The 112,737-nt window shown below is 65.7% G+C and overlaps 8 protein-coding genes across 16 annotated transcripts; 5 read left to right on the top strand and 3 right to left on the bottom strand.

Annotated features, from left to right (window-relative positions):
- The first annotated feature begins 6 nt into the window (after positions 1-6).
- On the top strand, positions 7-12,630 carry GALNS (galactosamine (N-acetyl)-6-sulfatase). The gene is made up of 11 exons (XM_037815767.1): positions 7-116; positions 1,392-1,458; positions 1,548-1,675; positions 1,985-2,124; positions 2,503-2,606; positions 4,207-4,343; positions 4,966-5,068; positions 7,548-7,669; positions 9,631-9,748; positions 11,960-12,116; positions 12,398-12,630. Exons 1-10 carry the CDS (start codon positions 106-108, stop codon positions 12,044-12,046), a joined length of 1,017 nt encoding a protein of 338 aa, XP_037671695.1. The 5' UTR covers positions 7-105; the 3' UTR covers positions 12,047-12,116; positions 12,398-12,630.
- A 794-nt stretch (positions 12,631-13,424) lies between these two features.
- Positions 13,425-16,180, top strand: APRT (adenine phosphoribosyltransferase). The gene is made up of 5 exons (XM_037815779.1): positions 13,425-13,555; positions 13,851-13,957; positions 15,240-15,373; positions 15,526-15,604; positions 15,746-16,180. Exons 1-5 carry the CDS (start codon positions 13,476-13,478, stop codon positions 15,886-15,888), a joined length of 543 nt encoding a protein of 180 aa, XP_037671707.1. The 5' UTR covers positions 13,425-13,475; the 3' UTR covers positions 15,889-16,180.
- A 322-nt stretch (positions 16,181-16,502) lies between these two features.
- CDT1 (chromatin licensing and DNA replication factor 1) lies at positions 16,503-21,233 on the bottom strand. Its single transcript, XM_037815766.1, is given in 11 exon segments — positions 16,503-17,296; positions 17,959-18,160; positions 18,266-18,400; positions 18,535-18,723; positions 19,223-19,323; positions 19,535-19,680; positions 19,770-19,967; positions 20,062-20,210; positions 20,285-20,401; positions 20,975-21,103; positions 21,105-21,233. Coding segments are annotated over 11 exon segments (1,659 nt in total). The 3' UTR covers positions 16,503-17,132.
- A 14,028-nt stretch (positions 21,234-35,261) lies between these two features.
- On the top strand, positions 35,262-84,289 carry PIEZO1 (piezo type mechanosensitive ion channel component 1). Of its 2 annotated transcripts, none has more exons than XM_037815763.1 (51): positions 35,262-35,438; positions 55,930-56,025; positions 60,235-60,357; positions 60,884-60,926; positions 61,013-61,142; positions 63,675-63,840; positions 63,927-64,140; positions 64,438-64,609; positions 64,779-64,886; positions 64,971-65,064; positions 65,371-65,471; positions 65,606-65,866; positions 66,309-66,396; positions 66,524-66,714; positions 66,802-66,950; positions 67,022-67,204; positions 67,609-67,736; positions 67,877-68,037; positions 68,141-68,317; positions 68,691-68,816; positions 68,898-69,098; positions 69,618-69,822; positions 74,234-74,338; positions 74,722-74,875; positions 75,010-75,253; positions 75,346-75,442; positions 75,525-75,696; positions 75,943-76,032; positions 76,120-76,214; positions 76,540-76,611; positions 76,913-77,019; positions 77,291-77,390; positions 77,476-77,532; positions 77,616-77,788; positions 77,874-77,974; positions 78,153-78,359; positions 78,490-78,748; positions 78,824-79,012; positions 79,156-79,465; positions 79,771-79,888; positions 79,998-80,145; positions 80,237-80,451; positions 80,534-80,692; positions 80,793-80,940; positions 82,320-82,508; positions 82,588-82,680; positions 82,767-82,939; positions 83,092-83,214; positions 83,293-83,372; positions 83,474-83,625; positions 83,749-84,289. In XM_037815763.1, the coding sequence occupies exons 1-51, from the start codon at positions 35,375-35,377 to the stop codon at positions 84,028-84,030; spliced, it is 7,593 nt and encodes a 2,530-aa protein (XP_037671691.1). In that variant the 5' UTR covers positions 35,262-35,374; the 3' UTR covers positions 84,031-84,289. The 2 variants fall into 2 exon arrangements, with proteins under 2 accessions (XP_037671691.1, XP_037671690.1); XM_037815762.1 differs by having other exon boundaries at positions 35,263-35,438; positions 83,474-83,663.
- On the bottom strand, positions 46,424-51,810 carry LOC119518552 (basic proline-rich protein-like). 3 transcript variants are annotated; one of them, XM_037815770.1, is made up of 3 exons: positions 48,724-51,810; positions 48,256-48,372; positions 46,424-48,088 (listed from the first exon to the last, which is right to left on the bottom strand). In XM_037815770.1, the coding sequence occupies exon 1, from the start codon at positions 51,388-51,390 to the stop codon at positions 50,464-50,466; it is 927 nt and encodes a 308-aa protein (XP_037671698.1). In that variant the 5' UTR covers positions 51,391-51,810; the 3' UTR covers positions 46,424-48,088; positions 48,256-48,372; positions 48,724-50,463. The 3 variants fall into 3 exon arrangements, with proteins under 3 accessions (XP_037671698.1, XP_037671697.1, XP_037671696.1); XM_037815769.1 differs by lacking the exon at positions 46,424-48,088 and having other exon boundaries at positions 48,183-48,579; XM_037815768.1 differs by lacking the exon at positions 46,424-48,088 and having other exon boundaries at positions 48,183-48,372.
- CTU2 (cytosolic thiouridylase subunit 2) lies at positions 84,258-90,669 on the bottom strand. Of its 2 annotated transcripts, XM_037815765.1 has the most exons (15): positions 90,522-90,667; positions 89,870-89,944; positions 89,331-89,409; positions 89,005-89,064; positions 87,689-87,749; positions 86,991-87,100; positions 86,572-86,840; positions 86,318-86,453; positions 86,072-86,203; positions 85,632-85,723; positions 85,432-85,532; positions 85,179-85,308; positions 85,006-85,072; positions 84,690-84,748; positions 84,258-84,563 (listed from the first exon to the last, which is right to left on the bottom strand). In XM_037815765.1, exons 1-15 carry the CDS (start codon positions 90,584-90,586, stop codon positions 84,434-84,436), a joined length of 1,566 nt encoding a protein of 521 aa, XP_037671693.1. In that variant the 5' UTR covers positions 90,587-90,667; the 3' UTR covers positions 84,258-84,433. The 2 variants fall into 2 exon arrangements, with proteins under 2 accessions (XP_037671693.1, XP_037671692.1); XM_037815764.1 differs by having other exon boundaries at positions 86,572-87,100; positions 90,522-90,669.
- A 21-nt stretch (positions 90,670-90,690) lies between these two features.
- On the top strand, positions 90,691-99,013 carry RNF166 (ring finger protein 166). The gene is made up of 6 exons (XM_037815778.1): positions 90,691-90,894; positions 95,853-96,009; positions 97,110-97,222; positions 97,325-97,439; positions 97,681-97,788; positions 98,202-99,013. Exons 1-6 carry the CDS (start codon positions 90,740-90,742, stop codon positions 98,265-98,267), a joined length of 714 nt encoding a protein of 237 aa, XP_037671706.1. The 5' UTR covers positions 90,691-90,739; the 3' UTR covers positions 98,268-99,013.
- Positions 99,014-104,711: 5,698 nt separating this feature from the next.
- Positions 104,712-110,994, top strand: SNAI3 (snail family transcriptional repressor 3). 5 transcript variants are annotated; one of them, XM_037815777.1, is made up of 4 exons: positions 104,712-105,119; positions 107,760-107,873; positions 108,597-109,130; positions 110,300-110,994. In XM_037815777.1, exons 1-4 carry the CDS (start codon positions 105,044-105,046, stop codon positions 110,497-110,499), a joined length of 924 nt encoding a protein of 307 aa, XP_037671705.1. In that variant the 5' UTR covers positions 104,712-105,043; the 3' UTR covers positions 110,500-110,994. The 5 variants fall into 5 exon arrangements, with proteins under 5 accessions (XP_037671705.1, XP_037671701.1, XP_037671703.1 ...); XM_037815775.1 differs by having other exon boundaries at positions 104,990-105,119; positions 107,801-107,873; XM_037815776.1 differs by having other exon boundaries at positions 105,008-105,119; positions 107,804-107,873.
- Positions 110,995-112,737: the final 1,743 nt, after the last annotated feature.

The following is a 112,737-nucleotide window of genomic DNA, read 5'->3' as shown; positions in this document are numbered from 1 at the left end:
CCCCTCAGGCACGGGTTCGACGAGTGGTTTGGATCCCCCAACTGCCACTTCGGGCCTTACGACAACCGGGCCAGGCCCAACATTCCCGTGTACAGGGACTGGGAGATGGTCGGCAGGTAACCCGCGCCCCGCCCCGCCCCAAGCTCCGCCCCGAGCGCCGCCCATGCATTTGCCACGCCCCACCTGAGCTCCGCCCCATGCATTGCCACGCCCTACCTTCACCCCGCCCCATGCATTGCCCCACCCCACTCGAGCTCGCCCCATGCATTGCCATGCCCCACCCGAGCTCCACCCCTCGCCTTCGCCCCGCCCCATGCATTGCCACGCCCCACCCGAGCTCCACCCCTCGCCTTCGCCCCGCCCCATGCATTGCCACGCCCCACCTGAGCTCCACCCCTCGCCTTCACCCCGCCCCATGCATTGCCACGCCCCACCTGAGCTCCACCCCTCGCCTTCACTCCGCCCCGTGCATTGCCACGCCCCACCTTCACCCCGCCCCATGCATTGCCCCACCCCACTCGAGCTCGCCCCATGCATTGCCACGCCCCACCCGAGCTCCACCCCTCACCTTCGCCCCGCCCCATGCATTGCCACGCCCCACCTGAGCTCCACCCCTCGCCTTCGCCCCGCCCCGTGCATTGCCACGCCCCACCCGAGCTCCACCCCTCGCCTTCGCCCCGCCCCGTGCATTGCCACGCCCCACCCGAGCTCCGCCCCTCGCCTTCGCCCTGTCGCGCTGCTGGGCAGGTGGTTCTTCCTGCAGGCGCTGGCCACGTCTGCACCTTTGTAAGGTCGGGGTCTCTCTGGAACTGTGCTGAGAGCCGGGGGCCCCAGGCCGCACCCCCGACTCTAGGCTCCTCCCTGGTTCTCCGCGGGGAGACACACTCCTGTCTCTCTTCCTTGCTCCCTCCTCCTCCCTCCCTCCTTCCCTGGGTTGGCAGAGCCTCTCCTGACACATCGGTGGACACAAGGCCGAGTCCTGGCCTTGCCCTGTTTCCCTTATGGTGGCAGTGCTCTTGAGACGTAACTCACCCGCCATACAACCCCCCTCCCCGCTTAAACCGAGTGCTCTGGTGGTCCTCGGGGCCCTCGGGGCTGTACAGCCCTCCCCACAGTCAGCTCTCAGATGCCGTCACCCCGTAAAGGGGCCCGGTGCCCGTTGGCCGCCCGCCCTGCCTAGCTGCCCCCCAAGGGCCGTAGCGGGGGAACACCTGGTCAGCCCCCCTCACCGAGACAGGACGGGGCCCCCCGGGAGCAGCGCCTCCAGGCCAGGGCGTCCCGGGGATCGGCCCTTCCCGCCTTCTGTGAAGTGAGACCAAGACTGCCGGGAGGTCGGAGACGAGGGGCTTCTGCCCCAGTTCTGGTTTCCATCAACTCTGTGCTGTTTTCAGATATTACGAAGAATTTCCAATTAACCTGAAGACGGGGGAAGCCAACCTCACCCAGATCTACCTAGAGGTGGGCCGTGACGGGGCCGGGCGGCACTGTCCAGGGCGGGGAAGGGCTGTCCCCGGGGCCAGGCCGCGGTGACCTCTGCCCTCTTGCAGGAAGCCCTGGACTTCATCAAGAGGCAGCACTCACGCCAGCGCCCCTTCTTTCTGTACTGGGCCATCGACGCCACGCACGCACCTGTCTACGCCTCCCTACCGTTCCTGGGGAGCAGCCAGCGGGGGCGGTGAGTCCTTCGGCTGCACTTGGCTGCCCTCAGGGACAGGGTCTTGGGGACAGGGTCTCGGGGACTGGGTCTCGGGGACGGGCCTCGGGGATGGGGCTTGGGGACAGGGTCTCGGGGACGGGCCTCGGGGACAGGCCTCAGGGACGGGCCTCGGCACTGTCACCTGCCTCCTCAGCCCGGGGTGTGTGGGGGCGGGGCGGGTCTGCCGGCTCCAGCCTCGTCACCTCCACTGACTGGGACTGGCCTCCCTGCCTTGGTGGCGTGGGCAGCCCCCCTCAGGCTGACACACGAACTCCACGTCTTCTGTAGGTACGGGGATGCCGTCCGGGAGATTGATGACAGCGTTGGGAAAATCCTGATGCTGCTCCAGGACCTGGGCCTTGGAGAGAACACATTTGTTTTTTTCACCTCTGATAACGGGGCTGCCCTCATCTCCGCTCCCAAACAAGGCAGGTGTCCGGTTATTTCCCCCAGTGTCTGCATCAACAAGTAAGGCTGTGTCCGGGACGCTGGAACTGGCTGAGACCCACCGAGACCCGCCGGCCGGCCTGCTCCTCCACAGAGCTCCATCCGGGGGGGAAGGACGACCCTTCCAAGGAGCTCAGAGCACGTCCCCGAGGGCCTGGGCACAGCCCCCAGGAGGTGGTGGAGGGTGGGGATGGGGCAAGGGACAGGCGGGGGGCCGGGCGGCTGTCTGTGCTGAGCCAGCCGGGCCCACTCAGCCCTGACCAGGGGCACCGCCACCCAGGGCCCCCCAGGGTGCTTGCAGTTGGGGGGTGGGGTTCACGCCCAGAGGGGCCAGTGGGTGACGTGCTCCCTCCCTGCAGGCGGCAGCAATGGCCCCTTTCTGTGCGGGAAGGAGACCACGTTTGAAGGCGGGATGCGGGAGCCTGCCATTGCCTGGTGGCCGGGACGTGTCCCCGCAGGCCAGGTACGGCGCTCGTCTGCCCGGCACGGCTGGGGCTGGGCTGTGTTTCCGTTTGCTCAATCTGCCAGAACGCGATATACCAGAAATGGTTTGGCTTTTTCAGTGGGGATTTATTAGGTTACAAATTACAATTCTAGGGCTGTTCTGATTTGCTAGAGCTGCTGTTATGCAAAATACCAGAAACAGATTGGCTTTTTTAAAGGGGATTTATTAGGTTACAAGTTTACAGTTCTGAGGTTATAAAAGCATATATTAAAGGGGATTTATTAGGTTACAAGTTTACAGTTCTGAGGTTATATAAGGCATTGACAAGAGGACACCTTCGCTAAAGAACGGCAGATGGCGTCCGGAACACCTCTGTCAGCCGGGAAGGCACGTGGCTGGCGTCTGCTGGTCCTTTGCTCTCGGGTTGTGTTTCAAAATGGCTTTCTCCAAAAAGTCTCTGGGCTTCTGTCTCTTAGCTTCTCTCAGCTCTCTGCTTGGTTCTCCCAGGGTGTTTCTCTCTAAGCATCTGGGAGTCCTCTGTTAGCTTCTCTGGGTAAACTCGGGGCTTCATCTCTTAGCTTAGATCTCCAAACATCCTCCGTCTGTGTCTCCAAGCATCTCTAAGCCCCTCTGTCGGCTCCTGCTCCTGTCTCTCTTCTCGAGCCTCTTAGAGGACTCCAGCGATCTAATCCAGACCCACCCTGAGTGGGCGAGGCCACACCTCCATGGGAATAACCTAATCAAAGGTTTCGCCCACGGTTGGTTGGATCACATCTCCGTGGAAACACTCAATCAAAAGGTTCCACCCAACAAGATTGGATTAAAAGATCAGGTCTCTTCTGGGGTCCATAACAGTTTCAAACCAGCACAAGGACCATGAAAAAAATGTCCAAATTAAGGCATCAACAAAAAGGTACCTTCTCTGAGGAGAGGCTGCTGGCTTCCGGGGCTCCTCCGTCCCATGGGAAGGGCAGGGAACCGTGTTCAGGCCTCAGCTGCAGGGGGTTGTGGAGCCTGTGGGGTGTGGGGTCCTCTGTCCATCTGCTCCAGTTCACAGCCCACCCGGCGTCCTGCTGCACCACCTCGGGCCGGGAGAGGCACCGGCAGGGGCATGTTCCCCCCGGGCAGAGTGGGGCTGGGGGCTGGCTCCTGACCCCCTGTGCCCCTCCCTGTGGGCGTCAGGGGGCCGGGCCCTCCTCGGCTGGGCTTCTAAGGCGTGTGCAGGTCACACGTGACGGGCACCTGGGTCCACCCAGCACAGAAGTTTCCTGGGATCCAGGGAGGCTGGGGAGGGGCAGAGACTGTGTGGGGGCATGTGCCTGTGTGCACAGTGTGTGTGCCTGTGTGCAGCTTGTGTGCACAGTGTGTTCCCTTGTGCAGCGTGTGCCCACGTACAGTGCGTGTGCACAGTGTGTGTGCCCATGTACAGTGCATATGCCCGTGTGCAGCATGTGTGCCTTTGCAGTACATGTGTCCATGTGCAGTGCTTGTTTGCACAGTATGTGCCCGTGTGCAGCATGTGCCCACGTACAGTGTATGTGTGTGGTGCGTGTGCCTGTGTGCAGCATGTATGCACCCAGCCCCAGGCGCCGAGCGGTGAGCCTCCTGTGCTTTTCAGGTGAGCCGCCAGCTGGGCAGCGTGATGGATCTCTTCACCACCAGCCTGGCCCTCGCAGGCCTGCAGCCGCCCGGTGACAGGGAGATCGATGGCCTGGACCTTCTGCCCGTCCTCCTGCAGGGCCAGCTGATCGACAGGTGGGTGACGGGACGCCTTCCACCCCCCCGCAGGGCGAGGGGGAGGCCGGGGGTGGCGAGGGGCATCTCCAACACGCCCACTGGGACCAGCCCTGGGATGGTGGGCTGGCCGGGGGGGGCCAGGAGGAGGCAGGGCAAGGGGGAGGCCAGGAGGAGGCAGCCCCCCCAGGTGGGGGGTGGCCTCAGGTGGGGCAGGGCTGCTCTCCTGCAGGTGCCCCTGCAGCTGAGGGGGGCAAACTCGCAGGGCACTGGGACCCCTGGCCTGGGCATCAGCCTCCTTGGCGTCTCCAAGTCACGTTTGCATTTTTGATCCACGACGCTCGTGCTTTGGGCTGGGCCGTCCATCCTCTAAGTGACCCTGTACTCGGGCTTAGGAGAAAGCCCCCGGCCCCGGGAGCTGGAGCCCTGCCCCGCCCACCCCGCTTCCCTGTCTGAGTCGTGTCTTTCCTGTGTGACGGCGAGACCACGCTGTCATTTTGCCTGCGTGGAAAATGAGTGTCCTGGGTGCTGGGAGTGGCCGTGAACTCTAAGGACTTTGATAAGAGAGAGGGGAGGAACCTGCTGTCCTTGGTGGGGCAGCCTCGGGGGTCTCGGGACTGACCCTTCCTCCCACCCCCGACAGGCCCATATTCTATTACCGCGGCAACACGCTGATGGCCGTCACTATCGGGCAGTACAAGGCGCACTTCTGGACCTGGACCAACTCCTGGGAGGAGTTCAGACAGGTGACGTCTCTGGGGCCGCCTTACCTGGGAGGAGAGGGACGGGTGATGATGCTCGGGCCGCGGCATGCGGGTGCCCCCTCTGCAGACCCAGGAGGAAGCGGGCTCCTGAGTGGCTGGAGCGGAAGCTGGTGAGGGGCCCCGACAGGCAGGGCGCTCGGCACAGGGCTGTCGTGATGGGCCCCTCCCCTGCTGTCCCCCTCGCTGTGTGACCCCCCCTGTGTCACACCCGCCCTCCTGCCCGGACAGCAGTGGGGTGCAGGGCACAGCGGGCCTGGGACGTGGGGGCCCTGTGGGGCCGCTGAGGGCCGCGGGGTCCTGGTGCCCATCTCTGCCTGGCTGTCACCTGACCCCAGGAGGAGGGGTCAGGACGGCCCCTGGGGGCCCCACTCCCCGAGCTCCCCCTCCTCTCAGCCCCCTGGGAACCTCAGGAGAGTGAGGCCCTCGATGGTGGGCACAGCCGCTGAGCAGGCCAGCCGGCCCCTGCCACCCCAGGCACTGCCCCCAGTCCCGTGTCACCCGCACCAGGCCCACCCCGGCTCCCTTTCTCCCACGAGGTGCTCTGCAGCTTCAGCTCTGTCCTGGGCAAGCCGCCCGGGCCCAGGGGCTCCATGGCGCACCCCTGAGGGGACGAGAGCGTCTGAGTCCCCGAGGCCCCTCTTCCTGGCCACACGGCCTTGGGGGGGCATGTCCCCCACCGTGGGGTGCAGCGCCGCCTGGCAGGACAGCCGTGGGCATCTGTGCCCTGTCACCGCACAGGGGACGGTGATGACGCCGAGGCCTGTGGAGCCCCTGCTGCCCCCTCTCCACATCCCCCAGGCAGCCCCCCGGGCTCCGGCCTTCCCGTGCTGTCTTCAGGCAGCCTCCGGCAGGCCCCCCACCCTCTCCGGGCCCTTGCTGGCGTCTCAGCCGCCCCAGCCACTCCTGGGCACTTCGTGATGAGGGTCGATGCCCGGTGCCCTCTCCTCCCACCACAGCGCAGTCTGCCCTTTCGCCCACTCAGCAAACTGCCGTCGGGTGGAGGAAGGAGGAGCGCGCAGCCCCAGGCCCGGCTGGCGGAGGCAGGGGTGTCACCACGCACCCCCCAGCCGGGCGGACACAGACCCCGCTATGCGCGCGTTCGCCCCACGATGGTGGCTCACACTGGGCCTGGGAGGAGCCCACAGCCGGCACGGGGCGGGTCCCTGGCCACCTGCCTTGCTGACCTCTGTCCTCCCCTCTCCTGGCTTTCCGACCGTGGCCTGGGGGAGGAGGTGCCGGGTAGACGCGACCCCCAGGCACCCGCCGCCCCGGGAGAGACCCTGGACCCGAGCGGGGCTCAGTTAAACGGGGTACTTGGTTCGCATCCAAATCGTGGTTGGGTCTCCTGTCCAGCTGATGCTTCTCCGTTGCCTGCTCAGCATTTTTACGCTAAATGAGGTGTTTCTCCAGCTCTTAAGTCCCTATCTGTTCTCCAGCCTGCTTTCAGAAGGTCAAAAGTTCACCCTCTCTTTTTACCGGGTTTCGTATCAGTCATGGTTAGCCCCAAACAACCTATGTGGCAGCCCCTTATTTTTCCAGCCACTGATTCAGGAATCCACAGCTCAGTGTGGATAAATGGAATTTCCCAGGCTTCTGAGCATCGTGCTTATGGAAAAGCACAGCATTAGCCGCTCTGCTGAGCAGCTGTCCGCTGCGGACACACAGGGTGTTAGAGAACGGTGTGTCCGTCAGATTACACGGGGCCTCTGGCAGGGCTTCAGCACCGACCCGGTCCCGCTGCACACGCCGAGCATCGCTCTTCGTCACAGCCGCATCTCCAGGTGCTTGTAGATCTAGACTGGCCTCGGCAGCCTGGAGCCTCATCTTGTGCAGCTCTCCCTTTGGGGGTACTGTGTTTCCTTGAACATGTTAATCATGATTAATTCACAATTAATTAATTAATTCCTGGGTCATCTGTGGGCCTGTTTGTGTCGTCTGTGTTTTCTCTTGACATTCAGTCCTGCCGTCCTTTTCCCTGATCCAATGATTTTTGAACGGACGCTGGTCACCGTGACCATCGTCTTTTCCAAGCAGCTCTACCTGCTCTCTGCCAGGCAGGTGGGGGCTGGGAGTGAGCTCTCCTGAATGAGATCATGGGAGTCAGATGTGAGATTGGCCAAAATACTTAAAGGTGCCCCCCACCACCAAGAAAAAGGCACCAAAAAAGTGGGCAGGGGGGTTTGCACACGGCAGGGTTCCAGAGCTGCTCCGGGGCCATCATGGTTGGAAGGTCTCTCTCCCTCCCCCAATGGCTGTGGTGTCCCCCGAGCCCCTCCGTGCTCCTTGGTCGTTGAAGATTTATCGAGCATCTCCACACGCACCGAGCGCAGCAGGCGCCGCTGAGGACGAGCTGGGCGAGTGGCGCGTTGGCTCTGCCGCCGGGCGTGGGGGCCCAGGTGGGCACGGGCTGTGCACGGGGAGACACCCGGCCGCCACTCACCCTCCTGCCGCTGCCTTGCAGGGCGTCGACTTCTGCCCCGGGCAGAACGTCTCGGGAGTCACAACGCACACGCAGGAGGAGCACACATTGCTGCCGCTGGTTTTCCACCTGGGACGGGACCCGGGGGAGAGGTTCCCCCTCAGGTGAGCCCCCGCTGGGCCACAGCTCGTCCTAACGGAGCCGGTCCCAGAAGGAACATGCCCCTTGGGGACCGCAGAGTGTGGCTGCACTCCTGTGGGCCTTCAGACCCTCCCTCCACGCTCCTCCCACCGGGCGTCTCAAGGTGCCACCTCCCAGGCCCCCCAATGGGTTTCTTTTCTCATCACACACCCGGCCTGGGCCTGCTGCTCTCTGTGGGCGCCTCTGCACCCTGCCCCTACCCTCGCGGGTCTCTCCGCGTGGCCTGAGCAGCCTTCTGGATGGTGGAAAGGTGCAGGGCAGGGGTCCACGTGCAGGAAGGCTGACCCTGGGGCCCGGCAGGGACGTCGAGGCCAAGAGGGTAAAGAGCCTGGAGGGAGGGCTGGGGTGGAGGGTGGGTCCTGGGGGAGGGAAGGGGTGGGGGGCAGGGCCCCTCATCAGCCCCTCAGCCTCCTCCAGACCCGGTCAGCAGCCCTGGTGGCCGTCCCCTGAGGCACAGGTGCTGGCCGGCGTGAGGGGTGAAGAGAAACGGAGCAAGAGGGAGACACAGATGGGAGCCCCTCGGGGCCTGGCTCAGCTCGAGTCACCTCCGATGGCCGGTGGGGGCTGTGCCGGCCTCTCGGATCCTGGGTGTCTGTAAATGGGGCCACACGTCCTGCCCGTGTCCAGAGCCTCGGGGCCGTGCTGCTATGACCTGCGCTGTTGGCCTGTGACGCATCGCGGTGGCCCCGGGGAGGGTGGGGCGGGGGCAGCAGTGGAGGGTGGTGGGTGTGAAGCTTCATTTGCGAGGAAGGTGCCAATGCTCGGAGCAGACGAGCCAGCAGCCTGGACGGCAAGTCCAGTCTCTGCTGTACCCAGCTTCACTGTCCAGCACGTTCCGTCCCCCGGATAGTCCCCGGCCACCCCATTACGGTCTGCACCGCTGGTGCGGCTCAACCCGGCCGCCAGCTGGCTGTGAGTGCCAAGTCCGTGCCCTCTGGCTGCCCGGGTCCCCAGAGCATCGTCCACTCCCAGGGGGTCGTCTGGGCAGCTCCTGGGTTTGGGTGACGACGGGCAGAGCCGCTATGAGCACGGGCATGCAGGTGTCCCCTTCCCTTAGGAGTGGGCGTCCAGTGCGTCACTTGGCAAGAGGCTGCCCGGCGGCTCCCCAACGCGGCTGTGCCGTTTGGCAGCCCCCCCGTTGGAGGGTCCCCCATGAGGCTCTCTCGCCAGCGCTGGGCATCGCCAGGTTTATTTCAGGCTGACGGGTGTGAGGTGGCCTCTCGTTTGGTTTTTATTTGCATTTCCTTGACATCTTCCCGTGGGCCTGTTTGCTACCCGGGAGATGACCTCTGGCGGTAGCGCCACCCCAGCTTTGTGATGGCGCCGTGTCCACGCTAGCAACTACATGTCAGCTACAGCAGGTGACTTAGAGCCATTTAAATCAAATGTTAAAAGTCCTTTCGTTAGAGGTTTTCCAGTTTCTGCAGAGACAAGTGCCTGTCGGGTTTGAAGTGCTTTCTGCTGCACGGAGAGCTGCAGGGGGCAGGGGGCAGGGGCCCAAACCAGAGCCCTTGCCCCCTCTTTTTTCGCAGACCTGTCACCGCTCGGGCCTTACAGTCACTCAAGTGCCACCCTGGCAGGGACGGAGCAGGAGCCGAGCCGCCCCGACTCCCACTCCCCTGCCCCGCGGCCTGCTGCTGGGCCTCCCCTCAGAGCGCGTGGACGCGGCCCCTCTCTGGCTGCTGGCAGCAGGCACCTGTCTGAGGGAGCCCGGGTCAGCGGGCAGGGGTCTTCTCACGCGTTCACTGCAGCCACTGCCGTCCTCAGCCCCCTCCCCAATAGTGACCCGCATCGCCCCTTTCCCGTCCTAGAAGGCCAAGCCCCCGCGACGCGCCCTCCGGGCTGGAGTCTGAGCGGCTGTGGCCACTCTGTCCCCGGGCGGCAGGGAAGCCACAGCCCCCGACCTGTGTCCCTCTCCTTCCAGCTTTGCCAGCGCCGAGTACCAGGAAGCCCTGCGCAGGCTCAGGCCCACCGTCCAGCAGCATCGGGACACCCTGGTGCCCGGACAGCCCCAGCTCAACGTGTGCAACCCGGCGGCCATGGTGAGCGGCCGGGCGGGGGCCCTGGGACGGGGAGGGGGTGCGGACACCTGTGGGAACTGTCTCCGGGCGCTGGGGCGGGCGCAGGTGGGGGTGTCGTCTGGGGGTGTCGGCTGCAGCAGCGCCTCCGCACCATGTGCTGCGCCCAAGGCGTGCCCGGCCCCCTCAGGAGCTGTTCACGTCAAACTCGGGCTCAGAACAGCCCACAGAAGCCGCTGTCACAATCTGATTGAGAAGCCGTTCCGGGTTCAGTACGAGAAAACCACCTAATTACACCACGATCGGAGGCAGCACCGTTGCGGAGGGGCCCAAGTGTGACCGACGTGCTTGTTCGAGGCACAGAGCCTAGGTCCGCAGGAGGGCTGCACCCCCGCCTCGGACACAGCCCTGTGGAGGGGACGAGCCCTGTGTGGCCATGGCTGTCCTGGGGCCATCAGCAGGGAGCAGGCAGACAGACAGCCCGATGCAGGGACAGGCTTCCAGAACCCCATGGGGGTCCACCCAGCTGCTAGCACCCGTGACATCCACCTTGGCCACCACCCTGTCCTGCCTGACCTGCTCGGTGAAGACAGGGACACCCCGTGTCCTTCCTGTGCCCCCACTTCAGCAGCTCCCCAGGCGCCCGGCCTCCTCTGTCCACACAGCGAGTCCTCCCCTCCCCCTGCCACAGGGTCCCCCAGGGCTGCACCGAGGCAGAGCGCTGGGCAAGGAGGAGCCCCTCCGGCTCGCGGGGGAAAGGGGTCGTCAGGGATTTATGGGTGTCAGACGCTGGTGCTCTGTGTGTAGGAGGAAAAGGCCTGAGCTCAGGGCCACTCCTGGGTCAGACTAAGGGGCCATGGTCCCTGCTCCAGAGGCCGGCTTTGGGGCCCCCGGGGCCGTGGGGGCTGCAGCCCGGGAGAGGTCTGGGGTGTGGTGGGAGGTGGCGTGTGTGAGAAAGCGCAGTGGGTGCTGGGAAAATGCCCCCCAGGCACGGACTGCCGGGGCGGGGCCCAGGGGAGCAGGCATGGGAGCTGCCCGGGGAGGGGCTCTCGGGCTCCCGCTGCTCCGTGGCTGGTGCCTGTGGGGGGGGGGGCACTCTGGGGCCGGCGACCCCGACTGAAAACGGATTTGGAAGAACAGCAGGAAGTGGTCAGTGGCTGCTTGGGGGAGGCAGGGACTTACACATGTGCACGTCTGTGTGTGTGTGTACTGTACACATGTACAGTGTGTGTGTGTGTGTGTGTGTGTGTGTCTGTGCACTGAGGGACTTACACGTGTGCACGTCTGTGTGTGTGTGTACTGTACACATGTAGAGTGTGTGTGTGTGTGTGTGTGTCTGTGTGTCTGTGTGTCTGTGCACTGCATGTGCCCGTGAAGCCTCCGGTGCCCCCCGGCCTCTCTCCACACCCCTCCCCTGCCCTCGCTGATGCTCCCGTGGGGGGAAGTTTTCACCTGCGGGCTCTGCGGCAAGAGGGGAACGTGGCCTGTCCCCGCCCTTAGCCGTGGCCGTCTGTCCCAGCTGCCCATCCGACCCCGGCCCTCCCCAGACCCACCGAATCCCCCATAGGCTCCAGAATCTGCACGAAAGGTCCAAAAGAGCCCCCTTCCCCTGCTCAGCCTCGAGAGCCCCTCTCGGCACAGAGCGAGCCATGCGGACAACTCAGGCCCCTGACATACAGGCTTTGGCTCAGTCCTGTGGGTCGCCGGGAGTTTGTCTGTCTGCTCGGGGTGGGAGTGGGGCAGGTGCAGTTCCAGTGGCTTGACTGGCTGCCTCAGTGGGTAGTTCAGAAGAGGAAACTGAGGAGGGTTCAGAGAGCAAGGAGGGCTCGGGTTTGGGGCTCTGAGGGGTCCCAGGACTTGCTCTCGGTGGCTCTACCAGTGGGGAGCTAATCTGCGCCCACGGAGGAGGATGGCGGGCCTGGGGCCCCGGTCACGTGGGCTGGACAATGGGCCCCCAGTTCTCAGAAGCACGACGGGGACGTGCTGCACTGTTGGGGGGCCCCGCCCCAGTGGACGGAGGGGGGGCAGGGCGGGCAGAGGCCACAGCTGTGGCTTCACCCTGAAGCCCCTGTCTTGTCCTGGGGGTCGTGGCCCCATGGCCCAAATCCCCAGCAGGGGCAAAGCTGCCCTCCTCAGGGCCTGGAGGGAGGTGGGCTCTGACCCCGCGTGGGGCTGGGGGGCTGGAAGCGCCTCTAACGACCCGGTGTTCTCTCTCTCTGAATTCTCGTTTCCCAGAACTGGGCGCCCCCAGGCTGCGAGAAGCTGGGGAAGTGCCTGCTGCCCCCACCCTCTGTCCCCGAGAAGTGCTCCTGGCCCCACTAGCACCTGCAGGGACCTGGCCAGGCCCGGACGAGGCCACCACGGCAGCAGCAGGACCCGCTTGGAACCGGAGGTCACCCCCAGGCCCCCAGCCCCCCTGGCCCCCACTGCCTTAACCTGGGTCCAGCGCTCCTCGAGCCCAGGGCTGGAATTGCCATGGCCAGGGCAGCTCTGCCGCCTGTCCCCCAGCTCCCTGCCCTGTGGGCGGTCCTGCAGGGCCACCCCGTCCTCCCTCCAGCCCCCTCCCCCGGCAGGGTGTGATGGTGTGGGGGAGGCAGCGGGGTCTCTGGGCCCAGGTCCTCCCTGCCCACCACCCAGTGGGGACATGAGGGCGTCCCCCTCCTCCTTCCTCAGGATCCAGGCCCAGCCCTCGGAGCCCGCGCGCCCTCCCTCTCCCCACTCCACCCAGGCTGGCAGGACCCCAAAACCAGCCCAGGAGCCCCAGCGCCACACACGGACACTCCCCACCTGTGGCCGATGGAGAGTTGTCACAGGATGCTGGGATTTTCCGGCCAAAGCTGAATTGTTAGAAAATCAGGAAATTATGAAAAAAACCATTTTAGAATAAAATCACATGAGGCACTTTAGCACTGTGTGTTGGTTTGTTGAAAACTGAGGTTGCACTTCGGGGAACTTGCCCCAGGACCCCTGTGCCTGGTGGGCTGGCTCCCTCCTGCCGGAGCCCTCCCTCACCGCAGCCCCCAAAGGCTCCCTAAGGGACTGGCTGCGGGGTAGAGCCCCCCACCTGCCGCGCCCTCACCTCCCCCCCAACCCCTCGCAGGCCCCTCCTCTGCCTTCTGGGGGAGCCCGGCACCCCTGGCCTGTCCTTGCAGCAGTGGCCCAAGCACCCGGCTCCCCGCTCTCCTAGGACCCCCAGGGGCGGGGCGGCGCGTCGCCCCCGGCTCACAGCCCAGGGCTATGCGCTCAGGTTGGGGGGTGGGGGGCAGCGGCCGGGCCCGGAGGCCGCGCGCGGGGACACGTGGGCCGCTGGAGCCCCCACCCAGAGGGAGCACGGGCAGGACGACCAGGGGCGCACCTCCCGCCGCGCCCGCCCCGAGCCAAGGGCGCGGAAGGATCCGGGCGCAGCGCACGGCCGCGGGGCATCGCCCGGGAAAGCCGGGCCTGGTGCTGCGCGCGGCCGCGTTTCGTCAAGCCTGACCCGCCCGCCCGCCACGCGCGAACGTCCCTGAGGCGGGGATGCGTCTACACTGGCGGCGTGTCCCCGCCTCTTCAGCGGCACAAAAAGTATGGCGCGTCTCAAAACCCGCGGCACCTCACGTCTGCGAACTACGGTACTTCCTGAAGGCGGCGGCGGCCCCGCCCCCGGGAGCCCCCGCCCCCGCCCCCCAGGCTTCCCGCCCTTCCCTCCCGCGCAGGCGCCGAGCTCCGCCGGGGGTTTCCGCAGACGCGGTCCCGGCTCGCCCCCGCGAGGATGGCGGACTCGGAGCTGCAGCTGGTGGCGCGGCGGATCCGCAGCTTCCCCGACTTCCCCATCCCGGGCGTGCTGTTCAGGTGCGGAGGGCGGGCGGGCCACGAGGGGCCACGCGGACGGATGGGGCCAGGGGTGGGGGTCCCCGAGTCCGCGCACAGCGGGTCCCCCCGGGCCGGGAGCCTCAGGCCGCGCGAGCCCTTTGCCCTCTGCGGTGCTGTGCGCCCTTGCGGAACACGCTGCCCCTCTCTGTGCCTGGGTCCCGCGCAGCGCGGTGGGCGAGCTGACAGCAGCCAGCTCACGGCCTTGTCCTGGGCGGGGAACACGGGCAGCTTCTTGCCGCCTCCTGGGGTCACCAGGCCTGCCCTGTGTGCCCAGGGACATCTCGCCCCTCCTGAAGGACCCCGACTCCTTCCGCGCCTCCATCAGCCTCCTGGCGAACCACCTGAAGAAGACCCACGGCGGCAGGATCGACTACATCGCAGGCAAGCGTGCGTCCGTCTGTCCCGGTGGCGGTCAGAGCAGCCTGCCGCCCGCCTTCCGCCCCTCTGGGGCAGCACCTTGGGTCCCGAGGGCCCTGCGTGTCCAGAGGCCCCGGGTCCCTCCACTCAGGCCCCGCCACCCCACCCGCCGTCCCGCCTCCACTTCTGCTCTGTCTGGCGTGGGGCTGACCCACATTTCCCTTCCCTCGGCCAGTGTGGGCGGAAGGGCGGCCCCTCTGCTGGGAGGGGGTGTCCCTTGGGGGAACGGGGAGGCCTGGGCGTCCTCCCTGCTCACTTCTGCGTCCCCTCCAAGTCCCCTTTGTAAGCCCTGAAGCGGGTGGCAGGCCCCTCCGGCCCACCTCGGGGAGCCCTAGTGCTGGGTGGGCCCTGTCCCCCAGGTTCTCGGTCACACTGCCCCAGGGCTGGCGCACTGCCTGGCAAGCTTTGCCAGACTTTTGGCACTGCCAGCCGGGTTGGCGGTTTGTCCCTGGGGCAGGTCTGGCCTGAATCCACTAAGCTAAGCTCGTCTTGGTCCCAGTCTGCGAGCCTCGCGTGCTTGCTGCCTACCGGCCCTTTGCCAGACATGGGGGCCTGGGAGCTGCCCTCAGGTTGCCACTTCTTGGCTGGGAGGCAGCGGGGAGCTGGGAGCTCCAGTAGAGAGTCAAGGGAGGGGGAGGGTTTGCAGGAAGAGACCCAGAGAGGGTGAGGGGGAGAAGAACCAGGGGTCCCGGCTGTTGCCTCTCCAGGGGTGGGCGGGAGCACTATCCCCAGCACAGGCCCTGCCACCCCTGCTGCCCCAGGGGACACCTAGCTGCCAGGCACCAGCCATGGCCCAGACAGCCCCTCCTGCCTCCCTTGGGCTGCCCTGCAGATTCTTCCTGCAGGAAGTCCTCCCTGACTACACCCCCGGTCCTGAGCTTCCCATCACAGACAAACCACTTCGCAAGATGGCTGGTACCCACTGGCCACAGTCCCTTTATGAGAAGCTCCTTTAGAGAGTAACGAGCCACTGGATGTGTCTCCCATGCTCACTTAAGAGGTGGGGAAGCTGAGCTGGCAGGTGGCGTGCCCGAGCCACACAGCAGGCTCCATCTGGGCCCTGCCCTGGGCCGCTTGCTCCTGGCTCCCAGCAGTCCCTGCAGGACTCACCTTTTTAGAAGCCAACAAGGCCAGGGGCCCCTTGGAATCAGGGCACCCAGCTGTCATGGTCTAGCCATGGCTACGGGAGAGCCCCTTTTGTCGGGCTGTACAGCTGCTGCCTGACATCCCAGCTTCCACCCAACAGGCCTGGACTCCCGCGGCTTCCTCTTCGGCCCCTCCCTGGCCCAGGAGCTCGGCCTGGGCTGCGTGCTCATCCGGAAGCGGGGGAAGCTGCCGGGCCCCACGCTGTCCGCCTCCTATGCCCTGGAGTACGGAAAGGTGAGGGGCAGGCAGGGCAGGGCCTGTGACCAGCAGCTGGTGGGGAGCGGACCCTCCCTCACAAGGAAGGTCTGGGGGCTGAGTGGAGTTGGCGTGGCCAGGCTGGCCCAGTGAGCAGCAAGAGGAACCTGATGTCCACTTTCCACCCACAGGCTGAGCTGGAAATCCAGAGCGATGCCCTGGAGCCGGGGCAGAAGGTGGTGGTCGTGGACGACCTGCTCGCCACAGGCGGTGAGGGGCGCTTGCTGGGGCAGGAGGCGGCACCTTGCTGGGCACGGGGTGGGCAGAGCCCCAGCACTCAAGTTTGCCAGTGCCTGGCCAGGTGGGAGCCTCGGTCACCATGACAACAGCCCCCCACCCCCACCCCCCCAGGAACCATGTGTGCCGCCTGTGAGCTGCTGGGCCAGCTGCAGGCCGAGGTGCTGGAGTGCGTGACCCTGGTGGAGCTGACCTTGCTAAAGGGGCGCGAGAAGCTGGCGCCCGTGCCCTTCTTCTCCCTCCTGCAGTATGAGTGACCACCACCTGCTGCAGCCCCCAGCCCCCGCCTGGAGGGGAAGCGGAGTCCCTGCCTCGGGCGGCTGCAGTGACCCACTTCCTGACCACCAGGGGACCTGGTTGCCCACCTGGGACTTTTTTAACCACTTGCACAAATTTCCAGTGACCACCTGGTCACCCAGGCTGGCGCTTCCTGAAAGTTCTAGAAGTGCCAAGGCCTGGAAGTGGTGACTCGGGGCTGGGCCAGGCCCAGACCACTGTAGATGCACTACACACTCAGAAACAGAACACAAATAAACAACTTTGCTATAAGTGCAGCCTCCTGTCATGTCTGGGTTGCCAACTGGACCTCCAGGCAGCGGGCACAGGGGATAGGTGTGGCCCCTCCAGGCAGGGAAGCTTGCCCCAAACCCCCCAGGCCACCACCTCACATGTGCTTCAAGCCGCCACCTCTGGCCCGGGGAAGGGATGCCAGGACCACACTGGGGCACACCTGCCCTCACCTGCAGCTCCTCCCTGGGCACTGACAGGGCAGGCAACCAGCTGTGGGAAGCAAACACAGCCAGGAAGAAGGCCCCTCTCCTGGCACATGGGGTGTCCTAGCAAACTACCACAAACACAGCAGCTTGGGAAGATTGATTTATTCTGTGACAGTCCTAAAACAAAGGTGTCGGCAGGACTGGTGCCTTCTTGAGGCTCTGGGAGGAAATCCCTTTTTCCCAAGGCCCACCTGCACCCCTCAGTTTGTCGCTCCTTCCTCCACCTTCCAGGCCAGGAGCAGTAACGGCTCTGACCTGCTTCTGTCATATCTCAGGGGACAACCCAGGCAACCCAGGGCACCCCCCACCAGGTCCTACCACCCCACTTGCAAGTCCCTTGTGCCAGGCAGAGCAGCCCAGGCTCCAGGGTTTAGCACATGCTGCCTCAGGGGGTCCATGTTTCTGCCGATTGCTCCCCCAGCCCGTTCTCTCCAAGCCCCCAGTGGGAGCTGGGACCCAGTCCCATCAAGCAGCAGTGGAGACCACAGCCACCCACAGGACCCAGTTTAATGTCAACTTGCTGATGAGAGCCCTGGGAGGCAGCCCCAATACCCACTCTGGCAGAGAGAGCCTCGGGCTGTGTGGTCTGGGCCCCGCGTCCTGCCTCCAACCCCCATGGGGCCCCGAAAAGGGAGAGCCAGGTGCGCCGCTTTCGAAAACAGGGAAGTCTGTGCCCAGGCCAGCAAGCCTCCTTCCCGGATGTGTCTGTGCAGCGGCAGCCATGCTCACAGCCCCTCCTCGGCACGGGCAAGCTGGGCCAGCCGGGTGTTGACAACCGCGAGGTCAGCAGCTTTGTCCAGCTTCACGTAGGTGTCGGTGCGGATGCGGTGGAGGCTAAGCCAGTCGGGGAGCAGCTCGGAGAGGAGGCGCAGATGCTTCTCCATCTCACCTGCAGAGAGAAGAGTGAGGGCCGGGGCTGACTCCCCAATACCCTGACGTGGCAGCACAGGTGGAGCCCAACACCCCAACAACACAGGCCGAGAAGGACAGGGGCACAGACTCAGAGGTCAAGGGGAGTTGTGAGCTCGGCCAGGGGACCCGCATCCCCAGTCCCGCCTGCAGGGTGGGCAGGATGACCCTGCCAGCTTCCTCGGGTCCAGGGCCTGCTGGGCAGCCCTGGCTCTCCCAACCCCTCATGCGTGGGCCCTGGGGCCAGCCCCCACCCCAGCCCTTGCCCTGAGCCAGGCTGAGAGCCAACAAGGTACAGTGTCAGCGCTGGCCTTGCCAAGGAGATGGCATTTCAGGGAGTCCTGGAAGGGCAGGGGCATCCCTGGCCTCGGACAGCCAGCGGTGGGAGATGCCCCACAGCCTGGTGGCCAGGGAATCAGACGGTGTCGGGCTGCAGAGCCGCTTGGCCCTGGGGAACTGGTTCTGTGACCACTGGGGAACTAGACCTGGCCAGTGTTTGAAAAGCCCCCAGGGGAAGCAGTATGGCCCAGGCTGTACCCGCAGCCCAGTGCATGCAGCAGGCGCTCAATGCATGCCCCCTCCCGGAACTACCAGATGCAGTCACCCTCAGCAGGAGCCCAGGGGTCAGCCCAGGGTGCGTACTGGTGCTCATGGAGGCGCGGCAGCTGCCCACCATCCGGGCACAGGCCACCTCCAGGGGCAGTGCCGGCTTCCGCTCAGACACGAAGACACTGCGCAGCACGCGGGCCAGCTCGGGAAGTTGCTCCAGCTGCTGCAGCCGCTGCTCCTGCTCTGGACGCCGCGTCATCTGCGCCAGCTGCTTCTGTGCTTCCTTGGCCCGGACCTGGGGGTAACGGGACGGCTCAGAGGGCAGGCTGGGCCCCCCGGTCCTGGCACATTGCCCCAGGACCCCTGCACACACTCTCCCACTGGGGTCATGCAGACTCACCCGCTCCAGCAGGGCCTGGGACACCCCCTTCAGGGCGCCAGGCAGGGGGGCTGGTGGAGTGGGGCTGGGCGTGGGGGGCCCGGGGCTGCTGGGCTCAGCTGTGCGCAGGGCCAGATCACTCAGGGCCTTCTCCATCTGCGGGACGGGTGGAGGCAGGTCACATGGCAGCGGGTGGACCACCCGGGGCCCTGCCTGTGTCGTGAGGAGGCGGGCCGCGTCAGGGTCCACTGGGAGGTGCCCCCAGAGCTCCCACCGTACCCCGGCCTCACCTTGGGAGACATCAGGCCGCGGGCTCGTGCCAACACCTCCTGGGCTGTGGTCAGCTTCTCGGTGCTGGGCGGCTGGGGCAGCTCGGCCGGCTCAATATCTGGCACCTCGTCCACGTTGAAACATGGGTGCCAGCGGGTCAGTTGGTCCTCAGGCACCACCATGGGGGGCGTCAGGGCAGCTAGGAAAGCCTGCAGGAGCAGGGGAGAGAGAAGGGGCCCCATCGGTGACCCTGGGCACGGTTCTCAGCCTCCCCTGCTGTGTGGCCTCAGGCAAGGCACTGAACCCGTTCCCCAGGTGCTCAGCCACCCCGAGTCCACGCATCACCTGGCACGGTCACCAGGGCCTGAGTGCCACAGCTCAGCTCAGGAAGGGCAGAGGTCAAGGATCAGGGGGCAGGCAGACCCGCCATCAGCTGGGAACTGGGAGCCAGGGCTCCCCACCAGCTCAGGCTCCCCACCAGCGTGCCCAAGGAGCCCTGCTGCTCAGGGGCACGGACAGCTCGCTCGGCCTCTCTGGGCCTGTGTCCTGCTCAGGAAGACGATCCCCTTGTAGGGTCACTGTGCAGCCTGCTGCAGACGACAACGCAAGAGCTCCAAGCGCAACCTGGCTACAGACACTGCAGCAGCTGCCCTGCGGGGACATGGCCCTGCTGAGCTCAGGCCCCCGCAGCCCCTGCAGCCTGCTCACCCTGTGATGCTCCCTGACCCGCTCCACCAGGTTCTGGCTGAAGACATGCCGCCGCTGCAGCAGACGCGACGCTGTGAGCTGGGGGCCCGCACCACCTGCCTCTGCGGGGAGAGTCCAGGCCTGAGCCCCAGGGCTGCCCAGTCCCGGCACCCCACGCCCAGCGAGCTCAGACCAGGCCCCAGCAGCAGAGCGGCCTGGGTGGCTGAGGGCTGGTGGTTGAAGCCTGCTGTGGCCCAGCCTCGTGTCCACCCCCAGGGCTGTGCCGTGGGTGCAGGAGAGGACACCGAGGCCCGGCCAGGCCATCCCGCTCACCCTGCTCCAGCAGTGGCTCGATGGTGAGCTGGTAATCGGTCCTCTTGATGTCATCCTTGAAGGTGGGGACATTACGCTCCTGGCGGAAGCGGTAAGACGCAGGGTACACAGCTTTGATCTGGCCCACGTTGCGCTCCTCAAAGCGCCTGGGGATGAGGGTGCATGGGTCAGAAAGAGCTGGGCAGGGTGCCCAGCAGACCCCCAGGACAGGCTGCCCACCCATGCCCCCACTCACTTGCGCATCATGTCCTGGACGCCCCGCTTGACCTTGGCGAAGGTGGCAGTCTCGGCACGGTTGTAGAGCAAGCCCACGATGGTGTCCATGCTCCGGAACATCTCAGCCAACACCTGGTACTTGTAGGGCAGGATGAGGCCCGGGGGCCCGGGCTGGGCCAGGGCATGGAAGCGCTGGTAGGCAGGTGCCTTCTCGCCACTGCAAGACAGGGGGCCAGGCTTCGTAAGAAACCCTCTCCTGGGGTGCCCGAGTGCCCAGCCACCCCCCCTCTGCCAGCCCCTCCCCAACTCACCATGGCTCTGCCGGGTGCCCCTCGGCCACGCTCGACTCCCCAGCATCCTTCTTCTGAGCACTTGCCCTCAGCTCCTGGACCCGTACCCCCAGCTCCCGGGCCCGCTGGAGGCACGACTCGAGCTCAGAGACAGTGTCCTTTGAGGGGACCTGGGGCAGAGAGGGCTGTCAGCCAGCATGTTACCCCTCGTCACCCCCACTCGGCCCTCGGCTCACCCTCCCACCTGGTCCTCCTGGGCCGCCAGCCGGGGCTGTGGACTTGCAGACAGGGGAGCCTTCTTTCTCTTCTCTGGAAAGCTTGCTGGAGAGCCAGGGGCAGCCAGGCAGCTGGGGCTGGGGACCTGGGGGGGAAGGACCGAAAGGTGAGCTCTGCAGAACCTGGAGATCCTGCTTCCCGCGGTAACTGGAGTGCAGCCACCCAGGGCAAGGCCTTGAGGCATTTCTGTGGATGCGGGTCTGCCGGCCCCAGGGCCAATCGGAGGGCAGCTACGGAGCCGATGGCTCACCCAGCCCGCTCAGCTCTGCCTGTCCCTGGGATCGGGGAGGCAGACCTCGTCCCTCCCCTGCTCAAAACTGTCCAGTGGCTTCTCCCCATCTCACTGGGATCAGAGCCTGCAACACTGACATGACGACTGCGGGGCCTTCTCTGACTTCTGTGCGATGGTCCCCTGCTTTGTTCTCTCCCTGCTCCAGCCACACCGGCCTCCTCGCCGTTCCTTCAATTTGGGGCCAGTCCTGCCTGGGGCTTAGTTTCCTTTCCGTGCATCATCAGGTCAGTCTCCTCCCTCCCCTCCTGTTTCCCCGCGCTACCCTCCCTTCCACCGCCCCTCGCCCGGCCTCAGTTTCCCCAGCGCTCCTCCTCCATCTCCAACCCCCCCACCCCGTCCCCGTCCCCATTCCCCCGCGCCCCTCACCGCGTCGGCCGGCTCCGGGGCCCCGCGCTCGGGCGGCAGCCGCAGTCTCCTGCGGGCGGGAGGCGCGGGCCCGTCGCGCGCGGGGTCGGGGGCCGGGCGGGCGCGCTTGCGGCTGCCGCTCGGGGCAGGGGGCCGGGGCGCCGGGGGCCGGCTTGGCGGGGCTCGGGGTGCGCCAGGCCGGCTTGGCCCTTAGGAGCCCGGCTCGGGGGCCGCGAGGGCGGCGGCGCGCGAAGAAGTCTGTGACGCGGCGCTGCGCCATGGCGGGCCGAGGCGGCGGCGGCGCGGGCGGCGGACGGAAGTGCCTCCTGCGCGCCCCGCGCTTCCCGCCGCTTTTCGCGCCAGGCCAGGCCCCGCCCCCGGCCCCGCCCCCGCCGGGCCGAACCATCAGGCCGGAGGCGTGGGGGGGGGAGCCTTGGACGCGCCAGGGCGCATGCGTGCTGGGGCGGGCCGAACCATCAGGACGGAGACTACGGCGCGTCCGGGCGCATGCGCGCTGGGGTCGCGGTCTCGGGCCTCCTCGGCGCCTTGTCCGAGCACCCCGGGCCGCGGGCGTCCCCGTTTCGGAGAAGAGAGGCCCTAGGCCCGGGGTGGGGCGCGGGGTCCACAGGGTCGCCATAGGGAGTGGGGCAGGGGTCAGAGCTGGGCCAGGAACGCGCCTGGGGGAGCGCTGCCCCTGGGGGGAAGGAAGAGCGCGGGACTCGGGGCGGGTCGGGGCCCCACCTGGGGGACGCGCACCTAGAGGGGGAGCTGCGTGGGCGCCGCGCTCCAGCCCCGGAAGGCTGCCGCGAGGAGGAAGGGGCGCGTTCTCGGCGCAGCCTCCGCGGGGAACACGGGCTCCAAGCTCGTGTGGGTCGTGTGGAGGTGGGAGAACCCGGGAACGGGCCCGGCCCGGGGCGCCCTCCGGCCTGGGCGGCAGCGGTGCCCCGGGAGGAGGGAGCCGGGACCGCGCGCACCGGGGAAGGACGGCGTCAGGCGGGGCCCTTCCCTCGGCCGCGGGGTGGGCGCCTGCACGGCCGCCGGGCACACAGCTGGGGCATCCCCGGGGGCCGCGAGCCCGCGGAGACGGCCCGAAGGTTTGTCCTGGCCTGTGTGGCTCGCCGCCAGGTAAAAGGTGTTTCTTCCCCAGAACAGTGGTTGCGTTTGGGGCTTGGGACGGGAATTGACGGGGGAGAGGCAGGAGGGAACTTTCTGGGCTGGTGGAAATGGCATTAGGGTCACACAGGTGTCTGTATTTATTAAAACCTACTGCAGGGTACACTGAATATTTGGGCATTTCACTGCATGTCAATTTATCTAAAAAAAAACAATTATAAACAAATATTGAGTTCTACTCAGTGATGAACACACAGGAGTGTCGAGGGTGAGGTGTGCTGATGTCTGGCACTTTGAAATGGATCCAAAACGAAGACAGACGGAGGGACTGACATACAGACAGCTAAGCAACAAAGCCAGCATGGGAACACATGTTATACAGTCTGGGAAGTCAGTCCAGGCATGTTCACTGTAAAATTCTTTCAAGTTTTCTGTATGTTTGAATTTTTTCCAAAATAAAATATTGGAAAATGTATTTCTCACTGTACCTTGTAGACAAGAAAGTTTGAAAGCCCCCAGACCAGATGGCGCCTGCCAGGGCCACGTTAGCCCATAAAGCACCTTTGTGCAAATTGGAAAGAGGACCCAGCCCCGCTCAGCAGGCGTGGCGCACAGGCAGAGCAGGTGGGCTTCCATTGTATTTCTATTCTAATTAAGATGGGACAACCTGGTTTTCACAAAGGTAACAGAAAGTGACCTGGGTGTCAGAGTGGAACACACTCCGAATTTCAGCCTGCAATACCTCACAGAGGGAAAGCTTGTAGAATGCTAGGGTTCCAGGGCTGCCTTGGGAGCCTAAATCAGAAGCCACCAGCCCCTTCTCAAGACCAAGTGCTACAAACGGACCTTCAGCCCAGGGGTGAGCACATGGGGAGGGAGCTGGCTCCACCCCCAGAGACGGGGTGCTTCCCACTCCGTGTTCCACATTCACAAAGATACCCACGGCCTCCTCCGACAGGAACAGGCAGGGGATGGCACCACAGGGGCTGCTTACTCCCTGGCCCCGGGCGTGGCCCTCAGCAGAGAAGCTGACAGTGGGATGGAGCCGGGAGGCCTGCCAGGGCCACCAGGCCACCTGCCCACCCGCCAGTCTGAACCACAGGCCCCTGGGGCATGAGAAAGCCAGAGAGGCCACCAGTGGCTAAATGTCACCCTTTTGGGGTGACTTCAGTCTTGGAGGCCTCTTCTGAGGAAGCTGCTTGCTCACCCCAAGTGATGGGGCTCAGCAGCCACCCGGAAGGCCAGAGGGGGACAGCCAAGCCGGTCAGATCCTCTCCTGGGACTTTAGGCTCTGGAGTGGGGCAGGATGGAGGCCGTCCACTACACGTGTGGGTACTGGTGAGCCTGGGGCCCCAGGGACAAATCCTCAGACCCAGCAGCAAAATCATGGATTTTACCAGCTCCTGATTCTAGTCCACTGTGAGGCCCAGTGCGTTTCATAGTTTCCTTGTTTTTTTATGAAGTCACCCTAATTGCTTCCCCTAAACTTGCCTCTTTCTCTGAGTGGGTTCTTGTCACCTCCAGCCCCAGGGACCTTGATTAAAGCCTGCTCCCAAAAGTTGATCCAACTGGGGCCTCATTAATAGAAGCATAGAGTCTAGAAGGAGGGAGGTGAAAGTCCTCTGCTCTGCTCTGTTCTGCCAGTTCTCGCCTGGAATGTCAGGTTTGCTGATCAGTAGGGAATGCTAAGAGGTCACAGTCCAGCTGGAATGTCTTCAGGGAAAAGAGATCAGGCTGCAAAGACATCGGAGTTTGGAGACTTGGGATGCGGTTGACCATCTTCCTTCCTCGTGACCAGCAAGTGGGAAGATGGAGCTCAGTGCTCTGAGTCGGCGCCATTGGCATGCAGCAGAGATATAACAGCTTTTATCTGTTGTGGTGCTTCGCAGCTTTTGCTCTGTTTTGTTTTTTTACTGTATATACCTCATTTATTTTTTTTATTCCAAATTGTTTTTATACAAGTGGTCAAGTGTTTATGTTTTCAAATGAAACTCCTTTAAAGACTAGGAGAGGCAGTGTGGTATGACCCCATTAGAAATCAACAGTCATTTGGTGGACGCACATCCCCTCTTTCTAATGTGTCATCTTTCTTCCGCTGGAGGTGGACAGACTCCTCTGCTTTCCAAGCTGCTGATCTTGTCTTCTGTATCACTGCTGCACAGCCTTGAGTTTCTTTCTGAGTTTTTCAACCGCTTTTCCCGGCTGGTGAATCCTTTTCCCTGGGTGCCTGTATAGCTGTGGCCCCAGAAGACGGACAGAGGCTCAGGGTCCTGAAAAGGAGGCACCGGTCATCCGAAAGCAGCCCCAGCCTGGGAACGGGAGGCGTCGGAGGGGCTTGTCCTGGGGCTCCAGTCCTCCCTCTCGTCCAGAGGATCGGTACAAAGTCTTCCGGCGACAGCGTTCTCTTTCAGACACTGGCTGCACCTCCTCTGAAAGCAGGTGGGGTACTGTGAACTGAGCCAAAGCAGCCCACTCGGTGGACTTAACGTCTTCCCTTCTCACAGCCCTCCTCAGGCCCAGGGACCCCACCCCAGTCCCAACCACCCCTGCCCAGGCCCAGTGACCCTGCCCCAGGCCACGGGTCCCTCACCTGGAAGCCACTGGGAGCTGGGGAGCGGGAGGGAGAGGGGAGGGACGGGCGTCTGCCCACCTGGCTCAGAGTCCGGGCAGGTGTGGGTGTCCCTCGCAGGGCCCCCTTCTAGGGCTGGCCGGCAGGGAGGAGGCCTAAATTGCCTAATGGCCACATTGAAATGGTAAAAAGAAACAGATGAGGTTCATTTTAATTATATACTTTACCTTACATAATATATCCAAAATGTGAGCATTTCCATATCTCAACATACCGCTATTGGATGTTTTCCTTCTTTCCCTCATGCCAAGTCTCCTGAATCCTGCATGTAGTTTACAGTTACAGCACATCTCAATTTGGACACTAAATTTTTAGAGAAAGATTTGATGTTTATTTAAGTTTCATAAAATTTACAGTTGGAAGAGGAGAGTCACATACCCAAGCTGTTTCCAAGATACTTAAAGGTTTCTCCATAATTGAATTGTGTGGGTTTTCAATTAAAATTAATTAAAAGTAAATAAAATTTAACATCCGGGTTCCTGGTGCCCTGGAAGAGGAGAGTCACATACCCATCTCAATAGCGATATGTTGAGATATGGAAATGCTCACATTTTGGATATATTATGACCTGGTGCCCTGGTCACACGTGCAGCGGCTGCAGCAGGACCTGGAGGAGGCAGTGCCATGGCTCCCAAGAGAGGTGGCCCGGAGCGTGTGAGGAGCGTGTGGTGCCATGTGGTGGGGCGGGGCTTAGAGCCAGTGGGTGGGGCTTGGGGCCAGCAGGGCCCGGGGACTCCTGGAGCCGTCCCTGTCCCACGCCTGATCACCCCCTGCGGAACTCTGGAGGCTGAGACATGGACATTGGCAGGTGCAAGAGGCGAGAGGGGCTGGGGTCACCCAGGGCACGGCCAGTCACCCCAGGCGAGGTAGGAGCCACTGTCGGCCGTGCCATGGTCCCAGTGAGCCTGGGGTCGCCTGTGGTGTCCACCTGTGGGGTCTGAGGAGGGGTCTGCATGGGGTAGGGCATCCCCATGTGGGGCCTGTGTGTGGGGCCCAAGCGTCCACCTTGGTGTCTGGTCTGCATGTGGGGCCTGTCCCGGGGTCCCCCCCCACCTTTGACAGGGATCTGGGATGTTTCCAGGACTCTCGAGTCCAGGCCCCCCAAACAGGCAAATAGAGCTCTGGGGAGGGAGCAGTTCCTGGGGCACGGGGACCCAGTCCCAGGGGTCCCCAGCCCTTCCCTCTGGCCGGGGGGGCAGGTCCCAGCCCAGCACAGGCTGCAGGGATGCAGGAGGACCCACAGGACCAGCCCACCTCCCAATCCCAGGCCAAACCTCCATACCTGGGACCCCCCCAGGGCCTTCAGGGACTCACCTTTGGGCACCAGGCCTGGCCTTGCATCCCTGCAGGGTCTCAGCACGGGTGTCCCCGGGCCCACCTTCGAGGACACCTGTCTCGAGGACAGCGGCCCACCAAGGAAGGAGGCTGGTCCAGGGCCCAAAGCAGACCCTTGCATCTCCTGTGTGGCCCATGAGGACCGTTTGCCCGGAGGCGTCACCCCCCATCCTTCTCGAGGAGGCCTCCTTGAATTATTTATGAGAACACGAAGGAGAACGCCTGGAAGTGAATGAATAACTTGAGAAAGAATGCTTGGCAGCGCCCTCGGATTCCTCCCGAAAACGGCGGTGCTTGTTCCGGGAGGAAGGCCTGGGCTGCCCCGGGGCTTTTCCGAAGCCAGCCAGCCATGCTGGTGCCCCCACCCCACAGCCAGCATGGGCCTCGGCCCCATTAGTGGGCACTGCTGGTGGCCCTGCCAACATGCCTTCATTTAACAGCTTATGAAGGCCAGGAGCCAGGGGCAGCTGCTCCTCTGGATACTCGGGGTGGATCACGTGCTCCCGCCTTCGAGGAGGCCACCCCGTGGAGACGAAGCTCGGCTGGTGCTCACGAGCTGGGGCTCCGGGGCCAGAAGGTGCTGACTCGCAGAACCGACTGAGCACCTGCTGTGTGCGGCTGCTCAGGCTGCAGGTGGCACATCCATCACCTGACCCATGAGGAAGGCGGGGGACCGGGCGGAAGGGGGTGCAGAGGCCGTCAGGTCCTGGGGAAGAGCCTTCTGGGCAGAGGGCAGTGTGTGGGGAGGCCGGAGGCCGGGGTGCCCTGAGCAGGCCCCGAGGCTGGGTGGTGGACGGAGCGGCTGGACCTGCTGTCTCGGCCGCGGGGAGGACGTGGGTCTCCCAAGGGCCATGGGAGCCTTCACCTCGGGGGAGGCAAAACCAGGCTTCTCACGCGAAGAGCGTCCTGGCTGGGAAGGAAGCCCGGGCTGGACGAGGCGGCCACGGGGCATGGAGGCAGTCATGGTCCTGGACCCTAGGGAGCTCAGAGGACAGGCGGATTCAGGGTGGGGGCAGCCAGATACCGGGCCCCACAGTCAGTCAGCTTCCACCCGGAGGCCACAAGGGCCAGTGAGGACGCTGCGGGCAGCAGCCGAGGAGGCGTGGGCCGGGGACTGGTGACGGGGCAGAGGTATGCGGGGAGGAAGGCGAGACCCAGGGCTTTGGGAGAGAAGTGAGCGGGAGCCGACTTCCAGAAGGGAAGCAGATGAGGAAGTGAAGAAGTGATTGTGCTCTGCAGCCCCCGTCAGACCCGTGTCTTTGGAGGGGGAGGTAGAGGAGAGCATTTGTGGTGACCCCCAAATTCCCATCCCCTGGAGTATCTGCCCTGCACAATCGCCTGTGACCGGGACAGGCTGTCACCCCATGATTCGGTTGCGGAAGTGGCCCAGGTGAAGGGCGTTTGCAGACACAGTTCACATCCGTCAGTTGATCTGGGCTAAGCAGAAGGCCGATTTTCCCGGGTGGTGACGTAGGCATAACACACCATCTCCCATTGTAACCATTTTTCAGTGTTCAATTCAACGATATGAATTACCAAAACTTTTTCAGGACCCCAAAGGAAACTCCACTCCCATTAAGGAGTAGCTCCCCACTGCCCCTTCCCCAGCCCCTGGGAAGCTGGGCCTCGCTTTCTGTCCTGATGGGTGTGCCTGGGCCGGAGATTCTGTCTAACTGGGGTCATAGGATAGAGTCCTTTCGTGTCCTGCTTCCTCCACTCGGCGTGATGTCTTCAGGGCCGATGTTGCAGCTGTGTGGGACGTCAACCCTTTTTATGGCTAGGAGCCTGTGGTACGGAAACGCCACTTTTCACTTCTCCACGTGTCTGTCGAAAGGCACTACCTTCCACCCTTGGGCTATTCTGAATAACGCTACCAGGGACCTCAGCGGACAAGTATCTGTTTGAGTTCCTGCTTTCATTTATTTTTTTCCAATTTAACTTCCTAACCGTCCTCCTCGAGCTGAAGTATTTAATTACAAAGGAGTGATCAGGGGTGTGATGGTTGGTTCAAGTGTCACCTTGGCCAGGTGATGGTGCCCAGATCAAGCAAGCACAGGCCTAACTGCTACTGCAACAACATTTGTGGCTGCTTAATAAACCAGAAGGCTGGTTTATTAAATCATCAGTCAATTGATTGCATCTGTGGCTGATTATATCAACAAAGGGTGTATCTTCCACAATGAGAGAATTCAATCAGCGGGATTTAATCCAATCAGTTGAAGACTTTTAAGGGAGAAGAGAGAGCATTTTCACTTCGGCTAGGCAGCCTCTCCTGGGGAGAGCATCGGGGTTGCCAACTTGCTGCCTGCCCTATGGAATTTGGACTCGTGCCTCCCCACAGTTGCTTGAGATAATTTTACAAAATTTCATATTTGCAGACATCTGTGGATTCTGCTTCCCTAGAGAACCCTGACTGATACAGGGGAAAAACACCCAGCAGTGGAATAACCACTGTCTGTAAGCAGAACGTCTTCCCACCAACAAACCTGAGCATCGTGGCTCTGCCAAGGCCACGGTTTTCTAGAAGCCTTTACTCAGGAAGCTTTCTGGTTCTGTTAAAGAAAGCACGGCAACCCCGGCTCCCCAGTATATGGCGAGCTGATGCTCAAATGTATTGCCATTTGAATTGACCTTTACAGTGAGACGTCTCCAAGGGGCTCAGCCAAAGTGGTTGTCTCGGAGAGGCCACCGACAGGGCACCGCCACCTTCCTTCCCCCTGGATGCGCCTGGGTCATCGATGGTGCCTCCCACTCCAGAGCCCCCAGGAAGGCGACGCGAGTCCTTTCACGAATCGTTTCAGGAGCAGGGAGGGCTGCCCCCCTCAGGGTGGGAGGGCGGGTGGCCCGGGAACAGCTGGGGTCCCCCAGCCTCCCGGGCAGACCAGCTGCCATCGGGAAATAGGCCCCGACTCTCCTCACCTGGAACCCACCAGAGGCAGAGCCTGAGGTGGGAGCCCTGGGCTGCCCTTCAGGGGGCTGTGCGTCCAGAGGAGGCGTGAGGGACGGGGGGAGCGTGGGAGGGCAGAGGGGGCTGGTGGGAAGCTGTCCCGAGCTGGGCTGGCTCCCTGCGTGCTACTGACCACCCAATCACACACGACTGGCCCCCAGGGGCCGCGTGGTGGCCTCTCTGGACGGCCAGTCCGGGGACGAGAGAAGAGGAATTTGTCTCAGCGGCCACATGTCAGCTGCTGCCCCTTCTGCTTTGTACACACACAGGCTGGGGAGGGGCCCTGCAGCACCCCCACCTCCCCGTCCACACAGAAGCTCTGGACAGAAGGTTGGAGGCAGGAGAAGGGGCCAGGCCCGAGAGGAGGTGGCCCTGGTTGGGGTGCCTGGTGGGATCAATGCCCATCACCTGCCCCGAGAGGCCGCTTTGGGGGGAGCGGTCAGCAGATAGCGGCACTGGCCACGCACCCACCCCGGAGATGCTGGGCCCTGCCCTGTGCCGGGTGCTGCACTGGCCCTGGGGTGCAGATCCTCTGAGAGTGAGCCCCAACAAGCCCCTGGCAGGTGACGGCGGGCAACTCCACTGGGGCAGTCAGGGCTGGGAGGGAGGGGCGCGGCCCTGTGGAAGCCAGGGCAGGACGTGGTCGTTCCAGCCGGGTGGTAGGACGGGTTCACTGAGGAGTGGGTGAGGAGTGTGCCTCTGGGGAGCAGCATTCCAGCATGGGTGCGCCAGGACGGGGTTTGGGAATCTCAGGAATCCCACATGCTGGCGCCTGGATGCCTGGCGGGGGGGCAGCCGGCCTGCAGGGTGGGGGACTTCGTCTCGGGGCGCTGGGGAGCCGTTGAAGGGCTTGAGGAGAGGAGTGAGGGGCTCCTGTTTCCCCCTCTGGGCCTGGATGGCTCGGGAGCCCACCAGCCCCGTCTCCCACCTCCCCTCCCAGGCCGCAGTCCCTGGGCCCACGGGACACCGTGCCCCTTAGCATGTTCTGCCCGGCACTGATGCAGTCTTCAAGCCGGCACCCTGCGGAGAGCCCGGGGACCCTGCTCGCTGCCCCCTTCCCCCAGAGGCCAGGTGGCCCCCTCAGCAGGCCTGCCCTTTGGAGGGCAGGAGCACTCGGGCCAGCATGTGTGACGAGTGGGAATCTGAAAGGGCCCCAGGTAGAGACTGCAGTCAGCACAGGGGCTCCCTGCCGGGTGAACAGTTAGAGTCCCCTCCAGGGGGGAGCTCGGAGGCCCGGCCCCTGCTCCCCCCTGGAGCTGACTCGGCCAGTCCGGACTGGAGGTGTGGGAGGGAGAGGGTGGGCCCCGAGAGCAGGCCGGGCAGCCCAGCTGGCACAGCCAGGCCGTTCCCCTCTCCAGCCCTGACCAGGCCCCAGCCGCGCCCCCACCCCTCGCTGTGGCGCACTGAGCTGCCCGGGCATCTCAGCTGGGGGTGGCCCCCAGGCTGGGATGGGTCACCAAGGCTGGAAGCAGCCCCCAGCAGCTCCTGCTCGGGGGGAGAGTAAGCCGGGAGCTTGGCTCCTTCCACTGCTTCCTCCTGAACCCCGGGGATGGTCCCGCCTCGTCATCACGGCCACCAGAAACCCCGGTGTGGGAGGCTGTGCCACCTATGCCAGCCCGGCCCTGCTCTGGTGCCTGCCCGGGGGGAGGAGGAGCTGCCCAGGGTGCACGTGCGCTTTGCTCTCGGTGCGGGCTCCTTCCGAGGCATTGCTGGGGGTGGGGCGTCCCAGAGTCTCCCACGATGCCCGGCGTGAAGGACGAGCATTTAGGCCTCTCGGCTGCCCAGGGAGCACCAAGCGCTCGTCTCCTCCCCCGAGAGCCGGGCACAAGCGTGGTGGTCAGCGCCGCTGAGCATATGAAGGGTCTCTGCCCAGGGCATTCCTGGGAGTCCTGGCCCAGCCTGGCCCCTGCCGCAGGCCCCGAGGATGGTGGTCTGCAGACTGCCCTTGGCCCGGCCCTTCCCTTCCCCAGGCCGGACTGGTGGGTCGGCCGCCGGCTGAAGACCCCTCCTCGTCCCTCGGGTCCTTCCACACGGGCAGGGCCCCTCCTGGGGCTGCGGAGATGACGGGGACCCAGCCCTGCCCTGAGGCGGCTGCGGGAGGGTGTGCTCCCCACTTTCCCGAGACGAGGGGTCCCCATGTCCCCACTCCAACCTGACCTGCCTCCTCTTTCCTTTCATTCACCTTCTTTGCACACATTTTGATGCTGGATGTTTGCCAGTTTTTCACCGATAATTGTGAAAACTGCCTGAACGACAGAAACGGTGGCGTTTCACAGGAGACGAGCTGCAGCGCCGAGGTGGTCACCGCCGGGACCCGCTTCAGATCAGCCCTTGACCGAAAGCCCAGCTGCTCCCCCCGGCAGGGGCCTCTGGAGAGGCTGCTGTGGCCAGTCGGGGCCCCGCGTGTTTGCGTCCACGTGCTGCTCTGCTGGGTGCTGGCGCTACACAGGACGGGCTGCCTGTCGTGGCCATCATGCGGCGCTGGCTCTGGGCCTCCTTCCGACCCTCCTAGCCAGGCAGTGTGGCCAGCGAGGGGCTTCTAAGGCTTGGTTTGTTTGGAAAATGCCAGGTTGGTCATCAAACCACGGGCCTGGCGGTCAGTGCCCGCTGTCTCCTGGGAGCGGTTTGAGTGGGGCCCGGGCCTGCTGACCGGCTCACCCCCAGTTAGCCAGTGAAGCCGCAGGTGCTTCCAGGCCGCCTTCGGGCTGCGGGTGCTGAGCCGGGAGCCACCTCTGACTCGGCCAGTGCCGTCCTGAGTATGGACATGCCCAGTGTCACATGACAGCCTCTTTGGACAGCAGAGGAGCAGGGGCCACTGGGCTGATGGCAGGTGGGCAGCGGGATGGCAGAGGACAGATGTCCCAGGCCCATGTGGGCCAGCGGATGAGGAGAGGATGTTCGCTGGCTTGTTGGGTGTCTGTTGGGTGCCTTATATGTGTAACCCCTGAAGTCGGGTAGCGCTTCGTCAGATGTGCTCCAGAACATGAAGATGCATCACGTCCCCCTAGGACGTCTCTTGCGGGGTCCCTGTTTTACCAATAAGGGCCATGATGTCTGTCCAAGATCTGTGGAAGAGGGTGTGTGTGGAAAGGAGCAGGCCCAGGGCTTTGGGGGGCACCACAGGCACCCCTTCCACTGAGAGAGGCCCTGCTGGGGCGGCCTGCGTCCAGAGGGGCAGCTGGGGGGGGGTGGCCGCGCTGCCAGCATCCTCGTCTCCTGGCTGCGGAGAGAAGGGGGTGGGGAGGGAGCCATGAGAGGTTGGGGCAGGTGGCCTGTCCACTGCTGAGAGGAGAGGGGCTTTGGCTTGAAGGTGTCTGGGGGAGCGGCCTACACCCCATTCCCCAGGGACCTGCCCCTGGAAGGATCCGGAACCTGCTGATGGCAGCAGAGGACACGCCTGCTCACTGATCGATTCCTGTTCATTGTTTCCAGGAAAGGAGCCTGGGAACCTCAAAAGGAATGTACTCAGTGAATAAAACAATCGCTCCCCCAAATCTCATAAAGGCTCTGGCCAGGAGTCAGGAAAACAATATCCTGAAGAGACTGATAACCGTGGGTGCCTCTGGGGGCTCCCGGGTGGGTGGGGAGGGGGGAGATTTACAACAAACTGCCTGAATTTTTTTTAACCATGTGCATATTTCTTAAAATTAATTTTTAAATACCTACACATAAGGGTGACTGCGTTATCCTTGGGAAAACGGTTGGCAGCCGACAGACTGAGCTGGAGTCCGTGGGGCCCCCACTCTGAACCGGCCCCGCCCTCTCCTCCAGACCCGGCCCCCATGTCTCGCACAGCGGGTTTGGAGGAGGCGACTGCGGGGCGCTGGGCAGACGTGGCCCTGCCTGGGGGCCGGGGGCGCTGGCCACGCTGGCCTGACCTCTGCACAGCTCCCCGGCTCTGGCTGTCGGCATCCTCACCGGGGACCGCAGGGCTGGACAGGCCCGGGCCGCCCGGCCCACACCCCATCCCTTTCTCCTGCCTGGCACATGGGCGCACAAGTTCTTTTTCTGAGGGTCTGTCCCCATGTTGCTAATTTTTCATTTATGAGTAAAGGATACATGTTAGAGCAAAAACCTCACATGGTACAAAATGGCAGTTCAGTGACAGTGTCTGCTGCCCTGATGGCCAAGCCCGGCCCAGGCCCCCTCGGGCAGGCCCTGTCCCCGGGTCCTTTTGTCCTCCCGGGGCCTGTCTGAGCCCCTAAGCAGGGCCAAGCCCTGTCGTGGGCGCTGCTGTGTCCACTGTGGCCTGCGTGGGCCCCGCTGGGTTGTCCCCAGTTGGGACAATGTATCTTGAAGAGTGCTCCGTGTGGATACAGAGTGGCCTTGCTCTCCTTACCTGATACATGATATTGTAACTTATTTAACCGACTCCTGCAGGTGGACAAGAAGTTTTTTTCCTCCAGTCTTTTGCTACTCTAACAATTCTTGGACGCCTACATTCTGCCCCTTTGCAGGTTCCGAGAAGACTTCTCCAGCTCGGCGGTGACTTTACTTTGGAGCTAGACCAGAGGGTGGCCCGGCCAAGCAAGTTCCCAAATGCTGCTCGGGAGCCCGGGGGCTTGGGGCTGCCCAGCCTGGGGCCCTCCGGCCGACCGCCGTCCCCTGGCTCGTCTGGCTTGTCCACTCTCATACTTTGCTCTTAGGAAAGGGTCTGAGAACCTGGGAGCTCTCACCTCCTCCACCCTGGAAGGACTTACCTGCAAGGAGGTGTGTGTGGGCTTCGCAGGCTACCATGACAGATGACACTGCAAACTACAGAAACGGATCCTCTCAGGGTTCTGGAAGCCGGAAGTCCTCACTCAAGGTGGGGGCAGGGCCGGCTCCATCTGCAGGACCTGAGGGAGACCCTCCCTGGCTATGTCCAGCTCCCGGTGGCCCCTGCCATCCACGGTGCCCCTTGGCTCAAGGCTGCATCACCCCCAGTCTTGGCACATGACCTCCTCACGGTGAGCCCCAGTGTCCTAGATCTCTCTTCTCCTGCACCTTGGGGACCTTCACTGACCCCAGCAAAGACCCCTTTTCCAAACAAATTCTTAGGCCCAGCCTTGGGGTCAGGGCAGGGACCTGCCTTTGGGACCACTCTTCACCCCTCTGCACAGAGACTGGAAGCAGCAGAGATTGATGGGGGGGTCCCAGTACCCCAAGTCAGTGGACCCCGGGTCCTGGCCTCCTAACGTGGCTCTGACTTTGGGGAGGAGCCATGGGGTTACACATACTGTAGGGTCTAAATATCCAGGGATGGACAGTCCCCCGCCTGGGAGTTAACCCAAGGACTTGGTGGCCGCGGGGGAGGCTGGGCCTGGAGGAGCCGCACTTGGAAACCGGCCTTCCTGGTCCGCTTGGCGCCGGCGCTGAGAGGCTGGGAGGCCTGGCCTGTGTCCTGCTCCTGGTTGGCGGTGCCTGGCCCCGGGCCCCACGGTGTCCCTCCCCCTCCCCAGGCTCCCTCCTCCCCGCCTGCCCGGATGGGGGCCCTGCACTCTGCCTTGGGGTGCCCTCCCCCTCTCAGAGCCCACTTGGAGGGTGGTAAAATGCCCAAATGACCCAGCCTTGGGGGGTGGCGCCCAGCTTGCACTGGGCTCAGCCCTCAGACCCTGCACAGGGACAAGGGGCTGCAGCCGGGATGCTGGCCGCCCTGACCGCCCTGTGGCCGCGAGCAAGGCAAGGCTGCCAGTGGGAGCGGCCCGGGCGGGCTCAGCGGGCCGTGCTGCGGGCGGGGGCTGGCGGTCAGCGCTGGGTCTCCTGCCCCGTGGTCCCCAGAGGGCGCTGCGTCCTCGCGCTCCTGCAGCCCGGCCCAAGTTGCTGCCACCACTGCGGGGCGCGGCGGTGGTGGGGTGCGGCCCGGACAGGCCGCGGGAGAGGCCGCGGGGGGCCTTAATTTCCGGCCGCGGGGGAGCGCCCCCTCCCCGCCTCGCGCGCTGGCGGGGTGACGGCGACCGGCTGGGGGCAGGGGCGCCCCGGGGCGCGGGCGGAGGCGGCCGGGAGGGCGGGGGCGGGCCGTCGGGGCGGCGCGGGTGGCGGGCGCCGGGCGGGGCGCGGGGCGGGCGTATAAAGGGCCGCGGCAGGCGGGCGCGGGAGGGAGGCGCCGTCCCTGTCCCCGTCCCGGCCTCGCTCGGCCTCTGCTCTCCCAGAGCCGCGCGCTGCGCCCCGTGTCCCAGCGGCAACGGCCGTCCCCAGCCAGCTGCGCCCCGGCCCCGGCCCCGGCCCCGCGCGGGAGGAAGAGGAGGCGGCGGCGGCTGCCGCGGGGGCCCCGGGTCGCCGAGGGTCGGGCCGCCGCGCCCCGCACGTGCCCGAGCCGCCCCCGCGCCATGGCCGGCAGGGCCCCGGGGTCTCCCGCCGCCCCTTAGCGCCCCGCGCCGGCCGCCGCGCCCGACCCCGACCCGGACCCCGGCCCGGCATGGAGCCGCACGTGCTCGGCGCCGGCCTCTACTGGCTGCTGCTGCCCCTCGCGCTGCTGGCGGGTGAGTGAGGGGCCCCCGCATTCCAGGCGCCTGGACGGGGCGGCCGCGGGGTGGGGGGCCCCTCCACGCGGGAGCGGAGCCCTTTTCCTGCTTCTCTTTGGGAAAAAAAGGGCCCCCCCCCCCGACTTCCTGGGCAGCCGGGCAGCGGCCTTCCTGCCCGGGCGGTTTAGCCCGGCCCGCCCAGCTGCCCTGACATCCGGCCTGGGGCTCGGCCACCGCACGCCCTCGGCACCCCGGTCCGATCCTTGGGAAAAGTAGTTGGGGTTCCTGTCTGCCCTTCCTGTGCCTGGGCGCACTGTCCGGGTCTGCCCAGCTCTGGGGAGCGGCCGGGCGCCCCTGCCCGGGAAGGGAGCCTCGTGCCACGCGGCCGCAGGCCTGGCCCCCACCCCGCCCGGGAGCAGAGCGCCTGGCGGAGTCGAGGCCCGGGCAGCCGCGTCGCCTGTGGGGCACCCGTCGGCCCCGGGCGGCGGCGCCTTTGTTCCGAGGGCCCGTCGGGGCCCTGCCAGCGCCTCGTGTGGGTGGGGGCCGGCTCCCAGCGGGCGGGGGTCTGTCCTTCGGCTCAGGCAGGCTCCGTTTTCATCTGTAGTGGAGAAAGTTGGTGACACTTGGGGAAATTTTCAGGGCGGGAATCAATGAAAACCATCGAGCTGGAAGAGGTTTCTACGGAACTTTCCTCAGTGCAGTCAGCCCTTCCACGGCAGGGCAGCCCCGGGTCCGCTGGGGAGCCGGCCTGTTTTCCTCCCTGTTCCCTTAAGGAGGCCGCGGGGAGTGCAGGCGGGATGCACCCTGCACAGAAGTGGGGTTTGGAAGTGGCGTGGGGGGGGATACGGGAGCTGCTCAGGGGTGCCGTTTTCCTTCTGGGCTCCCCTCGGGACACCAGCCGCACCTTGCGGTGGGGAGCGGCTCGGAGGGGCTGGCCTCTCTCCTTGCCCCTGAGCAGGAGGCCCACAACAGTCTCCGGCCCCTGGAAGAGCTGGGGAAAGGGGGGGCTCCTTCCCGAAGGGGCAGGCCTCCCTCAGAAGGTGGGGCCTCCTCGGCCAGGGTGGCAGCTTCTCCTGTAAAGGCCACCCAGCAAGTATTTTCACATCACGGAATATTCTTCTGAGAATTCTCCTGACCATTTAAAAACATATGAAACCATTCTTCTCTGGTGGGCTGTACTGAAACAGGCCAGGTGGGAGGGGCTTCCGCCCCGGCCTGGGGTTTGCCGACCCCTGAGAATGAGTCTGAGGGCTGGGCCTGGCTCCTGGGCAGCCCGTGGCACTCCCTGGGCTTCCGTCTCCTCAGGTGGGACAAGGCCATTGCCCTGGCTCAGGTTCAGCCTTTGGGGCACACACCCCACCGTAACTCTGCCCCTGCTTGGGGCTCCGGCTTCAGAATTTTTAACTCCACTTCCAGGGAAGGGTAACATGGAGCCACATCGAGGGCACTCTTCTGGGCGATGCCAGACCTCTCGGGGTGCAGGGAGCCCCAGGCACCTGCTGTCCCTCTGCAGTGTCCAGGGCCAGCCTGGCCTGCCTGACACGGGCGTGGCCCTGCAGGTCTTCGGGGCACCCCCTCACTCTCCGAGGGGCTTTGCCTGGACTCTGTCAGGATCTGGTGTTTTGGACACGGTCAGTGAGTGCTGACTGGGGCCTCGGGCATGCCATGAGGCTGCTGCCCAAGTGGCCGGTCACCAGCCACCCTTGTGGTGTGTGACACTGCCTGCCTTCTGAGACACTTGCCCAGGGACTCCCTGCTCTTGTCCCTGGATCCTGGGAACCAGGCTCCAGTGGTGGAAGGTTCTAGAGTGATGTGATTTGATGAGACAGGACTGCACTTCTGACTGGGCCCGAGGGCGGAAATGTCTGCCGTGTAGCAGAATGGCAGGTGGGTAGGAAGTGGTATCGGGTGCCGGAACTGGTGACTGTAGAAGCTCCGTGGCTTCTGCTTTTCAGGACAGGGTGGCACAGGCCCTGCAACCGCCCACCGGCACACCGGGGAGTCCCCCGAGCCGTCTGTATGTCACCGAGAGGCGTGACCATTTAGGACCCTGTCTTGAGCTCAGGGGACGTGTCCTCCTTTTCAGAGCGTTTTCATGGTCACTACCTCAACACCCTGTGAGAGGGGCGGGTGGGGAGCTCATTCACTCTCAGCCAGGGAGGAAGCCGAGCGGCAGCCTGCAGGGAACACAAGTGATTTGGATGCAGTGGCTGCTCCAGGTGACACAAGAGGCCGGGCAGGCACACGGAGTTGTGGTGATTGTCACGGGCTCCAGCGTTTGCTGACGACCCCTCAGGGAGGTGACCTCTGGGTCCGTCCCCTGCAGAGGCCACCCCCTGCCTGTCCTGTGGGGAACTTGGAAGCCACTTTGCAAGCATCGGCCTCCTTGTGTGCAGGGAGAGAGGGTCCCTGCCTCCGTGCCGTCCTCCCGGGAGAGCTGGGGCAGGCAGCCCAGTGACTGGGCTGCGTTCTTGGAAACCGAGGAGGGGTCCCTGGGCAGGTGGCCTGGCCCGCTAGTGCCTGGAGAGCTGGGTGCACGTCCCGCACCCACAGAGCTCCCAGGCAGCCCCTCTGGAGCCGGGCCAGTGGGAAGGGTCCTGCAGAGGAAGCCCTGGCCCTGGGGGGGCAGCTGGCTCCCTGGGCACTCTCCCACCCTGAGAGGTGCTGAGCTTTGCGGGGGCCTGGGTGGAGGGGCCGGGGGAGGTCTTCTTGACTCGGCGCTGCTGGGCCTCCGCTGCCCCGCGGCTGGCAGCCCCTCCTGCCGGGCCACCCTGAGGTGCCATGCGCACCCACCCTTCCTTAGAGTTCAACAAAGACATTGGTCTCCTCTTCATCTATTTTGGAAATACAGAAGTAGGCACTTCCTTCTTACGTGGCTCTTTTCTTCGCTTCTGAAGCTTGCAACTGGTGAGGCCTTTGGACGTCAGAGACCGTCCACAGTGCAGCACCTCCCACACGTCCGCCGGCCGCGTGCGGACACTAGCGCATTTTCCCCAGTCCTTCGGGAGTGGGAGCCACTGGTGGCCACCGTCCCCGGTGTGGGCTGATGGCTCCCTGTCCGCCTGGCCTGGCTGGGCAGGACCCCCTCGGCTGCCCACCCCCCTCGGCCCACCCGCTTGCGAACGCTGCAGCCTCTGAGGCAGGTGCTCGGCCCGTGTGACAGCTCAGAAACAGGGAACTAAGTCCGCTCAGATGACACAGGACGAGGGGACAAAGCAGGGAAGTCCCACACCCGTGGTGGCCTGAGGGGGCTCCCGGGGAGGACAGAGGGAGGACACCCCCCCCCCCCACCGCGCTCGTGGCCGGCGGAGGGACGTGGGGACAGCAGTGGCCTCTGTTGTGCTGTGAACTTGCTGGGCCACCTCCCCCTTTCCGGGCCTCAGTTTCCTCATCTGTAACAGATAGACAGTGTCTGTGGCCGCTCCCAGTGCCACGTGGGGCGGGAGCCAAGGCAGAGGCCCGGTGGGAAAAGAGTCCGAGAGCAGCTTTCCAGATGTGCTGCCTGCTTGCAGCGGCCACACGGCCAAGGCCCGGGGGGACAGCCGGGCCGAGCCCCCTGGGAAGCCGAGTGGAGGGAGGGTCGGCCAGGCACAGCCGGGGTCCCTCGTGGCCCAGCAGCCATGGCAGGTCCCAGAAAGGGGGCGGCTCAGTGCCTGGGGCGGGGCCCTGCTGGGTGGCTGTGGGCGCGTCTACCTCCCTCACTCTCTGTGTGTTCATTTGGCCTGTCCCCAAGGGGAGTGGCCCGGCCACCGAGCGCCGGCAGGCTAGCCCCGTGCGGATCCCTGTGTGCGCGTGCAGGACCTTCTGCATCTTGGAATTCGTTCATGGCACAGCCTGGCAGGAGCCAGGAGCCCTGGTTCTGGGTCATCCCGGGTGCAGGGGGGCTGCCCGAGCTCGAATTTCTCCCTCTCTGGGGGGCCCAGAGGGTCCTTGGCCATCGGGGAGGGTCTGGGGGTGCCCAGCTCCGTGGGGCGTGGATTCCAGAAGCCCCTGCTGTGTCGACCACAGCCCTGGGCTGAGCGCAGGTGGGAGGAGAGACCGAGTGCTGCCAACGATGACATGAAACAGGGGCGGCCCCACCCAGGTAGTGGGGAGGGGGCTGGTGGGTCCTGACGGGCAGAGGGGCCAGGCCAAGCACAGGTGTGGGAGCCACGGGCACCGGGGGAGAGCGGTGGGCAGCCGGGCTGGGCTGGCAGGGGGGGTCAGAGCCTCTGCCCCCGGAAGGAGCCCGTCCAAGCGGGAAGGGCCTAGCAAGTGGCCTGGAGGACATGGGTGCTGCGGGGGTGTCCATTTCTGGGGTGACTTTCTTGAGTCCAGTCCCATGGTGGTGGCTGGAAGGAAACGGGGAGGTGGGTGAGGGGCTGGGGGCTCGGCCCCTCCAGAGCAGCCATTCCCTGCAAGGGGGTGATGGGGCTCCCGAGGCCTGAGCTGCCCCCTCCATTCACTTTGTAATTTGGTTTTAATTACGCAAGTAACACATGAGCGTATGTTGGGAAAGTGAGATATTAAATCGCACGTGACTGAAGCCCCTTTTGCCCTTTAACCCTGTTCCCCCTGCCCTGTCCCTCCAGGTCTGGTCTCTTTCCATGTAAACTTGTGTGTCGCATGTGAGCCCGGCTGCCCCTCCATGGCCGGCCGCTGGGCTGTGCCTGGTTTGGGAATCACCGTCCCCTCGGCTCCTGCGAGCGTCTCCGGTTGGGGGCTGGGCCCCCCATGCTGTCCCACATTGTACAGGGGGAAACTGAGGCTGGGCCCAGGCAGCTTCTTATGATTGGCCTCTGGGAGACTGCCCGTCCGGGCGTGAACCCACTTCGGGGCCAAGGGGTGCTGCCAAGCCGTGCGGCCTGGGCCGGCCTCCCCTGGGGTGACTGACGCCAGGGCACCCACAGGCCGACACGCTGGCCCCCGCTTCCCACAGCGCCTCAGGGCCCCTTGCTGAGCGGGGTGGGCCCGTTTTTCTGGTGTGTGTTAATAACATAATCACACGGGATATTTTTAGGTTCCCTCTAAGGGACGGCAGGGGCTCGGCTGCCGGCTGTTTACCAGGCCCCGTCCGCACGCTATTTTTCTCCAGAGTATATATAGCCGGGGCCGCTTCTCCGTCCTCGGGTTCGGGCTAAAGAGGGACAGCGGCCGCCTCACCACCACCTGTGGTTTCCTCTGCCAGCGAACGGGCAGCTATAATGGGCCCCGGAAGAGCCAGCTGGCTCGGCCGTGAGCACGCAGGGGCTGGGGCCGCCCCCCGCAGGGGCGCTGAGGAGTGGGGGGCGGGCACCCGGGGGCCCTGGTCCAGCCGCCCGGCCCCTCTGCTGGCCACGGGACGGCAATACAATTGCCGCAGAAACCAATTCCTCAGGCTTGCGAGACGCCCTGAAGGAACAGGACGGTGGCCCAGGCCCCTGTCTCGGGACCAGGTGGGAGTGGACGGTGGGCAGAGGGGCCGGCGGGTACAAGGCCAGGGCACGAGCAGCAGGGACCGGGTCGGGGGTCCCTGGGCAGGCGGCCTGCTGAGGAGGAGCCTCGCACCCCTCCTGGGACCCTCATCGCATCCCGGGGACCCCAGGGCCCTCAGGGCCGGCACTTCCGCCCCCGTGTGTGGGTGCTGCCACCCCCAGCCTCCCACCCTCTCTCTGCTGTTAGCAGTCCCCCTGCCCTCCTGCGTCTGGGGTCATGGGATGCCTCCCTGGGTGCCCGCTGTCTGGCTCAGCCCTGGCCCCCCTTGCGGCCGTCACGCCCCGTCCCTGTCGTCCCACCCCTTGTCCCCAGCCTGCACCTGTCCTCGCTCGGAGCCCTCCCCGGGCGGGAGGCGTCTGTCTCCTCCAGGGTGCCCGCCCCAGTCGGCATCTGCTGGGTGATGTCCCATCACAGCCTGTGCACAGAGGGTCCCGCCGGCTCAGCCCCCAGGTTCCTGGAGATGGTGGAGAGACCACCGGGCACTGCCCCTTTATTCCTTCGTTTGATTGTTTTTCCTTGGGGTGAAGTCCCAGGAGTCAGGTCCCTGAGTTCAAGGACAGAGTGATTTTCAGACTCTGCAGGTGTCCTGTCAAGTTTCTCCCACAGTGCTGGCCCCCCAACCCCCAGCCCCCCAACACGACAGCACCCCAGCCCTGGTGTGAGCTTTGCTCTCCCATCGCCTCCTCTCGGAGCCCATGAGCCGAGCGCTCTCCCTGCCCACGTCAGCCCCGCTTGGGACAGGGGCTGCTCCTCCCACTGGCCTGTCTGCCCCCCAGCACCGGCAGGTATGGTCACCACTGTCCCCGCCGTCCCCAGTGCATGCGAAGGGCACTGAGCCAGCTGGGAGCCTGCCCCCTTTGGCACACGTGTTTCTCTCCAGCTTGTGTTACTGGGGTACAGCCAGGGCCTGTCCTTTGGGAGTAGCTGCCTCACGGCTGGGGGTGCCATAGGCTGAGGCTAGGCAGGGGTGTGGGGGCAGGCACCGCCCGAGGCTGTGCTCCCAGAAGTGGCCCCGGCCCGGCCCCCGAGTCCTGCCGGGTGACGTGCTTTTGTCCCTTATCGGCGGCGCAGGCTCCCCAGCCAGGGCAGGGCGGCCGAGGTGAGCTAATCTCCCGGGGTCAGGACCTGCCGTGGTGGGGAGGAGGGGTCCGCGGCTGGGCCACGGGGCGTGGTGGGCTGCAGGGAGGCGGCAGCAGTCCCCTGGGGGCGCTGAGGGGTCGCAGCGGACGGGGACAGCTCAGGGCAGGGCGGCCCGCTGGAGAGCAGGTGTGGCGGGCATGGCCGTTGGCGCTGGGCGCTGTGTGGCTTGGCAAGTTCCTGCTCCCGCCTCCGTGTCCTCCCCGTGGCGAGTGGGCAGACAGTGGGACTTGCTCGTGGCCTCCCAGTTAACACGTCAGCGAAGTGCCGGGAGGTCGCCCGGCCCCGACGGCCCTCCCTGGGGTCAGACAGGCGGCTGACCCGTGGGTCTTCCTGCACAGCCGGAGGGTGGGTGGGGAGCTGGGGTCCCGTCCATCCTGTTCCTCTGTCCTTCTGAAAGCCCAGGGCGTGAGGACAGGCCTTGCCTCCCTATGGGGTGGCCACTCACCCAGCACCCGCCACTTGCTCCCATCTTCCTTGGGGCCTCAGACCCTCCTGCTCCCTTAGGAGGGAGACCCTTGGCCCCTGGGTCACAGGGGGGCTGGGCCACGTGGGCCCCAGTGTCTTGGTGGCTGTGACCCCTGTGTCCACTGCCCACTGCTCTTCTTTGGATGAGGCCTCCCCACCCCCTTCCTTGCCCCCAACTCAGGAGACTTCTCGGGGATGACGTAAAAACCGTTCCCCTGCACGCCGCTCAGGGCCCCCCGCTTCGGCTGTCCCCTCGGCCCGGGGGTGCGGAGCCAGGAGCTGCAGGGCCCGGGGGGCTGGGTCTGTTGCAACGTGGTCCAGGTGCAGGAGACGCTGCATTTCTGCGGGTCGGGGGCACGTGGCGGTGGGGGAGTAATTGCTACCTCTGAGGCCAGAGCATTTTCGGGGTGCTCCAGAGCGCGGCCTGACAGGTTCCGCTGCATTCTGATGCCAAGAGGGCCAGGGAGCTCACCTGGGCGCCTCTGTGGGCCCGGCAGGTATTCAGGGCACACCTGCCGCGGGCTGGGCTCTGGTCACTCCCTGGAGGGGCCCGTCCCACTGCTGTGGGCAGCAGGATTGCCCTGGATGGGGGCGGCCAGGGCAGGCCCTCCTGGGCACGGGCGAGGCACGAACGCTGGGGCGTCGGGTCCCAAAGTCCACCCATTGGTTCTTCGTAACCCGAGACCCATTTTCAGTTCTGAGTGGCAGTTCTGCCAGCAGCTGCCCACGGAAGCCCCCGGAATGTCCCAGAAACCGGTGCCACCTCTCACCCCATGGTCTCACTGCTCCGTGTGGGTCTGATGTCCTTGCCCGCCACCCACGGAGAGGATCCGGGATTCCCAGTCCCCTCCCCAACTCTGTAGACTTGGGGCCATGGGGACGCAAAGGGGCCCGACTCTGGGACGATGACTGGATCATTCCAGCTGCCGTGCCAGAGAGCCGCATCGCTCCTTCGGGGTGGCCTGTGCATCGGAGTGGGGGGCTGCTGCTCTCCCCTGCTGGCGCTGCCCCCTCAGACTGCGCTGCTCCCGCAGGGAGGGTGGGTGGCTCAGCAGCCGGCTGGGACCCTGGACGGTCCAGAGTCTGGAACATTCCAGAACATGGTGGTGCTGAGAGCCAGGCCTCTGCTCTGGACAGCAGGTCCTCAGAACCCACAGGGGCCTTCCCTGGCTCGGCGGGCTCGGGATGGGCACCCTGGGGTGTTGTCTGCCCATGCTGAGCCCTGAAGTCCGCATCAGCAGCAGGGGGCCGACCGCCACTGGAAGGGAGCCTGTGGCGTGCAGGGCTCGGCACAGCCACGCTTCTTGTCTTTGGGCCACCCCACGGGGCCCAGACCTTCTGCTAAGTGTAAGGTCAGCTCCTGTCCGGCTCCCCTGTGGCCTTGGGGACAGCCGGCCATGGTGAGGTGGGTGGAAGGGCCCGGCAAGTCCTCCCTGTGGGCACGGGAAGGTGCTGCTCCTCGCCCCGGCCTCACCCCTCTTGGTTCCCCAGGTCTCCTGGTGGGTCAGGGGGCAGCATCGCTCGGCTTCGTGAAACTCGTCGCAGGTGCAATGCTCAGGTGCCACAGGGCTTCAATTCAGGAGCTCTGCCCTGCCTGCCACGGTGAGTGCAGGACAGCGAGCTGCCCGGCCGCTTGGTGATCCCCCTACAGCCGCAGCAGGCACAGGAGGAAAGATGGCACTGGGTCGGGGGGAGCCTGGGGGCCTGCCTGGGCGGGTGCCGGCCGCTCCCACAGCAAGAGGAGAAGGCCCCGGAGGCCCAGGCCCGCATCGGGCTCCCGCTCACGCCGCCAGCCTGTCTCCTGGCTTTGGGATGTGGGGAGCTCGGGGTGCTGGGAGGAACAGCACCCCTGGTGGATGGCACCAGCCTCCAGGCAGACACTTCTAGAAGGTGTGAGAAGTTCGGAGTCCATAGGCAGCCCACCGCTGCCTGGGCCTTGGGAGTTGGGAGCCAAGAGGAAGCCGGGACATGGTCCCCCGTCCTCTCCCTGCCTGAATCGGTTCTGTGGTGCCTGCCCCCAGCCCCCTGCCCCACTAGCGTTCCCCCCACACAGATGGAGGCAGCCCCCATGAGCACCCCGTCTTCTGCATGCAGAACGGAAGCCAAGGGCGGCCCAGCTGGGGCCAGGGGCCTGGCCCCGGTGCCGCCCCAGCCTGTCCCTCCCAGTGGCCAGGGCCCCGGGGTGAAGCCGTCGGACGGGGGGACTGGACAGTGACTCCGGTCAGGGAAGTGGGCTGAGGCCAGGCCTGGCTCGCGGTCCCAGGGCACTGTGGCCTCAGATAGAGGCCCGTCTCTGAGGACAGCGTTGCTGACGCTGACCCAGTTGAGTACCCAGTAAGCGTCGCTTCCAGGTGAATAAACAGAGTAAATAGGTGAGGCAGCTGCGGCTCCGAGCGGACGGGCCTCCCGCCTGAGGTCACACGGCCCAGCGCCTGCGGGTGAGCCAGGCCCCCAGCCGAGGCCCCTCGATGCCAAAGCCGTGTCCTGTCAGCCACTTTGCCACATCACCCAGGGCTTGGCCCTGGTAGCCAGGGCCACTTCCAGCACTTTCTGTCCTACTGGCCTGGCCAGACAACCCTTGGGCGGTGGCTTCTGAGGGGACAGCTGCCCCCTGCACAGGCCAGACGAGCTGGCTGGGTCCGGCTGGGCATGGGGGGCAGTGAGTGAGAGCTGGCTCCTGGCAGCCAGGAGGGGCTCAGGCGGTCCCCAGCCTGTCCCGGAGCGCAGGGATGAAGGCCTCGAGGGGGCCGGGGTGGGTGAGTGGCCCCTGCCACACCCTCAGGGGGTCCTGCCTGGGGGGCCCCTGGGACCTCAGCGGATGTCTGTTGCTCTCTTTGCTGGCAGGAATTAGATTAGTTTTCCATAAAAACAGGATGCAGTGGGGGAGATGGCAGCCCCGTGTGCTTTCTCGCTCCTCTTTTTCCAGGAACTGGACATACGGGCCCTTTAGCGAGGACCAGCGCTGTCCCCCACCCGCCTCCGCCCCTGGGGTGCCGCGAGCCCTCTGCTCTTAAGTGGCTGCTTAGCTGGCTTCTCCTCTTGGCTGGGAGCTCGTTGCATCACCAGGAGACGGCTGCAGGCGCGGGGCAGGCCTGGCCGTGGGGCCGAGGCCTGGGGACAGCCTGGGCAGCCAGCCAGGCAGCACGACGCCCGCTGGGCCAGGCCGGGGAGCGGGCGGGTGGCATGGAGGCGCCATGGCCCGGGGTCTGCGGGGGCGAGAGGGGCCGTGGTGGCGTCTCTTGGCTGACTTCAGGGAAGGAGGTGAGGGGGGTCAGAAGACGTGTCTGTGGACAGGTCCCCAAAAGCATTGGGAGTGGATTGTCCAGTGGGGGATAGGATAGGAGGACACAGGAGGTCCCAGGCCGCAGCACGTGCCCCTCGCGAGCTCGGCACTCAGAGCCCCGCAGTCGGGGGGCGGCCGTTTCTGCCGGTGGCTGAAGGTCCCGGGGTGTGGGACCCCGGCGGGCCCTGTCCTCCCCAGGCCACAGCCCCTCCTCTGGGAAATCGGCAGCAGCGTGTCCTCAGAGGCCGTCGCCAGGGCTCGGCCAGGTGGCCCGGAGCTGCCGGCTCTGCCCTGGCCGGAAGTTGGGGCGAGACTGGGGGAGGTGAGGGGGCTCGGCCCGGGCCGTGGGCCTCGGGGAAGCTCCGGAAGCCGAGCTGGGGCGGGAGAAAGCCAGCAGCCCCCTCAGGCCGGCCTGGGGCTGCCCCTGCCCACTCCAGCGCCCAGTGGGCCCGGCCGCCGCGGCCTTGACCTCTGTGCCCCTGGAGGGTGGCTGAGCCGGGGCTGCTCCCTCGTGCGCCTGGAATGCCCCTCAGAAGGGCCGGGAGGGGCCGGAGCGGGAAGGGGCCTTTCCGGAAGGAAGCGCCGATGTCCGTGGTCCCTGCACTGGGGAAAGACGAGGAAGCGTGGGGAGAGGACGGAGCATGTCCACGTAATTGATGGAGTTTCATTTATTTGGTAAAAGACACGAGCGGAAAAACACCAAAGGTTAGAGGTGCTGGGGGGAGGTGGCTTGTTGCGGCCATCTCTGCAGCTTTGACTTCTGAAAGCGAAGAAGGGGCGAGGGAACGTTCTACGAGCTGCCAGCAGGGCCGGCTGCCTCTCCCGGGAGGGAGACCGAGGCGCGGGCCTGGCCCTTTTGTTGAAGGGCTCCGGGCGCTGGGGGGCAGGCTTTCCTGGGGGCGGCGGGTGGAGGCCCCGTCCGGTGTTTGTGTGTGGACGGTGTTGATTTTTCCCTGGTCACGTTCGTGGGCTGGTTGTGTTTCCAGAGGGCGGGTGGAGTGTCCTGTGGTGCCCCAGGCCTGTGGCTGCAGCCAGTGGAGCTCCCGGCGTCGGGTTGGGGAGGACCACAGGGGCCTGGGGGCCACCATGCTCCCCAGCTCCTGGCGGCGCAGAACCTCAAAGCCGGCCCCAGGCCTGCTGCCCAGCACCCCTAACCTCAGCACCTCCGTGACCGCATCTCCTCTCCCAGGAGGCCCCGGGCCCCTCATGGGCAGGTGCCAGGCTTGGGGTGGGCGTCAGGGGGAGCCAGCGGTCAGGGCAAGGCCCCCATCATGATTCCCGTCTCACTGAAAGGGAAACTGAGTCACAGAGGGGGCGGGCTGAGCGAGGACAGGTCCATAGAGCTGAGTGTCCGGCAGAGGCGGCCCTGGTCCCTGCACACAGCCATCCCCATCCCTCTAGAGTGACCACCAAGGCCCGAGGCTAGAGGACTGCCCACCCAGCTCCTCCTCACTTGCCTGGCCACTGGGTGGCTGCGGGGATCCAGCCTGCACCCCAACAAGCCCCAACCCCCTGGCCCGTCCACCTGTGCCAGGAGGTGGCCCAATAGCAGTCCTCCAAGACCCTAGCCCTCCACCACTGGGGGTGTCAGGGAAGGCCCCGGAGAGCAGGGCCGGCCAGTGACCAGGTCCTGGGGCAGTTTGCGAAAGCCAGACCGGACCGGCCGGGGAGCTGTCGGGGTGCTGGGGCCGGTGAGTCAGAGGGTGAGGGCCTGAGTCACGGCCCCAGCCTGCTGTCCCTGGGCCCGAGCTGGGGGGGAGGTGGGGTGGCCGGTTCTACCCGGGGCCAGACGCATTTGGGAAGGCAGCCTGGCCCGGAAGGGGCTGCGGGGGGCCCTGGAGCAGGCTGTGTCCTCAGTGTCCTCCCTGCACCGGCTGCTCGGCTGCCCTCCCCGGTGGGCACTGGCCCCCGCCCTCGTGGGCACAGTCACCGGTTTAGTAGAGCGGAGCTGGCGGGTGAGCTGGCGCAGGGTTTAAGTCACACACCCACAGGCCGGGTGCGGCAAGCAGCTGCTGATGAGCGCTTGCGTCGTCTGCGCCTTCTGAGTGACGGAGTACACACCTGTTCCTTCCGGTCTGAAGCTGATCTTCCGTCGTTCTGGGGGCTCAGCCTCGAGGGCTCATCGGAAGCCCCCCGAGGCCCCTGCTTTAGAGACCTGCATTCCTAGCACGTTCCCAGGGGGGTGACGATGCCCTCTGGGGGCCGCACTTCGAGAACCCCGGCTCTGCAGATTGTGGACCAGTGAAGAACTTGGTGGGAAGACAGGGCAGTGCGCCAGCTGCAAGGGGCTCTGGAGGAAGCAGCTCCCTTTGACCTGTCCCGGAGGCTGCACGGGGACTCACGGGAAGTCCTGCTCGGCACCGGCCCCTGTCCCCCGCCCCAACCCCCTTCCAGGAGGAGCCTTCCCCGAGGACCCCCAAGCCGCGCCCCACCCTGCCTGCTCCCCTCGCGCCCTGCCCCGGCGCGTGTCTGCTCCAGTGCCCGGGGCTTTACCTGCCTCCCCGGCCGCGGGCTGCCCTCGCTGCTGGGCTGGGGAGCGCTGGGGACTGGGGGCCTGGCTCGGCTCGTCTGTCCCCCGGGCTTCCAGCCATGCCCGGCCCCGGGGAGGTGCTGTGTGCACGGTGGTCATTAGGTCGCTCACAGTGGGTCCGGAACTGCGACCCGCCTCCCAGTGCGGACCCTCTGCCGGGTGGAGCCGCTCCTGCCCCGGGGCCCTGAGTGTGCTCCTGTGTCCCCAGCGGGACGGCAGACGTGTCCATCCTGGCCCCCGGGGTGGGGTGTGTCTCCTGGCACAGACCGGCTCTGCCCTCACCCCGCCTGCTGGGTGGAGTGTGGGCAGGCCCGTGTCCCGGTTCAGGAGCGTCCTCGGCCCGCCCACCGCTGCCGCCCCACTCGCAGGAGCCCACCCCCTGCGCTCCCACAGCCCCTTCCCACCCACGGCCTTGCGAGCTGCACACCTACCCGGTGGCTGACAGCCGAAATCCCATCCGCTCAGTCGGCCCGCGGTGCCGGGCGGGCATGCCTGTGGTTTCTGGATGTGGCTGTTTACCCAGAGCTCGAGGCCAAGCCTTCCGGAGTTAACCAGTGTGGTCACGGAGCCCTTCTGGAATGTCCCGTCCACTCCCCGGGTCAGCCAGGAGACGTCTGCCCGTCTGTGCCTGGCCGCCTGCCCCCATCCAGCGTGGCTGGGAACGGCGTGCTAGCCGGGCAGCCCAGCGGACCTGGGGCCCCAGAGGTGCCCCCACTGAACCACTGGGAGCCAGCCCTGCCCACGGGGGCCCACGGCCCAGAGAACACGTCAGCCACCAGCTCATCCCCCGGGCTCAGGCAGGTCTCAATCGCCACCTGGAAGCTCGGACGCCATGTGGTACAGCCCCGGCAGGCGGCCCCGCAGGGAGGCTGCTCCTGGCTGCAGTCTGGCCTCCGAGAGCTTGGCAGCGCCTGGCAGGGTCTGCTCCCTGGGTGGGGTGTGCATGCTGGGGCAGGGGCCCGTGCTCCCCATGTCCGGGGCTGCAGAGCAACCAGCCGGAGCAGCACCTCTTTTCTCACCAAGGCCTGGGTCGGGGCTCAATCTCCAGGAAGGCAGCCACGGTGGTGGGAGGCAGGCATGCGGGTCCCAGCCTGCGCCTCGGTGTCCCTCTTTGGCCAGGGGTGCAGAGGAGCCCCCTCCTGGCACAGCCCATTGAGCCTGGTGCCAGCGCCTGCAGGAGCACATAAAGGCTTCATAGCGCCGGCCCAGAAAGGTCTTCTGGGGGCTCTGCTCTGCCACCCTGTGGAACTTGGCACGAGTCCCCTGTCCCCTGCCGCCACCCCACCAGGTCTGCCCCACTCCTCTGCACAGACGGGGGTCTTGGCTTAGCAGGGAGCCCCGTGCCTCCCTCCAGCTCTCCTTCCTTCAGAGGCTGGGGCTTCTGCGAGGTGGGGGACCCCTGCCTCTCCTGGAGAGAGTGGCCTGACCCCTTGGGGATACTGAGTGCCAGCCCCCCACACCCCACATGGCTGGAGGACTCCCCAGGCCTGCAGCGCCCCTGGCCTGGGGGGACTGTGACGAGGTGCTGGGAGGAGGCTGTGGGTGGCGAGACCCGGGTCTGAGTCCTGCTGTGTCACCAGCTCACGATGGGGCCAGGCCGGGCCCCGTCTGCCCGTCGTCTCCCTGGGACGAGCTCCTGCCCCTTGGGAGCTGGTGGCGCTGCTGGGAGAGCTGGCCGTGGTGACGACACTCGCCAGCAGGGACTGCGACAGGCAATCCCAGTTTCGAAGCCTGTGGAGGGCCGGCCTGGCACGGCCCAGTCCCCGAGTTCCGGCCGGGCTGTGTTCCCGAGAGGCAGCCAGCTCCGGAGTGTGGTGCCTGGGCCCGAGTCAGAGTCGAGAAGAGGCCATGGGCGGTCACTGTGGTGACGGTCTCCGGCAGCAGCCCCCACTGCCCTCAGTGGCCCCCTCCTCGGCCGAGGCCGCCAAGCTCCAGGCGGGACCCGGCAAAGCCACAGCCCAAGCTGCCCGGTTCCCCTTCCAGATCGCAGGCTCGGCCTGTGTCACCCGGCAGGGAGGGCTGCCCGGCCAGGACCCGAGGAGGCCGGGGGCGAGCTGCAGGGAGGCCAGTGGGTGGGGGCCCCGTGCTTGGCTCCGAAGGTGCTTTCCCATCTCCAGGCCCTGGAATCTGCACATTTCCGCCCCAGCCCCCCATCCAGGCCAGGGGTCATCCTAACAGGGAACAAAGAGCGGAGTAAATCCCTGGATCCCCAGATGGGGGGGTGGGGTGCCCTTGTTAACTCCTTGCAAGCCCCGGGCTCTGGGCCAGGCTCCAAGTGGGTGACGAAGTGACCCCGTGTCTCCCCCGCTTGCCGCTGCCTGCCAGGGGCTGGGCCGGAGCGCCATGGGCGGCGGGGAAAGCAGGGGGTGGGGTGCCCAGCCGCCCCCCCAGGCCCACTCAGTTCCTCCGACCACTGTCTGTCCGTCACCTCCGTCACACCCGGTGTCGCTGCTCCGGGTTCTCACCTGGGAGGGGAGGTGTGGAGCCGCGGAGGGTTTAGAGCATCGTAAACTGTGAAGAGCTGCGGACACCTCTCGGCGCCTGCAGGAGGGACGTGGGTCGGGCTCTCTCCCCGTTTCTCTCCCTCCCGTTGTGCCCGGGCCGTTCTCGTTCTCGCAGCTGAGTAGGGGGGTGGGGGCCGGGCAGGGTCCCCCCCAGGGTCCCCCAGTGGCCGTCCAGCCCCACCGTGAAGGGAAAACGTGCAGCAGCTGGAGGCAGTGGGGGGACAGGAAGGCCCCCAAGCCTGGGTCAGGCAGGCTCCCAGGGGGGTGGGTGCTGAAGGGGGACCCGGGGTCTCGGGTGGGCTTGCACCTGAAAGTGCTCTTGTGGACAGTCCCCAGCGCTGGCAGAGCTGGCCTTGGACCCCTGCGGTGCCAGCACCTGGGCCTGGTTCCGGCTCCAGGTAGTTGACATTTTGGGGGCGACTCCAGGCCAGGGCGGGGCCTCCTCCTGGGGGTGGGGCCCTGGGGCGGGAGCCCCCCCCTGAGAGCACCCGTGCTGGCTGCCCTCCCCCACGGGCCAGCTGCTGGTGTCCCCGGAGGGTCCCCTGCCCAGGGACGTGGAGGCCCTGGTGCTGCCCGCCCTGTAGCCGAGGGCATCCCTGTCCCCAAGGCCGCGTGGGGGACCCGGGTGGGCTGGCTTCCCCTCGCTGGCCTCCGACAGGGTCCCCGTTAGAAAGCCCCACTTCAGCCCTTCGGATTCCGACTCTCAGGCTTCGGGGTCTGTTGGTGCCTGCCCCTCGGATGGCCCCGAGTCTTTGGGGTCCTCGGCCGAGTCTGCCCCGGTGGTGGCTCCGGCCAGGGAGGGAGGGGAGAGCCGCCGCTGCCAGGTCCCCCCAGCCGCCCCCGCAGACGCTCCAGAAGGGAAGTGTTTACGGGATTCACGTCCAAGCCAAATAAGGCCGAGTGTGTGCTGTGCTGGGGCGGGTTCCAGCCTGCTGCCCGGGCTGCAGGGGGCAGGGGCGGCCCCACCCAGCAGGCCCCGGCCTCCGCCTTCCGCCTCGGCCCCCCGGCTGGGCCGCGCGGCCCCCCGCTCTGGCGCACTTCTCGGGCTTCTCTCCTCGGTCGGGTCACCTCACGGCGACCCAGGAAGGCACGAGAACATGCACCTGGGTGAGAGGGAGACGGCCCGGCACAGACACCGGGGGGCACTGACGGTGCAGTGTGGCCCTACCGGCCCTTTCCGTGCGCCCCAGCCACGGCCTTGGCTTTGCTTTCGTCTCAGTCCTGACACCAAGGCCTCCGGCCCAGTGACCGCCTGGGTCAGCCCTTACGCCATATGCCGGGCGCCGAGGCCGCAGGGACCTGGGAGGTGGAGCCGCCACGGTCGCCACGGAACACACAGTGCCCCCGAGGCCAGAGGATAGCAGGGCTTGCCGGGGCACACAGCTCTGCACGAGAGGTCAGGGCTGGGGCCGGGCGTCCTCATGCTGGGTGCTCTGCTGCCGGCTCGGACGGTCCCGGGGTACCTGGGGGACAGCGGCCCTGGCCGTGGAGCTGGACGGGCTGTGGAGAGGGCGAGTCGGTGCAAGATGCCCATGGGGCTGCGTGAGGTGCTCAGAGGCGAGGAGAGCCCTGGGGTGGCAGGGAGAGCCTGGGGGCTCCTCCTCTCTGAACCTGTCTCCTCTTCTGGACACAGGCACATGGTGGGTGTTGGCCTGGGCTGCGATACCCAGAATGGCCCCAGGTCATGCTGGGTCAGCTGGCGGCTGCTCCCTGCTGTCCCCGATCCGAGGCCAGTTAATGGGGGCGGGGAAGGGTCCCAGCCTCCAACCCCTTCCCCGTCCGGTTGCAGGAGCCCACTGACCTGACTTTCCCACTCAGGACCCCCAGGACCCCCTTGCCTGCCTGGGTCCAGCCTCCCCGCAGGGCTGAGGGCCCCGGGCTCTTCCTCTGTCTCTGGGTGGGGTGGGGTCCCTTGCCCCCTGGACCTTGGCCTCCCCATCTGCCGAGGGGGTGACGAAACACGCAGTGCTGATACACCGTTGTCCCTGGGAGCGTGGCGGAGATGTGTCCCCTGTGCTGGGGCCTGGGGGTCCAGGGCCGGTGTCCCCGCACCCACGTGCTCTGGGACGGGCTGACCTCACCCACACTGGCCATCACGCCTCCTCCAGGTCCCCGCCCCGCCCCGGCCCGTGTCTCCCCCTGCGGCTGGTCGTGGCAGCTCCCCCAGCCCTCGTCTATGGCGGCTGTCTGCCGGCTCCAAGGCCCTCGCTCCGGGCTCTCCTGCCCCCCTCTTTCCCTCCCAGCTCCCCAGGAGGCCAAGGCCCACGGTGCTGTGGGAGGCGGAGGCTGTGCAGCCCGGTCCGAGGTGGACGAGGGGAGCAGCGGGGTGCCGGGCTGTACTGGGAGCTGGCAGCACCCAGACTCTGTTTGTCTTCTGGGCCCAGAGCCCGGGGCCCCCTCGGCCCCAAAGTGACCAAGCCCTGCCCCCCATCACGAGGAGCAGCTGGGGTTTGTCTCCTGACCCAGGCTGGCAGGATGCCCTGCCCCTCCGGGTGACTGGCTGCGTGTGCCTTTGTTTGCCCAGGATGCGGCCCCAGGCGTGTGGTGGGGCCTTGGGAGAGCACCCGGCCTTGCCCGGGGATGGGGGCACCTGCTGCAGGAGCTCCACAGCCCCCTGGGGACGCCAGGGGGAGAACAGGGATCTCCTTAGACACCCCCACGCCTGTGGGTCAGAACCGGGGAGGTGGGCAGGCCCCAGCACTCTATGCCTGGGGGCCCCTGTGGTGCATCTTCTCAGCTGGGAGGGGCTTTTGCTGCGTCCGGAGCCCCCGCCCCGGTCGGCTGGAGCCCATGTGAAAACCACGTCCCCATCACCGCTCCCTGCCCAGCACCAGGCCCGGGCTGCGCCTCTAAAGCGGGGATGGGGGCTCTCGCGAGGGTGAGTGGGCAGCGCGGGCTGTGATGGTGCGGGGGGGTGGGGACGCCAGTGCCCGGGCCCGGCCTCTGCTTCCTGGTCGGATTCCACAAGACGCCCTGCATCCCGCCCGGCCGGTCCTTTGTGGGACTTGCTGGGGCCTCCTGCTCGGGCCTCGGGGTGCCCCCCGGCCCATGATGCCCACTCAGTGTCCGGCATCCCTGGCACATCAGACCGTGGGCTCCTGGGTGGCAGAGACCGGCGGCAGCGGCAGCCTCAGCAGACGACTGGATGGGTGCCCGGCTGCCCCGGGCTGGTGCCAGCGGCGAGGAGAAGAGGCCGCCCTCCCTGAGGACAGCGCTGGGCTGGGCGGGAGAGGCAGGCACAGTAGGCTGGAAAACAAAAAGGCACTTTAGAAGCTTTTGCCGTAAATGCATTTCCCTTCTTCCTCTTGGGCCAGATTAGATTGATTCTTTTTAAGGAATGTGTAATTGTTGAAAAACTTCAGATTTAAAAGCGCTGACCTGTCGCTGTCGCCCCAGGGTGTGACAGGAGGGGAGGATCTGAACCCGGGTGGCTCCCTGGAGGGGCAGACCGGGCGGCCCAGGCCGAGCGGAGCCACCAGCCGGGGCCTCCAGCGTCCCTTCGGGGTCACAGAAGGGCTCTGGCCCCAGTTGGCAGAGGGAACGGGCTCCGCTTCCTGTGTTTGTCCTGCTCCAGGCCCCGTGCGGCAGTTTCCGTCCGTGTTTCCGGCTCACCCTCCTGACTCTGGGCGGCTACTGGTCACACCTGGGGCCACCAGCTGCCCCGGCTGCGAGGGACGAGCCAGAGGCCGGCCTGGGTTGCGCAGGTTCTTAGGCCCACGGCCCCGTCTGTCCCCTCCGCCTCTCGCTGTTTTCTGGCCTCCCAGGGACCGGGGTGAAGGGTGGACACTGAGATACAAGAGCTGTGGACGCCTTCCCTGGGAGGGCAGTGTGGGGAGCACATGGCCAGGCCCGGCCTGGGCCTTGGGGTTGGAGTGTGGGGCGGGGGCTCCCTGCAGTTGCGGTCACGGCTCTGCAGCACCTCAGGTTCCTCTCTGGTCCCCAGCGGCTGGTGGTGGCGTCGCGTCTCCTTAAGGCCAGCGCTGAGGGGGCCTTGAGGCCAAGCCCCTCCAGCTCCACCGGGCACGGGGAGGGCTTTGCCATTGGCACCCAGCGGTGCTCATGGTGGACAGACAGACAGCTCCTCTGAGGCAGCGGTTGTGGTGGACAGACAGACTGAGCTGGCAGTCATGACAGACAACCCCTCTGAGACAGGCGACCCCCTGAGCAGTGGTGCCCTTGGTGTGGCTGACACAGGTGCTGCCCCGGGCGCCTGGAAACCATCCTGTCCTTGGCAGAGCCCTGGGAAAGGCGCCTCCTGACAGTCCGCCCGCCCGGGTGGGCCTGTGGGGGCGAGTGAGGCCTGGGGACCTGGGCTCGGGGGCTCCGTCACCAGCCGGCTCTCCCCCGGCCCTCAGTGCCCCACCAGGCCCCGTCCGTCCCCTTCCAGGACGCCGTGTCCTGAGGGCAGGTCACTGGCTTTGTCCCCAGGTCCGTGCAGGTTGAGGTCATTTCTGGCTGGCAGGGCCCCTGCCCGGGTGTGAGGGGCAGATGACGGCAGTGGGAAAACAGACCCCCTCGGAGCCCCTGCTTCCAGGCTCAGGCTTCCCCAGGTCCCCTCGCTGGGCCAGCGAGGAGTGGGGCGGCCGGGAAGTGTGGGAGCACCTGCGAGCCTGCTGCCCATCGCCCCGGTTCCGGAGGGGCAAGGCTGGGTCGGTGCGGGGCGGCCTGCTAGAGGCAGTGGTGGTTCGGGGGGCAAGGGGGGCAGCAGGCCCCAGACCCACAGGCTGCCTTGGGGCTGTGGGCCACACCTCCCCTGGGCCAGCCCTGCTCAGGCACCCAGAGAAAGAGCAGGGACCCGGCATCCCGACGGCGAGGGCAGAGTGGGGCTGGGGGTGCCCCGGCTGGGGGGCGGCTCCCTGACTCGGTCCCCGTGTCAAGCGCACAGGACTGTGCGCCAGAGAAAGGCCAACGTCACCGCAGGCTCAAAAATAAGGTTTAACCAACAAGCAAAACCAAGAGACGGGAATCGGTCAGGCCTCGGCCTCTACCCCCAGGTGCCCGGTGCTGCACGCGTCCCCGTGGGGAGACGGGGCCGGGGGCAGCCGCCTGCCTCTGGGGGTGCACCTGGCAGTGAGGGCGGGCGCTGGCAACCCCAGCCCTGCTGCGTGTGCTGACCGCCCGGTCTCTCCGCAGCCTGCCTGTCACGTGCCAACCTCCTGTCACTCGTCTACCTGCTGTTCCTGCTGCTGCTCCCCTGGCTTCCGGGCCCCACGCGGCACAGCCTTCCAGGTGAGCCGGGCAGGCGGGGGGCACGGCCCCGGGGCAGAGAGGGTGTGGGCCGCAGGCTCGGGGCAGGGACCCCGTGGGGGTGAGCTCCCGCCCCAGTTTTCACAGCCTCAGCTAAGAGGAGGGGTCCCCAAAGGTCACGGGGACGGGCAGGTCCCTGTGGAGGGCTCAGCGCCACGGGCGGCCCCTCTCCAGCACGGGGCCAGGCCGCTCTCCTCCCCCATCCATCCCGGCCGGCCCTGGCTCCCTCGCCTTGGGGAGGCCGCTGGCACCTCTGACCTGTGGATGATTGTGGTGCTCGGGTGGGTGTAGCCTGCTTGGTGCTACAGGATTTTGAGGTCTCAGAGGGCAGGGGTGCCTCGTTCCTGTACCCGCCAAACAAATAGAAGGGTTGGGGGATGGTCCCGGGCCGCTGTGTCCACGGGAGGGTCTGGGCAGGGAGGGGCACAGTCCCCAAGGCCCCTGGCACGGAACAGAGGTCAGAGGCCAGAGGCCGACAGGGTCACCTGGGGACTGCAAGGAGACCCTGTTGCTTGGCACGTGGTCCTCTCTGTCTTCAAGGCCAGTGGCGGCGGCTCGAGTCCTTCTCATGTCCCCTTACTCTGCACTGACCCTCCCTCGTCCCTCGTCCGCCCGAGGCCCTGGTGGACGCAGCCCCTGGGTAACCGAGTCCTCTCCTGGTCCTAAGAGCAGCAGCCGTGACCCCTGCTCCCTCAGACCTCCCGCCTGGGAGGCCCCTGCCCGGGCTATTGGCGGTTCTGCCCCCTGAGGGGCCACCCCTGGTCCGGGCGGGACTGAGGTGAGCAGGGAGGGGTCGAGGAGCACTCGGCAGGGGACACAGGCGGAGCTGTGGAGGCCGGAGCTGCTGGGGACGGCGGCCACACACTGACCCGGGCCGGCCCTGTGCCGTGGACTCACCTGGGCGTCCCCCCATCTCCTGGCTGGAGGGCCAGCCGGTCTGTCCCCCGGCCCTCAGCAAGCACGGCCCATTCCCTCCATTCTCGCCTTGTGTGCAGGGTCGAGAGCCGGGGGGTGGGAGGAGGCCGGAGAGGAGGGTCACCCAGGGAGGATTAGCGTTAGGGGCAGGGGCTGCTCGGGGGCCCCTCCGTCTTTCTGTCCGTCCAGCCCCAGAGGTCCTTCAGGGCCACTGCCTGGGCTTTCTGGGTGGGCGCGGGAAGTGGGAGCCCCGGCCGCGGGCTGTGCAGCCGCAGCCTCTCGCTGGCGTCTGGAGGAAGCACTGACACTGCCTGGAGGGTCCCCACAAGCCCTGAGCCCCCCACGGGGGCTCTGCAGGAAAGTCTCCACCTCGGGCCGGGCTGGCAGCCAAGTGCCGAGGCCGTGTGGATGGAGGAGGTGCAGCGCCGAGGACCCACCGGGCCCACCAGGGAGGGGAGGGGGTGCCAGGGCTGCCCGGTCAGTCCTCGAGGGACAGGAGGTCACCCGTGTGCACCCTGCAGCTGTGGGTCCCACAGATGCTCTTCACCCTGCAGGGCAGCGGGCGCCCCGGGGTGGGTGCAGCAGATGGGGAAGGCCTGGGGGAGAGAGGATGGCAGGCGACCCCGGGGGGTGGGACCACACGCTCGCTTGCTCCAGAGCCACGGGGGATGGACAACCCTGGGCGGGAAGGCCCCTAGCGGGGCGTGGGGGACCCACCACCCGGCTCCAAGGCGGGACGACCCTCTTGCCTCCTCATCGCTCCTGCCGAGAGCCCCCGACCCCCAGCCCCACTTCCTGTGGGGTCCCTGATCCTGCTCTGGGTGGGAGCTGAAGCCCCTCTGCCCGCACCCAGAGGTGGGGTCAACTGCCTTGGGGGGCCGAGCGGCGGGGAGGGGACTGGACAGCCCCTCACGCTCCCTCTACCCTGAGCAGAAGTTTCTGAGCAGCACCCGGTCAGGGTGCACGTTCCCGTGGCTCCAGGACACCCAGCTCCCTGCCCCCACCAGCCTCCGCTCGGCACCTGGCAGAGGCGTGGGGTCCACCCCAGGGAAGCACTTGCTCTCGGTTCAGGGTCAAGTCCCCTTGGGGTCACACAACTTGGCCCCGTGGCCCCCAGGCCGGAGAGTCCAGGGCGTTGGGAGCCAGGGGTCTCAGTGAATAGAACGGGGGACCCCTGCCCCGTGGAGCCTGGAGGGAAGCTGGGGATGGGGGGCGTCCCAGGACCTTCAGGGTCAGGGAGCGTCCCTGGGGGTGAGGCTGGAGGAGGAAGGCTGTGCAGGGGTCCGGGGACTTGAGACACCCCAGGCCACTGACCCCTGCTGACCCCTGCTGACCCCTGCTGACCCTCTGCCTCTCTGGCTCACCCCAGCCTGGCCTGGGCAGGAGACAGACACCCCCACCCACAGCTGGCTCTGGAGCCTGGGGTGGTGTCGCCAGGACCCCAGCCAGGGATCTGGTGGCCCAAGAGGTGAACTGGGAAGATAGCAGGGAAAGAGGAAAAAAAATGGGGAAATGGTGACGCCCGAGATGGCTATCAGGGGTGGCTGTTGGGAGTGGGGCCATCCGTCAGGCTCAGAACCGGGGGGCCCCACACCCCTGCTGGCTGGGGCCTGGGGCCAGGTGCTCCCCGTCTCTGACCCTCCCACCTGGTCCCGTGGGGGCCCCTGTGCTGCCAGGGCTGGACGGGGCCACTGTCCCCAAAGAGCGGGGGGAGCTCGTCCCCACCCTGCAGGGGCCTCCAGGCAGCCCCGGGCGGAGCTCCCGCCGTGCTCCAGCCTGGGGTCGGGGCCCGCGGGACCACCCTGCAGGAATGTGCTGCCTGGTGGATGAGCGGCTCCCAGGAGGGCCCAGGGCCGCAGGGGGCAGTCCGGCAGAGGGAACCCCCAGCAGAGCCGCCCTCCCTGTCTGCTGGCTCCAGGGGTCCCAGCAGGGAGGCGGAGCCGGCTGAGCCCTGACGGCTCTGTCTCCCCTTCGGGAGGCCCCAGCACCCCGTCCCCTGCTCTTGGCCAGGACCCCGAGCAGCGTGGCCCAGCCGCCCTGGCTCGCTCTTCACGGCTCCCCCCACTCTCCCCCCTTGCTCACCCGCCTTGCAGGGCAGGGGTCTGTCTGTCGGAGGCCGGGAGGGACCACAGGAACCAGCACACTGGAGGAACGGGCCTCTGGGTCCCCCTGAGCACACAGCCTCGTCTGTAAAGTGGGGTGCACTGTGGCGATGCCCCCAGGCTGCCCTGAGTTCAGTTAGGTGGCCCGTGTGTGTGAAGGGGCAGGGGGTGTCTCCGCCTTGCCGGGACTCTGGATGGGCCAGAGGTGGCTGCTGTGTGTCGTCCACCAGCCACACAGCTCCTGCCAGCCTGGCCTCTGCTCCGCGGACCCTGGCTGCGCCAGAAGGAGTGGCGAGCACATCTGTGGAGCCAGGCCCCGGGGAGTGGAGAGGGCCCAGCCGCACCCCGTATTCTCGGGGTCCAGCCTTGGCCCTCAGGCTGCAGGGGGTCACTGCCCACGGCCCCCCTCTGCGGACTGAGGAGCCTGGGCGGGGCCTCCTGTCGCCTCCCTGAGCAGCAGCCGCAGGGTCACAGGCGGTGACTGCCCACTCTGCCTGCCAGCCGGGGCCTCCCCACAGCGTCCACAGGGGCCGGAGGGACAGGAGGGCGCCCGCACTTGCCCGCACACCCGCAGGCGCTCCTTGGCCCACCCAGACACAGGCCGCTCTCCCCACGAGGCTGAGTCCGTCCGTGGGCTTGGTGGCCCCTGGTGGTGCCCTCTGGGCTCGAGAGTGTCCCTTGTCTCCCCGACAGATGCCCTGTCTGGGAGGGTCAGTGTGGGCACCATGCACTGGCCGCGTCCTCTTGGTGGCCGTCCCCCTGGTGCCGAGGGCAGCAGGACCGCCCTGTGAGGTCGCGGTGCTGCTTCTCTGTTCTTTTCCTGCGTTTCGCTCACCACTATGTCCCCAGGGCCGAGTGGAGGAGCCCCCGATACTTGCTGTGTGAATGAGTGACCCCGCAGGGGAGGGGCAGGGTGGGCAGCGGGTGTGGCTGGCGCCGTCCCTGCTGGTTCTTTGGCCCTGTGGCCCCGGGCCTGTGTCCTTGTCTGGACAGGGGTCAGCGTAGTGCCCACCCCCACGCTGCTGGGAGCTCGGGGAGGGCTGGAGCGGCAGGTGATGGGGGTGGCCCCTGTCCCGGGGGCACTGCTGGGGCATGGCGCCCGCGAGGGGTCAGGGCCGCTGCCCTCCGCTCCCAGCCCGCGGTCCCCGGCCTCAGCCCTGCTCCTCCCCTGCAGGTCCCACTGGCCGCCTGCTCCGGGCCCTGCTGGGCCTCAGCCTCATCTTCCTGCTGGCCCACCTGGCCTTCCAGATCTGCCTGCACACTGTGCCTGGCCTGGACCAGCGCCTGGGGCCTGGCTGTGAGTTGCTGGGGACGGGGGGTGGGGTGCAGCCCCCTCAAGTCTTCTTGGGGCGGGCGGCTCCCTGCAGCTGGCCCCGTCCAGGTCCACTCCGCATGGCCAGGCCTGGGGCAGGGGTAGTCCTGGAGCCCTGGCCCGGTCTCCTTGGTGCCCCTCACCTGGCAGCATCTTCCTGGGGCTCCCCAGCTCTGAGCTGGGGCTCATGGCCAGTGCTGTGTGGCCTCGTTGGGGTCTCGTTGGGGTCTCAGGGAAAAGTTGCCTGCTCGCTGGCCTGAGGCCAGGCCCCTGACTCAGCGGGCCCCCCAGGCTTCACCCCCTCTGGGAGCAGGGCCCTGGCCTCCCTGCCACTCCCCGCTGGCCTCTGGGATGGGTGGGGCCCCCGCTGGCCCCGAGGGTAAAGGTGGCAGGGACTTGAGCTCGTGCACCCCTGGGAACTGTCTGGGGGCCCTGGAGGTGGACGCTTCTGTGCGCGCCCCCCAGGCTGCATGGCTCCCCTGACGTGGGCTCCTCTGTCCTTTCCCGGCAGGCAGCCGCTGGGAGACCCTCTCCCGACACATAGGGGTCACCAGGTAAGAGCCCCCCTGGGACCCCCCACTGGGTAGGGCGTGGGTGGGCCTGGCTGGTCTCGGACGCGGCCTCCCGCGGCTCTCTGCAGGCTGGACCTGGAGGACATCCCCAGCACCACCCGGCTCGTGGCCCCGGACCTGGGTGTCCTGCTGGTCGCGTCCGTCTGCCTCGGCCTCTGCAGCCGCCTTCCCCGGCGGGCCCGGCGCCCCCAGGAGCCGGTAAGGGGTGCGGGTGGGGTCCAGCCAGTGGGGGCTGTGGAGATCATGCCGTGGGGGGTTCCCCCACCTGATTCTACTATACGCATCTTCCCCTCTAGTCGTCAGGCTCAGCCCACGCCTGTCGTGGGGAACACGGTGGCAGGGAGGCAGGGAGCCCCCACCCTGGGGTCCCTGCTGTTCAGCCTGGTGTCTGTCCCCCTGAGGCCTGTTTTTAGGGGCTCCATCTCGGGGTGGGATGTATGTGGCACTTAGAGTCCGTCTGTCAGGGGTGTCCCTAATGACCATCCAGCCTGGGAATCGGCCATCTGGGCAGATGGCTGCCAGCAGCCTTTGGAGCAGCCTCTGCTGTCCGTGCAGCGCCAGGGACACCGGCCAGGGGGCGGGGCCAGGTCAAGCTCAGCGGCTCACAAGGCGCAGGGGGTCCGGCCCTGGGAGTGCAGGGGTCCCCACGGTGGCAGGGGGTGGCTTCAGGCCATGGTGGCCATGCTAAGCCACTTGGCGCCCCGCCCCCAGCCCCAGGGAGCCCCCCTGCCCCCCAGTCTTGGTCTCAGCCCAATAAGGCCTGGTCCGCGAGACGATTTGTGAGCCTCCAGGTGTCCCGGCTCAGAGCTCCCGCCCCGGAGGCCCCAGGGACGCGGGCCCCTCCCGGCCCAGCCCTCGCTCCCATTTGTGGGCGGCTGGTGCTGGTCGGGCTTGGGGCCTCTGACTGCAGAGAAGCCGCAGGTCCGGGATGGGGGCTTCCCATGGCCACACAGCGGGCAGGGTGGGTGGTCTCAGCCCCCGACTGACCGCAGGCCAGCGGCCTGCTGGCCCCACCTCATGCCACCCCCACCTCCGAGGCCAACACAAGGGGCTCTTCCGGCACTGGTGGGTCGAGCCAGGGCTGGGTGAGTGCCCACCTGCCCTCGGGGCTCTGGCCGGGGCGCAGGGCCAGCCCCCTGCCCCGCTGCCCCCGGCGCGCCCCGCTGCCCCCGCCAGCCCACGGGGTAGGGCCTCTGTGTTCCTCATTAGCTGAGCCAGGGATTCCGGGAACAGCTCCACCGGGGCGGGCGGCAGGTGGGCCGGGCCAGCTGCCCTGGCTGGGACTGGGGACTGGACCCTGGAGCACCGTGTATCTGGGGACTGGTCACCGGCCTCTCCAGGCCTTGGTGTCCTCCATGACAACCTGACCCCGGGCGCAGCCGGTGTAGACGGAGTTCTCCTCGTTACGATCCTGGAGTGGTGGGGAGAGGGTGCTGCCGCCACACGGCCCCTGCCTGGCACACGCACACACCCCGGCACCTGCTGTCCCGTGCAGGTCCCGTCTGCAGCATTGGGGTGCTGGCCTGGCCAGGGGCAGCTGGAGGCCTCCCGGCACCTGTCGCTCCCACGCTGCAGCTGCCTCTGTCCTATCCACCCCCGGGATGTCCATTCTTCACAGCCCTTCTAGAAGATTTCCCAGGCCGGGGCGAGGCTGTGGGAAACCAGCTGCTTCCCCGCCTTCAGCACCCCCACCCAGCTGGTGTCCAAACCTCCTCCGAGGGGCTTCCCTCCCCGTGGCCGGCAAGGTGGGGCTGGGGGTGTGAGGCCCCTTGGGTGATGATCCAGTGTCATCCCCTCCACCCCCGCCATGTGGCCTCAGAGAAGGGGTCTCAGGCCCCGCTCGCCCTGATGGCCTGTGTCCCCCATCCCGGCCAGCAGCTGGGGCGACCCTCCCTGCCGGCCTGTGGCCCCACCCTCCCGGCCCGCCAGCCCCATCTCTGGCCAGTTCCCACCGGGCCCAGCTCAGGCTGCGTGGGGGCCGGGCCCGTGCGCTCGATGCGGTGGGCCTCTTGCAGCCGGGCACGCTGGCGCAGCAAGGCAGCTGAGCTGGGCCGGAGCCCAGGGCCGTCTGACGCCACAGCCCGTGTTCTTTCCACCACACCCTGATTTTCCCCGGTGTCTGGGAAACAGCTCCAGTTTGGAAAAGTTCTAGGTGGCCAGGGAAAGCGGGGCCCGCTGGGTGCTTCCCCTCCCGCTGACAAGGCCGGGCGTGGGCAGGGTCATTCCAGCCTGGCAGCAGAGCTGCCCTCCCTCCAGAGATGGGCGAGGGCAGGAGCGGCCCCTCGGCCCCCAGGCAGGGCTGCGTCCCAGGGCCCGTCCCCTGCCCCCAGGGGCCTGTGGTCTGTGGGGGAGGGTGGGCTCTGCCCTGCCCCATGCGGGACCGGGGACAAGTCGTGCACCCTCTTGAACCCCAGCTTCTTCCCTCACAAAGAAACTCTTTGTTCCCACCGTGGGGTCTGCAGACAGCAAGTACGGGGCGCTCCCCAAGCTGTGCCACGCTGGGCAGGCCGTGGGGGCTGGCGGGTGTCCTCTCCTTCCTGCTTTCTTCTCTGAAGAGCCCCCTGCCCCGTGGCAGGTGCTCTGGGGACAGATGTGGAAATCCCGGGGCTGCCCCACCCCCAGAGGCCTCAGGGTCCAGATGGGGAGATAAGATTGGGGTGCTCAGGGTGTTCCGGAAGAGCCTGCGGTCAGTCCTCGTGGGCCTGACCTCTGCCCCTGTGGCCTTGGCAGGATGACGAGAGGGGCACAGACGCCGACCGCCAAGCAGGGCTGCAGGGTATCTCTGAGCCGGCCCCCACGCGGAGGTCACAGCTGGCTGCCCGGTTCCGGGTCAAAGCCCACTGGCTGCTGGTGGCCGCTGGCCGCACGCTGGCCGTGGTGCTGCTTGCGCTGGCAGGTATGCACGGGCCGGGCAGGGAACCCTCGGGCCCACCGTGGCAGGCAGCTGCGGCCCCGGCCGTGACCCATGCCTGCCACCCACAGGCATCGCGCACCCGTCCGCCGTCTCCGGCGTCTACCTGCTGGGCTTCCTGGGTGTCTGCACCTGGTGGGCCTGCCACCTCCCCGGCGGCCCCGTGGGCTTCGGCGCGCTCTGCGTCGCGGTGGGCTGCTTTGGCGCCGGGCACCTCGTCTGCCTCTACTGCTACCAGGCACCCTTCGTGCAGGACTTGTTCCCGCCCTCCAGCATCTGGGCCCGGTGAGGCCTGGGCGGGCGCCCGTGCTCCCCCCACTGCACCCTGCGCCTCCCGTGCTCCCCACCACACCCCTTGCTCCCCCACCGTGCTCCACCTCATGCCCTGTGTTGCCCCCCTATGCGCTGCATTCCCCCCACTGTGCTCCCCCCACTGCACCCCATGCCCCCCAGCACCCATGCTCCCCCACCACACCCCGCACCCCGCACTGCACCCCCTGCACCCTGTACTCCCCCCACTGTGCTCCCCCCACGCCTGCCTCGGTCTGGGTGCTGGTTGGTGACGTCCAGCTCCGTCGTCAGGGTCTTTGGCCTCAAGGACTTTGTGGGCCCCACCAACTGCTCCCGCCCCCACGCACTGGCCCTCAACGCTGGGCACGACTGGCCGGTCTACGTGAGTCCTGGCGTCATCCTGCTCCTGTACTACACGGTCACCTCCCTGCTCAAGGTGCACAGGCACTGCCTCCCGGGCCAGGTGAGCTCCGCGGGGTCCTGAGGGACAGCTCTGCCCGCAGGGGCTGCCCCAGGCCTCAGAGAGCTGGCGACCCCCACTTCCACCACCCAGCTCTCGGGGGCCTGTGCAGGCAGCTGGCAGCTGGTGGCAGGTCTCCTGGGGGCTGAACTCACAGCCTGGGTCTCCCCAGGGGAAGGGGCCGGCCGGTGAGGACGAGGAGCAGGCCGTGGAGCTGACCGAGCTGGACCAGCAGCCCCAGAGCTGGGCCAGAGTTGCCGTGAACGGGGAGGAGGCCCAGGTGAGGAGCCAGGCTGAGCAGGTGGGTGGGTGGGCCAGAGCCCACTGGCCCCTGGCTCAGCTCCCCGTCACGGGTCTTCTCCAGCACAGGGTGTCCGTGCCCACGGGGCCCGGAACAGAGGCAGAAAACTGCATCGTGCACGACCTGACCAGCCAAAGCCCCAACCAGCAGCGCCCCCGTGAGTGGGGGTGGGCCCTGTGCGCCGTCCCTCCCAGGCCCCCTCCGTCCCAGCACTCCGTGGACGCGCGGCCAGCTCCCCACCTCCCACGGGGCCTGAGCTGGGGCCTCAGGGAGCCACGCCCTGGGACGGACCACATGCACAAAGCCAAGGGTGACACGGCCTACTGTGTCCATTCAGTCCTTCTGGAGGCCCAGAGAAGGCCAGGGGTGTGCCTGGGGCCACACAGCAAGTTGGGCACCCACGTTGCAGGCCCCTGCTGGGCCTGGTGCTCAGCCCCCGCGTGATCCCCGGCCTCCCCTGCAGGGCAGCACCGGCCGGCTGAGCCTAGGGCAGCGTCTCCCCTGCACGGCCTTGGCCGCTACGTCATGGACCAGAGCTACGTGTGCGCCCTCACCGCCATGATGGTGAGCCGCTGCCGCCCACAGCCCCTCCGGGTGGGATCCAGCCATGGGCAAGAGCGTCCCCGGGGTGGGGGTGAGGAGCAGAGCCGGCCGGGCCCTCCCTGCGCCCCGGCCGCACTGACCCGCCCGCCGGCCAGGTCTGGAGCATCACCTACCACAGCTGGCTGACGTTCGTGCTGCTGCTCTGGGCCTGCGTCATCTGGGCCGCGCGCAGCCGCCGCCAGCTCGCCATGCTCTGCTCGCCCTTCATCCTGCTCTACGGGCTGGTGCTGTGCATCCTGCGCTACGTCTGGGCCATGGAGCTGAGTCCCGAGCTGCCTGCCTCCCTGGGCCCCGTCAGCCTGCGCCAGCTGGGGCTGGAGCACACCCACTACCCCTGCCTGGACCTGGGTGCCATGGTGAGCAGGCTCGAGCCATCAGCCTTTGACCTGTGTTTGTTGAGTGAATGACTGGGCGATTGCATGCTGCTGTGCATGGTGGGCGAGACACGTGTGGGCCGGGGGGCCGTGCTGGGCTACCGTGTCTGGTCTGTGGGCATCTGCATGACCTTGCACACGTGACAAGGGTAACCTAGGAGGCTGCATGGTGGGTGGGCACATGCAGACCTATGTCCGTGATCCATGTGTGCAAACGTGACGCAGCTGTGTATGTGTGTGTGGACTTGCGTGAGCGAACGTGTAAACCTGTCGGGGGCCTGTGTGTGAGAAAGCACAGGTGTGTTTGTGCCCGTAGACGGGCCTGGGGCAGGGGGGCTGGCACCTGCAGGGATGGGGGCGCCTGTGGGGGTTACCCCAGCCTTGGCTGTCCCCCGGGGCCGCCCTCAGTGACCGCCCGTTCCAGCTGCTGTACACCCTGACCTTCTGGCTCCTGCTGCGCCAGTTCGTGAAGGAGAAGCTGCTGAGGCGGGCGAGGCCCCCGGCTGCGCTGGGTGAGGTCGCCCGGGCGGGTGATGGGGCGGATGGGGGCGGGGTGCGCAGAGTGGGCGTGGCGGGGGCGTGGCGCGCGGAGTGGGCGTGGCGGGCCCGGAATCCACGCCCCTTCTCCCGCCGCCGCAGAGCCCGCGCAGGCGCAGACGCAGGCGCAGGCCCTGTTCCGGAGCCTGGGGCAGCTGGTCACCGGCGTATACCCCAAGTACTGGATCTACGTGTGCGCCGGCATGTTCATCGTGGTCAGCTTTGCTGGCCGCCTCGTCGTCTACAAGATCGTCTACATGTTCCTCTTCCTGCTGTGCCTGACCCTCTTCCAGGTGCCGGGGGCCCCGAGGAGGGCGGGCTGGGTGGGGGTCCCACGGGTGGGCGGCGGTCCGGGTGCTGGAGCTGCGTCCCTGCCGCAGGTCTACTACAGCCTGTGGCGGAAGCTGCTCAAGGCCTTCTGGTGGCTGGTGGTGGGCTACACCATGCTGGTGCTCGTGGCCGTCTACACCTTCCAGTTCCAGGACTTTCCCGCCTACTGGCGCAACCTGACAGGCCTCACCGACGAGCAGTGAGTGGCTGCCGTGGGTGGGTGAGTGGGCGGCCGTGTCCCCGCGAGGCCCTGACCCCCGTGTCCGGCAGGCTGGGCGACCTGGGCCTGGAGCAGTTCAGCGTGTCCGAGCTCTTCTCCAGCATCCTGGTGCCCGGCTTCTTCCTGCTCGCCTGCATCCTGCAGCTGCACTACTTCCACCGGCCCTTCATGCGGCTCACCAACCCCGAGCTCACGCCCATGCCCCGTGCCCGCCCCCCGGGCTGTGCCCACCGGTGCGCCCCTCACCCCCTTCTCCGTCTCCGGGGGAGTGCGGCTGCCTTGGGTCTCCCCTCATGGGGGTGCCTGGAGTCTTGACCTCTGTGTCCTGGCCCCCAAAATGGGCCCCAGAAGGCAGGGCAGGCGGCAGTGGGGTTGGGGTACGGTCCTGCAGCAACAAGGCCGTGGTCCCTGCCCGGCGGTACCCAGGAGCCTGAGGTGTTGGCTGTTTTGGGGGCTCCACAGGATGGGAGGCACACGGGGGTCAGGGGCAGGAGGTTGGCCAGCTGCCCAGTGCCAGAGCCGGGCGGGGTCTCCGATGCTGCCGACGGTTACATCGCCATAGGGCGTCCAGGGCCCTCCCAGGGGACACGGTGGGGGCAGGTGTGGGGCGGGGGCGACAGGTGTGGCCCTGTCCCAGGCAGGACGCGGCGAGCGAGGCCTCCCTGCTGCTACAGCAGGAGCCGGAGCTGGAGCCAGAGGACGCCCCCGGGCCCTCGCAGCTGAGCGCCACAGCGGGCCCCCACCAGGCCGAGCAGGGCCCCGAAGGTGAGTGGGCCAGGCCCACCGGGCCCGCGTCCCCCAGCCCTTCCTGGCCCAGGGCCCCCTCCCCAGAAGCTGGAGCTCGGCAGTGGACGGGAGGTTGGAGGGTGGCCCCGGGTCCCCTCACTCCCACTCGCTCCCCACAGCCTCGGCCAGCAAGTGGGGCCTGGTGGCCGAGCGGCTGCTGGACCTGGCGGCCAGCTTCTCGGACGTCCTCACGCGCGTGCAGGTCTTCGTGCGGCGCCTGCTGGAGCTGCACGTCCTCAAGCTGGTGGCTCTCTACACCGTCTGGGTGGCCCTGGAGGAGGTGAGGCGGCACAGCTCGTCGGGAACGGGGTCGCTGCGGGGCCCCAGAGGCGGCTGGGTGGCCTCCTCGCCTGCCCCCGGCCAGCACTGCGCTTCCTCTCCAGGTGTCGGCCATGAACTTCCTGCTGGTGGCGCTGTGGGCCTTCGCGCTGCCCTACCCCCGCTTCCGGCCCATGGCCTCGAGCCTCTGCACCGTCTGGACCTGTGTCATCATCGTGTGCAAGATGCTGTACCAGCTCAAAGTCGTCAACCCCCAGGAGTACTCCAGCAACTGCACCAAGGTACCGGGCCGGGCGCCCCGAGCTCCTGCACCCCGCGGCCTTCTGCTGCTTGGATTGGCCGGGAGGTGGGGGCTCCCTGGAGGAGGTATCTCTGACACGGCCTGTGAAGGACAAGAGGCACCCCCACCCCCACGAGGGCATCCCTGGGACCACCCGGGTTGGCGGCGTCCGGCTGCTCTGACCTCTGACACACATGGCCCCTGCCTGTGGCCTCCCCCTTCCCCGAGTGCCCTGCCTCCTTTAGGGAGGGTCACATGCCAGCCCCCCCATGTCCCTGGCTGGTGGCCGCTGAGCCTGGCCCGGAGCTGTGGCCCTGGGATAGGGGCAGGCCTGGGTCCCAGGCCGGGGGCTGATGTGTCCTCCTGTCTGTCAGCCCTTCCCCAACAGCACCAACCTGCAGGGGACAGAGATCAGCCAGTCCCTGCTCTACCAGGGGCCCGTGGACCCCGCCAACTGGTTTGGGGTGCGGAAGGGCTTCCCGAACCTGGGCTACATCCGGGTGAGTGAGGGGCCGTGGCAGCAGGTGGGGGGTGGGCAGGGCGGGGTGGTCACCCTCTGACAGCCCCGGCTCGCGCCCCAGAACCACCTGCAGGTCCTGCTGCTGCTGGTGTTCGAGGCCATCGTGTACCGGCGCCAAGAGCACTACCGCCGCTGGAGCCAGCTGGCCCCACTGCCCGCCCAGGCCGTCTGCGCCACCGGCACCCGCCAGCTCCTTGACCGCAACCTGTTGAGCTGCCTCAAGTACTTCGTCAACTTCTTCTTCTACAAGTTTGGGCTGGAGGTGAGGTTAGAGGTCAAGCCCCTCCCTGCGGCAGGCTCAGCCCCTGGGGGCTGCGCTGGCCCCTGTCAAGTGTCCCCTGTGCATTCTCTGCCTCCAGTGCGAGCCAGAGGCCCTGCCTCTGGTGTGGAGGGGCAGGCCCAGTGAAGGGCCTTGAAGGGCACCCCTAGAAGGACTGTGGGACCCCCGCTGGCCCTGTCCTGACAGTCTGCTGGCCCACACCCTGGTGCACTGCCACCAGGAGGCGGCAGGCGGGGCCTGGGGCTGAGCCCCTGGGCTGGGTCAGCTCTGAGCTTGCACAGGGGCCTCCACCGCGAGGTAGGGACAGCCAGGCGGCCACGGCGGGTGCGTGTGACACAAGCGGGACCGAGGCTGCGGCTGGGGCTTGGGGCCCAAGACCCGGCATCCCCTCTGCCGTGACAGGGGTCGTCTAGCTGCTCCCTCACTGCTCCCCTGGCGCTACTGCATCTTGGGGACCCCTGAGCTGAAGACTCACCTCGCCCGCGCCCCTCCCACCCCCAGGTCTGCTTCCTGCTGGCGGTGAACGTGATCGGGCAGCGCATGAACTTCATGGTCATCCTGCACGGCTGCTGGCTCGTGGCCATCCTCACCCGGCGGCGCCGCACGGCCATCGCCCGCCTCTGGCCCAACTACTGCCTCTTCCTGGTCCTCTTCCTGCTCTACCAGTACCTGCTGTGCCTGGGCATCCCCCCTGCCCTGTGCATCGGTGAGCCTGGCGGGACTCCCACCCACCCTGCACCCAGCAGCACCTCCTGGGAGGGCCTCCCGGCTGCTCGCCCACCACCTTGCACCACTGCTTTTTTCCTTTTGTGCCCAACTCCCTATTTTGAAGAACTTGAAACCATCAGAAAAGGAGTGGTGAGAACAGCCCAGAGCACCCATCGCCCCGGCTGGCGTGTGAGGGGAGCAGGCCTCTCCCGGCCACAGCCCACAGCCACTCCGCGGGCCCACGTGCTGGCCGTGGGATGAGCCCCTTCCTGGAGCTCGACGTCTGTCGCTGCAGGACCCAGTGGCCGTGTGCCGCCAGCCTCTTTCATGTCCACAGTGCCATGGAGAGCCCCGGCCGGCGGTTCTGCAGGACTTTGGGTCTGGGTGTTGCCGGGGGCGTTTCGGGGCTCGTCCCGTGGCTGGGGAGGCGTGACCCGGCCGCTCCCGCGCTCAGGCGTCCACAGGCTGCGCCGGCCTCGCCGTGGGCTGTGAACGGGAGGTTCCCGAGCTCGCTGGTCCTGTTACTTTTATGAGCGGGTACGCGTCTAAAGCAGAGCTCCCCTTTCTTGTTTCTCACCTCCCCCCTTTCAGACTTTTTTAGCGTCCTTGTGGATTTGTGGACTTTTTCTTTTCTAAATGGCTCATTCCGTCGTTCACTTTCACTTTGAAATTGTTCTGGTTGGTCCATGGGAGCCCTGCGAGCTGGTACTTTTGGAATGTCCCCGTCGGCTGGTGATCAGCCAGGCTTGTTGGGGCGTGACGTACCGAGGAAAACACAGCCTTCCTGGTGCAGTGCTCCGTGAGCTCTGACTCACACGGAGTCACGTGCCCGCCACGGCCACGGGGGGCTGGAGAACCATCCCGGCCCCTGGCCTCCCTCCTGCCCCAACTGTGGCCACTGGAGCACCCATCTGCCCCTGTCCAGTGTCGCCTGCCCCCGGACGTCATGTAAATGGACTCCTGGGGATGCTGCCCTGGGTCCGTGTCTGTCACACAGCACAGTGCTCTCGAGATCCACCCATGTTGCTGGCCGGGTCTGTGGTTTGTTTCCTCCTCGTTTTGCTTTTTAACTTTTTATGTAGACTTCAGACGAGTTGCAAAAATAGCCGTTTCCAAATAAACACCCTTGCCCAGTTCCCCCTAATGTTGGCATCTTCCAGAACCCTGGTGCAATGAGAGCTAGGGCGTGACTGTTAGTGCATCCTGTTACTTTTAGCTGAGTTACGGGCTTCGCTGGAATTTCCCCGGATTCCTGCCACCCCCCTTTTCCCACCCCAGGATCCCGTCCGGGGCCTGCAGTGCCCTGAGCCTTGCTTCCCTCCGCCTCCTCCGGCCCGGGACGGCCTGTCAGCCCTTCCTCACCTCTTGTGTCCCTGATGCTCTGGAGGAGCTCCAGTCCGTCACTTCGAGGACCGTCCCCCATCCGGGATTGTCTGCTGTGTTTCTCTCACTGAGGTTGTGGGTTTTGGGTGAGAACAGGATGTGGCTCCTTTGCCGGTGCCTTGTTCCTGGTGCCGTCACCGCTTGGTTAAAGGGGCGTCTGCTGAGGTTTCTTCTGTGTGAGTAATAAGTATCAGTGTTGGAGGAGATACTTTTACACTGCAAGTAAACTTTCTCTTCAGACTGTGACCCACTAATTTTAGCATCCATCAGTGGATCTCACTTGCAGCCATTATTAATTTGATTTTTTATTTCCCTTATTTCTCTTCTATTTATGACTTGGAGTTCTCCTATAAGGAATAATTTTACACACACACACACACACCCATTTATTTGTTCAGTTGTTTGTTTATATTAGAGTGGGCCCAGAGGTGTTTATTTTTCTTTGGGGTTGGACTCCAGTTACTTTGTGGCCCAAATAGTTCCTGCTTCGGCCACTGGGAGTTGGTTGGAGGTGGCGGCTGTGCCCTTTCGACATTCCCTGTCTTTTTCCACGTACCCCTTTACTTTCTGATCCCAGGAGATGCTTGCCCTGGCCTGGCCCTGGCGTCAGCCACTGCTCCAGGAGCTCCAGCTCCTTTTGTCGGAGGAGGGTGATGGCTACCACTGCTGGGGCGGGCTCGGTGCCCCGGTGTCACCGCTCCGAGGCCCTCTCAGGCCCTGGCGTCAGCCACTGCTCCAGGAGCTCCAGCTCCTTTTGTCGGAGGAGGGTGATGGCTACCACTGCTGGGGCGGGCTCGGTGCCCCGGTGTCACCGCTCCGAGGCCCTCTCAGCTGACGGTGCCCGGAAACACGAGTAGACGGGCTCCGTTCCTGCCATCTCCAGGCAAAGCACCACCCTCCAAAGGTCCTTCGTCCGTGCCTTTCTTCCTCCTCACCCCATCCGGGAGGCTGGGCCCTACATTTGTGTCCTGTTAGGGTGTCTGGCACGCTCTGCCTTTCTCCCAGCTGTTTGTTTTGTTTTCTACACGGTGAAACCCACTCCCTGTGGTGTCGAGTTGTGTGGGTTTTGACAGACGCAGGGTCCATAGTAACTCCACCGTGGCATTCCTCACACAAGCCTCCCCTCGCCCCCAAACTTCCCGTATGCTGCCCCACCCCTGGCATCCTCTGTCCTCATGGTTCTGCCTTTTCCAGAATGTCATGGAAGAGCAATCGTGAGAAATGTCGCCTTGGGTCTGGCTTCTTTCACTTGGCAAAGTGCACCCAAGAGTCGTGCCTTTTGTCACGGACATCAGCAGTTGGGGTCCTTTTCCTTGCGAGTGGGACTCCCTGCCTCGGATGCGGCCCTCTGACCCTGCTCCGGTTGAAGGGCGTCTGGTTTGTCTCTGGTTTGGAGCTGCTCTAGATGAAGCTGCCCTGAACACTGCTGTGCAGGTTTCTGCGTGACCCTAAGTCCTTGTTTCTCCGGGTTAAACGCCCGGCAGTGCCACTGCGGGGTCACGTGGAGGTGGAGGCCTTGTTTTTAAGAAAAGGCCAAACTATTTTCCACAGTGGCTGAAGACATTTCTGTCCCCACCAGCAGTCTTCAGGGTCCTTTACGTCTTCTGAATTCAGGTCCTTTATCGGATACGTGTTTTGCAGATATTTCCTCCTAGTTTGTAGCTTGTTTTTTCATTGTCTTAACAGTCTCTTTTGCAGAGCAGAAGTTTATAATTCCTACGTAGTCTACTCTATCAACTTTTTCTTTTATAGATTGTGCTTTTGGTATTGTATCTCGGAAAACTTTGCCTAAATTACAGATTTTCTTCTGTGTGTTCTTCTAGAAGTTTTATAGGTTTATGTATAAGTTTATGATCATTTTGAGTTAATTTCTGTGTTTTGTGGGAGGTATAGGCTGAAGTTCTTTTTTTATTTTTATTTTTTTTGCCTACAGATGTTCAGCTATCCGCACTGAAGAGTCTCCTTTCTCTTTGGATTCCCTCTGTACCTCGTTTGGGATACACGTGGCCATGCGTGGCTCTCCTTCTGTCCCACTAATCCACTGTGCCTCCTTTCTGTGACACTGTCTTGATTCGGTGACTTTATGCTTGGTCTAGACACAGGCAGTGCGAGTTCTCCCACTTCGTTCTTTTTCAAAATGGTCTTGGCTCTTCTAGCTCCTTCCCTCACCTTCCTGTGCCGGCTGGGCCTCCGCTCTGCTGAAGGAGACCGATGGGCACGGGCAGCCTTGCCTGGTCTGCGGTCTCGGGAGTAAAGTGTCGAGTCTTGCCACTGGGCACGGAGGCTCATGGAGCGGCCCTTTCATCAGGCTGAGGAGTTCCCTTCCAGGGCTCAACTGCCGAGAGCATTTGGGAACAGGGGCTGGACTTGTGGGCTGCCTCCTGCGTCCACACGAGGGTCACCTGATGTTTCCTCTTTGCTCTGCTGATGTGAACCACACAGACTGACTTTCAAATGCTGGGCCGTGATGTCTGGTGGTTTTATGTATTAGCTCCTTCCATTGCTCCCGTTTTGCTCCGTGGCCTGTCCTTCCTGTGCTCTGCCACGTGGGGCCTGGCTTGTGGCCTGTCTGTCCTTAGAAGTGTCCGTCTTCCATTAGATTTCAGGCTGGTGGGTTGTCCTGTCAGGCTGATGGGTTCAACTCAAGTTAGGATTTTATAGATTCCAGAGCTTTTTCTTGTTGCGAGGGAGTGAGTGGTGTCCTTCCTACTCTTGTGCCCCCTGGGTGGAAGCGAAAGGCCCCCGTGACTTTTGGGCCTCCCAGACCACTGTCCACCCAGCAGCCCAGGGAATCATGGTAAAACTGCAGCTGATGCCCTGGCTTCCTCTGAGGCGTGCCGGTGGCTTCCCAGCCCTGGCCCACGGGTCCCTGCAGCGGTGGGCCCCCAAGCGTTCAAGCCCCTCGCCAGGTGGGGTTGTCGGTGAAGGACTGCAGCCCCCCGAGGCCACTGCTCACTCTGCGGATGGGACGGAGTCTGGGCCCCGCATGGCCTGGCCCTTCTCCGATGCGCCCCCTCTGCCCACAGACTACCCTTGGCGCTGGAGCCAGGCCGTCCCCATGAACTCTGCGCTCATCAAGTGGCTGTACCTGCCTGACTTCTTCAGGGCCCCCAACTCCACCAACCTCATCAGTGAGTGCCCCCGCCCACCCCACGGCCAGGCCACGAAGCCCCGGACGCAGCGGCCAGCAGGGGGCCCGGGGAGGGCTCAGGGCGCCTGCAGACCTGCGCTTGCCAAGCTGGGTGGGGTCCCCGTCTTGGGCAGGCCCCCCCTTCGTGTAGGCATGTCCAGGGGCAGATTCACTGCGTGCATGGTCCACACGACCAGGACGTGCACACGCACACAGACACATGGGTGTGGGCACTGACACGCACAGCCCCGTGCACAGACGAGGCCAGCCCTGGCCTGGGCCGATGCACTTGTGTTGCTTCTGCAGCAGCGTGTGCCCCCCCACCCCCTCCCACGGCACGGCCGGGCGTCTCTTCACTGGCCCCTGACCCCTGCGTCCCCGCAGGTGACTTCCTTCTGCTGCTTGGAGCCTCCCAGCAGTGGCAGGTGTTCTCGGCCGAGCGCACCGAGGAGTGGCAGCGCGCAGCCGGCGCCAACACTGACCACCTGGAGCCGCTGCGCGGGGAGCCCAACCCCGTGCCCAACTTCATCCACTGCAGGTGGGCCGGGCGCGTGGGGGTCCGGGCAGCCGCGGCCCCTGAGGCAGAGCCCCGTGCGGCGTGCCCCTCCCTGCCCTCGGACGCAGCGGGCACCAGGGGCCTTCCGGACATGGCTCACCCGGCCCCCACGGCAGGTCCTACCTCGACATGCTCAAGGTGGCCGTCTTCCGCTACCTCTTCTGGCTGGTGCTGGTCGTGGTGTTCATCACGGGCGCCACGCGCATCAGCGTCTTCGGCCTGGGCTACCTGCTGGCCTGCTTCTACCTGCTGCTCTTCGGCACCAGCCTCCTGCGGAAGGACACGCACGCCCGCCTCCTGCTGTGGGACTGCCTCATCCTCTACAATGTCACCGTCATCATCTCCAAGAACATGCTCTCGGTGGGCCGCTGCCCCCCGCCCCCACCTGCCCCCCACCCCGCCCCCCACCTGCCCCCGCGCTGACCCTCCCCACGCCCTCCCCCTGCCCCCAGCTCCTGTCCTGCGTCTTCGTGGAGCAAATGCAGAGCAGCTTCTGCTGGGTCATCCAGCTCTTCAGCCTCGTGTGCACCGTCAAGGGCTACTACAACCGTGAGCGCGGGCCGGGGCGGGCGGGCGGGCGCGGTGTGGGGGGTGCGGCCACGGGCGTTGACCACGCCGGCGTCACGCGCAGCCCAGGAGATGAGGACGAGGGACCAGGACTGCCTGCTGCCCGTGGAGGAGGCCGGCATCATCTGGGACAGCGTCTGCTTCTTCTTCCTGCTGCTGCAGCGCCGCGTCTTCCTCAGCTACTACTTCCTGCACGTCAGGGCTGACCTCCGGGCCACAGCCCTACAGGCCTCCAGGTGCGGCCCTGCCCGGTCCCACCCCCAGGGACCCTCCTGCCACGACGCCTTGGGAAGCAGCAGCCCGGGGAACAGTGGGAGCTTCCTGTGGGGGCTCGGGAAAGGGGCAGCTGGGCCCACGGTGGGACGGGCCTCCCCGCAGGGAGAGGCGGGCAGGCCTTCTCTGCAGGCACCAGGCTGCACCCAGGCCAGGGGGCTGGGCAGCCAGTGTGAAGCCCCCGGCTCTCACCCGCCTGCCCTCCGCAGGGGCTTTGCCCTCCACAACGCGGCCATCCTCAAGAGCATTGACTCCCACCGCCAGGCAGAGGAGAAGTCCCTGGCCCAGCTCAAGAGACAGTAGGTGCTCCTGGGCCCTCGGACCTGGGGCGGCCGGTGGGAGCGCCCGGCCCAGCTCAGAGGTCCCCCTGCCGCCTCTGCCCCCAGGATGGAGCGCATCCGAGCCAAGCAGGAGAAGCACCGGCAGGGCCGGGCAGGCCACAGCTGCCTGGATGACCCCGGGAGCCCTGGCCAGGAGCCAGGTGAGGGCTGTGGAGCCCACACTGGACAAGCCCCAAGCCCGGGGCCTGGGAGGGCTCCTCGTGCCCGGTCACGTCCATGCCTGCACATGGGACACCCACCGGGCTCCAGCCTGCCCACCTCTGCCATGCAGCCACCCTGACCACTCCTGCTCATGGGCACTGTCCCCCACCCCGCCAGGGCCCCTCCATCGCCACAGGGCCTGTGTGTTTGTCTGTCTTGGCACGCAGCCGCCCCGATTCCCCAAGCCTGGGTCACCTGGTCTCCTGGGCCCCACCCTGCCCCCGCCTCACTGCGGCCTCAGGCCTGCCTGCCCTGCCCCCACAGGACCCGGCAGCCCAGGGGACACCTCCCCGCCACGGAGGCAGTGGTGGCGGCCCTGGCTGGACCATGCCACAGGTACTGCCCACAGCCCGCCTTGTCCTCACCTGCCCATCCCTGTACCACAGGCGGCAGCTGTGGGCCCTTCCACACTGGCCAGTCCCTTGCCTCCATCTCATCTGGCCTCCCGCCCCCTCTGCCGACCCCCGGCTCTCGCTCACGTGGTGTTCTCAGCTGGCATGTGCTACCCCCCACTGCCCGCCCAGAACCTTGCATGTGACCGCCCCAGCCACCGCTTGGCCCTCGGGGGAGAGGAGGACGCCCAAGCCGGGCAGGTGCTCGGGTCAGGGCCTGTCCTCAGCGCGGCCCCCTCCCGCAGTGATCCACTCAGGGGACTACTTCCTGTTCGACTCGGACAGCGAGGAGGAGGAGGAGGAGGAGGCACAGCCGGAGGACACCGAGGCTGCGGCACAGAGCGCTTTCCAGGTGAGCTGGCAGCAGCCCGTCCGTCGGTGTCCTGGGCTGGGCAGCCGGGGTGGAGGGACGCCCACAGGCTGAGTGGGCACGCGCAGCCCAGCTGCCACCTGTCCAGGAAGCCACCCGAGCCCACTGGGATGTCCAGCCGGGCATCCGTGAGGCAAGGGGCAGGGGACGGGTCCTCCTGGGGGCGGGGTCTGCTTGCTCCAGCTGTCCCTTTAGAGCCGCCGGTCCTGGGGGGAGCGTGGGGGCCCAGGCCTGACGTGGAGACCCCACCCAGATGGCGTACCAGGCGTGGGTCACCAACGCCCAGACTGTGCTGAGGCAGCGGCAGCGTGAACAGGTGCAGAGCCAGGAGCAGGCCGGGCTGCCGCCCGCAGGTGAGTCAGGCCTCCTGCCACCCCAGGGTAGCTGCAGGGGCAGCGGAGCCCTGACCAGCCTGCTCATGTCGTGTCCCACATCCAGGAGGTGGCCCAGGTCAGGAGGCGGAGCCAGAGGAGGACCCAGAGCACGAGGTGGCAGGTGGGTGGACCTGGGAGCCGAGGGGCTGGAGGTGGGCCCTTCTGCCTGCACCCCCTCAGGCAGCACCCCTTCCCGCCCCGCAGGCCGTGGCCACGTGATGCAGCGGGTGCTGAGCTCACTGCGGTTCCTGGGGGTGCTGGGCCAGGCGCTGGTGGACGGACTGACGCGCTGGTTGTGCGCCTTCACGCGGCACCACAGAACCCTGAGCGACGTGCTGCGCGCCGAGCGCTACCTGCTCACCCAGGAGCTCCTCAGGGTGACCACAGGGTGGACCCTGCGGGGTGCTGTGGGCCCCGGCCCCAGGCTCCAGTGGTGCAGTGACCTGGTCTCTGTGCCCGCAGTGTGGAGAGGTGAGCCGGGATGTACTGGACCAGCTGTATGTGGGTGACACAGAGGCCACCCTGCTGCCCGAGGGCCAGGACGTGCCGAGCACTGCGTCAAGGCAGGTGGGGGCAAGGGGCCCGCCTCCCACCCCACCCACCCTGGGCCCAGGGAAGGGGCTGGCCCCGGAGGCCCTGGGCCATCTAGCCTCATGTGCCAGCTGCCTTCCCGGCCAGCACTGTCCCCTCCCTCCGCCGTCCCTGCCCCCGAGCCCGCTCTGACGGGACCCTCCCCTCCAGTGGGCTCGGGGCTGAGGAGCCACCAAGCAGCACCACCAACGGCCCTGGTAGCCCCCTGACCACGGGCTACAGCACCCACAGCCACAGCACAGAGGCCCTCACCAAGACCAGCAGCCCCGAGGCAGGGGCCTCCCTGCACGGCTCCCAGGAGCTCCCGGCCAGCGCACGCACCCGGACGCGCACAGCCAGCGAGCTGCTGCTGGACAGGTGCGGGGCGGGCCCCGGGCGGGCCCCGGCGGAACCCAGCCCAGGCATGTGTGGGCCGGGCTGTCACCCCGGGTGGGGGGCCCACGCTGGCTGCCGGCACCCGCACCCCAGCCCGGCCCGGTCCCCACAGGCGCCTGCGCATCCCCGAGCTGGAGGAGGCCGAGCAGTTTGCGGCGGGGCAGGGCCGGGCCCTGCGGCTGCTGCGGGCCGTGTACCAGTGCGTGGCCGTGCACTCGGAGCTGCTCTGCTACTTCGTCATCATCCTCAACCACATGGTGACTGCCTCGGCCGCCTCCCTCGTGCTGCCCGTGCTCGTCTTCCTGTGGGCCATGCTGTCGACCCCACGGCCCAGCAAGCGCTTCTGGATGACGGCCATCGTCTTCACCGAGGTGGGCGCGGCCGGCGGGCCGGGGTGGGCGGGCGCCTGGTCTGGCCGTGCTGAGGCTCCCCTCCGCCGCCCACAGGTCATGGTGGTCACCAAGTACCTCTTCCAGTTTGGCTTCTTCCCCTGGAACAGCTACACAGTGCTGCGGCGCTACGAGAACAAGCCCTACTTCCCGCCGCGCATCCTGGGCCTGGAGAAGACTGACGGCTACGTCAAGTACGACCTGCTGCAGCTCATGACCCTCTTCTTCCACCGCTCCCAGCTGCTGGTGAGCGCCTCGCGCTGGGAGGCGAGGCCTCATGCTGGGGTGCTGCCCTCAGGGTCCCTCACTGGGACCCGAGGCAGGGCAGGTGGCCCTGGGTGGCCGCAGCCGGCCACCCTCACGGCTCCCTGCCCGTCTCCTCCCGGCAGTGCTACGGCCTCTGGGACCACGACGAGGACCCACTCGACCCGGAGCTCGAGCGAGGCCAGGAGAAGGGGGCTGAGGACGCTGCGGAGGCCCTGCTGGGACCCCAGCCCGAGGCAGGCCAGGGCCCCCAGGAGGACCCAGGGCTGTTCGAGGCCCCCACTGAGGACATCCAGGTCGAAGCTAGCGACGGGCCCAGGGACGAGCCCCCAGAGCCCCATGTGGAGCGCGAGGCCCATGGCATAAGACGCCTCAGTCTCCACCTCAGGAGGAGGAGGAGAGCGAGCCCAGGGCCCAAAGGGCCAGCAGCCATCGGTACGGGAGCCCTGGCTGCAGAGCCGTCTGCTTCCTAGCCACATTCCCGTGGGGAAGGGCGAGCAGGATGGCCCGTTTCACAACGGGGGCCGTCGGGAAGTGTGGCACTGGCTGCTGGCCTCTGGGGCTGCTGAGCAGAGAACAGCCCCGCTGTGGAGGCCACGTGCCTGGCCCTCTCGAGGGCACCGGAGAGCTCCCCCATGCAGTCTCCTCGCCTGTAGAATGGGGTGCCTGCCCCTCTCAGGGTGGTTGGGAGTGAGCCCAGGCAGCCCCAGGGCCTTTGTCAGCTGCAGCTTCTCTCGCAGAAGCCGAGGATGGGGAGGAGGAGACGGCAGCGGCTGCAGGGGTGGAGAAGAGGCCGAGCCGCTCCTGGGAAAGAGTGAGGGCAGCTGGACTCTGGCTCCAGAGCTTCTGCTTGTCCCTGTGAGTGACCTGTGCCTGGGATCACCCTGGGGCGGTAGGGGTGGCGTGGCGAGGCGGGAGGCTCCGGGGCTGGCCACGGGCTCAGTCTACCTGTGCCATCTGCCCACAGGGCCCAGGGCATATCCCGCCCCGTGCAGCGTTTCTTCTACAACATCCTGCACACCAAATACCGTGCGGCCACTGACGTCTACGCCCTCATGTTCCTGGCCGACGTGGTCGACTTCATCATCATCATCTTTGGCTTCTGGGCCTTTGGGGTGGGTGAGCCAGGGACCCCCACCCAGTCCCACCCCATCCTATGGGGCACCAGGGCTGGCCCCGCGAGTGACCCGGCTCTCCCGCCCACAGAAGCACTCAGCGGCCACAGACATCACGTCCTCGCTGTCGGACGACCAGGTGCCCGAGGCCTTCCTGGTGATGCTGCTCGTGCAGTTCGGCACCATGGTGGTGGACCGGGCCCTCTACCTGCGCAAGACGGTGCTGGGCAAGCTGGCCTTCCAGGTGGTCCTGGTGCTCGCCATCCACTTCTGGATGTTCTTCATCCTGCCCGCCGTCACCGAGAGGTGGGCCCGGGGGCAGCCGGGGGTCCCCGCCCCGCTTCGAGGGCGCCCAGGCCCTAATCCCGGCCTGGCCATCCTGCCCCAGAATGTTCAGCCAGAACGCGGTGGCCCAGCTGTGGTACTTCGTCAAGTGCATCTACTTCGCGCTGTCCGCCTACCAGATCCGCTGTGGCTACCCCACCCGCATCCTGGGCAACTTCCTCACCAAGAAGTACAACCACCTCAACCTCTTCCTCTTTCAGGGGTGAGTGGCCCAGCCACCTTTTCAGGGGCACCCCCAGGGCCCCCGACCCTCCCCCAACCCTCCCCCTGGGGCCTGACGAGGGCCCCCTGGCCTTGGGCAGGTTCCGGCTGGTTCCGTTCCTGGTTGAGCTGCGAGCCGTGATGGACTGGGTGTGGACGGACACCACGCTGTCCCTGTCCAACTGGATGTGTGTGGAGGACATCTACGCCAACATCTTCATCATCAAGTGCAGCCGGGAGACAGAGAAGGTGCCTGGGCCCAGGGGGCGGCTGTGGGGGAGCCCTGGCCCTCCCTGCCAGCCCTTCCCCTGTCAGCCCCCGGCGGCAGCTTGAGGGAAGATCCTTCCACACACCCTGCTGGCAGCTGGAAGGGCTTCTCGGAGGAGGCGTCTCAGCCAGGCTCTGAGGCGGGGGCTGCAGGCAGCTCTGACGGGCTCCCAGGGTACGGCAGCCTGAGGCAGCCCCAGGGGGATGTAACGGATACAGTGCAGAGGCTGGCAGTGTACTCAGAGTCACACAACCTTTACCACAATCTCAGTATATATCGTCACCCTAAAAAGAAACCTTGTGCCCCTTAGCCAGCACCAACCCCCTGCCCAAGCCTCTCAGCCCCAGAAAACCACAAATCTACTGTCTCTGTGGATCTGTCTTCTCGGGGCGTTTGACATAACTGGGGGCACCCAACATATGACTTCTGTGGCCGGCCGCGCTCACTCGGCATGACGTTCTCAAGACCCACCTGCCGCAGTGGGGCCCGAATCCCACGCCTTTGTACGGCCAGGCGGCATTCCAGGGTGCGGACAGGCTGTGTTTTGTTCGTCCCTTCATCAGTTGAGGGGCCCTTGGTCATCTCCTTGTTTTGGTTTTCATGAATAACGCCGCCATGAACTGGTGGACAGCGGTTTGTGTGCGGACGTGTTTTCGTCTCTCAGGGATGTGCCCAGGAGGGGAGATGCTGAGTCACGTGGTGACTCCGTGTCTAGCTTTTTGAGGAGCTGCCAAACTGTTCTCTAAAGCAAGCGGCCACTCCTTCTCACCAGCAAATGAGGGTTCCTCTGGCAACTGCGCTGGTGCTTGTCTTTTTGATTCTGGCTGCCCTGGTGTGTGTGAAGTGGCATCTTGGGTGGTTTTCATCTGCATGTCCCTGGTGACTAATGAAGTTGAGCATCTCTTCATGTGCTTATTGGGTGCTTGTTTCTCTTCTTTGGAGAAATGTCTGTTCAAGTCTTTGGTCCACCTGTCAGTTGTGTCGTTCATCTTTCTGTTGTTTTAAGACTTTTGTGATTTTGGCTTTTTTAGGTTTTTGATCCATTTTGGCGTAAAGGTCTCCAACTTCCTTCTCCTGCACGTGGCTGTCCAGCTGCCCCAGCACCACGTGTCACAGACTGTTCTTTCCCCCCTAGAGCTGTCCTCGCCCCTGTGGAGATAACTGGTCGTAAACCCAAGGGTGGTCTCTGGCCACCAGCGGCTCTTTGTCCTGACCCCAGCCCTGCTGTGGTCGCCGTGGTCACCGTGGCTTTGCAGGAGTGTTGACATTAGGCCAAGCTGTGACTCGGGAGCCACGTGGGGGTGGATGGGGAGGTGCAGGGGGCCGGGCAGCTGCTGACCCCTGTGCCCCACCGCTCCAGAAATACCCCCAGCCCAAGGGGCAGAAGAAGAAGAAGATCGTCAAGTACGGGATGGGCGGGCTCATCCTGCTGCTGCTTGTGGCCGTCATCTGGTTCCCGCTGCTCTTCATGTCGCTGGTGCGCTCTGTGGTGGGCGTGGTCAACCAGCCCATCGACGTCACCGTCACCCTCAAGCTGGGCGGCTACGAGGTGGGTGCGGGGGCTCCTGGGGGGCTCTGTGCGGGAGGGGCCCTTGCTGGCACCGTGTCACCCTCCGCCTGCTCGCCAGCCCCTGTTCACCATGAGCGCCCAGCAGCCGTCCATCGTGCCCTTCACGGCCCAGGCCTACGAGGAGCTGGCCAAGGAGTTCGACCCCCACCCGGTGTGTGCCCAGACGGGGTCTGCCAGGGCAGGGGTGGGAGCAGGGTCCGGGCAGGCCCACTGAGGGCCACCTCTGCCCTGTGCCAGCTGGCCATGCAGTTCATCAGCCAGTACAGCCCTGAGGACATCGTCACGGCCCAGATCGAGGGCAGCTCCGGGGTGCTATGGCGCATCAGCCCGCCGAGCCGTGCGCAGATGAAGCGGGAGCTGGCCAACGGCACGGCCGACATCACGCTGCGCTTCACCTGGAACTTTCAGAGGTGGGGGCCCTGCGGGTCGGCGGGGCGGGGAGCCCTATAGGCCGGGGCAGGGCCTGCAGGTTGAGGGCCTTGCAGACTGCAGGGAGCCCCTATAGGCCAGGGGTGGACCTGTGGGCTGGTCGCTCGTGGGTCACCCGCACCCCTGCCTGTAGGGACCTGGCCAAGGGCGGCACCATGGAGTACACCAACGAGAAGCACACCCTGGGCCTGGCCCCTGGCAGCACCACGCGGCGGCAACTGGCCAACCTGCTTGAGGGCACCTCGAACCAGTCGGTGTGAGTGGGAGCTGCGGGAGGGCCGGGGAGGGGGCGGCATGCTGGGGCCAGGCCTGAGCTGCTGGTTTCCCCCCACAGGGTCATCCCCAACCTGTTCCCCAAGTACATCCGGGCCCCCAACGGGCCGGAAGCCAATCCCGTGAAGCAGCTGCAGCCCAGTGAGTGCCGGCTGGGGGCTGAGGCTGGGTGGGGGGCGCTGGGGCTGGCTGTGGCCTGTGGGTGGGGCCCGCGGCCTGCCCATCACCTGGCTCTGCCCCAGATGAGGAGAACGACTACCTGGGCGTGCGCATCCAGCTGCGGAGGGAGCGCGTGGGCACGGGGGCCGGTGGCTTCCTCGAGTGGTGGGCCATTGAGCTGGAGAACTGCCAGGCCGACTGCCACCTGCTGCCCATGGTCGTCTTCAGCGACAAGGTCAGCCCGCCCAGCCTCGGCTTCCTGGCCGGCTACGGGTGAGTGCCCCTCGGGGCTGCAGGTAGGGGCGGGTGGGGGCAGGCGGCGGCCCCAGCACTCGCCCCACCCTGCCCTGCCCCGCAGGATCATGGGCCTCTACGTGTCCATTGTGCTGGTCATTGGCAAGTTCGTGCGTGGCTTCTTCAGCGAGATCTCGCACTCCATCATGTTCGAGGAGCTGCCGTGCGTGGACCGCATCCTCAAGCTCTGTCAGGACATCTTCCTGGTGCGCGAGACGCGGGAGCTGGAGCTCGAGGAGGAGCTGTACGCCAAGCTCATCTTCCTCTACCGCTCGCCCGAGACCATGATCAAGTGGACACGCGAGAAGGAGTAGGAGCGCGCCACGGCACAGTACACGGCGAATGAAGGGGCGGCCACGCGGGGCAGGCCGTGGGACAGGACACCAGAGTCCAGGGCGCCAGCCGTGACCCCCGTGCCTGGCCCACCCAAGCCCTGATGCTGCTGCTGTTGGAGGAGGAAGCGCCCGACGCCCGGGGCCCGCTGGCAGCCCCTCCCACCGTCCTCATGGGGCTCGGAGCCAGGGCCTCTGGCCAAAGGGGCTGGCCTTCCCCTCCCCACACGTACTGTCGAGGTTTCTAAGTAAAGTCATTTTTATTTATACAAATGGAACAGCGATGCTAGGGGACAGCCTCAGTGGAGCCGGCCTCACCCCTGCCCTACTGCTCGGCGTGGCCCACTCTTCCCCATGCGGTGGTGCCCCCACGGGGCCACTGTGTCTGGGGCTCGGGGAGGGCAGCAGGCAGGACACTCAGCCGGGGCTGCTCTGCTCTGTCCTGCTGGGTCCAGGGGGCTGCGTCCTGGGCTCAGCTCTGCCTGTCTCCACTTCGTCCTCACTGTCCTCGATCAGACACTCCTGGATCTCCTGCTGCACCCAAGCCCTGAGGAGGAGAAGCCACAGTGGGCTCCCTGTCCCCACGCTCATGCCCTTCCCCATATGTCCAAGGCCTGGGGACAGCAGACTCATGCCCAGAAGGGCTCCCCTCCAGCCGAGGGGTGCTGGGTACCTCTGGCTGCGGAGCTGGGCCTCGGCCAGGATGTAGGGTGGGAGGGGGTCCACGGAGGGCTGCAACGTTGAGCCAGGATGAGGTGGGGTGCCCGGCCGGCAGGCCCAGCCCCCACCAGCTGGGGCCCCTCAGAGGAGGGGCGGGGATGGACCTCAGGCTCCACAGCCAGTGCCCGACCCGGCCCCACCACCACCCGGGGTGGAGACTGGGCCCCCAGCACGGCGTCCTTGCCTTCCTCGCCCCTAGACTTGGGGGGCAGGGTGCAGACGCCATGAGGCAGGGCTGCCGGCCCAGCACCCAGCCATCCTTCACTCACCAGGTCCTTCAGGTTCACGCGGCAGCCATAGCACAGCTGCTCGGCCACGTGGGCTCGGAGGCTCCCCCTGAGGGTGACAACATGGGGCCTGCACACCTGGGTTCCTGAACCCCTGGTGTGTGGCTTGAGGACGCAGGGGAGGGGCCCGGGGACGAGGGGAGGCAGCAGCTCACCTCCCGCAGGGCCTGGCATCCCCACAGCAGCTCTGGGCCCCGCCGGCCCCTGGGAAGCAGCAGGATGCCGCGGGAGCCTCGGCCTGAGCCAGCGAGATGGAGGTCTGGGCCCCGAAGGCTGTGGCACTGTCTGTGAGCAGAGACAGGGCACAGCTGGAAGAGGACTGCTGGACCCCAACACCCCTCTCTGGCTCCCAGAATTCAGTGTCAAACTCTCCCCTGCCTCCCCCCGTGGGGGCCCGAGGGCACCGACCCGCGTGGTCAATGTCCAAGGTGCACATGCAGAGGAGGCAGCGGCTGGCAGAGTCTGTGGCTTGCTTGTCTCTGGGCGCCTTGGCCAGCTTCTCGCTCGTCCTGCAGCCGGGCAGGGGCGGGCATGAAGGCACCGTCAGCCAGGGAACCTGCCCTGGCCGGTGGGCTTGGCCTCCCCCCCCCCCGCCACCAGCCCCGCACCTGTACACAGTGCTGACTGTGGAAGGGAACTGGGCCTGCAGCCGGAGCACGAAGGCCTCCATCAGCCGGTGGATGCTGGCTCTGTCGGGGGCCTGGGCCGCAGGACAGGGGTGCTCAGGAGCCACCCGGGGGGCCTAGGCTCTGCCCTTGCTGGGGCTGGAGGGAATGGCCAGGAGGCCCCGACGAAGGGTCACCCCCCAACTGGGAGCCTGGCCAGATCTGCCCGGGGACACGGACACCCAGGTGGCCAGCACCTTCCTGATCACGGGCCCCAGCCCGTCCCTCCAACGCCCAGAGTGGCCCAGAGGCAGTGGCAGCCCAGGGGCAGGGGCACTGCGGGTAGAGCCGCAGGCACTCGCGGTGGGGGGTTTCTCTGACCCCATGTGCCCACACAACAGCGAGGGGCTGGCGTGCTGCCCCCTCCCCATGCCCACATCCACCTGGGTGTCGATGGCTGGCGTGAAGACGGACGGGACGGCAAACAGGTGGTTGTAGAAGGCGACCTCCTTCAGGGTGTGGTCCCGCATGGGCCTTGCGACCACCACGTCCCCGTGCCGGTCATCCGAGAAGCCCTGGGGGGCACGGGAGGGGGTGTGAGGGGAGCTGGGGCCTCTTTCCCACGTGCTCAGCGGCTTCTGGCAGCCAGCTCCTGGGCTCAGAGCCCCCCGCCAGGCTTCCCCACACACCGTATCCCAGGCGAGGAAGGCCCCTCTCCCCAGGGCCAGGCTGATCATGAGCTTGATGGCCAGGCGCGTGCAGCTCTCCCCCGTCAGCACCTTGGAGTAGTGGTGGGCTCGGGCCACATGCAGGATCAGGTGGGTCCTGCAGGGAGAGTGTCCCAGGGGCCTGCATGGGGGCAGAGCCAGGGACCCCAGGGCACAGGGAGTCAGGGTGGGGGTCGGCGAGGGGCCGGGGACCCTGGGTGGAGAGGCATGCCCACCGGAGGGCCTGCAGGAGCTCCTCCTTGGCCGTCAGCGTCTTCACTGAGTCAAAAAGTCTGGTCAGGGCCTCAGTCTGGGCGGCCGGGGGTGGCCTGGGCGGGCTCTGCTGCTCCTCCACCAGCGCTGGGCAGGGGCTGTGCCCGGCGCCCTCAGCCCCCAGCCCGTGCTGCTGCTGGATGAACGTGTCCACGGCTGCCTTGTAGGCTTCCTCACCCCCAGCCAGTTCCTGGGCGAAGCAGCGCAGCGCCGATGGGGGCAGGCCAAACACCTTCCGGGCACGGGGAGAGCCAGCGGGATGCAGCATCAGAGGCCACAGGGCCCCCCGGCCCCCAGCCTGCCCTGCACCCTCAGGCCACCAGAGGGACTCCCTGCTGGGCGGGGAGTGGGCAGGGTCCTCATACCCAGACAAGCCGCCCACCTCTTCCAAGGCGACGGTGTGCCATGGAAAGCCCACAGCCTGCAGGATTGAGGTCATCTCGGCCAGGGTCTTTGCTCTGTCCTCTGGGCTCTGGCCGCAGGCGGCCCCCTCTGAAAAGCCCAGGCAGGAAGAAGAGTCAGTTCCACAGCTTTTCCCCAGGAGCAGGCACAAAGCAGGCCCGTGGGGCCCAGCTCCACGCGGAGCAGTGACTCTGAAGCCGTGGGGCATGAATCCACTTTCCCTTGGGCGATGTCTTCAGAGATGGCAGTGGTTTCCTTAGCGTGGCTGAGGGAGACGCCCATCAAGGCAAGAACCAGGGGTGGAGGGAGGATAAAGTCCTGCTTGCAGCAGCAAATGGCAGCTGTGAGTGCAGGATGGGCCATTTTGAATGCTGGCTCCTCCTCGGTCTGGCTCTGCTATCACCCAGCCTGTCACCCAGGGTCTCTGGGGATGTCCCAGTGTCCCGGAAGCAGAAAGACTGACCCCCAGACCCTGCCAGGCCCTCTCCATGGTCAGTGCTGAACTCAGTCCTGCTCGTGGCCGCCAGCACTCCTGCCCCTGCTCTGTGGGACCCACTGAGGCCTGGGGAACGGCTGGACACACCCACTCTGTCACCTTCTGAGAAATGCCCCCCCAGGAGGGTCTGCCCAAGCCCACCCCCAGCAGGCAGACCAGGACGGATTAACAGCCTCACATACCGTCAACATAGACGACCCCAGGCACAAAGCGTAGCCTTTTGGCGGACTCTCGACTCAGACCCTGCAGGGAGACGTGACGAGGGACTTGAACTCCAGGCCCAACAGCCGGCATCCGAAACCTCACGTCCAGGAGCCACCAGAGAACACTCTCCACCAGACCTCATGCTTCCCCGAAAGGAGCGGTTTAATGACGTGACGTGACCTTCGGTGACTGTCCCAAGGCTGCTGGGGCAGGACACACCCGTGGGGCCACCAGCTGCACCTTGCTCTAGGCTGGCCTGCTCCCAGGGAGCCCCCGAGGCCTCGGTGCACGCCCACCCCAACCATCCCAGAGATGCACCTGTCACCTGCCTCTGGAAGGCACCATCTGCATAAGAACCCAGCGTCACCTGCTGGCAGCAGTAAAGACATGGCCCGGCAGCTGGGCAAGCCGCCTGGGGGAATGGGGGCCTCTAGCTCCCGCCCCTCCCACCAGGTCTAAGGGAGCTGTGAGGTAAAAACAAAAGCAAACCACACAGGGACCCACAGAAGGCCCTCATCACCATGACCAACATCCCTCACCTGGCCACCTGCTCTACCACCACCACCCAGAACTCCCTGGCATGGAACCCCTTCATGGCCACAGCTTCCTCAGCTGGCACCCCACACCACAACCCGCTGTGCATGCCACACCCTGCATCAAAGCCTCCAGGGGAATTCCCAGTTGCCTCCAGGACATCCCGAGCTGGCACATCACACTCCAGTCTGGTGAATGCCAATTGGCCCCCCAGACTTGCTCCTCTCCTCACTGCCTCCCAGCCTTTTCTCATGCCACTCCCCCCACCTATACCCCTGCCTCCTTTGCTCCTCTGGGAAAACCCAGGAAACACTCGTGGGTCTCCCCAAATACAGCTCCTCCAGGCCTTCCCTGACCCCAGCCAGGGCTGAAGCACCTGCACTTATCTAGCCGCCACACCCCAGGCACACTCCCAGGACTCGGGAGACCTGCAGGGGCTCAAGGGCACTAAGAAGCCTGTGGCCTCAGGGACAACACAAGCTGCCGTCCTGTAGAACCAAGTGACTGTGTTTCTATACGGTAGAGCAAACACGCAGAGGGCTGAACTGGGACACAGCAGAATACTCTGGAACAGCTGCTGGGTTTGCCCCTCCAGTATACACATCCAAAAGGTCCTCCAGGCCAGTTGGGGCGTGGGCTGCTCTCCAGCCCTGACAGAACACCTCAACATCAGCCAAAAAAGGAGAGGCCCCTTCCATCCCGCTGGAGCTCAGCCCTGCCCACAGGCCTGGCTCGGAAAAGAAGGCTGTGGGAGATGCACCTCCAGGACCTGCCAGACCATGGAACTGGACGAAGGGCCCCCAGACCAAGCCAGAAGAACCTGGGGGAGAAAAAAACATCATCAGAGAGCACCCACATTTCCAGCATGAACCTGTCCACCCCCCACCTCTTGGACAATGACACCCTCAGAGCCACAGGTGCATGGCAGCAGCTTGGAGTTGGCGAGAGGCACCTGGGATAGGCTGGCCCCCTGCAGGAGGGGCAGCAGAGACTGTGAGCCAGGGCCCTGGGGGCTGGACTGCCCAGCCTGGCACTTGGACCCTCACCCAAGGCAGAGGAATCAGAGCCCCGGAACCCATGCTCTACCTTCTCGCCTGGAAAGATGAGCCGGTTCTTCCCCAGCACGGCTCTGAACTTGTGAACGTAATACGCCTTAAAACAGTCCCTGCAACACAACCCCAAAGGCTCAGGCAGGTTGCAGCCCCTGCCCCGTTGCCACATTCACACCAAGCAACGGGAAAGCCTGCCCAGCACCTGCTGGGGTTCTCCTCCCTTCTCTTAACAACCTCCATTGGAAAGCAAGACGAGGGTGTTTGCTGAAGACTAGAAGCTGGGCTCTGCCCATCCCCCCTGCACCTCACTCCAGTCTAGACACTGGCTCCCCCATAAGCACCATCTGGCACTCTCCTAGTCCCTGACCCACGGTTAGATTGTGAGAGACGGTTACCCGAGCAGGAAAGCAATCCTTCCCCCCTCTGTTAAGACACCAGAGTCACCAGGGTAACAGTAAACACCGAAGTCAAGAAACCAAATGCGTTTTAAGAAGACCACACCTCAGAAGCAGGGACAGTCCTGAAGGCCAAGCAGGGCTGTTTGCCGGGGTGTCCCCCACACCAGGTGCTCACCTGCAGAAGGCATCTCCTGCCCGGATCACCAGGACCGGCAAGCCTTCCTTGCATTTCACACACTTCTGCTCACGGCTTTGAATACCAAACGGGAGGAGAAGGAACAAGAACACAGAGTACAATGGGCTTGGCGGGGACAGGGTCCTGTTTCTAAGCCCAGGTGGGTCAGTCTCACCCGTGTGTGAGAGAGGTCACGGGGAGCTATAAATGGCATTTAAGGAATGACCAAGTGCTGGGAAGATTAGTCTCAAACAGTTGGCACATAAAGGCCACCTCTCAATCTCCCCAAGACTGACAGGGAGAGGAGACACAGAACTTGTTCTCTGTGGCCCTGGAGGAGAGAAACGGGTGGAAGCGACAGGGACAGCGACTTCCTCTCTGAGTAAGGACACCTTTGTGTCCAGCAGAGGTGCCCCATGGCTGCAAGAGACGGGTGGGAGCGAGAGTGTTCTCCGAGCGGCTGGCAGCCACTGCCCGGTGCTGCGGGGCGCGTTCCAGCCTCCACCGGGGCCTGGGCCGGAGGGCTCAGACTGGGCCCCAGGCATCCCAGGACCTCCCAGAACACGGCGCCCCGAAGCGACGGCAAACCCTGGAGCCGACCGGGCCCCCTCCGGGCCGGGCTCGCGGGCGTCCGGGGGCGCCCGGCTCTTACCCAGGCCGCGGTGGCGGCGGCTCCTCGGCCGGGGGCTCCCGGTAGTCCTCGCCCACCTGGCACATGGCTGTGCCGGCTCTCGCAGCTGGCGGCGGCGGGCGCGTGCGGATGGCGTCACCGCGGCGCCGTCCCGGGCCGGGCGAGGGGCGCGCCTGTGACGTCACCGCGGCGCCGTCGCGGCCGTGACGCGGGCGGCGGCGGCGCAGGGCCGGCCCGGGATGGCGATGTTCCGCAGCCTGGTGGCCTCGGCTCAGCAGCGGCAGCCGGCGGCCGGGCCCGCGAGCGGCGACAGCGGCCTGGAGGCGCAGTACAGCTGCCCCATCTGCCTGGAGGTCTACCACCGGCCCGTGGCCATCGGCAGCTGCGGCCACACGTGAGTGCGCCCGGCCTCTGGGGCTGCGGGCCCAGCGCCGCGGCGGGGAGATGGGGTCCGCGCCCGGGCCGGAGGAGGGGCCGAAGCCCGGGCCGCCCTGGCGCGCGGGGAGCTCGCGGGGCGCGGGGCTCCCCTGCGCGGCGCCGGCCCTACTCCCAGGGCGCGCTCTCCCGCAGCCCACCCTGAGGCCCGCCGGCCCCTGGTGCGCGACACCACCGCAGCTCTGCCCGGGCTCGGGCGTCCCCCGGGTCCTCAGAGGGCCGCAGACGCCACCGCTGTGCCTGTCGCCGACTGGGACGGGCAGTTGCAAATAAATGGCTTGTGGTTTGTGCCGTCAGCTCTTTTTCAGCCCACTGCCTGCTTGTCTTGACTTCCGAGGACAGCAGTTCCCTAAAGTTAGCGGAGGGGGTTGTTTGGAGTCTGGTGCTGTTTGTTTTGTTCAGTTTTGAAGGAGAACCGAGTCACACCAATCACTGCACGGCCAGGCAGGGGACCAGAAGCCGGAAGCACTTTGCTGTGGTGTTTCAGACACAGGGCTCCCCTCTCAGCCTCTTCTCAGAACTACCAGCCTGGTCAGGAGGAAGCTGAGATGAGTGCTAGCTTCCTGGCCTCCCAAATGGCTGAATAACACCCCTTTTTGGTGAAATGAGCAAGGTGGGGAGGGCTTCGGTTATAGGCAGTGCCGCTGAGGAGCTGGGGTTGGCAAGGAGCACGGGGGCTAGTAGGAGGCCCTAGAAGGTAATGCAAACAAAGGCAGCTGACTTCTAAGGCTTCTTGTACAAAAAAGGAACTGGCACTGCTGCTCTCTCGTGGGCGTGTGCCTGCTAGTCACCCAGGGGGGTGGCAGGGACAGTTTCAGGACCCGAGGCTCCCTTCACCTTCCTTCTCTCAGGAAAAGCAGCACACACCCGCCCACGCCACCATATGCTGCTGGCATGTCTCGTAAGGGCGCTTGCTGCTCCTCGGGTTTCCAGGCTGCTGGTGACATATGCCAGGGCAGCCCCGGAGCGGGCTTGTTCCTCATAAGCGCAGACAGGTAGGCATTTCAAGGTGTGTCCTCCGTCCTCCAGCCCGTCGCGGAGAGAACTGTCAGGCTTGCTCTGGTCCTCACGTCACACCTTTCCCAGGCACCAGCACCTGTACCCAACCTTGGCCATTGAGTCTCCTGTGCCCTGGTTTGCTCAAATCAGTATCTTCTCTTTTTTTTCTAGATGAGCTTTTTGTTAAAAAGTGCATTTGGTAACACAAAATACAGAACTCACAGCAATTGTGACAACATCTTTTTCCATAGCCTCTCCTCTGAATGCTTTTCTTGGCAGGATTGTAGTCTCATTACCGGTCTGGCAAAAGCCTTTCCTGCCTCTTTTTCCTTAAAGCGAATGGCTCCCTGGCTGTCCTGCTGGCTTTGTTCTCCTAGCCGTTCACTCTGCCTTCTTCTCTAGGCTTCTTGCCCTTTATGGCTAAGGCTTGCATGCAAATGAGCACAGAAAGTTTTCTTTAAAATCTTTTTTGATGACCTGGTCGTCCCCTCCTGGAGCTACCTGACTGTAAGCCAACTTCATTCCACAGAGTAGGTTTTATGGTGGTGAATGCTGCTCCGTCTGGAGGCAGGAACCCCTGGCTCTGGCACCAGGACAGAAGAGGACCTGAGAGGGAGGGTGGCTCACACGGTTGTGCTCTGTGGAAGAGTTCCAGGGGATTCCAGGGGTGCCCCAGAGGGAGAGGGGCGCCATCCCGGGCAGCCTGTTCCTGAGCCCTGAGGGCGTGCATTTGGGGCAGACCGAGGGTGGCCAGCGGGGCCCCAGCCCTTATGCCTCGTCTTCCTTCCTGGTTGCGCTGCTTCATCTGCCCCATCCAAGTGTCCCCACACACAGCTTGTTAACAAAAACAGAGGCCATAGGGGAATTGCAATACTTACACCTAAAGGCAGTAGTAGGAAGTGATAATAATAAATATTTTCTCATCATTCTGTACACACCAGAACCACGTGAGGTAGGCGCTATTGTTATTCTTTCATATGAGGAAAGGGAGGTGCAAAGAGGTTCAGCAGATTGCACCAAGTGTCACGGCAGTGCCAGGATTTGGCCTTGGGCGCCAGGCATGGCCATCCTCTCAGCCGCTGTCCACCTCCTGACCCTAGGGACAGGGAGCAGATTCGGAGAACTGTGTGCTCAGAGCTCCACTTTGTCACTTGGCTGCCTGTAGCCAAAGCCTCGGCCAGGCCTCAGTGCTCCTGGCCCTGCCCCAGGGTGGGGGAGCAGAGCAGAATGTGTGTGCCACTGAGGGGGTGCCGGGGAGGCTTGGGGCACTGCCTCTGCCCCGGCTGCATTGAGCCCTTCCTGACTCCCCTGCACCTGAGGGCAGAGTGGGCGTGGACACACCAGTGTGCAGTGGTCCCCAGGAGTCCAAGCAAAGGGGGTCTCCCTGGGCGCTCCCCCCTCGCCCCTTCCGTGAGCACCCACTGGCGCTCCTGGGGTTTGAGGTGCCTGCGCTGCACATCTGCCGAACCTCAGCTGCTTCGCTCCGCAGAGAAGCTCTGAGTGCCAGCCTGCTCGGGCAGAGAAGCAGCACTGCCTTGGCCACCAGCACAGCAGGCAACAATTACTGGAAAGCAGACCGCAAGCAGCCCGCGGCCTGGATACGTCACCTGCCTCCTTAGGGAACGTGACACGGTGACGTCATCAGGGCTGCTCATGGATGCCACAGCTCACAGGTTGGGACGGGCAGGGTGCAGCTATGCCAGCTTTGACATGCAAGCCCCCTTGCCCCCTCCTGGAAGAAGACACCCCTGCCTTTTGTGCGTGTTTCCCCAAGACCAGCTCCCTGAGCCTGTGCTGCGCCCCGCCTCTGCTTCTGGAGCCGACCTCCCTTCTGCTGTACTTGATGCCCACTCCCTGGGCATTTTCTTTTGTTAACAGCTTCATGGAGAAGTCACTCAGGTGCTGTACAGACTTCCTCATTGGCCGTGTGCAATTCAGTGGTGTTTAGTAGATTCACAGAGTTGCACAGGCATCACCACAACCAGTTATAGAACATTTTCATCACCCCAAAGAGAGACCCCGGACCCACCAGCAGTCACGCCTCAGTCTCCCTCCTCAGCTCCTTGCTGCCACGAATCTCCTCTCTGTCTCCGTGGATTTGTCACATGGATGGGGTCAGACAGTATGGGTCCTTTGAATTCTGGCTTTGTGCGCTCGGCCAAACACACTTAAGGGCCATCCATGTTGTGGCGAGTATCAGAATCAGAACTCAGTTCCTTTCATGGCTGAGCAACTCTCTGCCACACGGTTGGCCCACACTGTGTCTGCCCCCCGGCCCCGGTCCTCCCCCCGCCCTCTGACGGACGTGGGTGCGCCTGCCTTCTGCCATCAGGAGCCACCGGGACGCCCCGCCCAGCCTTCTGTGGGCCACCAGCCAGCCCTTCCCTCAAGTGCTTTGGCCACGTAAGGGCCTTCCTCAGCTTTTACACTCTTCAGATTGGGGTACCGCGCGGAGGGACGGCCTGGGACCGCAAAGGGGGGCCAGGGGTGTCTCCTCCACGAGCCTGCGAGGGAGCCGGGTAAGGCGAGTGCCCACCGAAACTGCCTTGAGCTCAGCAGGAGAGGGTGCTGGAGTCACGCAGGCTCCGGTGGATCAGTCACTCGGTGAGCTGGGCCCGGCCCCACCAGGAGAGGAGGAGCCGGGGCACCCCTGCCCCGACGCAGCCCAGGCTGGGGGCTCTTGCCTTCTCCGTAGGAACTGGGTTGAGCATAGGGTCCTCCCCGAGACAGAGAGCAAAGTTTCCTGACAGTGAAGAGAACTCTCACCTCCTCACCTGGCCAAGTCCTTCAGAGATTCAGGAACCTTCTCACAGCCCCCTCTGGAACAGCTGCTGCCCCCCAGGCTCAGCTGCCGAGGCACCCAGGCGGGAGCAGAGTTGGGCCCGGCCTGATTTCTCCCGGCAGAATCGGCCGTCTTCAGGTGGTGCCTGGCCCAGCTCCCTGCCGGTGCCGCGCACTTCCTCGTTGCCATGGGTGCTCTGTATCCCATCCTGGTGTCACAGCCAAGCAGGCCCTGCAGCACCTCTTACCTAGCTGGACCGAGGGGGGCCTGAGATTCAGCTCCTTCTCCCTCTTTTTGCTCCCCGTGGAGTTTCATGGCAAAGAATCCTCCAGAGTTTCTGCTGCCTGCTCTCCCTGCCCAAGCATTGCGTTTACAGCTGTGGTGGGCAGTGGCTGTAGATCCAGCTAGTGGGGTGTGGGAGCCAGCGCAGGAGGGTCCCCCGCTGGGAGCCCAGAGCACACGCGAGGGCCCAGTGGAGGTCGTCTCTGGCCGGTCCTGTGACGTGGGCACCTCCAGGTGCAGCACCAAGTGCTCCAGGCCAGCGGGGGGCCCCCAGCACCCAGGAGCGCGCCCGTCAAGGAGGGGGACGGGCATGGACTGGCCACAGACGAGCTGGAGGCCTCAGCAGCCCACAAGCACACACTGGCCTTTGCCAGCTGGGGGTCTGTCTTGGACAGGCTATGGGTCTCTGGGTACATCCTTCCAGGTGAGGATGGGGGCGACTTGTCCTGGCCCCTCACAGGCAGCAAAACGGCCACACCCCTCTTCCCCAGTGCTGATTTCTCGGCTGCCCCTGGCATGTGGCAAGCGTGGGGGCACGTCCATGGGACGTGACAGGAAGGGGGTCACCGCTCTGTCCCCCCGAGACACCCAGAGAACCGTGCTCCTTACGTGGCCCCAGGTGGTCCCACCCTGGGCAGCCTCAGCCCTGCCCTGTGAGCAGCCTGGTCCTTTCCCACGAATGCAAGGACCTTCACCACCCGGAGCTCAGCACCCGGAGGGTTCCGGGCTCCCCCGTGCCGTCCCTGGGCCCCTGAGCCCTGAGGTCTCGCCCTCGCTGCCTGGCGGGTGTGGCTGCCGGGGCGCAGTCGTCGGCCCTGCCTGCGGAGGCCCGTGTCAGCCCGCGTGTCCTGCAGGTTCTGCGGGGAGTGCCTGCAGCCCTGCCTCCATGTGCCATCCCCGCTCTGCCCGCTCTGCCGCCTGCCCTTCGACCCCAAGAAGGTGGACAAGGCCTCCCACGTGGAGAAGCAGCTCTCGTCCTACAAGGCACCCTGCCGGGGCTGCAACAAGAAGGTAGCGCCCCTCAGCGGGCCTGGGGGGAGCTGGGGTGGGGTCCGCAGCCGCAGGCCTAGCTTCTGCTCCCGGAAGGGGAATGGTGCCCCTTGCCTGGAATGCTGGGGAGGAGGGGCGCCCGCCAGCTGGGGCCTGAGCCCGCTGTCCCCCTGTCCCTCGCTGTGTTCTCCTGCCATGTCACCCCACCAGGGCCCCACGTCTTGTGCCATGGCCACCTGCCCCCTGGCAGACCCCCTCTCAGCTGCAGGCTCTGGGCTCTGGTTGGAAGTGAGCGTGTGGCCATGCGAGAATACAGTCACTGAGCAGGGACCCCCAGGGCAGCCTTGACCCCCCTGTGGTTGGCCCCAGCCCCCAGCCAGCTCCCCAGAGGCTGGAGAGGAACCACTCAGGAAGAAGTGCCGAGGGGCCCCAGGGGCAACATGGCACCACTCCTGTCGGGGGCACTGCCGTAGCCCCCAGCTCCCGACCCCCAACCCCAAGGCTGCACGGTCCCGGTTGGGGAAGCCCCCAAGCAGCTCCCGGTGGGCTCCCAGCCAAGCGTTTCTCCTGATTTTCCGCATTTGGAGTCTCCCTCTCCTGAGTTAACGGCACCCACCGCTCAGTCTCCACAGAAAGCAGCCCTCAGTGCTCTGTCCAGAAAGGAGCCCCTTGGTGTCCTGGGCTGCCCCTGCCCAGCCGCTGTGGCCTCCCTTGGGCTCGCACACAGGCCCTCCCCAGGGCCGACCCCCCCATACCCTCTCCCTCCATGGCCAGGTTGGCCATGCTGGGCTGGTGGGGGGCACCCCAGGCCCCCGGCAGGGCAACGCTGAGTGGCGTCCCCTGCCCTGGGAGGCGAGACAGGCCCCTCCGAGGTCTTGCTCAGGGCCCCCTGGCTCTCGAGCCCCCGCCTCTGAGCTTCTACCCTCACCCATCGCCTCGCACAGACCCGGCTTTGGCGGCAGTGGGGGTTGGGTTGGGTTTCCATTTGGTTTTTCCCACTTTCGGACAAGGAATTTTGCGGAGAGATGTTTGTCTGTCGGCTCAGGGGCCTGAGGCCCCTGCCCCCCTGGGGCTGGTCTTCAGGCCTCAGGCCCCTCACGGCGCCCCTCTGCCGCGCACAGGTGTCCTTGGCAAAGATGAGGGTGCACGTCTCCTCCTGCGGGAAGGTCCAGGAGCAGATGGCCAACTGCCCCAAGTTTGTCCCAGTGGTGCCCACTTCCCAGCCCATGCCCAGGTAGGCCCTGCCCTTGAGCCTCCTGAGGCACTGTTGCCCGGGGCCACAGAGGGCAGGATGGGCGCCGGGGGCCGCCTCTCACCCTCCCTTTCCCCGGCCCAGCAACACCCCCAACAGGTCCACCTTCGCCTGCCCCTACTGCGGCGCCCGCAACCTGGGCCAGCAGGAGCTGGTGAAGCACTGTGTGGGCAGCCACCGCAGCGACCCCAGCCGCGTGGTGAGCCCCTCCTGCCTGCCGCGCGGGTGGCCCTCCCAGCCCCAGGTCACGCAGGCCCATGCCCCAGGGAGGGAGCTGGGAGCCGGCCCCACACGGTGCCCCGGGGGGATGGGGGCCCCCTTGGCCTGTCTCCACGGCCCCTCCTGGGCTGGGTCTGCGCGTGTGAGCTTTTGCCGCGAGGGGCCCATCCTGGCTGTACCCCGGTCATGCGCCCGGCCTCACCCCTACACCCCTGGCCCAGGTCTGCCCCGTCTGCTCGGCGATGCCCTGGGGCGACCCCAGCTACAAGAGTGCCAACTTCCTGCAGCACCTCCTCCACCGGCACAAGTTCTCCTACGACACCTTCGTGGTGCGTGCGCTGCCCCCTCGTCCGCCCCGGCCCTCCCAGTGGCCACCAGGGGGTGCCAGCGACCGCAGCTCCCCCACCCCTGGACAGAGCACACGGGCCCTTGGGGGGTGCGGCCACACGGGCGCCACAGGGGCACCCCTTGCGGACAGCACCTGGGGGCCACGGGGCCCTTTGAGGACAGCAGGGCTCCTCTCTCAGGTGTTTGGAGAACTAGGGGGGCTGTCCCCTTGGAACCCTCTGGCCTCTCCCTGTCCTTTCTGCCCAGCCCCCTGGGGAAATAGGCTTGCCCTTGGCCACACGCAGGGCTCCTGGGGGCTCGGGGGTCTGGGGGAGGCAGGCAACCCATGAGGGCCGGGCTCGCTGCCCCTCCCTTGCCTTCACACAGCCCTCCCGCCCGACCTCCCGCCTTTCAGGACTACAGCATCGACGAGGAAGCCGCCTTCCAGGCAGCCCTGGCCCTGTCTCTCTCTGAGAACTGAAGGTGGCAGCTGGCCGCGCCCCGGAGGGCATTCGAGCCGCCAGCCGAGGAGAGCCAGGGGGGCCGCTGGACTGCACTGCGAGCAGGGCCCTCCGCTCCCTGGGCCTCGTGGGGCTGCCGTCCACCCTGGGCGAGCAGTGGCCTGTCCACAGCCTCGGTGTCCTCGGCACTGAGGGGGAGGCCGGGCCCCGGGCAGCCCCAGGCCCCACTGCTGAGCCGGGCGCTGGGAGGAGGGGCCCTGAGACCCTGGCCGGCCCGCCTGGTGTCCGGCCCACCCACCTCGTCCGTTTGGTACTGGCTTTTGTGATACTTAGCAATTCCGGCATCTTTTCTAATATCCAGTGCGATAACCTTTTCACATTTTATAGAACAAAAGAAAAGCAGTTACTCTTCATATTGCAGTACCTGTGTTTGACTAGGAATAATAGTATTTTTCTGGAACAATTACGAAGTTATATTTTTTAAAAAAACAATCAAAAATAGACATTGTGTGGGATCGGTGTTGGGGAGGGAAGAGAGACTTGGGGGAGCCAGGAGCACCCCGGGAGTGGAGGGGGCTCGCATGCACACTGCCTGGGTGGCAGCTCGGCCTTTGGCCATGAGCTGTGGTCTCCAGGAAGCCCAGGAAGCCCGGCCTCGGTCACCTTCCCACCAGAGCAGCCTCCAGAAACACCCGAGGGCTCTCCTTTGTTCCGTGGTATAAATTATTGCCCTTTAAAAAAAGTTCAAGTAAAGTATTTCAGAGCATCTAGAGCTCATCCAGTGGCTTTTTTCTGCAACTACAAAAAGCGAAGGACTGGTTTGGGGTCAGAAAAAGTCTGGGGACCCTTCCTCTGCGGCAGAGGTTTGTTCTCACTCGCCGCTCGAGATTCGAGTTCAGCGTGCTCCGGTGGCAACTCTTTAGAGGACCAGGGTGCCGGGAGGGCCTGGGGGAGCTGTGCGTGCCACCTGTGCCTGCATCTTCTGAGGGCCCGAGGGCAGGCCAGCCGTCCCAGGTGACCGTCCCCCACACTCGGCGTCTCCCGGGGCCACAGTCCCACCTGCAGGGCCACCCGCCTTTCCTTGGCCGGGAGCCCCTCCCACCCTCCCCGCAGCCACCTGGGACTGTGCAGAGGGTGGGCTGGGCCAGGCGGGGACTGTCCTGTTGTGGTCGCACACACGGCACTGTCTGCAGTGGGGCCGCCTCGAGGGGGCAGCGACTGCCGGGGGTCACCCCGCTCGGCCCCGCAGCTGCCCCACCTCCCCTTCCCGACAGTCCCCAGAGTGAGGCCAGCTCCTGCCCCCACCCACCTCGGTGACTCTGAAGACGCACCCAAGACCGCCCTCCCTCCCACCCGAGGTATCCGCGGTGCCTCCCCTGTGGCCCCCTGAGCCTCTGCCTGTTTTCGGTGCGTTGGGCCCCTTGCCCCACTCCAGGGCCCGTGGAGAGCATCACATCCCCCTCTCCCCACCGGCCAGCCAGTCCCGCAAGGCCACACTCCTCAGACAGGACAGTGGGGCCAGCAGGGTCTCAGTCAGCTCCGTGACATCAGGAAGGTGCCGAGGCCCCATGACCCCATGTGTGCAGCCAGTCTCAGGCAGCCGAGTGCAAAGCCCACCCCAGGCTGCTGCCCCACCCATTGGCACCTCTCCCCCTTGGGGGCCGCTCATCGCAGGGAAACCCAAGCTCAGCCGACCCTCTTCCAGGGAAGGACGGGCTGGCCCTGTGGCAAGGGGACACAGCAGCCAGAACGCCCATCTGGTGACTCGAGCCCTGTCCTGGCACGTCCCGCTGCAGGGCTGTGCTGAGCGGCTGCTGACACCTGTGTTTAGGGTGGGGGTCCCTGGGACTGGGCTCTCGCCCCTGCACGCTGCATCATCCCTGATGGAGCAGTCCCCGGGCAGGTTTCCTGGTGCAGATGGTCCTGCCCCTGGGGGCCCGGGCTGCCTGCAAGGGGTCCCCAGAGCCCCAGGTGGCCTCCTGGTGTCACCGCCGTGGGGGGCAGCTCCACCTGCTTCTGGGCAGATGCTGCGGGTCAGCGAGGACAGGGGCAGGGGGCCACCTGTGGAAGGGCTGACTCTGGGCCTGGGGACACCAGACACCCACCGGCAGCAGCAAGGAGGACACGTGAGGACTGTGGGGCCACCACGCCAGCTCCAAGCCTGCCTTCTGACTGCGGGCGCCATCCCACCTTCTGGAAAAAGCATGCACCGTGGACCTGCCTCTGACAAAAGACCGAAAAGAAAGCCGGTCCCCAGCGTCATCTCACCGACCAGCTTGTACCTGCCTGGGTGGGGGCTGCTCCTTCCAGGACCCTTGTGTGCCTGTGGGTGGGGCCTCGAAGGCCACAAAGGCTCAGCCTCTGCGTTGAGCCCAAAGGCACGGGAGATGGCCGAACCCTGCCCACTTCCTAGATGAAGACACCAACTCGGGGACCTGCCCCAAGCCCCCGCTGCTGAGAAGCTGCGCCAGCCGGGCCCTCACTGTCCCACACCCCTCCATAGCACCTCCTCGGCTGCACACCTGGAACGCCTGGGGCGGCTGACCCAAGAGCACAGATGCCCCCTGAGGAGGGACAAAGCTGGCCTCCAGCCCAGGGCCCCTCATGGCCACTTTCCTGACTTCGGGGGGACAGTCGGCGCAGTCACAATGAGGCTGAAAGGTGACATGTGCCCATGGCCTCCCCGTGGCCGGAGCTGCCCATGCCTGGGCTCCGGTGGCTGCTGTGAGGTGCCAGGGCAGCCCCAGCAGACAGCCCCAGGAGCCCAAGTGAGGCCACTGCCCACAAGGTACAAAGCATCAAACAGGAAGCTCGGATGGTGGCCGTGGGTGACGAGGAGGAGGGTGAGGCAGAGGCTTTGAGTCCACCTCACCCTGGGCCCAGGCCAAGGCCGGGTGATGGAGGGAGAGAGCTCAGGGCTCACCTCCCGGCCCCTGCCCTCCCTGGTGCAGGTGCGGCCCACGCAGTCTCCTCTCGGCCTGGGCCTCGGCCGGCCTCTCCCAGTGAGAGTCCCCAGGTGGAAGAGGAGGCCGCACGGTGTACTGGGGCCATTAAAACAGAGCACTACCCACCAGGCTTTGAGGATAGTGGGCGAGCGTCTTGCAGTCGGGGGCCAGAGCCCAGAATCCAGGGCCGCAGGGCTGTACCCCCCCCCACCCCCCCTGTCCACCCCCCACCACAGGCTCTGGGGGGCTCCTTCCCACCTCTTCCAGTGTCAGGGCCCCGGCTCCTGGGCCTGTGGCTGCATCCTCAGCCTCTGTCCCCAAGGCCATGCGGCCTCCCCTAGGGTCCCTGTGCACCTCAGCAGGTCCCCGGCTGGGTCGGGTCAGGGCCTCCGCTAGAACACCCACAGCTTCATTTGGTGACATCTGCAAAGACCCCGTCTCCAAACGGGGCCATGTTCACAGGGGCCAGGGGCTCGGGCTCGGATGTACCTTTCTTGGGGGTACAGTTGGCCCCACCACAGAGGCCATCAGGAAATGTGAATGTTCGAGGGGACTTTGCCACAGGACGCTGTCCGTGAGCGCAGCCCCTGCGCCGTGGTGCCCGCCCGGAGACAGGGAGGGGAGCCGGGGGAGTCGCCTCTCTTTCCGGCAAGTTTGGTGAGAGGCTGGAGATGCTGCCAGGAAGGCACCTTCTCAGAGGCAAGGGCTGTGCAGCTCTGGTGGTTTCATCGCTGCTGCCTCTTAGGGTTTCTGGGGGGGCACAGGAGCCCCTGCCTGCCCCAGAAGTTCACCTTGAGGGGACCCACTGCCCTGACCCGGGCGGCCCAGGGACGGTCCTGCTGACAGGCCCCCAGCAAGCCAGGAGGGCGGGAAGACATTTTTAGCCATAAGACCCCCTGCTGGCCACTGTGCGCTGGGCCCTGAAGGGATCCCACCTCCTCCTGAGTCAGCCTTCGGAAAGCCTGCCCAGGCCTGGCCACACGTTACGGGCAGCGCGGGGACCCGCAGGCTCAGCCTGGGTGCTGTGTGTTCAGGCCGCGGCTTTCAGGCTCCTCGGACCGAAGTTGTGGCGGGGCGAGCCTGGCCAATGCCTTCTCCCTCCTGCAGGTGCTTCTCGAACTGTCAGCCCAGGGAGCGGCCACTGGCCAGCCTCCAGGACAGGGCCGCGCCTCTTCATCCTTGTGTCCCTCGTGCTGGCACGAGACAAGCACAGTACACAGAGCGAATGTGGGATGAACCAGGGGACACGGTTCTCAAGATGGCGAGGGCAGGACCGTAAGACGGGAAGTTCCCTCCCCACAACAGACAGCTTCACCCATGGCCCTCTGTGCTCACCACAGCCTTGCCGGGCAAGGTCAGCTCCACTGTACGAAGGCCAGATGCTCCACGAAGGAGCATGGCAGAGGGTGTGGGCACCGAGCTGGGGACAGACTCACTCCCAGCTCCCCGTCCACCATGCTGCTGCAGGCCCCACAAACCCTGCTCCCCCAGCAGCCCCAAGCTGCCCACACTGGTTGGACCTCTGGGTTATAGTTAGCAGCCCCTGCGGCTTCATCTGCACACAGCACGCGCACCACACGCCCAGAAGCAAAGCAGCAGTAGCGAGGATGGAAGGACACGGAGCAGAGGAGTGGGGACGGTCCTTGCCTGGGCCATGCGTGTCTGAACAGGGCAAATGCTAAGGCTCTCCTTGGGACCACCCTGAACACAGCCCCATGAGTCACAGCAGAAATGCTTCTGTGCAGCCCCCCAGGGACAACTCTGAGAAGCGGGGGCCAGCAGCCCCCCTGGGCCGCCCGAGGGTGCAGGAGGCGGGTGGGTTTGCACTTAGCCACTTGGTGCCGGCGTTCCTTTTTGTTCTCTTGTTGGAAATACACACATTCATATTTACACACACACACACAAAGTCTACACATTTAACACCAGTCTCTTGCACCCTCTGTGATCCGGCTTTGTCTTCCTGATAGTTCTTTCATTAATTAGGTAAAATAAAACTTTGATGAGTTGTTACTCTAAAAAGAAATTCAGGAGGTTGAAAACCATATTCTTTCATACAGCCTTTCTCTAACTTCCCAGGATAAAAGAAGAGAAGCTTTTTGACATCGGCTGGGATGAGAGTCTGGTCGCTCGAGGTGAGACCACCGAGCCAACCCAGCGTCCCCACAGGCTCCCAGCTCCAGACGAAGTCAGGGAATGTTCTAGAAGACACAGAGCCATCGTGATGGGGTTGGAATAACCAGGCCAGTGTCTGAGCCCTTGCCCAGGCCTCGTGCCTTCCAGCAGGGGTGAGGCCGTGGCTCTCTCCGACCAGCCCAGCTCCCAGGCCACCTGGACCCAGAAGGGAGTGGGAGACCTGCACCGAAGCCCCCCGGGGCTGTGGGAAAGCCTCTCCCCAGTCGCGCTTCAGCAAGCCATGCTGCTCCCTGCGCCCCACCGTCCCTGCCCCAGAGATGCTGGGATCTAAGGCCATGTTGCTGGGAGACCCACAGATTCTTGTAGGTGTGGCAGAGCACCCCTAAATAAAGGGGGCATCTGGCTGGGACTAAGGAGATAATCAGGCAGGGGCTTGGCTCATGGCCTCCCAGTGGGTAGGTGGGGGGAGGGCCGGCGTGGGTGGAGGGTGGCCCAGGTATTTGCAGGTGTTACCTGGGTCTTGTGAGGGGAGGAGAAGAGAGTCAACAGAAAGCTCTTGGGCCGGGACAGGTGGACAAGGTGGAGAGAAAGAGCGTGTACTCTGAAGCCCGCACGCATGGCTGCGGGCAGAAAAGATACCCTCTCCCCTGCGTGCATCTGCCCGCCCTGCCATCCCCCATCGGGCAGCAGGTGGCCCAGGCCCAAGCCTTAGTCTTCCCACCTGCAAAATGGGGTGGTGACCCAGCCGCTCCCTCCCCGCTGTCTCTCCAGCCGCCTCGACAGACTCCCCAGCATCTCCCCCCAGCCCCCAGCTGGCTCAGAGCGCCCAGGCTGTCATGTGGCCTGCGGAGCCTTGGCGGCTCCACCAACTGTGGACACACCCGGTGGCTCTCAGGGTCCTGCCCACCCTCTGCCCGCCCCCGAGGGTTTGAGACCTCAGCTGAGAAAGGACCAGACACCTGGCTACCCTCCTCCCAGAAGAGAGGGCGGGGATGGCTTCTGGGGCTGCAGAGGTCTGCTGCAGAGTTGCAAATGCTTCCATCTTTCCTTAAACTTCCCTTAATCCCATCCGACCGCCCTGGAATTCCAGAACTCCCGCTGTGCGCCCTTTGGACCAATTGAAGGTGCTTTCTGGAGGCCTCCGCGGCAAACTCCTAAAGCATTGTCCGCAGGGATAAGAGCCCCCTGGGGTCCTCAACCCCACCCCCGCCCCCCAGGAAAGGGCCCTCTCCCAGACGCCGGTGTGTGGCCTGTCCCAGGCGCTGACGCGGGGTCACCACTGAGGCAGCCCATCAGTCCCACCGACCTGGGTCGCAGAAGGCTGTAACTGGCGGGAGCAGGGCTAGTCGGGCGCAGAGTCAGGGGCCCGGGGCTCCGCGGTGGCTCCCGTCGCTGTGTGGGCGGACACGGCTCGGGCCCCTCGACGGAAAAAGGGCCGCCCTCTGGACGCCGGCGAGCCGGGCCGGGGCCCGGGGCCAGCGGGGGGGGCCTGGGGGGCACCGGCGGCCACGCGGTCCCCGCGCACCTGGCCTGGGCGTGGCTCAAAGGGCCCCGCCCCCCCCGAGCGCGCCGGGCCCTGGTTGGCGGAGGTGGTGCGCTATGCTAATGAGCCTGACCCCCCCGCACCTGACCCCGGCCGGGCTCGGGCCAGCCGGCGCCGGACAGACAGACTGACGGACGGACAGCGGGGACCCACGGCCTCGCTGAGGGAGGGGAGGATGCCACGCTCCTTCCTGGTGAAAACGCACTCCAGCCACAGGGTCCCCAACTACGGGCAGCTGGAGACGCAGAGAGGTAGGGCCCCGGGCCCCACAGCCCCCCAGACCCCTCCCCCCAGCCCCCGCCAAGCCCTCCCCGGACTCGGAGCCCTGCGGGGGGAGTGGGAGACCCGGAGAGACGGGGAACGCCTGTGTCCGGTCCCGGGTGGGAGGGAAAGGAATTGCTTTGCCTGTGCAGCAGGTGCCGGGGTGTCCTTCCTGGGAGACCCCAGAGCTGGGGGCAGCTTCCCCACTTCGGTGGTCTCAGCCACATGGGCAGAGCCATGGGGGGTTCCCTCCCCACTCAGAGAAGCTTGGGAAAGGACCCAAACCTGGGCTATGGACATCCCCCTGTGAACTGGGTGCCCCCACTACTACATTCCCAGCTGGGGGGATCCCAGGGTCATCCTCCTGCTGCACCAGGCTTGGAGGGGTCCTGGGAGTGGTGGGAGCGGGGCCGGGCGATCTGCGCTCTGCTGCTGGGGGGCTCCCCAGAGCACCCTGGTTTGGTGTGGTGAGCATGGGAGATGGGCAGACTCCATGGGCTCCCTCGTGGGAAGGGCCTGTCCTCATGCGGCTGGGCCCCCTCTCCAGGGGCTCTCCCCTCCGAGCCCCTCACGTGGGGAGGCCTGGCCCCGCCAGGCTGGGCAGAGGGGCTGGCAGCAGCCGACTTCATCTCCCCGGCATTGGAGAGGGGGAGGCAGGCCCTCTGTGACGTGCCTGTCCGTGCCGTTCCTGCTCCCTGCTGGGCACGGGGACACACGGTGGCCTGTGGCAGTCAGGCAATGCTCTCTCGTGCCTCCCTGCAGGGCACGGAGGGTTCAGGGCCAGCTTGCTGGGACGAGGACGTGCCCGGTGGCTCAAGGAAGGGGAGGGAGGAAGATACTGGAAGGCAGTGGTCACCCCCCTCCCCAGGCTCCGTGGAAACCCCTGGGCCCCTCTTTGGGCCCCCCACTATTGAAGCCACTGGGGACACCGCCCAGGCCCTGCAGGTTTGGAAATCAACCTAAGGGGCCATGAGCAGCAGTTCTGCTGTGTGAACTGGAGAACAGAAACCGGGCCAGCGCCTCGCGCCCAGTAAAGGAAACTGGCTTCCGTCGTTTGCAGATGGGAGGGAAGTTGAATTCTCAGGGGTCAGGGTTTGGAAGCTTAAAAGCCGTTGTTTAGGGTGCAGCCGTCCCAGGCACCATCTGGGTGGGGGGCTGTGCCAGGACAGTGCTGGCCAGCGGTGGGGGCCCTCCCAGCGCTCTGCTCTCCCCCCACCGCCTGCAGCCCCAGCCACCACTTCCCCAGGCCCAGTGTCCGAGGTGACCATCTCTCAAGCCAGACGGCACTTGAAAATCTCTTCCGCGGGAGCCGCAGGATGAATTTAAAAAGTGACGAGAAGCTAGAGGTGCCTGCAGGCACGGCTGCGTCCCCGCTGGGGAAGCTCGGGGCTGGGGTAGCTCGGGGCTGGGGTAGCTCAGGGCTGGGGTGCCGGCAGCGAGCGTCTGAGGCCGGAAGGACTTGCTTCCAGACAATGCGATGATGTCTGTCATCTGGAAAGGCCTGGAAGGTTCTGTGCTGGGGATTCCTGGGCCTCAGCACCCTTGGGCTTTGTCTCTCAGCCCATCACTGCCCGCCCTTCTGGGGGATGGAAAGCTAAGTTGCAGGTTTTAAATTGGGAGAATTGGGGTGGCAAGAGGTCAGGTCAGAAGGTAGTGGGGGGCGTGGGGGGACTATCCCGGGCGGCTTGGCCTCAGGCCCGCCTGGGCGTCCAGCTCCCATGCCCTTCCCCTCTGTCCCTCTGCCGAGGTCTGAATGTTGGTTGGGTGACACACCCTGCCTGGGCTGGGGGGGCTTTGGGGGCGCCCCACCTCAGAAGAAGCTTGAGGAAAAGGCTTCTTTGCACTGGTGGATCCCAGGTGAAATTTCCCAGGCCCTGACGAGGCGGGTGGTGAGTCAGCAAAACGCTGGGTCAGAGGGAGCGGGGGACTGAGGGAAGACACGTCACAAAAGCACCAGGGAGGTCGGCCCAGGGATGCAAACCCAGGGAGAAGGGAAACACGGGAGGTGAGGTGAGCAGAGGAAGGCCGGCTGGGTCCGTAAACGGTTTGGATCTGACCGCTTGGGCCGGTGCCCAGCAGGTGGGGCCGGGCCTCCTGGACAGAGGAGGGACATGAGGTCCGTCCGGCCACACTCTTGTTCTGGCTGGTTGGTGGCCCTGCACTGGCTTCCTCTACCCAGCCCTCCCTGGGGCGTGCAGGACAGCTGGACAAGGCACTTTGCGAGCTGGGCCTCCAGGGTCAGCTTTCCAAGGCCACTTTTACCCTTTGTAGCATAATGCGCCTCTGCTTCCCGTGTGTGGCAGGGCTCCATGGCAGGTTCCAGAGCCCGCAGAGGCCCATGGCCTGTCACTCACAAGGTGCTGCCTGCGGGGCTGGCTTCGTTCACCCAGTGCCGTAGCAGGGATCAGTGCTTTGTTCTTTTTCATGGCTGAGTAATATTCCACACCACAGACAGAACCTATTGTCCTTATCCGTTTGTCCATCAGTGACCAGCCTTTGCCTGCCATGAATAACACCATGAAGAACATCTCTGTGGGGATGTATGTTTTCGTGTCTCTTTGGTAGATGCACAGGCGTGGATTGCTGACTCCTACCGTAATTCTATCTATAACATTTTGAGGGATTTCCAGCCTGTTTCCCTGAGAGCTGCACCGTTTTATGTTGCCTCCAGCAGTGTATGAGGTTCCAAGTTCTCTGCCCCCCAACACTCATCACCGTCTGTCTTTTGGGCGACAGCTATCATGGTGAGTGGGAGGCAGTATCTTGTGGTTTTAATTTGCATTTCCCTGACGGCCAACAAGGTTGAGCATCTTTTCACCTGCCTTTTGGCCATTTGTGTATCTCTTTGGGAGAAATGTTCAAATCTTTTGCCTGTTTTAAAATCGCATTATTGGTTTGTTGTTGATTTGCAGGGACTCTTTATATATTCTGGACACTGGTCTTTTATCAGATGTTTGATTTGCAAATATCTTCCCCCGTTCTTGGTGGCTTTTCTTTCCCCACAGACGTGTTCTGATCTGAAAGCCTTGGCACAGGGGTAGAAACAGGGCTGGAGATTTATGTCAACACACAAGGATAAGAGGGTTGGGGACCGTTTGGAGACTTGGGCTTTGGGGAAATCCAGAATCTAACTCTTCCCCTCAAGACATTGTGTTCACTTTGGGGCTGCCCGTGCCCTGATGTGGACGAGCTCCCCAGCAACATGGAGGGAGCCCTGGGTGGAGAGACCCCGGGAGGCAGGCAGAACCCCGAGCCCCGGACCACCGAACTGGATGCCAAGGCTCACGGGAGGGAACTTCGTGTTCTGGGGCCCCAGGGAGCCGGCGAGGGGCCTGCCCTGCTCTTATGGAGGGGCTGGGATTCGACCCCCGACACAGCAGTCACCTCGATCCCTAGGCTCTGTGGGGCTGCAGCCCCCGGGCCCACTTGCAGCCTTACCCGGCGCCCTCTCCCCTCCGTCCTTCCAGGAGGCAGTGGCTCCTGCGCTGCGTGTGACCGGCTGCTGCTGCCCTTCCAGCGCCCCGACACGGCAGCCCCTGCTGCGCCCCAGGACGGCGACCCAATCGTCCCCTGCCTCCCCCTGCCCTGCAACGATGAAGGCTGGGGGGTGCCTGGCCCGGCCCCCCTAGAGCCCAACCCGGTGCCGCACAGCAGCCAGGTCCCAGGGGCGCCTCCCGGAGGCAGCGTGCGCCCCCTCCAGCGGCCCCCACGGTGGCTGCTGCCTCCGACCCGGGCCCCAGGGGCAGACGAGGCTCCAGGCCAGCAGCTCGGGGGCGAGGACGGGGGACAGGCCCCAGGGGGCTTCCACAGCCTCGACGGCCCCGGGGCCTCCCCCGCGGCCCCCCGCGCCTTCCCCTGCAGGCTCTGCGAGAAGGCGCCCACCAGCCTGGGTGCCCTCAAGCTGCACGTCCGCACCCACACGCTGCCCTGTGTCTGTGCCGTGTGTGGCAAGGCCTTCTCCAGGCCCTGGCTGCTGCAGGGCCACGTCCGCACCCACACAGGTGAGCACGGGGCCGCGGGCAGGGCGGAGGGCCTCGGGGAAGAGCGAGGGGTGCTGAGGGCTGTGGACATCTGCTTCCTCACCCCACCCCACCCCACGGCCAGCTTCTGGGACAGCCAAGGTGGGAGGGAGTGAGAAGGGGCTGGGGGGGTCTACACTGGCCGGGCTGAGGGGCTGGGGCAGCACGGGCCTTGGAAAGTGGGTGAGAGGGTGGCTAACTGCCCAAGGAGGAGAGGGGGCTGGAGAGGTGGGAGACAGAGGAAAGAGCACGTATCTGAGCTGGAAGGGGCTGAGGGCTCAGCCTGCTCCCTCAGGACTGGGGAGGTTTTGCCCACGGAGCAGGGAATGGCCACCCCACACACGGCAGCTGCGGCTGCTCAGTCCCCACAGCTGGCGCCCGGGGCCAGGACACACTCCTGGTCGCAGACCAAGCAGTTGTCCAAAGTGGGGCCCCCGGCCCCGCATCCTGGCCCTGCAACCGGCGTCTTCCGAGTCCCACCTGGGCGGACACCATTTTCCAGTATCTCGTCTGCAAGGGGTGTCCCCCGTGTCCAATTTCCTTTCCCAGAGAACCCCAAAGTCCCCAGCCCAGCTCTAGCATGCCGGGGGCGAAGGGCTCTCGGGCTGGGGGCTGTGCAGCGTGGGGGTCTCTTGGAGGTGCCCGGGCAGCAGCGAGCCCTGGCGTCCACCAGTGGGAACGCGGGCGATCTGTGTCCCCTCGGGGTCTGCCGCGAGTCCACCCCGCAGTGGAAAGCGTCTCTCCAATGCTTGATGGGGTTTGTTCTGGGACCAAAGTCCCTGTACAAGGAGCTCCGCTCCCGTCCCCTTGGCCCCAATTGAAGGTTTGCAGGGCACCACCGAGCCCCTAAGGCAGCGTGTTCTCCCTAGTACCCCCTTCATGCTCTGCTGCAGCCCCCACCCCACGTGAGCGGCAGAGGGCCGACGAGAGGATGGCAGAAGCTGGGGGCCCTTGGGTCTAGCCACCTGCCCGTCTCCAGCAGCCGGGGTGTCTGCAGGGTGGGCACCGGGCCCCCTCCTCACTGCCTCTCCGGGAGGTGAAGGTGAAGATAAATGGGATGAAAGTATCTGCAAGGGACTTGGAGGGACGTTTGGGGGATCTGCTGGTGGGCACGTTCGGGGCGCAGCCCCCTCACCAGGCCTCCCCCGCAGGTGAGAAGCCCTACGCCTGCCCCCACTGCGGCAGGGCCTTCGCCGACCGCTCCAACCTGCGGGCACACCTGCAGACGCACGCCAACACCAAGAGGTTCCCGTGCACCGGCTGCGCCAAGACCTTCTCCCGCGGGTCTCTCCTGGCACGGCACGTGGAGTCGGGCTGCCTGGCGCCCGGGAGCCGGCGGTCAGCTCCATGAGGGCCTGTGGGGCCAGGGGCTGCCTCCCCGCCTGCCGACTCACCAGCTTCTTGGACGGTTTCAGCCCTGGCTAAGCAGGTTGGGGAGCCCAGCCTCGGGGGGCAGCCTGGCAGGGCGCAGCCGTGAGCAGGACAGAGCGGCTGTGCAGTCAGCCTCCGTGCTGGGCTCGAGGCCAGGCTGGGCCGCTTTGCACCGTGCACACTCCAGCAGACATGCGAGCACCAGGGGGTGCAGATTTGGGGACCCCTCCCCCTGATTTGTGCCTTTGGGGTAGAACCTGCTTGGAGCCCCCAGGAGCTGCATGTCCCTCCGAGGTGGCAGTGGCTTCTGGCGGGGAATAAAGTCTCTTTGCTCCCGCCTGTTGTTCCCTGGAGCCCCTCGTCTTGCAGACCTTGGGGTCTGCACAGGAGGCTGAACTCTGAAATCGCCCCAGAGGCAACGGCCCCCCCGTGGTAACTTGGGGCCCCTGGCCTCAGAGAGGGGCTGCCAGGGCCAGAGGGGGTCCCTGCAAGGGTGAACAGGGGTGAGGCCGGGAACGGGACAGGTGAGGAGGATGAAAGGACAGCAGAGCAGGGAGCGGGCAGGCAGGGCTCGGGCTCCCGGGCTACAAACTTTGGGGACCCCAGAGGACGGGTGACTGGCCGGCATCACTGCCTCCCAGGCTCTACTGTGGACAGAGGCGTCGGCCTCCCGGGACGCTGGCTTCGCAGCTGCCCCTCGCCTGCGGGCTGAGCTGCTCTGTCTTTCCCACCCGCCCTTTCCCGGAGCACGTGGGTCCAGGCCCAGCCCCAGGCTCCCAGGTGTCCCGGCCCCCTCAGGTACCGAGAAAGAAGACCCCACACCAGGGCTCACCCGGCCAGTTGCCCCCTGGGCTGGCCCTGCCCCTCGCCTGCGCCATCGCCCCCACCCCATCCCGGAGGGTGGACCTGGGACGAGGAGGGCTGAGGTCTCGACACCTCTGCTGATGGGGGCTTCGAGGGGCCACCTGGCCCTCTCCGCGGGAGGCCTGGCCCTGGCCGAGGGACGTGCGTCCGGCCCCTCCGTCCTGGCCCTGAACACGGCTGCATGCAGGTGCCCCTCACCCCGGGCTGCCCAGCACCTGCTGAGCCCCTTTCTGTGTTAGAGAACGTTCAGGAAAGTTCCCTCGGACCAGCCCAGGACAAAAGTCCCTTCTCCAGCCGCTCAGGCAGCTTCGGTCCAAACTGCAGGCAGAGACAGCCCTGACCAGGCCGGACCCCGCTGTGGGCTCAGCCGGGCTGCAGAGCGTCAGGGGATGGAGGGGGCCTGGGGACTGGCGTGACAACGGCCGTGTGAGGGCCTCGGACTCGTCCCTTGGGCCAAGGAGGACCTCGGTGGAGTGGACAAGCCCAGAGACCTCCTCCAGCTCCGGCCCACACCTGACCCCCGTCCCAGCTGGTGGGAAGAAGGAAGTCACACTGGTGTCCCCAAGGCCCAGCCCAGACCACAGCCTTTGCACCCCGGGGCCGGGATGTGCTCCAGGGGGGCTGTCCCAGGCCCACAGCCTTGTTCTCTCTCCACTCAGTCTGCAGAGCTGGGGCATCGAGCCCGCGGGGCACATGGGACACCCCTGTACCGACGGGGTCTCCTGGAGGTGCCTCCCTCGGAGGTTTCTTCACCCCCTCCCCACTCTGCCGTCACTGTCAGGACAGAGGTGGGGGTCCGGGTTTGGGAGCCCCGAGGGAGTGAAGCCGGGGCCCAGCCCTCCCCCACTCTCAGGAGCCGCCCACTGTGGCGAGGGACCCCCTCCCTGAGTCCCGGGCGTCTCCGGGCGGGCATTGTTGGTTTTTAGCAGCGGCAGGTTTTTAGCAGCGGCAGGTGCCTGTGGGAAGCTATGTTGTAAATTGTGGGCTATTTCTGGGCCCTGATATCTAAACGAGGCTATTGCACCTGCTGGGCACGAAGGAAAGGAATCTCACAGGCCTAAAATAAGGCCGAACGCTTTCCCTTCTGTAGCAGCCCACGGAAAATGCTCTTATATTTATCTCTGGGCTGGCGGAGGGCCCAGAGGCAGCGGCACTGGCCCGAGCGGGCCGGGCACGAATGGGGCCCTGTCCACGGAGCGCGGCCTGGGGCCCCGCGGCGACCGCTCAGCCTTTCCTGGTGAGTTTGCCTGACGACCAGCGCTCACCTGGGAGGCTCGTGTAAGATCTGAACTTCTGGAGACCAACAGGGGAGTGTGAGAACCTGCGGATTACAGTAGCCCAGTGACTGTGGACG

This window comes from Choloepus didactylus, chromosome 22, assembly GCF_015220235.1.
Source record: "Choloepus didactylus isolate mChoDid1 chromosome 22, mChoDid1.pri, whole genome shotgun sequence".
NCBI classification, from domain to species: Eukaryota; Metazoa; Chordata; class Mammalia; order Pilosa; family Megalonychidae; genus Choloepus; species Choloepus didactylus.
The sequence above is the reverse complement of the archived record's forward strand: the minus strand, read 5'-3'. Positions and strand labels throughout refer to the sequence as shown.

What these genes read in the sequence shown, in the direction of transcription:
- PIEZO1 (XM_037815762.1), top strand. Translation starts at nt 35,375, where the DNA reads ATGGAGCCGCACGTGCTCGGCGCCGGCCTCTACTGGCTGCTGCTGCCC. An exon ending in GGCCGGGCTGCCGCCCGCAG is followed by an intron (nt 77,391 to 77,475) that starts GTGAGTCAGGCC and finishes TCCCACATCCAG; the next exon opens with GAGGTGGCCCAGGTCAGGAG. An exon ending in CGGCCATCGTCTTCACCGAG is followed by an intron (nt 78,749 to 78,823) that starts GTGGGCGCGGCC and finishes CGCCGCCCACAG; the next exon opens with GTCATGGTGGTCACCAAGTA.
- CTU2 (XM_037815764.1), bottom strand. Translation starts at nt 90,586, where the DNA reads ATGTGCCAGGTGGGCGAGGACTACCGGGAGCCCCCGGCCGAGGAGCCG. An exon ending in TCATCTTTCCAGGCGAGAAG is followed by an intron (nt 89,065 to 89,330) that starts GTAGAGCATGGG and finishes TTTCTCCCCCAG; the next exon opens with GTTCTTCTGGCTTGGTCTGG. An exon ending in GCGTGAACCTGAAGGACCTG is followed by an intron (nt 84,749 to 85,005) that starts GTGAGTGAAGGA and finishes TCAACGTTGCAG; the next exon opens with CCCTCCGTGGACCCCCTCCC.
- LOC119518552 (XM_037815770.1), bottom strand. Translation starts at nt 51,390, where the DNA reads ATGCCCTCGGCTACAGGGCGGGCAGCACCAGGGCCTCCACGTCCCTGG.
- APRT (XM_037815779.1), top strand. Translation starts at nt 13,476, where the DNA reads ATGGCGGACTCGGAGCTGCAGCTGGTGGCGCGGCGGATCCGCAGCTTC. An exon ending in ATCCCGGGCGTGCTGTTCAG is followed by an intron (nt 13,556 to 13,850) that starts GTGCGGAGGGCG and finishes CTGTGTGCCCAG; the next exon opens with GGACATCTCGCCCCTCCTGA. An exon ending in CGACCTGCTCGCCACAGGCG is followed by an intron (nt 15,605 to 15,745) that starts GTGAGGGGCGCT and finishes CCACCCCCCCAG; the next exon opens with GAACCATGTGTGCCGCCTGT.
- GALNS (XM_037815767.1), top strand. An exon ending in TCACCCAGATCTACCTAGAG is followed by an intron (nt 1,459 to 1,547) that starts GTGGGCCGTGAC and finishes GCCCTCTTGCAG; the next exon opens with GAAGCCCTGGACTTCATCAA. An exon ending in GGGGAGAGGTTCCCCCTCAG is followed by an intron (nt 7,670 to 9,630) that starts GTGAGCCCCCGC and finishes CTCTCCTTCCAG; the next exon opens with CTTTGCCAGCGCCGAGTACC.
- SNAI3 (XM_037815777.1), top strand. Translation starts at nt 105,044, where the DNA reads ATGCCACGCTCCTTCCTGGTGAAAACGCACTCCAGCCACAGGGTCCCC. An exon ending in TTTGGGCGACAGCTATCATG is followed by an intron (nt 107,874 to 108,596) that starts GTGAGTGGGAGG and finishes CCGTCCTTCCAG; the next exon opens with GAGGCAGTGGCTCCTGCGCT. An exon ending in CCACGTCCGCACCCACACAG is followed by an intron (nt 109,131 to 110,299) that starts GTGAGCACGGGG and finishes CCTCCCCCGCAG; the next exon opens with GTGAGAAGCCCTACGCCTGC.
- RNF166 (XM_037815778.1), top strand. Translation starts at nt 90,740, where the DNA reads ATGGCGATGTTCCGCAGCCTGGTGGCCTCGGCTCAGCAGCGGCAGCCG. An exon ending in GCCGGGGCTGCAACAAGAAG is followed by an intron (nt 96,010 to 97,109) that starts GTAGCGCCCCTC and finishes TGCCGCGCACAG; the next exon opens with GTGTCCTTGGCAAAGATGAG. An exon ending in GCAGCGACCCCAGCCGCGTG is followed by an intron (nt 97,440 to 97,680) that starts GTGAGCCCCTCC and finishes CCCCTGGCCCAG; the next exon opens with GTCTGCCCCGTCTGCTCGGC.